This window comes from Rhinolophus ferrumequinum, chromosome 21 (assembly GCF_004115265.2).
Source record: "Rhinolophus ferrumequinum isolate MPI-CBG mRhiFer1 chromosome 21, mRhiFer1_v1.p, whole genome shotgun sequence".
Lineage (NCBI taxonomy): Eukaryota > Metazoa > Chordata > Mammalia > Chiroptera > Rhinolophidae > Rhinolophus > Rhinolophus ferrumequinum.
The window spans coordinates 39985160-40119941 of NC_046304.1; the positions used below are offsets into that span (position 1 = coordinate 39985160).

The following is a 134782-nucleotide window of genomic DNA, read 5'->3' on the forward strand; positions in this document are numbered from 1 at the left end:
ATTTTTTATTTGAACCTGGCTTTCTGGATCATCTTTTTTTTTTTAATTTATTAGGGTGACAATTGTTAGTAAAATTACATAGATTTCAGGTGTACAATTCTGTATTACTTCATTTATAAATCCTATTGTGTGTTCACCACCCAGAGTCAGTTCTCTTTCCATCACCATATATTTGATGCTTTCTGGGTCATCCTGAAGGTATATTTGCCAGAGTAAGAGGATAGAATTTATTTATCTTTGTTGGCATGATTTATAACTTTTATATATTAGATGAATTCTAAGTGGGCTCCAGTTGATTCCAGTTGACTTCTGGCCCTGGACCCACAAATGTCAGGAGTGGGGCTGGGATTAATTTCTTGTTCCGTGGCCCCTGTGGCACACCGAACCTTTTCTCATGTCCCCCATTCTAGGCTGTGAGCTCTTCCCAGGCAGTCCTGGGTCTAATTCTTCTCTATTTCCTTGATTATGGCCCACCATAAATCATTACGGAATAATGAGTGTAGAGGTTCAGCTGCTTGCCCAAGGCCTTGCCCTGATCTTGGCTTTCGTCACCATGACCTCTGGGTTGACAGGCTGGTCATGAGGGAGACCTTTGAAAACTGTCTAGAAGAAATGGTAGGGAGAGCTGGGCCCCCAGACCTAGGCTCTTGTCTCTGCTCACCATTTTCTTGACCTTGCACAAGTCACTTAACTGTTCTGAGCCCCGGTCTCCTTGTCTGTAAAAAATGGGGCAAATAACACCAATCTCAGCATGTTACCATGAGGATCAAACTAAATGAGACCTTTCACAGGCACGATGCCTGGTATTCAGCAAGTCTTCCATAAATGCTCCTTAAGTCAACACTAATTAAATACTTACTGTGTGGCAGGTGCTCAACTCTATTCCCCACTGCATGTGCCCTCTACCCCAGAGGTTAGGCCTGGGTATTCTCAGCAGCTCCCAAAGCACACCCTCTCCTCTTAGCTCAGCAGCTCTGGGCACCTAAGAACCCCATTCCATTTGCCGCTGATTGGATGGGGTCTCATCGGCCCTAGTTTGTGTGGGCCTCAGGGTCCTGAAAGGGAAGACCATTTCTTACTGGACTAGCAGGGCTGGTTTAGACAGATGGACAGACAGACAGACCAATGAAGTTAACAGCTGTGGTTTGTGACCTCTTAGCTCAGCTAGACACCCCAGAGTTTGAGAGGGGACCAAATGCCTCCTTGGTCGACTGTTTCAGAGATTATGACACTTAATCTGAGATTAAGATTTGGTATTAACCAAAAAGCTTGTCTCCACTTCCCGTGGCTGTCCCCTCAGGGGCAGCATGAAAAGCCAGACAGCCGATTTGGGTGTGAATCCTGGCTGTGCCATTTTCTAACTGGGTGACTTGAGTTACTTCACCATTAGCAGCCTAGTGTCCTCATTAGGAAAATGGAAACAGAACGATCCCCAACTCACAGGATTGATGTTTGTAACTCATCCTTTTGGGTTCCGCCTTCTCAGACTGTTACCTCGAACTCAGTCCTTCAGGCTTTACCCTTTTGACCTCAGAACTGGCTACTGCCAAGTTTTCCTTACAGACAGCCCTCCCACACATACATAAGCTATTGCTGCATCTTCATCATCATCATCCTCACATCCATTTTTAGGGCACTATGTGCTACGGAGTTTATACGTAGTATTTTTAATATTCTATTCTAGATATTCTCTCACTTCTATTACGAGTTCTTCAACCGATAAATTATTTGGAAGTTCATTTTGACATTTTCAAATGCATGGGGTTGTCTTTTCTTTTTATGTTGTCTTTTTGATTTTTAAGTTTTAATTTAATTCTGTTGCTGTCCTATAATGAGGTATGGTTCTTTTGAATTGGTTGAGACTTGCTTTATGGTCTGATATGTGGTCACTTTTGTAAATGTGTGCTTGAAAGTAAAAGTGGGTTTGCCCATTGTTGACTGGGGTACTCAAAATATTCAATTAGATTAAGCTTGTCAGTTGTGTTTTTTAGATCTTCTACATCTTTACAGTATTTTGTTGTCTGTTAAAACTACCAATTCCAGAGGGAGGTGATTTAAATCGTACTTTACATTAGTGGACTTGTCTATTTTTCTTTCTGCTTTATGATTTTGAAACTACGTTATTAGGTACATATAACTGCAAAATTGGTTATGTCTTCCTAATAAATTGAGACAGGCAAGTATCTTATCATCTCTCTCTGCAGGGTTGATTTTTTTTTTTCAAGTTTACCCATGGCTGTCATCTTCCAGACACCCTTGGCTTTCGCAAAGGGCAGATTGTCGCTGATCCAACCTCTTACCTTCTGAAGCCCCAGATTTTGTCTTGTTACTTTCTGGATTTGTGCCTTTGGGGATTTGTCTTTTCTTGCCAGCTTTGAACCAAAAATAACATACACTCACAGTTTATCTCTTATTGAATTTAGCATTTCTAGCTTGTTTTGTATCAGAAGAGTTTCTCGGGAAATAAAGTCCACCTTATTGCTAGAAAGAAGTCTCTGCTAAACCCTTTACATGAAATTTTATTTACTATTCAAAACAATTCTATGAAATTGGATTGACATTTTTTTCAGAATTAGAAAACCAAGGCTTAAGGGTGTGGATCCTAGCTCTGACATGTACCAGCTGTGTGGCCTTGGGTAAGTCAGTCACTCAAGAGGACACTGAGCTCAGAGAGCACAGCAACAAGACCTTGCAGGACTGCTGTCCAGCTTCGAAGGTGTCACGCAGGTTCCATGAAAATCTATCCAAAATTTCAAAGTGCATAACCTTTGACCCAGCAGTCATATTTATGTTTGTCTTATAAATACACACATAAGTGCAAACAAATATATATACCACGATATTTCCTGCAGGCACCAGGCTGACACAACCTAAATATCCACTAGGAGGGGAATAGTGAAATAAATTGTGACACACCCATATGATGGGAGGTTATGTAGATTTTGTAGAGACAGATCTATCATTAAGAGTGCGCTGCCGAACGTGTGCTATCACTCGTGTCAAACGCAGACATGCAAAAATGCAGACATGCAACATACTGCTTGTATGTGTCCAAAATATCTTTGGAAAGATACATTGAACTGTTTTTCTTTTTAGCTGTGCACATGTATTACCTTTTATTTTTATTTTTTTAAAAAAGAGGCAATAGCTGAGTAACGCTGAGCAGGGGGGAGATTCCTGGGGGAAACCTTCTCAGTCGCCTGAGCTCTGAGTGTCCCCAGTGACTGCACAATGTCTCCATTGGAGGTGACAAGGCGACAACAGTCCAGAAATGTCACCCACGCTGTGACTCCATCTTCATCACTGCTGGAGGCCTCACCCTGCCTTGGCTGTCATATTGCCTGCGCCCAGCAGGGGGAAGCACAGACCCACCAAAGCATGGTTCCAAACTTCACCAAGCATCCCTTCTAGGATTTCCTCCTCTGTGGACTATGATTGGAAAGATAATTTCTGTCAAGCCAACCAAATTTATTAGGTCATAATTGATTAATTTTTCTCCCCCTGCCTTTTTTTTTTGTTCCTCACTGTTCTGATCAGCACAAGAGAGAGACAAAGTAGGCTTACTGGGCTGATCATTTTCCACGGAAGAAGTCCTACTTAGCCCAGCCTGGTTTCCACAAGACCAGGGTGAGGGCTGGCTGGCAGTGGCCTGAGCATCCCCAGGGACTGCGGGCTCAGGCTGGCAACTACTACACTAGAGGCTCCCCACCCTGCTCGGATTTTCAGCTGTGGGGCTCAACTCCTGCCCTTCTCCTACCCATAACTCTGGGCAAGAGGAAGGAAGTGTGAACACTTGGCACCACAGGCCTGACTGGTGGCAGCCACTCTCCCAGATGTGTTTAAAGTCTGTCCCTTGCTAGGCTGTAAACAGCCCACAGACAGGGACTCTTCTCATCTGCCACAAAATCTCCCGGAGCGAGTGCAGTGCTGGTCACACAGCTGGTGCTAAGTAAAGATTTGTTGTTAAATGGAAAGAGACAGCCATCGAGGAGGGCAGGGACTAAATTCTTTAAAAAGAAAGAGGTCCTAGCTAATCTCAAGGGCAAGAACCCAAGGGTAAGACTCTGGTCTGTCCTAGGCTGGAGTGAGGGCAGTAGGTATAGCATGGATCACCTGTTTAGCATGCCCAAGGACAATTCTACGTTGTCTTCCCTTTTGAGTGGGACAGGAAATAAGTGACTACATCTCTCACCAACCTGAGGTGCCGATGACCTTGGCAGAAGAAAGGCTTACATCAGGGCAACCTGGAAGAAGGGGCTGGCTCATTCTAGGGCCTTCCTTAAGATTGGATAGTTAATGTCCCAGCTCCTGTTTAAATTCTTGTCAGTGGTTTTTAATTTGAAAGAGAGGGCAAAAGGAAGAGGCAACTATAAGGGGAGGGGACACTTTTGGCTCCTGGCCTGGCCTAGAGAAAATCTAGGGCTCACTAAACGAGCCCTCCCTTCTCAATGCTCCCTTCTCAATGAGCGAGTGCAAGGAGGGAGCAATTGGGGATCCCCACAAATTAAATGGGGTACGAGAGGAGCAACTGAAAGAGAAAAGCTTCAAATTCAGACTGGAGAGTGTGCCCAAATCTGGGATTCTGCACCCCTCAATACGTTCTCACTCTTCTGATCCATCCTGGATGAGAGGGGCAGTGGGGCACCAGGACAGCAGCTCCAAGGCAGCGTAGATTTTGCAGGCAAACAGAGAGGAGGCCTGTTTCTGCCCTTTATTAGCTGTGTGCCCTTAGACAAGTCTCTTAACCACTCTGAACCTCAGTTTCCCCATCTCTAAAACGAGGATATCAATACCTACCTTCCCTGGTCATTGTCAGGATTAATGAAAGAAGACCCCTGGAAGTATTTCTGTAATTGTCAGACATCAGAGATTGTTATTCTCTAAGATGAGAGGCTACCCTAGATCCCTAGAGGTGACAGCGTCAAGGAGATTTTTTTCCCTTCTGCAGTGCCTGCTCCTTTCCCAGCCTGGATGCAGGCTTTAATCCTCCTTTCCCAACCCCCACGTTTCTCCTTGAGACGCTGTAGTGGTCCCCACATTCTTGAATTCTGCCTTTTCCCACGGGCGCTCCCATTCTAAAACCACTGGGGATGTAGGCAGAGGCGCAGAGTTGGTCCAGGGTGGAACAGGTCGCGGGGTCTCGGCTGGACTGGGTCTGCGCCCCCCACCCCCGCCCTGCTTTGGGGTTCTCATTTGCAGATGGTTCCCTCTGGTCCTCAGCTCTTCTCTGGGCTAAACAGAGGAGAGAAACAAGGGGTGGGGGGCCTGGAAGGGGGTTCCCACCTTTTCAGTTGGGAACCAGAGAGACGGACGCAACCATTGCGCCCCAATGCTGTACTGTTATATGTCTCCAAGCCGCGCTCACAGTTACTGACAATCCTCGACTCGGAGGTTTGCCCCCTCCGGCCCCCATGGTGACCCCCTTCACCCAGATCCCGCCAATCCCTCGGCTCAGAGCGAGCGGGAGCCTACGGTTCTAGGACCCGGAGGCGCTGCCTTGCGCGCGGCCGCCTCTGCCCAGCCTCGGTCGCCTCCCGCTCCGGCAGGTGAACCGGCACCGGCGGCCCCCTCTGCGGCAGGTGAAGCGGGTCGGCAGCCCCCTCCCCGCCGCGCCATGGCTGCGGCCGACCCCTGGCCAGCACCCGGCGCCCGCCTCCTCCCTCCAGCCCGCCCCCCTAGGGCTGGGTGCGTAGCGGCGGCGGCGGCAGCGAAACGCGGTTTGCGCTCACCCGGAGCGACAGCAGAAGTTAGAGACTCGCCGAGGGGGGAGCCCGCGCCGCAGCTTCCTGCCCCCGGCCCGGCCCTCTGGCCCCGGCGGCCTGCAGCCTGACTTCCTCCCCCCACCCCGCAGCTCAAAGCCGGGCTCCTCGGACGGGGCCGCCGCGATGGGACGCCGCGCCCCGGCCCCTGCGCGCCGCTGAGCCGAGCGTCCGCGTCGCCGAGCCTCTGCCACCGCTGCCAGCCGCTGCTCACCTCGACCCCCCCCCCCCCAGGCCGGGAGCCTCGTCCCGCGTCCCCCTGAAAGCTGGATTTCTCAGGTTGGAGGCGCCTGGCCGGCTGGGTGGGGACCACCATGGGCAATGCAGCCGGCAGCGCGGAGCAGCCAGCGGGCCTCGCCGCGCCATCCCCTAAGCAGCCCGCGGCGCCCAAGCAGCCGATGCCCGCGGCCGGAGAGCTGGAGGAACGGTTTAACCGAGTCCTGGTGAGTGTAACCTGCAACGCGCAGGGCACGGCGGGGGGCGGCAGGGGCTCAGCACGCGTCCCCGCCCCCGGGGATTCAGGTACCGCTTGGAGATCCCCGGCCCAGTGACTGCCCCACCATGGGTGGGACTGATGGTGGCTTCTTTCAGAGTGACATAGCACTCTCCCCCCAAAACTTTCTTCTTCAATCATCCAGTCTCCCTCCCCAACACAACCCCGTCCCCCTGCGCTCCTGGATCTAAAGGTCTAAGGAAAAATGTTCTGTGAGGAAGTTGGGAGCGGAGCACGAAAGGGGTTCCCGGGGCACCCCCTTTCCCACTGCACGCAGGCCCAAGCACCCCGCGCGGGTCTGGAGCATCTGCTTGTGTCTCAGGGTCGGAGACTGGAGGGGTTACATTTTTAACCTCCTGGGAGCTGGAGACTGAGTTTAAGGTGTTTGGTCCTGATTTGTGGGTGCCGAGGCTCCTGGGAGCTCCGTTGTGAGATCATGCAGAGGGGACGCCTGTTAGTCTCTAAGTCCAGGAGAGGCTGGCTGCCTGGGGGTCTTCATCTTGGGTTTCCCCTCCCACCGACTGAAGAGATTAAGGTTAGGAAGGGCGGGGTCAGGATGGGTTGCTCACTCTGGCTTAGGGTGGAGCAAAAGTCTGGAAGCGACCCCTCCTCCACCTACTCCTGGGAATTGGGGCTTGGGGACTAGGCCACTGGGGAGGGAGCCGTCAGCTCAGGCTGAGCCTAGAGGCAGTCAGGGTGTGTTTGGTGGGTGGGAGCTCCAGGGCAAAGTCAGGGCTCCTTAAGACCTGCTCCCTAAGTAGGGAGGCAGAAGCAGGGAGGGGGAAGGGCCACTCATTCTCACTTCCCTCTCCCCGCCTCAGCCCTGTCCCAGGCTCCCTTCTCTAACTAATTGCCTGGTGGTCTGTCTGCTGTCAGCTCCCTTGCTGGACACTGGGTGACAGGCGAATAAGGCCGTGCTTTTTCCCAGAGGCACTTTCCAGTCTGAGCAGGCGGGCACTGCAGGTCTGAGGGTGGGGGCCGAGGGAGGTGCAGGCAGCAGAGCAATGCTGGCTGGTGGCAGTGCTCAATTCTTATCCCTTCTACCTCCTTGACATCATTTCCTCTCCCCTGGCCAGTCATTAGGCCATACTTGCCAGATCCTCTACATGGCCCCTCTCAACAGTTCCTGGAAATCTTGGCTGCTGCCCCCTCCCAGGAGAAAGTCTAGGAGGGGTTTGGAAGAGCCGTGGGATGGGGTGTGGTCTGGTCTATCCTTGTGAAGGCACCTGCTTGATTAGGGGAGAGGGACCCTGAGGGACACCTCACACTAGGCTAGGCCCTGAGCACCCATCCCTCCACCTGCTTCCCCTTCCCCAAACCCATGGCCTGTCTGACAAAGCTAAGCGGAGCTGAGCAGATGGGGAGAATGAGGAGACAGTCTCTGTGGGCCATCTGGGGAGCCTGAGCTGGTGGTGGATCCCTGGACCCCTGCCAGTCTGATTGGGTGGACCCACATCTGTCTTTCCCCCCAAGTATGTGTTTATGAATGAGGGTGGGACAGGCTCTTAGGGTGAGGTCCAGGCCCCCGGCCCCTTCTCTGTACACACACACTAATGAGGAGGAGCCGTGTGAATAATTCAGGCCAGTGGAAAATCCAGAAGTCAAATAGTGAAGTTGTGATGCGTGTGTATAGGACTTGATTGCTCTGCTGGCGTTTTTTGGCCTTTGCTCTGATTGGCGGAGTCTGACACTAAATGCCATTGAGAGTCCCTAGGTACCAGGATGTAGAGGGTGGAGGCCCTGTGATGGGTCTTAGAGAGCATTCTGGTGGGGAAAAGGGTGGTGGCTGGGTACAAATCTAGGGCAGCAGCACCCACTAAGGGCTCAGCATCACCTCAGCACCGAGGAGCCCCAGTGTGTTTGCACCTCACCTTCTTCCTGGGGAGGGATCAGCCTGTCCCTCGTCTGTGTAGGCAGAATGGACTCAGCCCAAGGTCACTTGGCTAAGAACTTGGCTCCTCTCATTCCCCACCAGTAGGGGCATGAGCTCCACCCTGGGGTGACTGCTTGGTCCCTGCTTAAGGCTGTCCAGGGCTAAAGATTTGGCTAAAGCCACAGGCCTGGCAATGGGTATTGCAGTGTACGCCTCCATCTAAGCACTGCTCCTTGGCCAGAGTGAGTCCAGTCGTCAGTGAACGTCTCAGGCAAAGAACCTCAGATTGCTGAAAATGATGGGGACCTCCTCCCCCAGACACCCCCAGTCTTGATGGGAGAAGCACAGCCTTCCCCTTGGGATCTAGTCACTTGGCCCTAGGGCACCTCCTGTTTTCACTTAAGCTCAGTCTTTTCATCCCTGGTAGGGAGTAGGATCCTGAAATCCTAAACCACTGCTTGACTCCTGGCTGTGGGACCTATCTTGTGGGTGAGTGGGGCCCGCAGCCAGAAAGGAAGTGAAGAAACTTGCTCTTTCCCCACGGGCAGCCTTTCTCCCATGCGAGGGTGGTGGTAGGGGCTCCTTTTCTAAGGAAGCTGTGAGACAGGGGGGTGCCCCCGCTTAAAATGGAGGTGGGAAGAAAGAGCAGGTTGAACCAGCCTTTCTGGCTGGTGCTTTAGCGACAGTGAAGGAGCAGTGGCTGCCCAGCGACATGCGCCTTCTGCCATGGTGGGAAACCAGCCCGCCAGGCTTCGTTTCGCCCTCTCGCGTCTCCCACGTCATGCTTAGGGCTGGGTGTTTTCCAGCCGCTTCACGCCTTCCCCTGCCAGGGTTAGGGTTTTGGATGGCAAGGTACTCCTTCCAGGCTTGCCAGAAGTTCCATGCTTGCGACTGGGCATAGGACATCCCTGATCTGTCTGGGCAGGGAGGAGCCCCTAACCTTGAGGCCATAGGATCAAGGACAGTTCCCTGGGCTGTTGTGCTTGAGGCTGAGTGATGCTGGCATCCAAGAGGAGGCTGGACCACTTGGAGAACAATTTGCCTGATGAGGCCTTGTACCCTGACCCTGGGGTGCCCTTAGCATGTGCCCAGGGGCATGGGCACTTGACCAAGCTGTGTGGGAAGGTCAGGACAGCCCCAAGCAGAGTGTGGACCCTGGGATCCTGCTTCCAGCTGGACACCTTCCCCACTGGGGCTGGTGGTGAAGGGCAGGGATGAGTGTTTCCATCGTGTTGTCCGGGGATGGAGGCACTGCCACCTTGACCAGCTCCCTCTTCTGGGGTGTGGCAGGCAAAGTTTTGGGGGCATGTAGCTGTGGAGTTGCTCAGGCCCTGTACCTCCTAATTCAGGGGTGTCTCAGAGGATCCCAATGGAGTTGTGGCCATGTGGTCAGATGTTGGGCTGGGCAGAGGCTGTGGGGTGACATTCCCGGCCGGCAGGCCTGGCACACACTGACCCTGGAACCTAGGGATGTGATAGGCATGATTCACAGGGACATCTGGGGCCAGTTGGCAACGAGCTGCGTAAGATGGGCAGGAGCAGGTGCGACTGCTCTTGAGGCCACCTCCACAGTTTTCCTGGGAACATGGAGCCCCAGAAGGTGGCTCGGGCCTCCTGCCTCTGAGAGGGGCAGGAGTTACTCATGGGAAAGGCAAAGTAGCTTCCCGGGCTTTGGGGTCATGACGCTTGGGGGTTAAGGTTTGTCTTTGCCACTTGCTACTTCCGTGACCTTGAGCAAGTTACCTATCCTCTCTGAGCTTGTTTTCCTTATGTGTAAAAAGAGAATAATAATGGTATATGCTGGCTTCCTGGGACTACTGAAGGGATTAAATGAATTAAGGGGATTAAATAGAGTGCTTAGCACAATGCCCGGCACAGAGCAAGTGCTCAGTAAACACTCTCCCGCCAGGAAGATTTGGTCCTCTCCATCTTGGAGCCCTTCTAGGTGAAGGAGCCCAGACCCTGCCTCTCCTCTCCCACACCCCAATTACCAAGACCAACCAAGGTGGCTATCTTTAGCCATCATGGACCAGGCTGCCCTCCCTACCATTATGCAGGTCAGCAACAGTGGGGCCTAGACTAAAAACTGCCTGGTGGCCGGAAACCACGAGAGGGAGGGCCCACCTCTGCTGGAGGGTGGGGCAGCAGGAGTGCTAACGGTAGCTGTGTGCACATGGGGAGCGGGTAGGGAGGCCTCCACTTCCCTCTGAGAGAGGGTGTGCTGGGGGGGGGGTTCCCCAGTGAGTAAGAGCTCAGTGTGGGCAACAACAGGAAGCGTAGGGTGCTGGGTGACAGGAAATAGGGCTGGCTGTTCCTGGTTTCTCAGATGAGGGATGGGGGCCAGGCTGTCTGCAGAAGACCCTGGGGGTCCAGGACACACATTTTGCATTGACCTCAGTGCCCCCTTCTTCGGAGGAAACTGTCTTCTTACCAGCTTGCCAGCCAGGTCACCTTGGGCAAGCGACTTCATCTCTCTGTGCCTCAGTTTCCCATTTGTGAAATGGGGATTGTAATAGTATCTACTTTGTAGGCTTGCTGTTGAGGCTTACACGAGATGTAAAACATTTAGAATGGCATCTAGCACAGAGCACGTGTTTTGGGAGTATTTATTATTATTGTTGTCATTGTTCTCCTACCAGCCTGGCATTTATGGACAGTGCCTACTACCCTGGCTCCCACCCTGCTTGCCCTTGTCCCTGCTGTGGGAACCCTTGAACCCTGATGGGAGAAGATGTTAGCTTTGCGGAGTTCTCGGCACGTGATCCTAGGCCAATTACCCAACAGCCCTCCTCTAAGCCTGGAATTCCTTATAAGAGCCCCAGAGCATCTATATGCTGGCATTTTTTAAAGTGGATAAAATTGATTGTTTTTGGAGGTGCACTGAGAGTTCCAAAACCAAGGTTGAGGCCAGACAGAGGTGGGTGGGGGGAGATGGATTGGGAAATAGGGGTTGGGGGACAGGGCCACTTCTCGGCTCAGCAGGCTGGCAGGGCTGGTCTGAGAATGGGATTGGTGGCCAAGTTCAAGGGCATCCTGGGGCTTGAAGGGCCGGGCCTCATGGGGAGAGGGTGGGCAGGTAGGTTGGGACTAGTCTCAGCTCAAACTGAAAGTGAAACAAGGGTGTGGCTGTGTCCAGATATAGACGGAACCCTTCAGTCTCCAGGGACGCCTACCCAGATGTCAGCTTTTGGGGGGGGTGGTATAAGCCCGCAAGGGGCTGGTCTTAGGTAAGCCAGCCTGGAGGCCCCTCTGGCACCCACGGACGTAGGGGCAGGGAAGGAGGAGGCTGATCCCCACACACACTAATAGAAAGATTGGGAAATCAGCTCCTTTTCTTGGCTACCCCTAGAAGGTGAATCCTATCTCATCCTCCCTCTGACCCAAAGCATTAAGGGCAGCAGGGAAAGGGGACTGAAGGGTCAGTTCATGTTGGCCGAGCATTAGAAACAGGTCTGTTTTACCTGGATGTTTTCACTAACTTCTGCTCATCACATGACCCCTGACCTTGGGGTCGTCCATGGACTCCCCCAGCCCCAATCTGTGAAATGCTTCTTTATTGTGGTGTGTCACCAAAGAGTATTATCCCATCAGAATACAGCTTCTTACGGTGTGTTCCCAGCTCTGTGAGTCTGTGAGGCAGGAAGGAAGTGTGTCCATTTTATGGAGGAGGAAGCTGAGGCTCAAGGAGCAAAGAATTCAGAGCTGGTGGGCCCAGGGCTGGGTCTCCTGAATCTAGCTTGGGTCCCTCCAAGGCACAGCTGGCCCTTCCGCCTCACAGGAGACAAGTGCACTCCCCACACATACACATGAACTTCCCTGTCCTTTCCTGTACCATTTGAGCTGTCAGCCAGCCTCCTTGTCTCCCATTGCTCAACCTGGCTCAACACGGCTGCCTCCTGGCTGAGGATCCTGGGTCTGGGGGTCTGTTCTGGATTTTTAGAATGGCCTTACCCCACCCTGAGTGAGTGGCATCCGCTGGCCATTCTCCCGCTCCCTCGGGTGCTCGTCTCCTTGGTGGGCACAGCAGAGGAACAGCTGCTAATTGGCGCTCAGCACTGTCAGAGCTATTTCTGATTTTGAAGCCTAAATTTAGCCCGTCTGGCAGGCTGGCGTGTGGGCCCAGGGGCCTGAGGAGGCCCAGGTGGGGACGGGGCAGAGAGGCCCCCTGTCCTCTACCACTGTTGGGCCAGATGTGCCAGCCCCAGCAGAGGCCTCCCCCGCCCCACTAATAACCGTGGGGCTGTCCTGAGGGAGTGGCCGGGGCGCTGGTTCAGAGTCAGCTCTGGGCTCAAAGCCCGCTCAGCATCCCTCTTACTGGCTTCGTAACCTTGGGCAGGTCACTAATCTGTGCTTGCACCTGTAAGATGGGAATAATGACTGTGCCAGTGATGATGAGGGGGAAAGGCAGTCATCTGCCCTCTGAGCTCAGAGCAGTGCCCAGCATGGGTAAGCATTCGGGCACAGCTGGCTCCCATAATTTGGATCATTATTATGATTAGTTGCTGCCTCTAGAAGTGCCACTGGGGCCATTCCAGGAAGCAGACAGGTCCCCGGGGTGGGTGAGGGCTCGCAAAGACCCATGTCGGTAAGTGGCTGTCCCCCACAAGGCTTAGATGCTGGGGCTCAGCTACCCCCCTCACCCGTCTGTGCCCTCCTTCCCCCTCCGCCTTGCCCTCCACCTCAGGCCTGCCCCACCCTGGGTCTCTGTGGGGTGAAGATAGATTAGGAGAGATGAGAGAGAGCCAGAGAAAGCAAGAGGGAGAGCGAGAAGGAGAGGGGGAGAGGGAGAGCGAGAGGCCAGGGAGGCCCTGGCTCAGTAGGACCCCCCAAGGCCCCTTGCTGGGCAGCCCTTCCCAAGGTGGCCGGATGGCAGGAGCAGTTCTGGCTTGTGGCGGCTTGAGGGAGGGTGGCAGATGAGACAGTAGCAGTTTCCTCAGTTGGGGCTCAGTTTCACAATGGGGTAGAGGAATGACGTATCCCCATGGCAAGCCAGCCTGGGGGGGGCAGGTCTGGTGGCGGGTATTTTCACCTCTCAAGTGGGGCCCCAGCGGGAAAGCTTAGGCAATGGGGGCTGAGAGCACCTAGCTTCCTGTTGTCAGGGACTGACAGAAAGCAGTGATTTGGGGGATGAGGTCTGGCTAGAGCCCCAGACCTAGGCCCAGCACCCCAGAAAGGAAGCTGGCTGAGGAGCCTGGGGTGGGTGTGGCCCCCTCTCTGCTCCAGCTGTGGTCACATATGGCCATGTGACTGAGGATGTGTAGTTTGAGCCACTAGAGAGGGTGACAGAGGCTTCCTCCCACATCACCTGTGGAGATTTGGAGCTTCTTGAGAGCAAGAACTGTCTTTTGGGGTCTGACACATAGGAGACGCTCAATAAACCCAGGGTTTACTGAATTGAGGTGAATTGGCATTGTCTTCTGGGTCTATTAGGGAGACATGCCAAGGCCTGGGGGTCCAGGGAGCTCCTAGTGCTGGCAACACCTGGTGATTCCACAGCCCCCAGTGGGACCCTATGCCTGCCCTGTGGGGGAGAAGCTTGAAGGGTTGCTGCACGCATGTCATGTGTGGCGGGGGAGGACCCAGGCAGGACAATGGAGGGGAGTCCCAGCCTGGGCCGCCAGCACCACAGACCCAGTGTGCTGGTTGCTCTCACCAGGTCCTGTGGCTGGTGTCCTTCCCCCGGAATCCCCCCCTCCGCCCCCAAAGACAAGATGTACTTGCTTGGAACTTCCTGCCCTTCTGACCTCAGTTCCCTCAGCCTTTCCCCACCTTCTTCCTTCCAGAAGTGACGCGGGGAAGTGGCTGAGAGGTATGGGGAAGAAGGCTGCTGGGTGCCATCCTTGCAAGAGGTTTTCTGGTGTTCATGAGACACTGGTGCCCTGGGCTGGGACTGCACACATATGGTGTCTGGTGGCATGTGGGAACAGGGTACAGTGCACACCTGGCCACACTTGGGCCTGGCTGCAGATGCTCCCGTTCGCATCCCACCCAAATGGGAGAAGAGATGATACCTGCTTATTGCATATGGGAAATGAACCCAGAGGTGGCTGAGAACCCACACTCTGCCTCCATGCCAGCTATGCCAGGGAGGCCGTACGGGGAGCACAGAGCCCAGGCCCCAGGGTCCGACAGACTCAGATTCAAATCCCAGTGTCACCTTCTAGCTGTTGGGCCTAGGGCAAGGTACCCTGCCTCTGGGCCTCGGTTTTCTCATTGGCTACCACTGCTTATCTGCATGGGTGAGGATGATGACGATTCTTGTGTATGACTGACCCACTAGGGAGCTGGCTCCTACTGGGTTCCCTGAAGATGCCCATGTTCCTCCTCCCCCATATTGGGGCCCCAGGCTAAGGGTTTTTACCGTGTCCTCTCCCTCCCCAGAACTGCATGAACTTGCCCCCAGACAAAGTCCAGCTGCTGAGCCAGTATGACAACGAGAAGAAGTGGGAGCTCATCTGTGACCAGGTGGGTAGCAGGCCTCTCCCATCCTCAGGGTGCCCTGCACTGGCCAGGCTGGGGCTGGCAGGAGAGGGGTGCCACCATGCTGTCCATCGGGCCAAGACCCTGCCCAGAGACTGTAGCATCTGGGGAAAGTGTTGGGAGTGCAAGGCTCCAGAATCCCTCTCTCATGGACATGGGTCTCCGTGGAGACCAGTAGGGCTGGGTCTGCCCTCTGAGGAGGTGGTGGGGGCTAGTCCATGCACTGGCCAGTGCGGCCCGGCTCGTGTCACCACCCTCCTGCTGAGCTTCCTGGAGCAGCTCTGGGATGAGGAAGAGAGGAGGCAGCCCAGAGTTGGACATTTTCGTTTGACCCCCAGGGGAGGTAGGGAGGAAGGGGTAGGATCCCCGTCCTTTTATGTTGGGTCCAGAGGAGCTGCTCCCCAAAGTCGACCAGTTCCCAAGTGGCAGAGCAGGGACTAGAAGCCCTGTCTCCTGGTGCTTAGTCAGGGGCCCGGGCTTGCCTCCTTCATGGCTCACTGGCTGCCCTGACCCCTCCAGCTTCTAGTGCTGCTGTCCATGGTAGCAGGAGGACCCCTCCCACTGCAGGGGTGGGGCGGGGCCTGGCTGCCCCAGTGATTCGGAGGGAGGGAGGTGGGCCTGTGGCAGTGGAGGCTGCGGGTGGGGAGTGGGGATCAGGGCGTCTCCCCTGGGAGCAAGGGCTGGGCCTTCTGCTGCTGCTAATGGACTAGGATTCGAGGAACTGGCAGGACAGGAGTCTCGGTGCGGGGGGGAGGGCAGGGTGAAGGGAGGAAGGGCTGGGCTGTGGGGAGAGGGTGGGGCGCTGCTTCCAAAGGCTTTGAGCTATGGCAGGGGTCCCTGTCACTTGTCCTGGCATCTCAGGTTGGGGCTCAAAGAGGTGGGAGGTTGAGGGGTCTGGGTTGGGAAGGATGGGAGCTCCTCTGGGTAGGGGGCCTCTGATGTGGCCCCTGCCTCTTTGTGTGAGTGGTTACAGGAGCCCTGGGTGGGGCAGGGGAATTAGGTGCAAGGAGAGGAGCACACACTCAGGTGAATGGACAGCTGCGGTGGAGCCCTAGGGAGGGGCCCTCAGCCTGCACAGGACCTCGACCCCTTCCTGAGCCCCTTTCATAGTGCTCCTCCTCCCAGGGCTCCCCGCTGTGGGCTGAGTGTGGCCAAGGGGGGTGGGGGCTGGGAAGGTGCCACCGACTGGCCGGTCTGGGTCCCTCCCACCCCCAGGCTGGGTTGTATGGCAGGACTGTTGCCTCCACACTTCACCCTAAGGCTGTGCTAGGCCTGTGGCCTCTGAGGCCACAGTGGGAAGGGAAGCCTAGGCCCAGGGCTGGGGTCTTTTAAAGTGGCCTGGTGGATCGTTTGGTTAGGTCTCTAGTGTGTCCCAGGGGTCTTAAACAGCCCAGGACCTCCAGTCAGAGCTGAGAATGGGACCCTGAGACAAGGGCTGGCCATTTGCCCTGGCTGGTTCCCTGTACACCCCATTCCATTTCCCTAGGAGCGGTTTCAAGTCAAGAACCCCCCTGCAGCCTATATACAGAAGCTGAAGAGCTACCTGGAAACTGGTGGGGTCAGCCGAAAGGTAGCAGCGGATTGGATGTCCAACCTGGGGGTACACGTCTCCCCCTTTTTCTCTGTCCCTTTCCCCCTGCACCTTCTAACCGTCTAGGTTCTGGGCAGCTGGAGTAACTGTGTGTATTTCCTGTGGGCTTGTGTGGATGCGTGTGTGTGTGTTTTCATAGAGGACGGAGAGTTCCCTGGGCAGGCACTTTCAACAGGTTCCTCTGCAGATCCTGTGTGTGCTGACACGGGCACACTTGTGTGTACTTGTATAGGTGTGTGCGCTCTGTGTGTCTGTGCTTAGATGGGCATGTACTTTTGTGTCCACATATGGATGAGTGTGTACCCTTGAGTCCATGTACAGGTGTGTGTGTGTACCCCATGTGTCCTTGTACAGATGTGTGTGTACCTTTTATCTGTGTACCCAGGGTGCTTGTGTCTGAATGTGCATATATGTGTGTACCTGAGGTGTTTATGTTTGAATGTGTACGTACCCCCAGGTATGGGCGTGCGTGTACGCTCTATGTCTTTGTAGGAAGGTATCCGTGTGCACCCTTCGTGTCTGTGCATGGGGGAATACGCATCGCCTAAGAACGACTGTTCTGTTGGGGAGGTGTTTGGAGGTGGTGGGGGAGGCTGAGCGTGAAAGGCCGCTTGTGGGGGGAGGGCTAGCTGCTGCCTCAGGGCTTGATGGGCCTGTGGGAGGCCGGGCTCCACCCACCGGACTCCTCTGTTCTTGGCCTCCAGTTTAAGAGGCGAGTGCAGGAGTCCACTCAGGTGCTGCGGGAGCTGGAGATCTCCCTGAGGACAAACCACATTGGGTGAGTGAGGACTCAGATTTACCTCTGGGGCACCCAGCACAGCTCTGCCTCCAGGCAGCCCCTGGGGCTTCCCTTTGCTGCTCCCCTGCCCACCCCCGCTCCTGGCACCGGCTGTGCCTGTGAGCCATCTATGGGGTGGGCGTCCAGGACAGCTTCCCTGCCTCCTCTCCTACCCATGCTCTGCCTGCCCCTTGAGTCATGATTGGGCTGTGGGTCCTGCCTGAACCCCTAACATCCCTGAGCCTCACTGGGCCTTCTGAGGCTGCGGCTGCTCGGTGTCTTCCCGGGCAAAGGGCACCCCAGGGGCCCTTGCCATTCCTGTTCTATGTGCCCACTCCGGGCAGGGCCTCCTTCTTGGCTGGAACTCAGGGAGCACTGTGCCCCACAGGTGGGTGCAGGAATTCCTCAACGAGGAGAACCGTGGACTGGATGTGCTCCTGGAGTACCTGGCCTTTGCCCAGTGCGCTGTCACGTAAGCCGCCTGCCCTGGCCCTCATGCCGCTCCTGAGTCTTGATCTGTGCTTCCCTCCCTGCACCTCTCCCACTTCTCTGGCCACCAAGCAGTACAGCCAAGCCCACCCACGGCCCTGAGCGATGCCTCTTCCTGAAGGCTTGCCAGGGGCAGGGAGGGATGTATCCTGGGACGGCCAGCTGGGACCTGGACGGCTCACTCTTCTGTTCCACTGCTCCCTCTTCCCCTCCTATGCCCAGCACAGTGCCAAGAATACAGCCTCCTCCTCCCCCTGCCTAGTCTCTCCTGTAGAGCTGTCTCTTAATTCCCTCCACCCCTCTCTTAAGTGCCCCTACAATGTTGGCCTCCAACCCTCCTCTGACCCCGCAGATATGACATGGAAAGCACAGACAATGGGGCCCCCAGCGCAGAGAAGAGCAAGCCCCTGGAGCAGTCAGTGGAAGATCTCAGCAAGGGCCCGCCCTCATCTGTGCCACCACAGCCCAAAAATCGCCACCTGACCATCAAGTACGTGGGACCCATGGCAGGGTGATGGGGAGAATGGAGAATTCACCCCAAGACTGTTGCACCAAATGAGGCCCACCCTGGGCTCTTGGGGATAGTGGGAGGGGTAGCCTGGCATTGGGGATCAGAGTAAGGGCCTCAAATAGGGCTTGGGGCACTGGTGTGTCAATAAGCCTTCAGGGCCACGTGGGCACCTAGAGGCTGGAATCTGGGTGGGTCTGGAATAAAGAGGAGTTTCTGGATGAGTGGGACCCCTCGTATACCCATCTAACCCCCTGTTTTCTTCCATGCGGCCTCCAGGTGTCCCCCTTCTCCCCGGTATGTAGCCATCTGGGGGCAGGTGCATGCCTGGTCATCTCCTGGGTGGCGAGAGGGTTGGGTGAGGCATTCACTGACGCCCCTGGGTTCAGCTGCTGCAGATAGGTCACCACACCCTAATGCAGGGCACCCTGTTGGGAGGTGGGGAGAGGGAAGGAGACGACCCTGGAGCCTCATGTGGAAACCCAGCTTCTCCTCTTCCTACTCTGGGTCTAGGGGACTAACTTCATATTAAGCCCCAAACTTTCACAATGTTTTTTTGTTCATTCATTCATACATTGTACAAAGCATTTGCTATGTATCACACCTGGTGGCAGGTGCTCAGGAGACAGATTACCATGCCCTTGAGAACCCTTGGTCTAGTAGGGGACAATGTGTGATAGGCTGTCATGGAGGCGTGACTGGGAGCTCTGAGAAGGGAGGCAGACACTGCCTGGGGCATCAGGAAGGCTTCCCGGAAGAGGTGGCACCAGAACTATGTTTTGCGATGGATATAGGCTTCACAAGCAGAGATGGGGACAGGGAAGGCATTCCAGGTAGAAGGAATAGCATGAGCAATGATGAGAGAAGAGCAGTGATGAGAGAAGGGCGACGTGGCAGGCAGAGGAAGGAGGTGGGGCCTCACAGTGTTGTTGGAAATGTGACAGAATTGTCAAGAGGACCTGATGTGTAAGTCACAATCGGCAGTTCTGCAACAATGAAAAAAATCACGTTTTTTTAGCAAAGAATTATCAAGCATGCTCATGTAGCACTTACTATGTGCCAGGTACTGTTCTGAGCTCATTTCATAGTTCCAACAACTGGATCAGGGAGGTAGTATTATAACCATGTTCCCCAAAAATAAGACCTGGCCGGACCATCAGCTCTAATGTGTCTTTTGGAGCAAAAATTAATATAAGACCCAGTCTTATTTTACTATAATATAAGACCAGGCATTATAATATAGTATAATACAGTATAGTATAGTATAATATAATACCGGATCTTATATTAATTTTTGCTCCAAAAGACGCATTAGAGCTGATGGTCTGGCTAGGTCTTATTTCCAGGGAAACACGGTACCATTCCTGTTTTACAAATGAGGAAACTGAGGCACAGGGAAATTAAGTACGTTGCCTAAGAAATGGTGAATTGGGATTTGAAGCAAGGTAGTCTGAATTCAGAGTCAGCCTCTCAAGATGGAATATAAACCCATGTGGCCGTGAGCGCCACCTTGTGGAGAGCATTTCCATGGCGGTTTCCAGGCTTTGGCTGTGTTTTCTTGCTACCGGCTCTCCATCCCCGTAACACAGTGACCCTTCTTAATGCCAAGTTCTTGTTCAGGAGCTTTGTTTTCCCGACCCCCTCCTCAGGTCCTCCCTAGCATGCCAGGCCCCAGGCCTAGGGTCTCAGGAGGCCTCCCTGTCCTCAGCTGGCCTCTTTGGTTGGGTAGATGTACTGCCCTCTTCTCCTAGAGGCCATCTGAGTGGTGGGGGCAATGGGAAGCAGGGTTTGGGACTCTGACTGCTGCTGCCTCCTCCCTAACCCACCCAGGCTGACCCCGGCCCACAGCAGGAAGACCCTGCGGAATTCCCGCATCGTCAGCCAGAAGGACGACGTCCACGTCTGCATTATGTGCTTGCGTGCCATCATGAACTACCAGGTTGGTCAGCCGGGCCTGTCCTCACCAGAGTCTGCCTAAGCTGCGGAGGTTCTGGGACCAACTATGCCCCTGTCCTGTCCCCCACTGGAGAATCCTGGGGATCTGGGCTGTTGGCTCAGGATCTTGATGCTGAGGGGAAGCCCAGATTTCTGACCCTTCCTGGTCAGGTCCCCTCGAGCACCCTGGACATGACTGGCAGCCCAGGTATGCCTCAGTGGGGACTCAGGCATACCCGCCAAGAAAGGCTGGACACCAGGACCAGGGTGAGAGCAGCTCTGGGTCATTTCGTTTGGAGGAGTGATGGTGAAGCTGGTCCTTCCTCACTCAGCTGGCCTTTGAGGACTCACTGTATCCAAGGTGCTGAGTCCTGACACTGACTTTTGAACAGACAACGGTATTTAATAAGGACCAGGTTTTGGCTGCTGTAGAAGAGGTTGTGGGTAGATATAAAGAACTTCCTAAGCTTGAAGGCAGTTAGAGACCAGAATGGCATGGCACTGCCAGTGCCGGAGGTGCTGGGCAGGAGGGCGCTGGCAGTGGCGGGGGGTCTGCCTAGAAGAGCTAACCTCTCCCCTCTCCCCAGTCTGGCTTCAGCCTCGTCATGAACCACCCAGCCTGTGTCAATGAGATTGCTCTGAGCCTCAACAACAAGAACCCCAGGTGAGGTCCAGGCCCCTAACCTTTTTCCATATCTACACTTAACCCCTTGCTTACTCTGTCCCTCAGTTCTCAGGACTACTTCTCAGGCTCATTCTGCCCTACCACCAGCTTCCCTGTCCTCCACGAGCCAGACACATGCCCACCCTTGCTACGGGGCCTGCCTGTTTTCAAGGGACAACCTGCCCCTTCTCTCCCCAGAACCAAGGCTCTGGTGCTAGAGCTGCTGGCAGCTGTGTGCCTGGTGCGGGGAGGACACGACATCATCCTTGCGGCCTTTGACAACTTCAAGGAGGTACTGGAGGCCCCCACCTAAAGACATACTTGCCCTCTTAGTGTTGCTTAGAGCCTGGATGCTGGCAGTTGTGGCCTCTGGTTGGGGCAGCTGTAGACATTGGGTGGGCATTTGGGGACGTTAGGGTGGGGACAATCTGGGATGGGGAAGCTCTGAAGGGAAGGTGCAGAATCATGTAGGGACATTGCCTGGGACAACAGGGACAACTGTGGGCATCTGCTGAACCTGCGACCCTCTCAGCCTTGCCAGATCCAAACTGGACTTGATCCATACATCTCGGAGATGCTGACTGGTTAACCAGCTCTCAAGAAGTACATGCTTGAGAACATGATGCAGAACGCAGCATGTGGTCATTCATTTTTTTAATGACTAATTTACTGAGCACCTACTATATGTCAGGCACAGAGTGGGCACTTGGGATACATTAGCAAACAAAAGAAATAAGGCAGCGAAAGACAGATAGAGACCATAAGTAAGCAAATTACATAGTGTGTTAGAAAATGATAAATGCTACGGGAAAACATCAGGGATACATGGGGGAAGAAGAACTGGTTGCAAGTGGTCGGGAAGCCTCAATGAGAAGGTGAGCTTTGAGCAAAGCTGTGAGGGTAATGAGGGGCTTGGCGTGGTGGCTATCTCAGGTAAGAGCACACCAGACAGATGGATCAGCACGTGCAAAGGCCCTGAAGTAGGAATGTGTCAGGACGCCAGTGTGGCTAGAGGAAGTGAGGGAGAGAGCTGTGGGAGATTCAGAGGGAGTGGAGGTTTTGAGCAGAAGGGTGACATGGCCTGACTTAGATTTAACTTGAAAAGAGCCTATAAAGGCACAAGGGTAACAGCTGGAAGATGGCTTAGGAGGTGTGTCACTGGGGCCTCAGTGACAGCCATTCTCTCCACCTAGGTGTGTGGGGAGCACCACCGCTTTGAAAAGCTGATGGAATATTTCCGGAATGAGGAAAGCAACATTGACTTCATGGTGAGCTCAGGAGCCCAGCCTGGGCCGGTCCACTCTAGGTGCAAAGCGCAGCCAGAGGCTGGGTATCTGCCCCTGCAAAGTATGAGGACTGAGTGGTTGTTGGGCGAGGGATGGATGTCAGAGAGGGGAAGTCTGGAGGGAGTGGACATGGAGAAATATGGATAGGAACAAAGCTGGGGTAGTGGAATGAGAAATGTACAGAGGGAGGCCGACTTGGGAGTAAATATGTGTGTGTATGTGAGGGGGGCGGGGGGGAGCGGACCGCACTGATCCCGTCCAGAGGATCAGAGACCTGCTCACGTTCCCTGCTGCCTAGGTGGCCTGCATGCAATTCATCAACATTGTGGTACACTCGGTGGAGAACATGAACTTTCGTGTCTTTCTGCAATATGAGTTCACCCACCTGGGCCTGGACCTGTACTTGGAGGTGAGCCCTGTACTCCGCGTTACTCCGCGTTCCCCCCACCCTGGACTTAACCACTTGCCCGCTGCAGAGTATGGCTCAGTGGTTAGCAGCACACGTGTGGGTCAGGAAGACCTGGGTTCAAATCCTGGCTCTGCCACTTTCTAGCCCATGTAGACAGGTCTGTTCTCTCTGAGTCTCTGTTTTCTCATCTGTAAAATAGGAGAATCATCGAGATAATAATGACTAACTAGGATGGTGTCTGACACATAATAAGCACCTAGCACCCATGGAGCTGTTGCAGGTACTAGAACAGGCTGTAGGTGGTCCGGGGTCTGGTTCTGGGAGCACATAATGAGGAGTGCAGAGAAACTGGGCCAAAGTGAGAGATGGCTCGTACTGGATGGGTCCAGGTCACGGAGAAGTTCCTTGCCTTAGGGAAGATGGACAGAGGGGCTTGCTGCTTTCTGGCCCAGCCTGAGCAGAGACTCTGTAGCTTTCTTCTCTGACTCCTTGGGAGGCTTCCTGGAAGATCAGGGCCTTTGGGATTGGATTTATGAAAGCCAGGATTAACAGAAGGTGAAAAGCAGGCTAGGGTGATATATCCATACAATGGAATTATTATTCAGCCATAAAGAAGGAATGAAATAATGATGCAAGCTACAACATAGATGAGCCTTGACAATATTGTGGTAAGTGAAAGAAGCCAGATACAAAACACTACAGAGCGTATGGTTCCTTTACATAAGATGTCCAGAATAGGTAAGGCCATAGAGACGTAAAGTAGACTGGTGGTTGCCAGGGGCTGGGGAGGAGAGAGGAGAGAGAATGGGGAGTGACTGCTAACAGGGACAGTTTCCTTTTGGGGTGATAAAAACGTTCTGGAATTATATAGTAGTAATGGTTGTACAAACTTGTGAATGTAATACAAACCACTGCATTACATAGTTTAGAATAGTGAATTATGGTATGTGAATTATAGCTCAATAAAAAATAAAGAAAAAGCAGGCTAGGGCTCAGGCCCCTTCCTCTGGGCTCTGGTGGTGATGGGGGGTACTGGAAAGATCCCTCACACCAGGCCTCACCCATCCTTTCATCTGGGGACAGAGGCTTCGGCTCACAGAGAGTGACAAGCTGCAGGTACAGATCCAGGCATACCTGGACAATGTTTTTGATGTGGGCGCGCTGCTGGAGGACACTGAGACCAAGAACGCTGTGCTGGAACACATGGAGGAGCTACAGGAGCAGGTGACCCTGGTGAGAGCTGCTTCTGAACCCACACAGTAGGCCCACAGGGCCCCACCCTGGCATCAGGCACTGGGCCTCAATCACTGGTTCTAGGTGCGAATTGGGGATGGCTATCTGACTGGCCCCTGAGTTTGACCTGAATCCAAATCCTGAATCCTCTGAGTGTCTTTCTCAGTGAGTGTCCATTGAGCTCCTACACTGTGTTGGACCTCTGAGGAAGGCAGGCCCCCTCCTCTCCCAGTGCTTGGACCCCAGGCCCTGACTTGGATGGAACCGAGAGCCTGAGGCCCCTCCCCGCTTAGTTTCTTCTTCATCTACCTCACCCATCAGCGGTGCCTTAGTTTTCTCTCCTGAGAGAACTTAGTGGCCTCAGTGCCTCACCCATTTGGGTTCAAGTGCCAGGCTTGGCCCACCTGGCACCCTCGGCTAAGCACGCAGGAAGCCTCCCCCAGCCCTCCAGGCAGGCATGCCTGATGCCGCCCCCTCACCGGTGGTGCCAGTGCCCAGCAGCGGGTGGGAACTTACCATGTGCTGGTGCCACAGCTGACAGATCGGCTTCGGGACGCGGAGAACGAATCCATGGCCAAGATCGCAGAGCTGGAAAAGCAGCTAAGCCAAGCCCGAAAGGAGCTGGAGACCCTGCGGGTGAGGCTGGGGGCGTGCGCCCGCCGGGGGTGGGCTGGGCTCCCAAGAACAGACCAGTTGGGGGTTCTAGGCTTGATACTTCCCTCCACCCTGGAAAGAGGATGGGGCTCTATACCCGGCCTGCTGGTGGGCACTGACCTCTCCCTCGGTGCTCGCAGGAGCGGTTCAACGAGTCGACCCCCATAGGCGTCTCCCGGCGTCCCCCTGAGCCTGAGAAAGTGCCTGCCCCCGCCCCCGCACGGCCCTCGGCCCTAGAGCTGAAGGTGGAGGAGCTGGAGGAGAAGGGGTTAATCCGTATCCTGCGGGGGCCCGGGGATGCTGTCTCCATCGAGATTCTTCCCGTCGCTGTGGCAACTCCAAGCGGCAATGATGCCCGGACTTCCGGAGTACCCACCAGTTCCCTCAGCCCAGGTGCGCAGGAGTTTCTAGCTGGGTGGGGTAGGGTGGGGGAGCCAGGGCCTGGAGGGGGAGCCTAAGGACACCACCCATAGGGAGAGTTGGGAGAGGTAGGTTTGGGTTGGGTTGTGGGCAAGGTTCAGGTAGGTGAGCGTGGGTAGGAAATGGGCCCAGTGCGCACGCGTACAGCGGGGAGGCGGAGGTGGGACCACCCAAGCCCAGAAGGTGACTCTCCCCCTCCCTGTTCTCGGTTTTCGCTGGGCTCAGATCTCCCACCTGCAGCAGATCCGGTTCCGGGAGCAGCAGCCCCACCGCCTCCGCCTCCACTGCCCAGCATTCCCTCCGAGCAGGAAGCCCCGCCCGTGGCGCCCCCACCCGCCCCGCCCCTCCCAGGCATCCCCGAGCCCCCGCCCCCACCCCCACTGCCCGGACAGCTGCCTTCACCCCCGCCACCACCGCCGCCTCCTGGCATCGATGGGCTGGTACCTCCGCCGCCCCCACCGCCTCCGGGAGGTCCCTCTGATGCCCTTGCAGGGCCCAGCCCAGAGATGGGCCCAGGTGAGTGGACCGCCCAGGGCTGGAGGAAGATGGAGGGTGGGGTCCCCGCTTCAGTGTCCTCCAGCATCCTGCGCCTCCTACTGCCTCCCGCCTGCCCTGTCTGGGCTCTGGTTCCCTCTAGCCACTTCACCCCCTACCACCCCAGTACTCACCACTCCCTCCTTATCCCAGGAGTGAAGGCCAAGAAACCCATCCAGACCAAGTTCAGAATGCCACTCTTAAACTGGGTGGCCCTGAAACCCAGCCAGATCACAGGCACAGTCTTTACTGAGCTCAATGATGAGAAGGTGCTGCAGGTGAGTGTGGACCTACGTGGTGCCAGTGTGGGCACCAGAGGAAAAGGGGATTCCCTGGATCATGCTGGGCACTAGGGGTGGTTATCTCCTCTCCTCCATCCCATTTTACAGATGAGGACATGGAGGCCCACAGATGGGCATTAAGCCAAACTGGATTAGTGCATCTAGTAGGCAGTGTATCCTGACTCCCCTGAGGGCTTTCCCCTCTATCCCTGCAGACAGGCACATCCCTCCTCCAAGGCTGGCTTCTCTTTCCTCCTCTCAGGCCCCTCTCCCACCACTTTCTCACAGACAAACAGGGCTTCAACCCTTCTAATTCCACTTTCAGTTTTCCGAAAGGGATGTGTTCTCTGGCCTCCAGGACCTTGCTCATGCTGTTCCCTCTGCCTGGAACGCCCTTCCCTTTTCCCTTTTTCACAACCCTGGCCAAGTCAGCTCTTCCGTCCGCTGTGATGGCTTGGGTCCCCTGGGCTTGGTGCTGCTCCTTCTCCTCAATGTTCTCTCCGCTTCCCTTATATCCCCCATCAGGGCTTGTGGTCAACCTGGGTTACTGGTTTGTTTCTCTGCCAGTGGCCTGGTCAGAGCTGGATAGGTGACTCCAGCACCTAGCAGAGGGCTGAGCCAGGAATGTGTCCGACCCCGGCCCCACCTCCTCTCTCTGTGCCGTCAGGAACTGGACATGAGTGAGTTTGAGGAGCAGTTCAAGACTAAGTCCCAAGGTCCCAGCCTGAACCTCAGTGCTCTCAAGGGTAAGGCGGCCCAGAAGGCACCTAGCAAGACCACACTCATTGAGGCCAATCGGGCCAAGAACCTGGCCATCACCCTGCGCAAGGGCAACCTGGGGGCCGACCGCATCTGCCAGGCCATCGAGACGTGAGTACCTCTGCCCTGGGCTTGTGGGCAGCCCAGCCCCTCATCTTGGCCAGGGTCATTGGGCATCCTAGTAAAATAGCCCCAGCTATGGGACAGAGCCCACCAAGCTTCAGACCAGCCCTGGTCAGGGAGTAAGGCAGGGAACCTTGTTCACATTTTCAGGCCGAGACACTGAGGCCATACTGTGAGTTCATGCTGAGACAGGTGTTCCCATTCCCTCTCTACCTCCTTACCCAGCTACGGGCACTCAGGCTTAGGCATTTACAGCTAGGTGTGTGCCACTGGTTATGATGGGGACCCCAGGCTTCCCAGCTGCCAACTTTCCTTGACTCCTCTCTCTGATTCCCTGAAGCTGTTGGCAAGTAGCAAATATTGAAGTCCATTTATTCAATCAAGGAAGGGGAGGGAAGAGTCCTACTCTCAAGCGCTGATGGGTATGGCGCTACACCTACCCCTCTGCCCTCAGGTATGACCTCCAGGCCCTTAGCCTGGACTTCCTGGAGCTGCTGACCCGCTTCCTGCCCACGGAGTATGAGCGCAGCCTCATCGCCCGCTTTGAGCGGGAGCAGCGGCCGGTAGAGGAGCTGTCAGAGGAGGACCGCTTCATGCTGCGCTTCAGCCGAATCCCACGCCTGTCAGAGCGCATGACCACCCTCACGTTCCTGGGCAACTTCCCGGATACAGTCCAGCTGCTCATGCCGGTGTGGGCGGGGCAGGCAGGGCAGTGTGGGTGCAGCCTGGGCTGGGGGTGGGCAGGAGGCCCCTCCCAGCCTGGGCTCCAGCAGGGCACTGGGGAGTGCTCGAGCCTCCTATGGGCTTGCCCCCACCCTGCCCCAACGTGACTTGCCTCCCCTATTCCACCCCCAGCAACTGAACGCCGTCATTGCAGCCTCAATGTCCATCAAATCCTCTGACAAACTCCGCCAGATCCTGGAGGTAGGACAAGCGTCTGGGAGGCAGGGTCCACCCCGACTCCTTGCCTGTTCTGGGTCATGTGAGAGGGAGACCCTGGCCCTGCCTTGCACACACAGGATGGAACAGATATAATGTTCGTACCTCTCACGTGCAGGCTCAGCATGGGGGTTGGGGGCCATGTCTACAACAGCGCACCTCAGACCCTGCCTAAGGGCTCAGCCCCTTTGGGGGTTACTGTGTGAATAGCAGAGCACCCACACCTGCTCAGTGGAGTCTCAGGGAACCAGTAGAAATGGCTGTTAGAAAGCAGCGACCCCACAGCCTAGGAGGGGATGTTGGCAGCACAGTTTTGGGTGGGAATAGCATGCACCATGGTGTTAGCCATGCACGCGGCAGACACGTACACATGCATATACGTGTGTCATGGATCCGAGGGGTCTATGCAGGAATGCAGTGGGGGCTGAGTGTGGGGCTTGCGCTTTGCCACCTTTTCTGTGCAATTCATACTTCAGGGGAAACGTTTCCTCAGCCCTGCTGAGCTCTCCCCTTGCCTCTCCCAGATTGTCCTGGCTTTTGGCAACTACATGAACAGCAGCAAGCGTGGAGCAGCCTATGGCTTCCGGCTCCAGAGTCTGGATGCGGTAAGGGGCAAAAGGAGGGGTCCCCCTGGCCTGGGGAATGGGACAGGGCTGGTGGCCTGTGGCTTACCAGGTCCTCGTGCAGCTGCTGGAGATGAAGTCGACTGACCGCAAGCAGACGCTGCTGCATTACCTGGTGAAGGTCATTGCTGAGAAGTACCCGCAGCTCACAGGTTTCCACAGCGACCTGCATTTCCTGGACAAAGCAGGCGCAGGTACGGGGGGGCAGCGGCCTGGCTTTGAGTGTGGGGAGGGGCTCAGCTCTGGGGACTGCCATGGGTTGGGAGAAAGCAAGGGGACCACAGGATGTTTGGACAGGAATGCTCCCCTCTGATTCCCTGCCTCTCTACTGCCCCTCCCCCCGCTCAGTGTCCCTGGACAGCGTCCTAGGGGATGTGCGCTCCCTGCAGCGAGGCCTGGAGTTGACCCAGCGGGAGTTTGTGCGGCAGGATGACTGCGTGGTGCTCAAGGAGTTCCTGAGGACCAACTCGCCCATCATGGATAAGCTGCTGGTAGACAGCAAGACAGCTCAGGTGGGCTGGCGATGGCCCCGCCCTGGAGGTGGGGACTGTGCGGTGAGGTATGAAGGGCTACCTAGGTGGAATTGAGTAGCCAAGGCCTAGAGGGGCATGGCCACAGCAGACACCTTGGGAGATGGCGGAGGAGTAAGGGCCCCCTGCCAGGAGGAGCAGAGATGAAGTGGCTGATGTCCTACTGGAGGTACAGAAGTGGTCAGGCTCCGAGGGGTTCATGCTGGTGGGACTGACAGGCTGTGCCCACAGGAGGCCTATGAGTCTGTGGTGGAGTACTTCGGAGAGAACCCCAAGACCACGTCGCCCTCCATGTTCTTTACCCTCTTTAGCCGCTTCATCAAGGCCTACAAGGTATGTGTTTCTGGTGGGGACCACTGCAGGGCACTGCAGCCTCTCCATGTGGGCAGTGGGAGGTGTGGTGGCTGCTTCTGTCTGGGGAGCGGGATAGGTGACGGAGGCCTCTGCTCATGGAGACCCACCTTGGCCCCTCAGAAAGCTGAGCAGGAGGTGGAACAGTGGAAGAAAGAAGCAGCTGCCCAGGAGGCAGGTGCTGACACGCCGGGCAAAGGGGAGCCCCCAGCGTCCAAGGTAGGCAGCTGACACTGAGCTTGGCTCTGGGATGCAGTGACGCTTGGTGTCCTTGACCCAAAGATCTGGCCCTCCTCTCTACCCTCATTTTTACTGATAGACCCTGCCCAGGGCGAGGACGGTGCCCATTAGCCTGGGTTGGGAATGGGTTCCTTCTGCTTAAGCCAGCGCTGGGGGCTTGCTGGGGTGGGGGACCAGATAGATATGGTTTGGTGGGGGGTGGGGAAGAGACCCAGAGCTGGAGCCATATACCCTTGCCCTCCCTCCAGTCCCCACCCAAGGTCCGGCGGCAACAGATGGACCTCATCTCTGAGCTAAAACGGAAGCAGCAGAAGGAGCCACTCATCTATGAGAGTGACCGTGATGGGGCCATTGAAGATATCATCACAGGTGAGGCTTGGCCAGGCCTGTCCTGCCCTCAGTCTGTCCTGTGCTGTCTTCCATCCACCCCCACCCACCTGGGGGTCTGACTGCCTTACTGCCTCTTTGCTACTTTTTCTGTCTGGTTTTCTTTTTCCTCTCTCTCTCCCCTCCTCCCTCCCAACCCTCAGTGCTCAAGACGGTGCCCTTCACGGCCCGCACTGGCAAGCGGACATCCAGGCTCCTCTGTGAGGCCAGCCTGGGAGAGGAGATACCCCTCTAGCCCCCAGGTACCCAGACGGCCTGGCCTCTGATCCCAGTTGCTGCCCATAGCCCTGGGGACCCTGGTAGGGGGGAACTGAGTCCTGCTATGTGTTTGGGGGTGTCTGGTAAACATAAGCAGACCCCCTTCTACTTGCACACAACCTGGGTCCCTATAAGGGTGAGGTTTGGGCCGTGGAGTGGTGGTCCCAACCCTAGGCAGACTCCTGAAGGGTGAATTTATTTCCTTTGCCAGATCTGCGGAACCAGCCCTACATCCGTGCAGACACAGGCCGCCGCAGCGCTCGCCGGCGCCCCCCTGGACCCCCCTTGCAGGTCACCTCTGACCTCTCGTTGTAGTCTCTATTTCCGCAGATGGACTATGGGGGGTGGGGGGACGGCAGAGGGCAAGCTGGGGCTCAGTGAAGTGGTCCTCAGCTCGGCTGGGCCGGGCAGCCCCCTCTGCCACTGTCCCCCGCTGTGGGCCCACCACAAATGGACCAGCGCACCCTCATATTGCCACAGGGGGACAGCATTGCCAGCCCCTCCCCTCCACCAAATGCTGCTTGCAGCACCCCTCTCCCCCCAATAGCCATACTGCACTTAGCCTCAGTGGGAGCCTGGCCCATAACTTATAAAGTGCAACCTTGCCCCCACCCCCAGCTCCAGCGACTCTCCATGGACCTTATTTTTATACAAGATTAATAAAGATGTTTGCAAAAGATGTGCGTCTGCTCCGTTCCCCCAACACACTGCAGCCTGTTTCACTCAGCAAATGCTTTACTTGTACAAGTTCTTCATAGCAGGTCTCTGCAAACAGGCTGGTGAAGGGAAGGGCTGCTTCTGCACTAGCGTTGGTGGGGAGGGAGCCAGCTTCCAGGGGTGCACATACACTACTGGCTGGTCCCCGAACCCTGCGGGAGGGCAGATGGGGAGGGTGGAGGGTCTAGCCCGCCAAGGCGTTGAGATGCTGGACTAGCTGCTCCTCAGTCTGCCTTTGTGGCGGCCCATCCCACTTCTGCCAGTCCCACCTCCTACCTGGGTACCCTACCCTATTTTTAGTCATGCCAGTGAGTGATCTCAGATTACATCTCCGCCTGTCCCGCCTCCATCTCTGTAGGGCCTGTCCCAATTTCTTGGAGTCCTTCTCCCACTCTTCGCCTGCCCCACCCTCCCCACTTTGTCACATCCCATCTGTCTGCCCCCTCCCTGCTCTCGCGCCCCACCCCTCGCATGGCCTGCTTCCATCGCCGGCCCCACGTCCTTCCCCGCTTTCACCTTGGCTGCGCTGCCCCTGGTTGGGTCCGAGCTTGGAGTGGCTGGAGGGGTAGGATTTGGAGGCGTAGGGCTTGGGAAGTCGGACTTCGGGGCACGAGGCCCGGTTCCATGTCCTGTGTTCTGGCCATGTCCCCTCGGCCAGGTTAGGTATCTGAGAATAGGGGCTGTGCGCACCTGGGGCGTGGAAGCCTGTGGGAGGAAAAGGAGGGGCCGGTCCTGAGAGCCGGTCCTGAGTGAGAGGACCCTCTCCCGCGGGCCCTCCCAGCCTCCCAAAGGGGCGCACCTGCTCTGTGCAGTCGTTGCAGCGAGCGCGCCAGCTCGGCGTCAGTAAGGCCGCTGAGGCGCATGGCCTGGCAGAAGAAGGTGAGGCCCGCTTGAGCGTGTGGCGAGTGGCCCTGGCTGCGGGACCGGCCCGGGCTCTTGCAGCCTGCGGTCAGCCGCAGAGCCTGCTGCTTCTTGGAGTAGTAGCTTGACGGAGAAAAGTGGAGCAGTCGACTCAGACACCCACCTCCCCGTCCTCTCCATCTCACAGGAGGGGAAACCAAAGCAGGACAGGAAGCTACTTGCCCCTGGCCTAGGGCAAGTTGTCTCCCAGGAAAGTGACCCAGAATTCAGGGCTCCCATCTCTGGGGCAGGAACATCAGGGCACCCCTGCACGGGGCAGAGTCTGCTCCCCCCAGCCTGGGTTCTGAAGCCCAATACAGTTGTGCCCACCTCATCACCTCCCGCGTGGACTTGTAGGGCACAAAGCCCTGCCTCATCAGCTTGAAAACCATCTCTAAGAACAGGGTTTGCAGGTTCTGGGGGTCACGGACCTGGCTGTTTCTCACCTGGCCTGGTGTCAAAGAACACGGGAGAGTAAGGAGGAGGCTTCCCCAGGCCAGGTCCACTTCTGTCCCACCAGCCTTGTCACTCACGTAAGCACTGAGCAAGGCGGTGGCTGTCAGTGAGGACAGCCAGGAAATCTTTGAAGCTTACGGTTCCATCACCTGGGAAGAGAAATGAGTGCCTGCTGGGGTGCTTGCTCCTGTGGAAGCTACCCTGCATAATAAGGATTAGGGGCTTGCCAGAAGTTCCGAGCAGAGAAAGCCAGTCCTGCCTCTAGCCAAGTGACAACCCTGGTTGAGGGGGGAACAAATAGCCCTTGCCCTGGGGTAATCCCAGGTCAGGATGAGGATTAACACAGCAGAAATATTTAGGGGCTCTGGGATAGGTGTGTTGATCAGGGCAGGCTTCCTGGAAGAAGGAACTTTAAAATAGGACCAGGCCAGGGATTCTGTGGGCAAGGGGTGTGTTCTTCAGGGCTAGAGGAGGGAGAGGACGGGAGGGCAGAGACTGGGGCACCCACCATCCAAGTCTGCCTGCTGCACAGCCTCACACATCTCCTGTGGGCTCAAGTGGATCCCCACATTGCGCAGGGCAATCTTCATGCTACGCGTGTCCACAGTGCCTGCTGGGCCGGAGCTGAACAGTCTGAAGACATCCTGGAATGCTGGGGGCCAGGAGAGGGGCAGGCACCCTCTCAGGAAGCCTGAGATCCCCCCACTCCAGCTCAGACGGGACTGAGGATTTGGGTCCCGTCTCCTGGGCATCAAAACTTTTAATATAAAGAAAAACAGTGGCTGCTGTGTGTTGGCACTTGTTAAGCGCTCATTCAATTCTCATTGGCCAAAACTCATGTTCAGATGTGTTTGGATGAAAACCATTCAAAACTCATGTCCAAGGTCACACCACCAGTAGAGGCTGGGCTTTGGACTCGGGTGGTCTGGCTCTGCAGCTACAATGTTTTGAGTCTGCAGGAGCCTTGCTGGCACCTGGCATGTAGCAGGCACTGAAAATTATTGATGAATAAAGTGATTCTGCTTTAAGGGACTGATCTCATGGCATGATCTTTGGGGAGCACTGGGGTCCCAAAATGTCAAAGAGATTTCGTCTACCCCAACCCCCCAGACCCTAGGGGGAAGGGGACTCAGATTCTTTTTTTCCCATCATTTCTCCCAGTTTCCCCTCTCTCTTCCTTCTTCCATCCTGTTCATCCAGCCACCCATTCACCATCCAAGTATCTTCTTATGCACTAGTCTATTCCTCCTTCCATCTTACACACACACACACACACACACACACACACACACACACACACACCCCAGTGAGCCCTGGGTTTGTAGAGATAAACAAAGTAACAAATCAGACTGGCATACAGGGAAGGTTACAATACAATGGACTGCTGACTGCTTCGCACAGTGACCCCAGCCTCTGAGCAGGCAACCCCTTGTAGTTCTGCTCTGAATACCCTCTAATTTCCCTCCCTGCTCCCAGCCATGGGGTCCTCACCTGCCAGCTGCCGGGGTGTCAGGGGTAGCAGGTTCTTGTCTGCAAAACTGCCTCAGGGAAAGAGGTTGGAAAGGCCTTTGCACCTGCCGCAGAGAGATGCCAGGGCCGGGCAGGCCTTACCCCAAACCCAGCATGCCAGGCCTGGCCTCCAGTCCCTGCCCGCACCTCTGAGACCCAGCACCGGGGCCTGACTGCACTGAGTGGATAGCTGCAAGGTTCTTGAACCCCTTGGCCCTCTGTGAGGCCTGCTCAGCCCCTGTGGCCATGGCCGCTGGGGGCTCCATCTGGGTCAGCAGGGTAGTGTGCTGCTGCAGCCTCCCCTTCTGTGTCCTGCCGGCCCGCTCCTCTCCTGGATCTTGAGTGAGCAGTCTTTGAGGCTTCTGGGGAGGCCTTGGAGGCAGGGAGAAGACACTCCCCTCTTGAATGCTGAGATGCCAGGGGACCCAGGACCAGGCCTGTGGATACACAGCTCCACTTCCCCCCAGGACAGCCCCCCATGCCAGCCTGCACCCACAGTCCTCTATCCAGGGGATTGTAGGGACAGTAGTTTGCAGTAGCAGTGGATCCTCCCCGGCCCTAGTTACCTGTAGGTTCTCTCTGCTGCCGGGGCTCTCTTGGTTCTCTGCCCTCTGCTGCCTGAAAGGCAGAGTCACAAGATCTGAGGCTGGTCCAGCGCCCCAGGCCCGAAGCTCCCAGGCTGGCTTTGGGGAGGATTTTAGCATCTTTTGGCAGGAGTGCACTCTCTCCCTCATCACAGGCCTGTTCCTCAGTGCTGGGGAAACTGACGCTTCATTCTTTTGAGTTTCTGCCTCCCTTATGGCGTCTGAATGTGTGACTCTCCTCTGGAAGTTAACATAGGAGGCAGAGGCCCAGGAGAGAAAGAAGCAAGCCCCAGAGTCCTGAAGTCAGGGCTTGTGAGGGTGGGGTCCAGCCCAAGGTAGGGCTGTGGCCTATCTTACCCCAGCTCCCCTGGGAGGGAAGGATCCCCTTTTCCAAACGATGCCAACCCACAAACCACATTTAAAAAGTAACTCCAGGAAGATGCATCCCAAGGGCTGGATGACACCTGTGGCCCCGCCTCTCCCAGTGACCTCTGCTTCTCCTACTCTGCCCTCCTTCCAGCCTCCTGCCCCCTTCTCCGCTGGCCCCCAGCACATTCTTAACTGTTCACCCCTTTCTAATCTTCCTCCCCCAGGCCCCAGAGCCCTGTCATGGCGGGGCAGGCTCTTGAGGGTCTGCAAGGCTGGGCTTTCACTTGACAGGGAGCCTTGGCCCAGATGGGCCTTGAGGTCAACCAGGGCCCAAGCGATGGTGCTGCCTCCCGCTCCTCTCTCTCCCTGACTCCCCTCTTCACACCCATGTCCATCCCCGAAATCAGAATCCCCTTCCCTTCTTTGCTGCCATCTCTCCTCTTTCAGAACCTTCCCCACATTGCCTATTTTCCCCTGATGTGGGGAGGCTTGTGCATTGGTGTGAGTGTTTAGTACGTGTCTGTGTTGCTGCTGTGTGTTTGTGTGCATGGCACGTGTGCAAGGTGCTTCCTCTGTCTCTGTGTGGATGTGTATGGGAGTGCCTGTCTGTGCGACATGCTGGCTAGCTGACGCGGTGTGTGTGTGTGTGTTGCATCCACTATTACACACGACTCTCCCCTACATGTTGAGGTACCTCTAACTCAAGGCTTTGTGCCCCTAGATGGCCAGTCCTCTGGTTTCATTCTTCCTCTCCTTCTAGTCCCTGGACACTGTCCCTACCCGATGCCAGGGCTGCCCCGTGGAGAGAAGCAGGAAGAACTCCAGTCAGACGTCCCTTGCCTGCCCAGCCCCACCCCCAGGAGGCTCTCTCCTCAGATGATCCCTGGGTGTCTCTGGCTTCAGGCCAAGAGCAAGCCCCACTTCATGATCTAAGAAACTGAAGCCTGAGATAGGGCCCTGAGGTCTCCCCAAGTCTAGTCATGAGTCTCTGTTGCTGGCATGGAGGTTAGACAGGTGCGTGTCAAGTGGAAATACCCATGGGGAGTGAGCGGGGACCAACAGGGCTGGTAAAGCAATGCTTCAGGAGGCAGGTGGGGTTGGGGTAGCTAAAAACTGGGGGTGGCATCCCTAAAAACCAACACCAGGACTTCTCAGCTAGGTGAGCTCGCTGGCCCAGGAGCGTCAGCACAGAAAGTCCGAGCCAGGGGCTAGCACTGGAGGCTTTATTGGTTTTGTCTAGTCATTTCTCTGGGGAAGAGGGGGATGACAGCTTAAAATGGATTTGCAGCAATAATGGACTCCCTGTCTTGGTTCCTGGCATCGGCACCAAACTGCAACGCAAAAGAGAGAGTGTCACTTGGGCCCCGGTGGGAGGGTTGGGGGAGTGGGATGAGCCCAGAGGTAAGAGGGCCGTTTCCTGCTGCAGAATAAGCAGCTGATGTTCTATTGTGTCCATCCAGCACCAGGGAGGTGCTGGAAAACACTTTCCCTTGTTTGTCACTTGATGGAAGTGTCCTGGGCCCAAGGCTGGGGCCACCAGATTCTCAACAGGGCGCCTGAGCTTTTCTCGTGAGGGGGAGGCCAGCTGCCCTCCTAATGCTAGAATGGCCCTTCGCATTTTGAACTCAGGGCCCAGACTGAGCTTGGAGCACTCACCCTCCATGGTCCGCAGGCCTGCTCCTGCCCTGGCCTTGGCATTGCACCTCAGTCCACCGGAACCTTGTTTCCAGCAGCATTTATGAGGTCACTGAGGTTGAGACATCACAGCCCAGCCCATCCCCCACCCAGCTCCTTATTCCACTGCTCCCCTCTCCCACCGGATGGTGTGAGGAGTGCCCCACCCACACATTCTAGCACAGATTCCTCTGGGGGCGGGTCGCTGCGTGCCAGCCTCACTTACTTACTCTTTCCTGTCTCCTTTCGGTGTCAGGGACACAGTTGAGGATGGAAGCAACTTCATGTTCCCTTCAATAGCGGCCCTCTGGAGCCCTGGCTTGCTAAAGTCAGGGGAAGGGTGGAAGAAGTTCTCGTCTTCCTGCTTCCTGACTTTCTGCAGCTCTGCGGCGTCCAGTGGTTTCTCTGGTGGCCTCTCTAGCAAATCAGAGAGCGTTTTCCGCTCTGGCTTGTCCTCGGCAGGCTGGGTGGCCCTCTCCACCATGGGCGCTGTAGAAGGCTCCGTGGTCTTCTGGGGTGGAGCTTTCATCATATGCTCCCAATTGGGCAAGTCCATTGTGCTGGAGGAGGCCATGGTCACGGAAGATGCTAAGCTGATCAAATCTGCCAGGCTGATGGTTGGTGGGAGACTGGAGGACGACGGGTGGGCACTTGGCGGCTGCTGGGAGCCTGCTGGCTGGGTGCTGGGGTTCTGGAGCTGCTTCTCAGAGCACAGGGTGTCCGTGGGGTCGGGCTCCTGGTTCACGTTGCTGGTCGTCTTACCTGTGCTCTTCTTGCCATGCTGCAAGTTGATCTCCTGGTGCAGGCTGTGTTCTGAGGTCTGGATGAGCTTGTCTGCCCAGAAGAGGTGCTTGGAGGTCTGCAGGTGGATGGAGCGATGGGCAGTGGACACCTCTTCCTCTTCTAAGGAACACAGGCAGCTGGAGCGCGAGCTCTCACTCCAAAGCGTGGCATCCCACTGCGCTGGCCCCCCCTCGTCCTCCGGGTAAGGGTGGAGGGACTCTATCCTGTACCCCTGTTGCTCAGAGTCTTCGCTGTTGGTCTCTACGTTAGCATCCAGGTAGGCCGTGGGCTGGAACTCGGGTGTCAGACACGGTTCCAACTGTGGCACAGCCTCGGCGTCCAGATCCATCTCCAGCTCCAGTTCTGAGCCTAGGTCCAGGTCCATGTCACGTGGGGGCTCCAGCTCTAGCAATTCGTTCTCCAGGTGAAAAGTTTCAACTGTAAGCTGAGGAGACACCTGCCCCCAAGGTCCTCCTTGGCACCAATTCCCAGTCCTGTTTCCCTCCCATACCCCCTGTCCACTGCTCTTTTCCTCTCCCACACTTGCCTCTTTGTAGACACCTGCCTGGGGCAGGGAAGCCGTGTGGGCAGGTAATGAGGGCTGGTGTGCGTGAGCGTGCCAACACGGGCCTGCTGCTAGGGTCCCACAATAGTCAAGGGTAGGGGCTGGTCAGAATTTAGGGAACTCTGTCCTTTGCCTACCACCTCCACTTAAGAGGTAACCCTGCCCACCATACCTCCATCTGGTCTTCCTCTTGTGCCTGCTGGTCTTGGTTTATGACACTCCTAAGACAGAAGGAGACAGGTGGTGACAGGTTCCATGGAATGGGTGGGACGGCTTTAGGGGAGAGAGGGTCTTTGGGGTTGGCAAGATGTCCCCAGCTCATCCACTCTACTGGCTGTCCCCACTCCCACCAAGAATTCTAGGGTTGTATTCTCAAACTTTAGTGACTTTAGGAAGTGCCCGGAGAGCCTGCCATGTTGCACCCCTTGCCACCCACAAGGAAGGAGCCAGTCGGTTAGGGGTAAGGCCCAGGAATCTTGATTTTAATCAAGTATTCCAGTGAGTCAATGCAGCTCACTTAGAGAACCAGTGCCCAGAAAGTGGCTCCTCACAGAAGAAAAAGCACAGAGCATTGCCCTCCCCGCAACCTGCCCAGTCCCAGCTTAGCTGATGTGAAAAGCAGAGGTGCCTGTGTATGTGCATGCTTGTGTGTGTGTGGAGGGTTCTCTCAGTTTTTGTCTGCAGAGTGCTTCCGTCTTGGCCCTTGCCTTCAGTGCTTAGCCACGTGACTGCTTCTCCTTCCTTAGGCACCTGCCCTCCCCCACCTCAGACAGCTCTGTCCTTAGACCAAGCGGCTCTAATGGACCAGGTCCTATCCACGTCCCTGGGTGTGCCCCACCACCTCTCAGTTCTTCTCTACCACCAGGGACTGGAGGCAGAGGCAGAAGGGGGATGATACCCACCCCCTCCCCCATGGACTTTTGGCCTGCACACTGTCCTTGGGGAGATTTTGGAAACGGACAAGATGGAGGGAGACCCTGGGTTGGAGGGCTACATGAAAACTTGGCAGTGGTGGCCAAGGGTGAGGCTTGGTGGTCCTGGAAGGTGGAGGAGAGGTCCTATGATGATGGGGGACTGGTTCTCACGGTGTTTCCGTAACGTCCACTGAGTCCTTGCTACAGCAGGGAAATCCATTGGCACCTGGCAGGGAGAAGGAGGTGAGCGCAAGGGAGCTGCAGGTGGGGATGGTGCCTGGAGAGTTCCAGAGCCTGGGCGGCTGGTGGGGCTCCAGCCACCCCCTCCCTCCCTCCTTGTCCCTCACCTCAGCCCATTTGCCATCCCCTCTTTCGTCCTGCCCCCGTCTCCTCTCTCTCCTTTGCCAGTGTCACCAGCTCTATCCTCCATGTCTGCTCTCCTCCACTCTCCATGCTGGCCCATCACCGCCCTCTGCCCTCCATGAGCGTGAATGCCAACAGTACTCCTTTCCATTTATTGAGTGCTAATAGTTCAGGCTGAGCACTTGCTGTGCTGTATCTCACTGATTCAACACAAAAAAAGGAGAAGAGGTTCATTTGCCCAAAGTCCCTCAGTTGATTATTCAGGAAGTCAGCACTTGAACGAAGATTTGACTCAGGAAACTGAACTGCCCTGCCCCACATGCGGTCGGGAAGCCTGGAACTGTGTGGGGTCCTCCATCGTGCCCGTTGCCTTCCATTCCTGCCCCTCTGCCCTCTTTCTTCAACTTTCTTTGGCCAGATTGGCTGCTCACCCTAATCCTGGCCATTCCTACCCTGGCTTCTCACCCCATCAACACCCTGGGGTCATCCATCTCCAGCTCAGGGCCAGGGTTCTCACCCCGGCTTGTTCTGAGGCGATGCTGATACAGGTCTGATGATTTATGGGCTTGATCAACCTCCACAGAGGGGACTGACTCCTTGGGGGAGTCCTCCCACCCCGTGCCCCTTCCTAGAGGCTTGTATCTTTTATTGCAGAAGCTTCATTTTTATCCTCGGGGGGTGGGGACAACCAGGTTGTCCCATTCTCTGCTCCCCAGGATAGTGGATAGGGGTTGATGGCGGGATCATCACGGCAATAGGCAAGCTGGGTCCCCATGAGCTTGGAGTGTGGCAGGAAGTGACAGCCTTGGCTGTGGCTGAGACTTGCTCCCAGGATTACATCAGAAGGATGGGACTGTCCTGGTGTCCTAGTATGACAGATGTCAAAAGATCCTTGCTAGGACAGTTCATTGAATCAGGAGCAGAGAATTCCTAAATGCTTCTAATGTGGGAAAAACCAGTCACCTACAAGGGGAGGAGAATCCTACTGGCATCAGTGTTACTTAGCAACAATGGTTGCCTTTAAAACTCTGAGGAAAATGGTTTTTAACCTAGAATTTTATATTGAGCCAAACTATTGTTCCAGATATGGAAAGACTCAGAAAATTTGCCTCCTTGCTATTTTTCGTTTGTTTTTAAAGTTATTTAAAGATGTGCTAAGGCAAAATTAAGGTGTACAACAAGAGCCAGGAAAGAAATAGTGTGTCCACTCCAGGTAAAACAGTTGAGTCCCAAGATGTGAACTCTATAGAGTCCAACAGCCAGTGGCAAGAGGACGGGTCCCAGGAAGTAGACCTCTGAAATAAAGAAAACCCGATAGAATAGTGGACTAGACGTAAGGGATGAAAGAAACGAAGACTATAATAAAACCAAGGAGTGCAAGGAACAGGCAACTAGAAACTCCAGGAAAAACAAAAAGCTATGTGAGAAAGACACGGTAAGAGTGGTAACCCTCCTGGTTCTGCAGGGAACAGTAGATATGTAGTTATAATAATATAAATCCTGTTTATTGACTTTCAACTTTTAGAATCAACATATAGACAAAATTTGGAAAACCCAATTGTGGCTATGGGATAACGTAAAGGTTACCAACCTTGATAGTTTAAAAAAAAAAATACAGTTTAGCGTCTTTGGAGATGGAAGGCAGGGAAGAAAGCTGAAGACAAAGGTAAGGGCACTAAACACTTCACCTTACTATGCGGGGTGTCAAAAGACACCGCCTAACGTTGATGAAAAATAAAGATATAACTATATTAAGCTTACAAAGATATCAGCAGATCTAAAAACAATGGGAGGATGGGGGAGGGTGGGGCCATTAGAGCAGGAAGGTGGCAATGTCTAGAACCTAGAAACCAAGAAAGCCTGTGAGCCTGTAGAGCGATAAGAAGGTAAGTGGGCCGAAAAACAAATGAAAGTTCAAATGAAAAACTGTGGTCGCTCTGAATAGTCAGACTGGGGGTGTGGTGCAGGGGGTTCTTACTTTTCATCACCAGATAAGTCCCTCAGTACTACTGAACAACATGCATATATTTCTTTGATAAAACAAAGAAAATGTTGAGCCCCAGTTATGGGCCAGGCACTGTGCTAGGGGCTGAGGACAAGTGATGACACACACAGTCCCTGCCCCCTTGGAGCGTTCAAGCCCATGGCCATGACCCCTGGAGACCCATTTCTATTTCTTATTCCTACTTTTCCTGAGCGCTAGACTCAAGCTACAGTCACCGAGTACACATTCTCCTGAAGGGGCCTCAACGTCACCTTGTCCAAAACACCACAGATCCCTCGTCAGAGCCCGAGCTGTCTGTTCTCTCTGGACTTCCCTTGTTTCCTACTGTGAAGATACTCAGAACTCATCTCTTCCTGGAGACCTTCCGGACTCCACCTCATGGCCCTGGGCTAGGCTCTCCTCCTCCAGTCACCCCACCCAGACCCTGCAGACCTCGATCTCAGGATGTGGACTCTTGCTGACCCTTAATTAGAGGCGGGCAGGGAGTGTGGGTTGCTCGCTTTGCATCTCTGATCCTCTGCACAGTCTGGCACAAGGTGGATGTCAGCAAAAGTCTGTGCAAAGAAATCCTTCTCCCTCTCACCCTGCAAACCCTGTGCTTTATCCTGCATTTCTTACCTCAGGGTCACACCCTGTGTATCCAGACTCTAGAATGGCCAGCGCACTTCTGCATGTCCTACCTGTCTTCCTTTCCAATCGCTCATCTCTTGAAAACCCCCTCTCCCTTCTCCCCGATTCATCCTATCACCCAAACTGGAAACCTGGGTCATCTGTGAACCCCCTTACGTCCCCAGCTTCTCACCTTCCTACCATGGATGCTGACCTTGTGCACACCCTTTTCTCCACCCCCACTGCCTCCCTCATCTCCCAACGCCAAGGTCAACACAAACCTAGGACTTACTATGTGCTGACACTCGGTTGCTCAGTGCTTTGCACACGTTCAATCCTCATAGCCACTCTACGCACAGATGGTCACGATTCTCCCCTCACAGACGAGGAAACTTGCACAAGCTCACACAGCTAGAAGAGCAGAGCCAGGACCTGGAGGCAGGTCGGACTGTTTCCAAACTCCATGATGCTAACCACGGTGCTGTCTGAAATCTCTTGAGGCCTCTGGCTGGACCGCTGTAACCACATTTCCCTCCAGCTCGAGCTTCAATGACTCCAGAGTAAGCCTGCTGCATCACACCTGCCTCTGGTCACATCCACATTCTAGGGTGGCCTCAAAGACCTGGCTTGGCCTGACCTCTGTTTTATCTCTTGGTATCCAGCTCCCTGCCATGCCTTGAGCCCAAGCCACCCTGGAGCATGGGAGGCCCTTTCGTGCCTCCGTGCCTTTGCACATGCGATTTCCAATACTCAGAGTCTCTGTTCTGGCAAAATCCTACTCATGCCTGACAGTCCAAATCTCCAGTGTCATCTTCTCTGTGACACCTAGCTGTCCAACCTATGTTTTAACTTTTAGTTAACTCATCAGACGCAGGGCCTAGCATAAGAGTAAGCCCTGAAGGGGGTGCAATAAATGTTGCAGGAGTGATTTAAAGTGTCTGCACAAATTTGTTATGTCACAAATTTGGGAAAGGGGAAAAGCTGCTCTCTGGTTGTTGGTTCTTGGCACATTTTTAATGCTGGCCCATGTCTTCATGGAGAGAAAGTCCTGAGAAAAGAGCCCCGATTTCACAGGGGGATCTGAGGCCCCATTATTAAAAATCTGGGAGACCCAGGGCCCTGAGGGGCAAACGTCTTTGCTGGTTGGTACAGTGAAGAGTGCAAAGCACAAACGAGGTGCTCATTAAATATTTGTTGAAGCAGATTGTTTGGTTTTCTGCAAAAGCTCCAAGCATCAACCAGGCACACCTGGAGTGATTTTGGCGGTTATCTGCAGTTTGGATAATTCATGAGTCGTTTCCAGGGCACAAAGCTACTGCTCTTTCGGTGTGCCCAGAACCTCTGGGCAAGAACCGCTGAACCTGCGGCCTTAAGCCCAAGGTGTGCATGCGTGCCCGTGCACACGCACGCTCAAGCACCGCGCAGGACCCAGGCTGGGTGTGAGTCAGGGCAGCCCCCGCATCTCACCCCCGCGGGGTTGGAGAGGGCTTGGGCGGGGGCCCGTCCTTTCAGGCGCCGGGCCCGGGCCAGTTCCGCGTCTCCTCGCCCCGCCCCCTCACTTTCACTTTCCCCGCCCCGCCCCGCCGCGCGCCCGCCCGCCCGCTCCCACCTGTCACCCCCATGCCGACGGAGGAGCCTCTGTCGGGGAGGCGGGGAGCGAGCTGGTGGCTGCTGCCCCTCCGCTTCCAGTGCGCTCTTTGATTGGGAGCTGTAGGGGACGGCGGAGATACTGGGGGCGCCGGCGCCTGTGATGTCGCCTACTCTGTGACGTCCCTGCAGGGACTCTGGCGGGCAGGGTAGAGCTCTCCGGATTCCAGGCCGTGGGTAGGCGCTGCCGTTGCGGGCCGACCCCCGGAGAAGGCGGCCCCACCGCGCCCCGCAGCCAGCCGGAGCCCCTCGCTGGAGACCCCCGGCGGCTCTGTTCCTCCACAGCAGGCTCAGAGTGGTGACTAGGGCAGCGCCGGCAAGCCAGGGGTCTGCTAGACTGGCCCTTGTACTTGTCCTGGGCATGATGGCAAAGTCCACTGCCCCTTCCGTGTTCCCAGGACCCCTCCAAGAACCCGCTGAACCTGCAGCCTTTACCCCAAGGTGTGCATGTGCGTGCCTGCGCACATACACTTGTGTACAACCTCAGGGGGTGTGGAGCCAGATGACACAAAGCACCCTGTGTGCTGGTGGCATCCATGCTCAGACAGGCCCCTGTCCCATGACCAAGGTACCCGCTCTGAGAAAGTCACCTCTGATCATGCACAGACACTCAGGAGGTGGCTGAAGCGCTGAGTCCAGGCCCCTCCCAGTCCAGTTCCTTGGAAGCCTGGCCTCAGGACGGGAGCAGTGGATGTGGCCGTCTTTGCTCTGGGCAGGTGGTGTGCCTTCTCGATCCACGGCTGGTCAGTGCCCAGGCCTTGGCGTCCTCTCCCTCCCCTCGGCCTGGCAGGGACTTCCCTGCTGCCAGCAGGTGGGGCATCCTGCCTAACTGTTCTGAATAGATAGAGATGGGACTGCAAGCACCCACTGGGAAGAGTGGTGGGAAAAGCAGCTCCATTCAAGTGTTAAAAATGGTCCTTGCCCCAAACAAGGGGCAGATTTGACAAGATCCCGCCATGAAGGCAAAGGGAGGCAGCCGTTAGGATCCGAGGTTCAGCAAGCAGACAGGAGAGAGTAGAGATGACCATGGCTTAAACACATTTGTCATTACTGCAAACTTTATTGCTTACCACGAATTCTTTACAATCTGAACTCTGCAGTACCAAGGCTGCAGTTCTTCATGTGCTGGGGGCAGGGGTCTCTCCCTGAGGAGGGGAATGGCTCCATGCACATAGCTAGATAGCAAGACATGGAGACAAGCTTCTCCCAAGGAGGAATCTCAGGGGACATCCCCTGACCCCTAGGAGCTGTGGCCAGCAGGCCCTCCTCCCCCAATGATTCACAGTTGATTAATGCTACATGAGTTCTGATCAGCTCCCCCTTAAAGAGGTTGGGCTGGGCAATGGGAAGGGCTCATCTTAAAGAAATTTGGAGGAGGTTTAAGGGGTCACATGTATGGAGACAGGTTAAGACTTTTGTCCCTTCATCTCTTAGTCTGCTTATGTTTAAGCAGAGCCACTGACCTGCCCTTCTGGAGGGCAGCCATGAAAGTGCTTTGAGGTCATCAGAGTGCAAAGTGCAGCTGGCAGTGGCCCTGTAACCAGGGCCGGGCCGGGTCAACGTGGGTGTGATGCCTGAGCTGTGTCTCAGGAAGCTGGTGTGCAAGTCGAAAGCTGTGGCTCGGGTAACAATAGCGCCTGCATCTGCTTCTTTCTTTTGCATCTATCATGCCCCACACTCAGATAGTTCCTGGAAGGTAGGTCTCATGCCACCCTTCACTTTTACAGGTGAGGGAACTGAGTGCCAGCTAGTCGGGGCAGTGCTGGGCCTGCAGTTGGGGCTTGGCGCCTGCTGCTCTGGAGAAGACTGCTGGCCAGCAGCAAAGGGACACATGCTTGGGGACTGAGACCCATATCACATAAACTCCTTCTTTGGTCCTAGGCTGCAGCTGAGTTCAGCGCAGGACCTGTGTTACAATACCCTGAAAAATGTGATGCATTTTCCCAGGGAGGTGTCCCAGTGTCAGGCACTCCTCCCCCACTGACTCTGTCTGAAGAGTTCTCGGATCTAAAAGGGGGTTCAATGGCTAGGCCAGGCCAGGTAAGGGGGTTAGAAGGCCCCCTGTTAACTCGAGGATGGGCATACCTGCTGCCTGGTCCTGTACTGGACCTGGGGGCTGGGGGTCCTTAGACACTTGACACCCTCACACCTGCCTGGAGACCGAGGGTCTTGTCTACCCCTCCCTGACCCAGGCCGGAAATTGCTCTCCCCTGACTGCCAGCAAGTCGTCACTGATCCAAAGGGGGTCAGGCCGGCTTGTTTGGACCAGGGCAGAGAAGACCCTCTCTGTTCCCCATGGGAAGAGCCTCCTGCCTTCCTCCTCCCCCTCATGTGGGTACAGAGTGTTCTCTTGGCAGGTCAGGCAGGACACAGGTGGGAAATTCTGGGCGGCATTTTGCTGGCCACCACTTAGCCCCTGGTCCCACCGCTGAGCTCCCTGAGAGCAGGCTGGGCCTGTGTCTCTGCGGCATCACTGAGTAACCAGAAGGAAGTCTGCTTCTGGCTGAGTGGAGCCGGTGGCGGAAGGCTGGGTTAGGGCCTGTTCTCCAGCTGGCCATGCTTGACCCTCCAGCTCCAGGCGAAGCTGCCATCTGGGGCCAGGGTGCACTGCAGATCGATGCCCGAGTCTGGCACCTCCATGTCGTAATGCACAGGCTGCCCGTCCTTAGTCACCAAGCTGAAGGCTGTGGCTGGAATCTGGGGCAGAGCAAACCAGTGGGCCTGAGACAGTGGCCTGGGGCTCAGAAGCTGCCTGGGGCTCAGAAGCTACCGGTCTCCTACAGCACTGGGAGCTACCTCCCTCCAGCCAAGCAGTCAGCCCTCAGGGCACTATCTGCCTTTCATTCGGGAGGACTCGGAGAATCTCACCTGGTCCAAGTGTGGGTCCTGGGGACCCTTCAATCACCACTGCCAGTCTTGCTCTGAAACCTGGGGGACATCCTGGCCAACTATTCTCTATGGTGTCATTTCTACTTATTCAGAAGCCTTCCTCCTGGAGGGCTGGACCAGGTGCACTAGCTTCTGGGACTGCCCCGATGCATGTACCTGCCCCCTTACCTGACTGCTGATGCCAGTGGCGATGTCTCCCACCTTAACCCGGTGGAACTCCCGGATGTGCAGGTGTTCACCATTGAGAGACTGGATTTGGACTTTCACGCCTAGAAGGCAAACAAGGTGACCTGTCAGGAGAGCAGCGGCCGGCTCCCTGAGGAGTCCTAAGGAGAGGGAAGCAGGTGGGCTAGGAGGGAGCTGCACAGATGATATTTAGTCTGGAGTGGCACTAAGGTTATACACCTGCTACCTCCTCCTGGCCATTTTCTGTCAACACCAGAATTTGGCCTGCACAAAGCAAAGAGCTAAGGTTGGCTCCTATGGGGAAGTAGTACCCCTGAGTGCACACAAAGCAGAAAGGAACTGGAAACAAAGATTCTTAAATTAGACTGTGGACAACTTAGATTATAATGTTTCCTGAGCTGGAGCAGCATCTGGCCAGGCCGTGGGGACTTGATACCACGAGTCATACTGGCCCTGGGAGCGGGGGGGGGGGGGGGGGGGGCAGGGAACTGCAAGCTGATGAAACCCTTGTTCTAGCGAAATCACAACATAACCTATGCAACCAAGTACGAAAACTAAGTTCTATATATGTTTTCTTTCTCCAATTCTGACCTCAAATTCCACAGAAGGATCACAGAACACTTGTTGCTGAATTCTTGATTTAAATGCTCATGGGATTGTTCTTTCTTTTCCCTTCAGAAGACTTTCATTGCTCAGTTTCTTGACTCTAGGCCAAGACTCTTGACTTCTGAGACTCCATCAGCAGCCTACGAGGCGCAATGGCCCCCCGGCCTCGCTAGGAGAGGCTCCTGGGCGAGCAGGGCCTTGGCTCTACATGACTTAATAGCCAGGTACTTCAAGTTCTTGGTGCCAGGTGCCTTCATCTCCTTGCCCCGTGGGCCGGGAAAAGGGGGACATCAACCTCTCAGGCCCCCTAGTCCTAGGTGGGTCAGGTGCTGGGAATCGGGGTGTTGGACTGTACCATTGAAATAGCTCGGAGGGTCAGTGGGCCGTCCGCGGGCCAGCACCATGTTCCAGCTGGAGCTGCGAGCCTCGGCCTGGCTGCTCCAGGAGTGCACGCCGGAGCTCAGGGTGTCCCGCGAGCTCTGAGAGGCCTTGGACGGGTTCTGAAACAACAAGCGTGGGCAGAGACTCAGGCCCTGGGCTCAGGGAGCCATCTCTGGACTTGGTCTGCGTTGGGGCAAAGGGGCTCTGAGCCTCCCTTGGGATGAGGAACTACTCACGTCCTAGGCTGGCACACGGCTCTACTGGGCACTTTTGGGGCTAAGCAGGGGGCTGAGCTTATGCCGGAGGGTGAGTATTTCTATGGGGACCAAAGCCCAAGCCTCCTTCCCTAGCACCCCCTGCCCCAGTGAGGACCACTCCCAGAAAGAACGAGTGACCTCTGTCACCCTCCCTTTCTTTACCCACTACTTGCACACAGCCCATTCCCAGCTGGACACAAAGCTACCTGCTCGGTGCCCGGCCCCTGGTCCATGGCTGACTCACCTTTTCACTGTCATCTGACAGGGAGAGGCTGTCGACACTGAGGCACGAGAGAATTTGCTCCTGCTCCTCCAGAGAAAACGGCTGGGAGAGGCTGTTGAGAAATAATTCTGCGGAGAAAAGCGGAAGACAGCTGTGAAAGACTGGGAGGGGTCCAGCTGTGGTGTCAGAGTTCTTTCTGCACAGGCTGCAGGAACTGACCTCTGGGGAAGGGGCTGGAAGGGAACCCATGCTGGCTGGAAAGAGGAGGAAGCCCAGGCTGTGGTGGGGCCCAGGCCCGAGCCCAGGGACCCAGAGGCTGCAGCGCTCGTACCTATTTCCAGTTGCTGCAGTTCCTGCTCCGGAAAGGTTGCCTTCCGCTCTGGTGAGCTGGGGTTTTTGGTGGGGGCCGGGTCCAGGGAGGACAGAGGCAAGGGTTCCCATGTCCCAGACTCCTCCTTGCCCCAGTTCAGGCTTGGATACTTGTTCCGCTCTGGGGGATCTGGGGGTAGAGGAGGCTGGAGCTTGGGGGCCCCGCCTGCTGTGTCCTCAGCTGGTTGGGGCCCCAGGGCCCCTGGTGAGAGCTCGCTTGGCTGGATACTCAGAGTCTGATGAGAGTGGGCTGGGAGTGGCGGCGGATGTCTTGGCTCTTTATACTCTCCCCTCCAAGGGCTCTTCAGACCTCCCACTACAAAACAGAGAGCGCATGTGGTGAGGTGGACATGGGCCCGCACAGACCAGACCAGGCCAGGTGGCCTTTCCTGAGCAGTGAGGGAGGACTCTTGCCCCACTAAGGGACACACTTTCGGAGGGCAGGCATCTTCCATCAGACGGCCTCCTATAATGGGAATGCTTTTCATTCCATTTCCCTCCTAGGTAACAGCAGCAAGTTAAAAAATGATACAATCAGCTCCAGAGAAGGGCTTTAATATTAATACTACAGTAAAGAGAAGATTTAAAAACTGCTCTGGGGTAAAAGCAGCTCAGAATTCTCAGCTAAACTGGCCTCCCTGACCCTCTGCTTCTCTTACCCCTACCTCCCCAGTCAGGGCTTCCTGAGGGCACCATTTCTTTAAAGTTGGGGGTAGTTCAGCCCTAGGGCCATCTTTATAACTCCCGTCTATGGGGTCGGGGGCTACGCCAAGTCTCTCTCCTGTTTTATTTATTCCCTTTTCATTCCCATAACCACTGCCTTTCCCCTGACTACCCCCAGATGACATTCTGTTATACTCCATGTGTCACTTTGGGTTTGATCTCGTTCTTGTGAAGTGTGCTGTTTTTATCAATTGTTTAATTTCCAGAAAAGGCGTTGTGCTGTAGGCCTCACTCGGGCCTCTTCTCACCCAGCACTACGGTTTTCAGATCCAGCCAAGTTGCTCTGTGAACATCGAGCTGCTTTAACTGCTACATGGTGCTCCGTGGGGCAACCCCACCCTGACCTCTCCACTCTCCCAGAGTGGGACACCCAACTGCACTCAACTCCCCTCCCACAAATGAGGCTGCAGCGTGTCCCACTATGGATCTGTGGGAATTCCTGTGGCAGTGCCCCCCCGAGTGGAGTGTGGGTCACAGGTCTGCAGATGTCCGCCCGAGTGCTGTCAGGTTCACCCTCCTGCTGGAGCCTAGTAAGGGCTCCGGCCCCACAGCCACACCAGTACTTGGCACTACCAAGTTTCGGATTTTTCCCACTCAAATGGCTGAAGAGGGATACACGGCTTTATTTCACATTCTCTGATTCCTAATGAGTTCAGTCCCCCCTTTCTATGTTGTAACCCTGGTCCCCCATCTCTTGAGCACTACCTCTGCATCGAGGCACAGTACTAAGTCCTTTTACTCACATCACTTCAGTCTTCCCAGCAAGCCTGAAGTTGGTGCCATCCCCATGCCCCACGTGGGGAAACTAAGGCTCCGGCAGGAGGAGCACCTTGCTCTTGACCATGACACTGTCCACCGCCCCTCCTGCCCCTGCCCAGTCGGTGCAGGGCTCTCACCGTGCTGCAGGGCCAGGCTGACCTTCCCCTCCAGCTCCACTGCGGACGCTCGGTGGACAGGCTCTTTCCTCAGCCCCTCCTCTAAGGCCTGGGCCGTGAGAGGGGTGCAGGATGGGGGGATCTCCCTCACAGGCGGAGGCTCGCTAGCAATCTGGGGGTCAAAAGACAACATGTGAGGCCTGCTTCCTCCTCACTTCCCAGCACCCAGCTTTCTGTTCTTGCTTCTCTTCACTCTCCCCACCTTGCTGTGCTGGGGTTGGTCACAAAGATTGGAGTGGCCTCGGCCAGAGTGAGGGCTGAGACTTTTCCAAGAAAAAGGAAAAAAGGGGCCAGGCAGGACAGGCCAGAGCCAGGCAACAAGACGCCCATGACCTTCAGGCCTAGCCTGTCAGGGGCTGCAGGCAGCGGTGGCTCAGGGTGTAGACGGAGGAGAACCCTGACCTTCCAGGAACTCAAGGAGATCCCTCACCTAGGGTCTCCCCTTGGACCTTCAGATTTGGAGGACAAATATTTTAGCCAGGATCCCACATGTATGGTGAGGCTTCTTCCTCTTCCCTGCTGCCATCTGCCACTGAAGTGCAGCCAAAATGGCAGGTCACCTAAGCCTGCAGCCCGGGCCTGTGGCCCTGCTGGCTTTCCCTTCTCTGTCTCAGCTGCTGTTACTGACCTTGAGGCAGAGCGGCCCTCGGAAGTACTGGGTCCAAGGGTGGCAGCCATTGAGCATGTGCAGCATCATGCAGCAGCTGCTCCAGACGTCCACCTTGGCGTCACAGGGCTTACCCATCACCACCTCTGGAGCCATGTGCGTCTCTGTGCCAGGGATGTAGTCCCCTGAGGAGGTGAGGGAGACAGAAAAGTCACCTATAACTTTGCAATGACTACCTCAGTCCATTCCTGAGATGTCTTGCATTGGTCTCGTTAAAGTACTTCAAAGAGAGAGAAAGCCTCCATACCAAACCTGCTGGCGATGAGCTAAGGCAGGGGTTTTGCTGGGGACTGGCACAAAGAATACATCACCCAAATATGGACCATGTCCTTTGGACCAAGCCCTTAAAGTGCTTTTCAAAATGAGGAGGGGCCTGGACATTGAAAATTAGGTTGCAGAAGACCAATTAGTGGTATCACGTTCCCAAAATTTTAGTAAGTGAAAAAAAAGTAATAGGAAACTTAATGCATAAAAGACTAAAAGGATTGATACTAGATGTAAACAGTATTTTTTTCTGGTGATTTATAGTTTTCATTTTTGCTTAGCTCTACTTTCTGCAAAAGATATTAGAAAAGAAATTCCTTTTGTAATAAGAAAAAACAAGTTGTTTTAAAAGCGGAAGACAGGCGTCCATGTTCAATTTACATCTTCAGAATGACCAACCATCCTTTAATAATAAGTAATCCCTTCTAAAAGATTGTTTTTCCTTGGCTCAAAATAAAATCATTTTATACTTAATGCTGTAAGTGAAAAAAGCAGGGTACAAAATTGTGTGATAATGGCCTTAACTAGGTACAGGAAAAAAAAAAAGACCTGGAAGAAATTATCTAAAATACTCAAGATTATCTCTCTGGGCAAGAGGAATGGTAAGAATTCTTTTTTTTCCTCCCTTTCTATACCACTTAACTGTGTAGATGCCAAGCATTTTACAATGGGTGTGGATTATTTTAATAATCGGAAAAATATAAGTTAAAGCCAGATAGTCTCCAGCTGCAGAGCCCAGGCCTTTATCCTTCCAGAAACTACGCTCTCAGAGGTGTGGGAAGGCTGAGGTCACAGGCTGGGAGCACAGCTCCCCCAAAAAGGCTGGTCATGTGGGATGGACCCACAGGAATGCTGAGGCAGAAGACTTGGGGCCTAGAGTGAAGCACAGCCTTTCGGTTCCCTTCTCTGTGTAAAGGGAACACTAGAAATGAGCACCTGACATGCATTAGTACATTTAAGCATACCAAAAGCCTTGCTTAATCCAGGGTTGTTGCGCTGAAGTAATGATGGACATAAAGTGCTCACGCCTCTGATTGGTACTATGGAAGGTACAGGAGAAGGCACAGGGCTAATGCTTAGGAAAGGCTACTGGCTATTATCATCGTGGGGAGGGGCAGTCGGGGTCTTACCTGTGAGCAAGGACTTCCCTAGGCCATCAGGTCGAAGGCACACAGCATGGCCAAAGTCGCAGAGGGCTGCACGGCTCCCGTCATTGGACAGAAGCACATTGTCAGCTGCCACGCCGCCCCAGGGAAGAAGAGCAACAGGTGAGCAATGTCCGGCCCTGGCCCAACCTGGGCCTCCAGTGAGGCAATTTTCTGGCTGACCCTATGTGACAACTGCTGCTTCTGATTAGTTTCATTAGTCATGGAGGAAGGAAGGAGGGTATCCGTTCAGGCTCGAGGCAGGCAGCAGGCAGGATCTCCAAGAGTTCACTCCTGGAGACACTGCCACTCAGCTCTGCTGCCCTCACCCTTCCCTAGTGGTCACCAGTGTGTAGGAGCTTTATCTGCAGTTCTCTGTGGGCACCACCTACTGGAACTACAGTGCCAGGCTGAGGGCTTGGGAAACACACTTCCCTGCCCACTGGCACAGCCCTGTCAACCTCACTCGGGCCCTGCCACTGGAGGTGGCTTGGAAGGCCCAGAACATTGGGGAGGACATGAGGCAGGATGGGGCTAGAAGGAGCCCGCTGGGGACCAGGGCCACGGGAGCCCGGGCCTCACCTTTGACATCGCCGTGTAGAATCCTGCGGGTATGGAGGTACTCCAGCCCTTCCAGGGCCTGGCCCAGGTAGTAAAGGGCTCGGTCCTCTGGCAGACAGCCCTTCTGCTTTATGAGCTGGCCCAGCGAGCCACCTAGGAGATCAATGGTCAGTCTTTACAGAGGGCTTTTCCAGGCCTCCAAACCAAGGGCAAAGGTCTTTGAAGGGCAGTTGGTGGAAAAGCAGGCCTTTCCTGCTGAAGTCACAGGGTCAAGAGGTTAAAAATAGATTGACCGACCGGGGATCAAGGTCAACCTGGGCAAGACTTGGGGAAACCCTTGGCTCTGAATTTTGAGGGAGAAAGAGTGGGACTTGGCTTGGCTTCTTACCTTCCAGCAGTTCCATGAAGATGTTGACCCAAGGACCTTCCTTCACTGCTCCATACAGGGGGACGATTCTGGGCGAGGTCAATCCTGCACATGCTATCAATTCCTCTGCCCGGAACACATCGACTCGCACCTGGGAGGGGCCAGAGGTGGCTGTAAGTCGGCGTGAGGGACCAGGGCCGGCTCCCTGTCATCCTGTCAGGACCCTCGGTGCTCCTAGCAGTGACTGCTGATGTCCCCAGTGATGATGCTGAGGCCCAGCAGGGCCCTGGTGGGCCGATTGGACCCTCAGAGACTGTGTACCCTGGCGGTCAGGGGCCACTCCCAGGACTTGATTCAAGTTCTGCAATGCTGACATGTGCGAAAACACTGTAATCACACAAAACCCGCAACCCTTATCCAGGCTCCTAGCATGCTGCCCACCCTCAAATCTGCCAAACACAGAACTTTTTTGACCCCAGCACAACTGTCTGGGCCATTTCTAGGACACAGGACCTTTCGTTTATCAATGTCTACTCTTCAGATACTGGGTTTCTGACTTATCTGAAGCCAGAGTGATGCCCCCATGATTCTGACTATCAGTGCCTCTGGACCCTCGGCACACTTCTCAACTCTTAGGATTATTTGTCTTTTTCCTCCAAGGACGAAAATGTCCATGTAGATAGCACAGTGTTTGTTTATTCTGCTTGCAGCTGTTTTCCTAGCACAGGAGAGGCTTCTGGGAAGGGGTTGGGCCAAGGCCCATCCAGCCGTGGACTGGCAGACCTGGGACCATCCACTCCTTTCTGCAGGGACCAGCATGGCATTGCAGAAGAAATAGGCCTTAGATATAAATATCCTGGGCTGAGACCCTGGCTCGGCCCCTTCCAAAAGTAGATCACTTTTCTAAAGCTATGTGTTTTCATGCGTGAAAGGTGGGGACAGTGGCATCTGCTCCTGGTAAAGTGAGGATTTGGAGGGATGATAACCAGCACCAGGCCTGGCAACCAGTTGGGGCTCAGGAAATGCTAGCTTCCCACCTCCTCCCTCCAGCTCAAACAAGAGCAGTTTACTGAGCACTTAAGACTTCCTAATGGACTTGTTCTCTCTGGCTGCGGCTGGTTCTCCTGTTTGCCTTGAGAGGTACCACCAGGGGGAGCCAGTGGTAGCAAAACCCGCCTGGAAGAAATCAGTCAGGACCTGGCAGGGTTGGGTTTTTTTGGAAACCTGCTGACTTGGCAAAGAGGAGATCTGCCGATGTGGGGGGTTTTGGACTTTTGCCTATCAGTGGAAAATGTCTCTCTTCTGGTTACGTAAAGAATATCTAGTTTTTTTTACATCAACTTGCATGAACTTTGACTCTTTGTCAGTGTTTCCAGCTCTGAACCTGAGTTGGAACTAATTCATCAAACAGGCCTTATATTAGCAAATGTCTTTAATCTTACTGTTCCTGAACTGTGAGCTGAAGCACCTTGGGGCACCACAGAGAACTCAGAGGGGCACATCAGGATAGTTTTACTTTTGAGGGAAACAGCAGTGATGGCCATCTGTGGGACACCGGGTAAGCTCTGTCGCTCGAGATAGTTCACTTTCAACTTAGGTCACACTGCATTCCTTTTGATGATCTATCTTTATGAAACTAGGTTTTTAGAGGTTGCTGTGATACAGAGTACTTCAGGGAGAAAATGTGGAGCAGGAAATACAGGTGATTTCAAAGTTTGACAAGTTGTGCAGTGCCCAAGGAGTATATGCCCTTATAATTATGGTTGTTGAAGAACAGAAGAAAACATTTTCTTTCAACTTATGTGTATTGCTAGTCAAATGGATACTAAGTTGCTAGGATAAAGACAGTATTTGACCTAATTACTTAATAAACGGAACTGTTAGGTACGTGTTTTGGCCTGGGGTAGGTACCATGAAAAAATTACTGAGACATTAAGGGCTGTGAACCAAGAAAGTTTGAGAACCTCCGCTTTAACTTTTAAGAGATCCATAAGTTCCACTCACGCAATGAAAGAGGGTCCGAGGGGACCCTTCAAAACACAAGGTGCTTTCGAAATCTGTGTCAGCTCAAGGAGAGCAAAGGGCAGTCCCAAGAGAGCCGGGCTGGGGAGAGACCACAGGTCACGAGCCCAGGCCAGCTGCCCGTCCGGCCCACGTCCCCTCTGGACTTCAGCGTCCTCATTTGGTACGGGAGGGAGGGCTGGACAGTGGCGAGGGTGTTACTGAGAACGAATACTTACTGCCCGTCTACCACAGGCCAGTGTTCCAAGCATTTCTAGTCATTGGTTATTTACGTCTTACATCTGAAGTGGTATTCTCATTGTCTCCACAGAGCAGGTGGTTGGTACCGTGTTTCCCGAAAATAAGACCAGGTCTTAGATTAAGGTTTGCTCCAAAAGACTCATTAGGGCTGATGTTCAGGGGATATCATCCGGAAAAATCATGCGAGGGCTTATTTTCCGGTTAGGTCTTATTTTCGGGGCAACACGGTAACAGCTGGCTTGACTTGGCCAAGGCCACATGACCCCAGATCAGGGGCAGAGTGAAAAGGAGGCACCCAGAACCCCATGCTTGAGCCAGAGGTTCTCAAATGAATGGTTCTTTGGGCCACAAACTCTTCAAAAACCTGCTAAATGATACGGACCCTTCCCCATAAAAAATGTGTGTGCATCCATGCACCATACACACACACACACACACACACTTTAGAATGAAGTTCCGGGAATTCCTGGGTCCTGTGAATTCACCCACTGGCGAGGATGAGAACTTCTACATCGACTGTTAAAAAGCACTAGAGCGATGCGTATGTACCAGTAAGGAATTCTGTCCACAATACACTCACCATTACATTAAAAAACATGTACAGAACCACCTCTACAGTACAACCTCATGTTAATGAAGAAAACAACTACATATTTATATGTGCATAACAAGTCTAAAAAGATTTATGTCAAAGGGAACTTACCTCTGAGAATGGGACTGGGGAACAGGGAGACTTCTGCTTTTTGGATATAATTTGAATTCTTTTATAATGAGCCTGTATTTATTTGCAAGTCAAACTAAGGTCAAACAGAATCTTAAATGACAAAAACCCTACATGAAACCCTGGACCTGTGGCCAATCAGCCTCTGACCTGGGGCCACGGCTGTTCTGGAAGGAGGACCCAGGAAGTGCTGGATCCTCCCCCGGGAGCACTGGAGGGTGCACAGACTCACTCGGACCCTATGTGCAGTCTGGCCTCTGACCCCGTCCATGCCACCATCCTTCACTTTCCGCAGGGAACTGTTTCTCAGATCTTCCAGCTGAACATTCTAAAGGACCCCTCTGCCTACCCTACCCCTCCCTTCGAGAGAAAGGAGAGAAAGGAAGGCCTGTCTGTCCAGCCCATGGCAGCAGTGTGGGCTGCCCAGGAGCCACCCGCACTGACACCTTGGATGGGAGGAGGCAGAGTTCTGCGTGGATGCTCTAGCGGCTCCCGCAGCAGCTCTGAATGACGGTGGGTAGTCAGAGCGCTGGGACTGGAACTCTCCGGACTGCCTTCGGGAGGTGAGAAATGGAGGATTTCTCCTCTTCTACTATATTAGGGTTGTTTACCTTGTTGCCCGGGGCTCTGAGGACCTCAGCAGGGGAACAGCTGAGAAGCCCAGTGACTAAGCTGCCCAGCACAGTTCCAGGACACTTCACACCCTCTTGCTGTCCTCCCACCCGCCTCTCAGGAGGGACAGCTGAGCCTTCTCCAGTGGCCTGGGGAGGGAGCTGCAGCTGAGAGGTCAGGCACGTGGCCTTGGCATCCCGGTGGAAGATGATGTCCCACGCTGGCAAGAACTACGCACGTGTTTTGGTCAGTCGGGGTAGAGGGGGTTGCTTATTTGACACAGTATGTCTGAAGTTTGGGGTAATACCTATGGATAGTCCCCTTTTTCCTCTTATCACCCTGAGGCCCAAACTCTAGCACTCTAACACCCTGGCTCACGCACAAGCCAGGGGAGCCAGGGTGATTCACATCATAATTTGTGTCTTCACCCTTTAAAGCCACAGGCACCCATGACAGCGGTGGAGTTCATGTCCACTCTGCACAGGGCCTGCCTGGTCGGGCTATTTGGTCCCTTTCCATTTGGGGATCAGAATGTCCTTGACAAAAGCCGCTTGAAAACAAGGTCCATCTCTGAGCTAGTTTATTTCACCTTGCCAACGGGCCAAGGAAATGGCCCGTGAAAATGTTTCTGATTTCTGGCTTAGATGTCCTGGATGTGAGCTTTGGGCTGGGGACAACGTGGCTTCCAGTCAAGGTGAGCTGAGAATCAGAGGGAGGAGAAAAGGTGACAGAAGGGGTGGGACACAGGGCCAACACCCTTGAGTTCTATGATGTGCTGCCGGTGGGCCTGTGTGATTTGTCAGAGGGAAGCCTCAGTTCCAGGCCTGCTGTGTGGCTTTGGGCAAGACACATGACCCTCTCTGGTCTCCAGTTCTAACATTGGTGAAATGAGGGAGCAGGAGAGGTGATTCATGCCTCTGCCTCTAATCGAAATCCTAGGAACACGAGTCCTCCTTCCCCATCCTCCCTGAAAAGTGGTTCACAGGTGAACTCTAGTCAGACAGGCCTAGGTCTCTTGCTATGTCTCATTTCCTCATAATATCCATCTCTCACGACCATCTTTTTTTCCTTGGCATACCTTTTTGACTGCACACTGGAAGCCAGTCTGCTTGTCCTCCATCCTGTGTACCTCCCCGAAGGAGCCTCTGCCCAGGCAGGGCTGGTGAGTGGCCCAGTGGACCTCCTCTCGGTACTCATAATCCACTGGCTTCAGTTTCTGGGGTTGGCAGGAGAAAAGAGGCAAGTTTCAGTGACCAGGGCCGCGGAGAGTTACAGTGAACAAGGCTCTCCAGCTGGAGATCCTTGCTAGGTTGCTGGGGCTGAGCCCTCACAACCAAAGACACCACCAGGTCAGGGGCAGAACTCTGTGGGGTAGGGAAGGCAGCACCCAGAGAGGGGGTTATGGGAATAAGGTGAAGGCAAAGGAGGGTCTTGCATGCTGCTGGATGCAAGCCGGTCCTTGTGATGAAAACCTCCTGGAGTTGTGTTTGTGGGACAGAAACGGAATTGTCAACAACCTTGACAATGAAAAAATGTATCTGAGGAGCTAAAAGGCAGAAGAAAGGGGAGGGACAGTGAAGGGGAGCAGAGGCCAAGGGATAATGTCAGAGATGGATGGAATAAAACCCAGAAATTTAAGTGTGTGAAAATCATTTAAAGTTACAAAATTACCCAGTAAGAGCACTAGAGGAAAAGGGGAAAGTAGGGGAGTAGTGAAGATAGGCAAAATCCTTATCTTTCATATTAGGTGTCACGGGTAACTTCTGAAGTTGATATTTTCTTATTCCTGTTTCTCAGCATATGTATTATTCATATAACACACACACATACACACACAGTCCAGCAATAAGGAGGTGAGCAACCAGAACTAAAAGTAGAAATAGCTAAAAAGACTGAGAAGTGAGCCCGGAGGTGGAATGGAGACTACTGTTCATCTATTATGAGCAATTTGCTACGATTTCATTTGTTATCACATGCACGAGTGACTTTGATAAAGACAGAAAACCATTCCCCCAAAGGGTGGGAAATTGAGAGCAGGTCTGACAGATTTCCAGTGACGCCCCTTCTCCCATTGCAGGTACACCCCACTGCCGCTCCCTGACTTCTGGCTGTTCTCGGCCCAGGACTCGGTGGCGGTGGTGGTGGTGGTATGTGTACATATGTCTGGGGATTACTTGCCTCAGTAAGCAGGACCCCCTCGCTGTCCTCAGTTTTGGGGCTGGGCTCCTGGGGCCTGGAGCCCCCCACCGACCAGGTCTTGGCCAGGCTAGTCAGGCTGTGGGCCTGGCCGGGGCTCACGCTGCCTTGCAGAGCGTGTACCAGGTACTCTTCCACAGAAAACTTCTCACACGTGCCGCGAGGTGGGCAGCTGGGCTCCAGCGGTGGACGAGGCAGGGGCTTCTGACTGTCTATACAGGCCAATTTGCCCAGGGGTGGGCCGGGCAGGGGCTGCTGGCTGTCTACACAGGCCAGTTTGCCCAGGAAGAAGGACTCTAGGGGGTGAGGTTTCCAGGGCTGGAGTGGGTGAAATGGGAAGGGATGGGGCAGCCTGCTGTAGGGGAAGGGGTGAGCGGGCTGGGGCAGGGGGCCGACATCCTGGGGGTGATGGAGTTTCCACACATGGTTTAGACATTGCAAGGGGCTGATCAGTTTGTGGAGTTCCGATCGAGGCAGTGCAGGCCGGAGGCCCTCCCCGAGTTTCTTAAAACAGAGTGGGCCAAGGCCTGGCTCCTTCAGAGGCTTGGTGAACTGGGCGGCATTTCTAACATACGGGGCACCAAGTGGGGACTCATCCTCCTGTGGGGAAAACACAGGTGTTAGAACATAGGCCAGGGCCAAGGCATAGGTGCCGTCCTGAAGGCCCCCTGAGCCTGTTCTGGGGTGGTGGTGGGTCTCACCTGAACGGGGACTGTGCAGCTTTCCTGCTCGGGAGTTCTGGGGAGGGGTCTGGCCAAGGCCACTCCCACCTGAGCCAGGGACTTCGAGCTCTTCTTCTTGCGTTTCTTCCGGGCTTTGCTACGATGCTTCCCCTTCCAACACACCCGGGCCATTTTGCCCTCTGTTGCGTGGGCCACATTGTTAGGGATTTGATCGAGGCTCTCAGACTGGCTGTCAAAAAGGGGACAGATACGCATTTTGAGCGTGAGGAGGAAGGAAGACGTAATTGCTTAGGTAACTGCGGTGAGAGTCACAGACAAATCCCAGGACGTTAGTTGTTACTTGTGTGAACCTGGGAACATTCCTAAACCCCCAAGAACCTCCGTTTTATCATTTATAAAATGGGTGTAGTACTTTCTGCCACGCAGGTGGAGAGGAGGCTTAAATGAAGCAGCTCATTTAAAAAGCCTGCCTCCGCGCCTGGCCCTACAGGCAAGCTTCCGACAAACAATAGTCATTACTGTTGTCATGGGGTGCATGTTGCTGCTCTGGACACACACTTCTCTCCCTCTCCCCACGGTGAGCTGTCCTTGGAGGGCCACACCCCGTGATGGGCACTCTCAGCCTCTAATTGACGAGAGCTTGATTCTGTTGCCTCCAGAAGGAGGGACAGTCTAGGTTGGTCACCTCCGATCCCTGGTGGCCACAGGAATGTGAGGAGACTCTGTCCCAGGACCAGGGGAAGCTGGCCTTCTCTGGTGGCCTGAGGCTCACTACCACCATGGATCTCGCTGGACTCTGATCCCGCCGGGTATTAAGGCACTGGCAAGAGTTTCTGCAAGGACCACTGCCAAACAGCTGCGGAGCAGGCCACAGCCTCCGTCACCTTCCCATGGCCTCCTCTTCTGCTCCCCACAAAGGAGGCAGACTCACCCCATTCCTGGGAGGCTGCTGGAGGCCTACATGCTTTCTCAAGCAGCTGAAAGAAGTGGGTCCATCAGAAACCCCCTACGCTGGACAAAAGGCATCTGGGACAGCCTCTGGACCAAATACTAAGCATTTCCTGGTTCAAGTGTAAAAGCCCTCCTCACCACCTTTTTATCACTAGCAGTTTCCAAATTCCGATGATAAAAAAGTCTGCCTGGTGGTAGAGGAGCAAATTGTTTCCAGGTTCAGCTTTCAGCTGCCAAAAGTCATCTTTGGGGATTGGGAGCCTGGGAATAGACTGAGCCCCCGTCAGCTCTCCTTTCTACAAGACGATGCAGCTGCGAGTCTGTCTGTCCCGCCTGCTTCCTCCTGGGGTGTGTCCCACAGGAGAAAAGCCACAGCAGTTTTCTCCCACAGTTAGAGTGGCCCTCTAGGTCTGCACTTACGGTCACGCACCAGCGAAAAAGTGACTCCTGTTCCCAGCACCTTCCCTATTGATGGGAAACGAGGGGGAGCAGCAAGGACTCTGAATAAAAATAAAACGTCAAGCTGATGTGACCCAGAGGCAGTTATCCACACGCCGTGAAAAGCTTTTGAAAAGCTTATTTGGCTGAGAGAGCAGCTCAGCCAGGAAAGCCTGGGCGGGTTCCAAGACTGCACCACAGGTGCTGAAGGAGGGAGCCAGGGGTCACTCGGGAGCGGCCTGGGCGAGCAGCTGGGGGAGGGAGGACGCTGGCTTCAGTTCCCTGTGTCCCACTGTGTCCCTCCTTACCTGTACTGTTTCGACCCAGCGATGAAAATCCGTTCTGAAAACGTGGGGCTGAACTCTTGGCTATTCTCACCTTTTAAATAAAGAAAAAGGGGTCGGACAAGCAGGAGGGAGAGAAAACAGAACAGGAATTCAGCACTAAGGAGGGCGGCATTTTACAGACACCGTCTTGGGCTGCTGCCTCTCCTCCTTCCCAGACCACCCCCGTCTGGTGGCCCACCTCCCTACCCAAGCCAGCTCCTCTCACTGCCGGTTTCATGCCCCCCTCCCAGCATAAGGGGCAAGAGCAGAGGGTTTGGTCTACAAACCCTCAATACAGTGCTTGTCACATATAACAGCTCAATAAATATAAGCTTGTGTGTGTGTGTGTGTGTGTGTGTGTATTATTATGTCACTCACTCCACTTCACTTTTGATTCATCTTTCCTCAAAAACCAGCCAGAAGGGTTTGTGTATATGTGGGAAAATGCCGTCACGAGCTGTCCGTCTCACCAGGTTCGCCCTAAGAAACCTCCTGGGTTGGAGGGTGGATGGGGGACAGAGGAACCTCCTGAACCTGCCCAACCTTCCTGGGAGTTTCTCAGGCTCTGGCGGCAGCCACCATATCAAGTCATTTGAGGTATTACAGGGAGCAGAAGGGACCAGAGCAGGCTTCACGTTGCAGCAGCCTGCGGCCCGTGGACTTGCCCGGCAGGCCCATGAGCAGGTGTTCATTCTTTGGGGTGGGGCCACCTTGAGGTGGAAGGGAATCAAGCCCCAGAGGGGCTTTCCAGGAGACCTGGCCTTTCCTGTCTGGGGCCTCTCCAAAGATGCTCAGGCTGCCCAGGTCACAGCAGACGGCTAAGCGCCTGCTGGACAATCCTGCAGAATCCCCAGGACCTGGGAAGCCCACGCATTCCTGCCTCCCACCTCTGGTTACAAGAGGTAAAAGCCTCCATTTGCCATTTCTCCCCAGTGTTTCACTCCCCAGCACTGTGATAGCTCCCACTTTCCACTCTTTCTTGGCTTAACTCCCCCAGTTGTGTCTTGTGAGAATCTCATAGACTGGTCACCCTGACCTCCCTCTTCCATAGGGGGACCCCGAGCCTCCCTTGTGCCAGCCACCCTTGCACAAGGGCTGCACCCACCTGCAGGCCCACCCATGTGCCCTCTCTGCCAATACCGCCCCGCTGCGGCCCCTTACATTCGGCCTGGGCAATGATGGAGATGGCGGCCTGCCCTCCCTCGGAGCCTTCCTTGGCTGTGCCTTTGGTAATCACGTCGTTCAGGATCTCCCACTTCCCACAGAACACGGGGCTCTTCTCCACAGCCTCAAGCTTGTTGATGGAGCTTTGCTTCTTCCCCATTGCCTGTGTCTTCTCTTTGGCTTTGGCGAGCTCCTTCTGCTGCCCAACTGCCGAGCCAGGGGCACCTGGGCAGGCCATTTCCATCACTGCCATCTCCCAGGCTCACACTCACCCTGAGGGAGAGACCAAACACAGAGCAGGTCACTGGCAGGCCCTGAGGGGCCCGGGTCAGGCTTGGGCAGAAGGAGAAGAGCAGGGGGAACAGGGGCTCTGCCTCTTTATGCCGCATGTCTTTATCTTCCAAACATCCCACAGGGCAAAGAAGTCAACCTCTCAGCATCTACGGCCATTCCATGCGCTGTGAACCCCCAGCCTCACCAGCACACCGCCACCACCAGATTCCTGCACGCTGCTCAACAAGGAGGCTCCAGCCCGCTTCCTCCACATAGCCACCGCACAAACAGATGCGTTCTGTCTTGCCTTCATAAAGAATGGCTGAATCTTTTTCTATTGTTTGTTTCACGGTAAACTTTGTTTCCCCAGAACGGGGTGGTGAGTCCTGTATTCCCAAAATATTAGTCACCTCATTGACTGCTCAAGCCTTGCCTTCTACATGTCTACACCGTCCACAGTAGCTTTTCTCCAAGTGGAGAGAATCGAAGTTTTGTTCCCTAGCAGGAGGTAGATATATGTATGTATATATGTGTATTTCTTATACATATATTTAGATTTCATATATATATATGTGTGTGTATATATATATATATGTGTGTATATATATATATATAAATATATGAAATCTTACAAAGTCCAAAAATCAGCATGCAAATGGCAGCACCAGCACTTGGCTCCTTTCCCAAGATGCATCTGTTTGTGGCTCTCCAGAAGGAACTGACGTGCTTCCTTCTGCAATGTCCAGACTCATTTGCTGAAAACCTCTCCTCAGTATCATTTTTCTTTCAGGCAACATTGGTAGTATAATTTAAATTAGAGCCTCCGACGCCAACATACACCTCTAGAAATAGGAGGACAAAGCACAAGAATCCACCTCTCTGGGTTCCATCTCCAGCAGCCCTGTGCATGACCAGGAAGCCGCAGGGAGGGCGAGCCCAGCGTGGCAACAATCTGTGCAAACAGCGTGTGCACTAGAATTGAAGTAGAACTGCACCAACTTGAGATTTTGACCAGTTGGAAACGTTTTAAAGACTGGGACCGTGAACTCCCAAAAGGCAGGGCCGTGACTTGCTGTAGACAAAGCCTGAGGAGGCGCTGGAGGCACACGGGTCTTTACTAAGTGCCCTCCGACAGCAGCTGGATCTTCAAGCTGTTACTAACAGATGGAGTCTTCCCTGCTGTAACTCTGCTCATCCTGGGTCACAGTCTCTGTCTGCTGTTGGGGCAGAAAGGAGACTACGGGAAGCCAGACCTCTAACACCTCTGCCTTTTGCCTTATCAGTCTGGAAGCTTAAAAGAGACAAGGGGAAGCTGGGAAACACTAGGCTGAAACCTTCTTCCTACTGACTCTGCCTCATTACAATGGCTGCAAAAGACTGAGTCAGCCTGACTAGGGTGGGGTGAGGGGCGTGGGGGTGTTGGTCACTAATTAAATCCTTACAGTCTGTCTTCAAGGGCCTCCTAGCTTTCAGCTCAGGGAGGCTCCAGCTTTCTGCATGGATGCCTGAAGGCTGGACACTGCGGAGGCTGAATGGGCGGCCTCACTATTACTCGATGACCTTAAGAAGCCTAAGAGGGGTTCTGACTGCAATTAGGTGAAAGTCTTCCAAGGCAGGCTTGTTTTTCTAGTAACCACACTTTCGTTCCACCTTACACCTCCTTAACCCCTGCAACCTCCAAAAAGGAATTGATCTAGGGCCTACAGCAGCTCCTACTTTTCTCTGCCTCTTTGCCATGGGGACTGAGATCTTAGAAACAAACTGAAACCTCTGAACCTAACAGTCTTGGAGGTGTGCTTACAGGGACCTCCACGTTACTTTAACCTTCTCATTTTCACTTGAAGAAACAGAAGCCTAATTTGGCAGTGACTTGCCCAAGGTCACCTAGACTGCGCATGGCAGTACAGGGCCAGGACCTAGAACCCCAGGCTCTGGGCCGCCCGAGTCTCCTGGGAGACAGGCCAACACAAGTGGGAACTCACGGTCCTCTCTGGTGAGAGCGCTCCTGAGGGCAGAGGTGGTGCCCTCAGTGGATAGCACAGCAGGGCACAGATGGGACAACTGATGTTGGCTGAATGAGGGAATCAAAGGATGACCTTCAGAGACAAGATGATCCTGAGCACAGGGAATGAAGAGGCAGTTCCATCTGACGAGTGAGAGAAATGAGGCCAAGTGGTAAGTGGTTGTCCCGAGGACACCCAGCTGTTCGAGATCTAGCTGTGCTGGGGCTCACATCGCTTGTCTCTGCCTGACATGACTCATCCTGAGCTAGAGCTCCACTAGAGAGGCGGTGGGGCACCCCATCACCCCCAGAGCCATCCTTTCACCTTGGTGGTTAGGTGAACTGCTGGCCAGGGGCCCTGGTCCTCCCTCCAGGAGCATGCCAGGATCCCCCGCCCTGGAGAACCTGAGGGGGAGGCAGCCACGCTGAGGGCCTCTGCACTTCCCGGGTGACTCATCCAACAGCCTGGCAGGCAGAGAGAGGAACAAGGAGGCTGTTGAGAAGCTAATCCAGCAGCTGGCAGCTGAACCTGTGAAGGGCACGGGGAAAACAGGCTGCCCCTCACCTCCCAGTGGCATGAAATCACGGCCCGAGAACTGTACAGCTTCTCCTGTGGCTGGCTTTCCTGGGCCACATGACCGTGACTCAGGCCTCCAAGTTCAAGCGGCTATTCTCAGGGCACTTTGGCTCCACAGCAGCTCTTTTACACACACACACACACACACACACACACACACACACACACACACACTACCTCCTTCCCTCCTTCTCCACTTGTATACAGGTTGTGGTCCACAAAAATGGGCTTCTGCATTAAGCCTGGGACTGTCGGCCAGGTGGCCTTCCCAGCCATGGGCGCTGGTCCCTGGCTCACTGCCCCAGATCACAGCCCGGCAGCTCTGCCCCTTCTCTCTCCTGCAGCTTGTGGGGAGGGAGGACTAAATGGGAGACAGTTATGTCTCTGCCTTTGAAGGCAGGTCAAAATCCTGATCCATTACTCAGTCTGGACTCTCTCCCCAGCTCCACTCAGGCTTCAGATGCACTCAGGCCTCTGCTCTCCATCAGGGCTGAGGACGTGAGCAGGAGCAATAGCCAAATCTGCTCAGCTCATTCACAAGGCCATGAAAACAAAAGCAAAAGGGAAAAGGGTGGAATTCATTCAGTATTCGTTTAGGGCCTGATGCCTGTACACTGCCTCTTCTCTCTTCTGTGGTACCTCGATGAGCCCCTGGGGAAGTCTGGGGGTAGGAATGACTGACTGGGCTGGTACCAGACCAACTCTTGGGCAGATCTGGATAATATCTTGCTGTAGACAAGGCCTCTGGACCTCGAGACTTAAACTTGTCTCCCTCACCACGTAGTCCAGGTCTCCTGTGCAAGGTGAGGACGAGTTCTTAATGTGGGTTCAAGGGTGGCTTCAGGATGGTCTATGAGATGCAGAAACTATATCCCGTTTGAATCTTTCCAGGGAAGAGGTCCATGGCTTCCATCACATTCTCCAAGAGTCTGACATTCCCCAGAAGGTTGCTGTAATCCCCCAGATCAAGGCCAGGGCTAACTGCCTGATTCTGGCTCCACTCTCCCACCCAAGGAAGAGCTTGCTAATGCAGAGCTTTCTAACCTGACTGCAAGTTAGAATAACCAGATGAGTTCTTAAAATGCACTCACCCTAGACCTATGGACAGAGTCAGTGGGCATTAGGCCCAGAATCTGTACTTTTGACAAGCTTTCTGTACAATTCTGATGGCAAGGGGCCAGGGACTGCCATTCGACCCCCTCTCTGACCCCCTCTCTCTATCCTGTAAGGCTGTGCTGCCAATATGGCGGCCACTAGCCACATGTATCTATTTACATTTAAATCAATTAGATTAAATAAAATTTAACAATTGGTTCCTCAGTTACAGTAGCTACTATGTTGGACAGTGCAGCTGGAAAACATTTCCATCACTGCAGAAAGTTCTATTGTACAGTTCTGGTCTAAGGCTGTGACAACAATGTTTTCTCGACAGCAAAATTTCTGTTGCTAGGATTCTGGGACAGGAATGGGGTTTAGGTTAAATGAATTTTTTATTCACTGAAGGGTACAAAAATAATGGTTTAAACTTTGATCTAATGTGATGATAACCTTTCTAAAATGTGTCATATTTCACTTCCCTATTTTAGAAAGCACAGTAAAAACAACAGAGTAGGAACCAGGAGATAGGGTTTTGAGCCTTGGCAACTTTTTAAAAAAAAGCAATGAGACCATTTTTGTCAAATGTAATCATACCTCAACCCCCAATATATAAAAGAAGCATGCAACAGATATGCAACTCACATTAGAAACAGCTGCTCTGCTAAGGAACCACAGGGCAAGGGCCACCGCTTCCCTCCACCCACCAAGGACCTCTGCAGGATCCTAGGAAAAGAGTCTGCAAGGAAAAGGGTCTGCAAACCAGTGGCCTAGGACATCTTTTGAGGTTCTTTTTAGTTCCCAAAATGCCACCGATTTGTCAGGATTATTTGAGGACCGGATGACTCCAATTCAGAACAGTCATTGTCAATATTTACTGAGCATCTACCATTATTAATCTCATTTTCAGATGTGAAGACTGAGGCTGAGAGAAGCTCAGAAGAAGCCTGTCAACACAGTCACACAGTCACACGTTGCAGAAGTGGGGCTGACCCCACGCTGCTGCCTCCCGAGCCTACATGCTAAAATAAACCTTGAGCAGGCTGCTGAGTTTCTTCTCTTAGCATCTTTGGAGTCGTTCTGAGGACTGAATGAGGAAGAGTACATGAAATGCCAATCGGTTTGCCTGGCCAACAGAAGCTGTTAAATGGAAGTTCACTTCCTTACCCTTCACCAGGCTCACAAATGCTGTCATCGAGACAATGGGACTTCTCTGTTTCAGCACCATATAGTCAAGATGTCGAGCCTTATCTAAGCCATTCAGCACACTGAGCCTTGGTTGTCTGTAAATAAAGGAGATAAAAAAATCTCCATCTTACAGGGTCATCTTGAAAATGTCCACTGAGGGGCCAGGGCAGACCAGGGCAAATCCCTCTCATGACTATTTTATCTGGAAGTAAAAATCTGTCCTTCTCTGAATGCCCAGAGGGGACAAATAGCAGAAGTAGAATTACTCAACTTCCGTAATAAAATATTAGTTGAAAACCAATCTTATTCTGATGCTTCCTCTTTTAAGCCCCAGCTTGCTTGGCCAGTAGGCCACACTGGACCAGCCTCTGCCTATCAAGAACGAGGGGCTGTGCAGGAAGGGGAACCAAGGGCCAGAGCCGGGCCTGGCAGAACAGCCATCTGGCCAGGCGGACCCAGAGATCCCCGTGTACACTCAGCCCTGGCTGCCCTACCCAAACCCCATGCAGCGCCTGTTCCAGCCAGACTGCTCCTTTCGCTGGCCTGAGCAGGGCAGCAACGGGCGGGCCTCCGATGCTTCTCCTTTGCTCGCCCTGTTGCTCCCATAGAGAATGCCTTCTTCCTTTGTTAGTATCTGTCCAGATCTCACCTTTACAACGTATCTCCTCAATGAAGCCTTTTATGATAGGCTCCTGCATCCACTCAACAAGTGTTCAGTGAGTCTCCTAAGGGCCAGGCACGTAATAACCACTACCTGTCATCAAACCACTTCTGTGTGCTGCGCATGTGCGAGGTGCGTTATCTACATTACCGACGAACCTCACAGCAACCCTGTAAGGTTGCTAATATTATTCCCATTTTATCGATGAAGAAACTAAGGCTCCAAGAGGTAAGTTATCTGCAGAAACAAATGAGACCCAATTTATACAACTGGAGCATCTAACATAGGTTAGGGCTAAAGCTAGGACACTCCTGACCCGATCCCCGGGACTCAAGGATCCACATTTTCTTTCTAGAATAAAAGTTGGCAAAGGTACCTGGAACAACCAGGAACTGAGCAGTATTACTACCCAGTGGATATTACTATCATTATTTTACCCACAGGATCTGCCCACCGTTGGTGATAATTTCCTAGCTTGTGGCCGCACAAGAAGTGAAAATGAGGGGTTGGGGGTGTCTCATCAGTGAGGGCTGAATCAGAAAACAAATTGGTCAGATTTCTAGTTGACTTTCACTAGTACATGTTCCTGGGGTGTTAACGATTTTTAACTTGATTAGCTTTAATAAGTTAATTCGTTTTCTTAAAACAATTAAAAAAGAAACTCACATACAATACACACATATATAAATAAGAGTTTCAGGAAAGATGGTGCTACCCTCACTGAAAGAACCACTGAAGGATGTGCGTTGGCAAGCAGAAAAGTAAACCAGAGAAGAAATGGGATGTAAGAAACAATGGTAGGCACAGGAATCAATACGATATGTCGCTTAATTTAATTAACAAGGGAACGTAAAAAAATTCATTGAAACCATTTTAAAACATTAAGTTCTAGACAATATAATAAGGAAGAAGGGTGGAGTGGGTGGCTCAATGGGTAAAGAGGGATAAGAGCTGTGTCTTTTCGTGGAATTTACATATGAAAATGTTTATACTTCCTTAGAAGAAATTATAGTTTTAAGTATATATGTTAATAGTTAAGCATAACTAACTATAAGAATAGAAATACAATTCAAAGTTTCCAAACCGGAAGGGTAAAGAAGGAAAAATAGAAAATTTGATCACTCTAACAAAAGGTAAGGAAATGAAAAAAAAGAAGCTAAGAAGGACAATAAGTATAAAATGACACACAAGTTATGGTGGCAGGGATAAATTGAAATAGTAATATATCATTCATCACAACATACATGAATCGATTAAACACACCTATTAAAACACAGACAACCAGATAGGATTTTTAAAAGATCCAGCTAGATGTTGACTAAACAGAATTACACAGAAAGGTTGAACATAAAGAATGGAAAAGAGATATGCCAGAGCAATGAAAAAAAAAGTAACATTAATATCAGACAAAATACTAAAGACAAAAAAGATATAACAATCCCTTATATGCACACCCAATAAAGAGCCTCAAAATCCAGAGACTGGTGGCAGGTTGAGGCTTTATGGATGAGTAAGGTCTGGGCTTCAGCGTGTCCTGTCACACTGCAGAGAACGGCAGACTGGGCATGCAATGGGCCTGCTGGGTGCTGGGCCCCGTGCTGAGCACTGGGGGGACCCTGAGGAAGACGATACGGTCCCTTGAGGAGCTTACAGTCTACTGGAGGAAAGAGACAAATAGTCAGAAAATTACAATACAACACAATAATGCAACAACAGACACAGACACACAGCGGAGGCAATGGGAACACACGAGGGACCCCTAGCCCAGCCTGGTGGGTGTCAGGAAAGGCTTCCTAAAGCAGGTGATAGCTGGGCTGAGTCTCGAGGGGTGAGCAAAAATTTCCCAAGACAAAGAAGAGGCTATTCCAGGTAGAGGGGATGGCCGAAGTGAAGGCACAGAAGGTAGTCTATGTAGGAATCACAAACAGCTCGTAGTTGCTGGTGGGCAACGCACAAGTCAGGAAGTCACGGAGAAGAGGCTGCAGGTGGAGTTCAGGTACCAGATTGTGGAAATAGGCTTGGTTCTGATACACTCCCAGGGGTTAAATTCTCAGAAGAGCGAGAGGGGTATAATTCAGGGCCAGAGTTCCAGCTGGAAGAACCTATGAGGTATGGGCAGACGGTGGGTGCTGGGCATTAAATGAAAACCCTGCCTTTGGAACAGAACCTCCACCCACCTCCCCGGCCTGGGCCGACAATATCACAAGTTACAGGCCTCTGGGAGGCTTAATTCTTCCCTTAGGCAGAGAGACCGAGTGGGCACTGGGACCCAGAAACAGACATCCAAGGAAGGAGGAAGGTGCACTCTGATGAAACTCAGCTGGAGGAATCTCAAAACCTGCCTCACTCGCCAGCTTCAGGCCTACTTCCCAGGAGAGCAATTTCTGCCTAAGCATTTCCCATTAAGGAGGATGTGAAATGTGAATGTACATTAATCATTAAAATCTTACAGGTCAATTACAAAAAAGAAACCTGTCATGCCCACAAAAACTCAATCTCACTGCCAAATCCATAGGGGAAACTGCTGGGTAAGTGAAATGTATGGAATAAAACTTAGGACTGCCCTCCAATTGGCTACAGCCCCACACATGCAGGAACACGGCTGTCAACGGGCCCCTTTAAATGTTTGAGGCAATCACCTCCCATCTGTTCTGTTAGCATAGGTCTCACCCACTTCTAGCTTCTCCTTGACCCCCTCCCATCCCACACTGATGCTGAGCTAATCTTAAAACGTCACGTCCTTAAGATCATCTCAAGGTCAAAGACATCTGTCGGCTCTGCACTGCTTATGGGCCCAGTCCCAACTCTGTGGTCCATGATCTGTCTGACCACTGTTTCCTTAAGCTCAGGGTTCGGCTCTGGCCAGCCTGATCTCTCCACACGCACCCTGCTAGCTGCAGGCCTCTCTCTGTGTGTGCCACGTTCCTGTGTGGGCTGCTCTGCACATCCTGCCTGTCCCTCACAGGCGAAGTTCAGACCTTCCTCCTCCAGGATGTCCTCCCAACAGCTCCACTGCACGGCTTCCTTTTCTGACCACCTACTGGACCAGGTCTCCTCCCTCTCCTCACCCTCACCCTAGCCCTTAATCACACCCTCACTCCCTACCCTCATCAGATGAAATAATGTAGATGAAAGGCCTCTGGAGAACCCAGACATGAAAGAACCCAGAGAAGACAGCCATTTCTGTGGGCACAACTCAGATCTGCAATCTAGGCATGGAGCAAATAGAAAAATGGAAAAAGATGCCCAAAGATGTTCAGTGTATTTTTGTAACAGAAAACTGGAAAAAATGTCTAATTATAGGGGGAGGAGAATTATTAAATAAATCCTGGTACTGCCATTAAAAAGGTTTACAAATAATTTTTCACTATTTGGAGAAATGTTTATGGGATACATTGTTAATAGAAAAAGGATACAGAATTATATCTAAAGTGTGATCCCACCTATCATGTGTCTGTATATTATATCAACATTTATAAAAATGCAGACACCTAGCACAGACATGCAGCAATGCTCTTTGGGTGGTGGTTAATATTCTTTATACTTTTGTAATTTTTCCACAGTTTTTTCAGTGAGCATGATTACTTTTTTCAGTGTTCATTTTTTAACATATAATGTTTCCAAGTGGTAAAAGAAAATACAGAAAGGATACACAACGGAAAGTGTAAGTCCTTCCATCCTTCCCCCGTTCCTCTGAGGGGATCCCCGTTACCGGTTTCTTCTATATCACTCCAGAGATGCTCTCTGTGGAGTATTAATTTTACAGTGAAAACAAGCTGTAACTACAAAAGGGGTCTCTTGGTATGGGACGAGAATTTAGGAGGCATCTGGTCCACCTTTGTGAGTGAGGCTTCCACCCCGTACACACACCACTCACACAGGAAGCTTCACCAGAATATTCTCTCTGTGGCTGGTCAGTGAGTTTGGGCAGCAGGACCACTAAAACAGAAAGCTGGAGATAGGCAAGCTCGTCCTTCCTGGTTTTGGTTTTCATTTCACTCCCTTTCTTGTTCTCCCCTGGGGACTGTGGGTTTTATCAGTTATGATTCAAGTAGGAAGGTGCTCAAAGATGGCTCTGTCAGATGCCCTCACCTCTGACGGCCACGGCTTCCGTGCTGTTATTTGTAATCCTCCAATGACAAGTGTATATAGCGATTACAGGCCTGGGCTAGTGCTTGGTGTAAGAAATACTCGTGGCACCACAAAGAGTGGGAAACAACAGAACTGGATCTGAGAGAAAAACCACGAGCTCCTCCTTTGCTGCTTATGTCAAAGGGTGGGATCTGAGGGCTGGTTCCAATCCAGCAAACCTGAGAGAGGCAAGTTTTTCTGGCTAGTCTCTACTACCTCCTTTATATAATATCTGATGCTACTTAAAAAAAAAAAAAAATCTTTATTTTGTTTTCAAATGCAAAGGTAATACTTGTTCATTATAAAAATCTAAACAATACAAAAGTGTATATACCGTGTCTTCCCGAAAATAAGACCTAGCTGGACAATCAGTTCTAATGCGTCTTTTGGACCAAAAATTAATATAAGACCCAGTCTTATTTTACTATAAGACCAGGTATAATATAATATAAGACTGGGTCTTATATTAACTTTTGCTCCAAAAGACGCATTACAGCTGATTGTCCAGCTAGGTCTTATTTTTGGGGAAACAGAGTAGAAGAAAAATCCCTGTACCTCTCCCTCCTCCCTAAAACATAAGACACAATAAAGTTTGGTATAAATCCTTCTAGATCCATTACTACACATACACATACAGTTTGGGGTTATTTTTAAAATAAACACAGGATTATACACACATAATTTTCTATAAGTTGCTTCTTTCACTTAATAATATATATGAATACTGCTTCATTGCAGTGTATGCAGATCTTTCTCATTGTTTTTAATGATGGTACAGATTCACCATCATCTCTCCACCTACTCTTCCATGATTGGACTTTCAAATTATTTCCAATCTTTCACTCTTATAAGTAATATTGCAAACAAACAAACAAACAAAAAACAAACAAACAAAAACCCACCAAAAAACCAAACCCTTTATTCACTTTTTTTGTGTGCACTTGCCTAGTAATTCTAGGTGGTAAAGTCCTGGCATTGGAATTTCTGGGTGACCCTTTTCTCAATGGGTTCTCTCTTCTCTCCTATTTCTACGTGTCAGGGAAGTAAACAGCATCCATCAGTCAGGGACAGGTGGTCCCTGACAACCAAACATTGTATTGGTTATTTGCTAGAAAGATGCTATCCTTGCCCTCAAGGTGCATAGAATCTAGATGGGGAAAATGGATGGATGGATAAATCAATGAGAAAGGAATCACAAAATGATCCTGGGCTCAGAAGGGCCCTAGACGTCATTTACTCCAACATATCACTTAATAATCCTGAGGGATGGCCATCAGCTACATAACAGGATGGGCTTGGATTCAAAAGATCTAGTTCGAATCTTAGTCTCCTAACACTGGTGTGTGACCATGGGCAGATCACTTAATCTGATTCTCAGATGTCTCATCTGTTAAACAGGCATCCTGAAACCTACATAAAATGACTTTACAGGATAAATAAATGCAAGAAACAATGTGTATATGCCCAATACAATGCCTGGCACACAGTAGGTGCTCTATAAACATTAGCAGAATCTCCAGTGAGATGGAAGCTGTTACAAGAGGAGCAGTGCTTTCCATAATTGGAAGTGCCGGTCCTTTGAAAGTCCTTGCTTATGCAGAGCTGAAACCCACCTCCCACAGCTTCTAGCCGGTAGCTTGAGTCAGAAGGAAGGTCTGGAACAAACACTATCAAAGGAGGAGGAAAGAAACCCAAGAGCAGAGAGGCAGAAGCGATAGGGAAGAAAAGGACAACCCATGAAGGAGAATGAATGTTCTTTGACCAGCACTTGCACAGGCCATCCAGCTTCTCTCTCTGGGGGCAGTGTCTCAGCTCTGAATGAACTGGGGAATGACACGCGGTGCATGATGAACCAGGACCCAGAATTCTTTGGCAGGCAGAGCTGAAATTAGTTGTCCTGTGGACATCTTTGGGTGTTTTCAACAATCTGCTGGTGTGTGTATACACACGTGCTGGTTGTCAGTAATAATAAACACGATAATGACAGCTATTAGTGGTTGCTGTGAATTAGGTAATATATGCATTATTTCTCAAATCCTCACAATAACTCTGTGAGCAATGCACTAATATAATTCCCTTTAGACAGAGGAAAAAACAATAGGTCAAGTAATCTGTCCAAGGCCAGGAAGTAGCAGAAGCAGGATTTGCACACGGGTCTCTTTTACGTCAAAGCCCATGCTCTTAGCCATGACACTGTATCCACTTTCAAATGATCTAAGTTTTAAAAATTAGGACCCATATGCAGAAGCTGCCACGAGCCAAAGGTTTATTAGTGAGAAAATCAGGGACTGACCCAGGAGGAGGCATCTCCATTGGGAAGAATAAACACAGCCAGCCCCTGTACTGGAAAAAGCAACTTTAAAATGGCAACGGAGAGCAAAGATTCCAAGCTGGACATGTGGCAGGACCGTGTTCCTTAGTCCCACCCATGCCCAGCAGAGCTGAGCACCCCCCCACCCCAGGGACCAATTCTAGGACAAACTTCAAATTTGCCATTCATTTTATAAAGGCTTGTTCCAGGCCTTTTCAGCCTATTTTACTGTGTGTTTTTTTGTTTGTTTTGTTTTGTTTTGTTTTGTTTTAAATAGCAAAGCCTTGAGCATCAGTTACTATCTTCATAAATATGATCAGTATTTTGTTTCCCGGCCTCTGATTTGGGCATCGTATAAGCTTTAAAAGAAAAGTGTTACAATGGCATTCTCCATTCAACTTTCAAATCCTTTGCACGCGGACGGACAGCCAATAGCATATAGGACAGATGCCACCAGGGTATCGTCAATCCAGAGATAATTATGGAATTGGTATGCAGGAGAATGGGGTGGGCAAAGTAGTATTGAGGGATAAACCCCAACCACACGTGTACTCCATTTTACACAATAAAGCAGCAAGGAATTTTAATGTGTTATGTAAAAAAAAGTTCAAGTGTCACTGAAATCTGTAGGTTGGGGTATTCTGCGTAACTGAATATTCTGGTTAAGGGGGGCTGCAGTGTGTCTTGGTCAATAATGACCAATTTCCAAAGATTACAGTGCCATAAACTGCCCTAAACAGGGCATAAAAGCAGGCGAAACACAACCAGCTTTCTTTGATGAGTCCAAATGCACTTCTGGATCTTGCCAGCCTGAGGTCATCATTACAAGCAACATTTGCTCTCCTTATTTCAACTTTTGGATTGAATTCTGAGCAAGCAGCATTTCCTCGGGCTATGGTCAACACGCTGAACTACAACCACTCCCTTCCTCTCTCGGTTTGTAACTGGTTTTCCCAGGTGTGGGACTGGCTTCAAGCAGGGTCTACCTGTATTCAGAGGAGATGGAGAAAGACAGGCTCAGCCTTCCTATAAGGAAGGAGGCTGTAAATAGTCTCTGGTGACTGGTTCTGAAATTGAGGAACTAGTTTGAGGAACTTCAGAATAAACAAGAAATGCAAACACCTCGGCTTTCCACAGAAGACTTCCAATGTGCGGGGCAAATGGAAGGAAGCACACGGTCCAGCTCTGCCCTTTGGCAGTGGAACCCTGACTGGGGCTTCGTTTCAGATATTACACACCCTTTGACAGACTGTCCTGAGTGACCAGCCCGAGGACATGAGCAGCAGGCGTGCATTTGACATGTCCCTTTACAATACAGGGTCACATTCTTGTCCTCCCCCAGGCACGGAGAAAGGGCTTGGGACCTGTGGTGTGACGGAATATTCGCAGAGGATCTCACATCAATTCCTTGGTAAAGGAGGCGGAACCAGGAAACAGCCTGTGGTTCTCTCATCCTCTCAGGCTAGCAGGGCCCAGAAAAAGGAGTGTGGATTCTAGTGTTGTACTTTCACTCAACGGCCAATACTCAGCCAGCGGCTACCACGTTCCAGGTGCTGTGCTGATCAGAACAGACGCAGTGGTGACTAAGACAGACAAAGTCCTTGCCCTCAAGAGCTTTCACCATCGTAGCCCTGGAAAGGCCTTCCTAGAATGCTGAACTCAGTGGTTAAGAAGCATTGTCAGGGGTCAGGCCGTGGATCGGCCACCTCCAGTCTGTCTCAGGGCGGCACCGAAGCCCTGGGATTTGCCAGTGTGCTGACTGCCCTCTCTATTCCAGCCCGGAAGGCTAGGATAAGACAGCCATGTCTTTATTAATTGGCTACTCATTGTCTGCTTCTGTGCTGAACTGTGCTGAAGCACGTTTCTACTCACAGTGCCTACACCTCTGCAAATGACTCCTTTCCCCCGGGGTGCTGAAGTTTCCAGATTGTTCTCAAGCTCCTATTCCAAGCTGACACGCGTTACCAGGCCCCAAGATGAAAGAAAGGCTGAGGGGGTTCCTGCCCAGACACTTGCAGAACAGGGTGGGGGCGACGGCTCTCCCTCTCCGAGGAGCTGTGTGTAATAGTTAGTGCTACGTCAAGTTGGGCCGTGGTGCCTTCCTCACTCCTCTCCAGCTCCCACAATCATGGTTCATGAGTCAGCACCTGTAATGTGTCTGCTTCCATGTCTATCTTCCCCCTGCCATGGTGAGCTTCGTGAGAACAGCACCTCATTTTCCTAATTTTTATATTCTAGCACCTAACAGAGCCTGCCACACTGATACGCTTGACCAGAATTCACTGAATGAAAGAATTACTAACACGTTCCTGAGGAATCAATGAGTGCCGCGGGCTCTGAGCGCCTGGCCAGCCTGGCATGCGAGTGTCCGGACTGTGTAAGAGGGCATGAAGCCAGCTCCCTGCACAAGGCGTCACAGCATGGTGCGCTGACTGGAACCCAGCAAGGTGTCACGCAAGCTGGCTTGAGCCACGCTTGTCATCCCCGTTCCTAAATGCTGACCTAGACAGCCAGTTATTTCCGATTCCTTGAGAAATGGCCCTTCTGAACTGGATGATATCCATCTGGACTCAGATTTTCATAGACTTGCTAGAAGGGAGGTAGCACACAAATTTCTGCCTTTGGTATTTATCTCTGTAAATCTATTTCTGCCTCTCAAAGTTCAGCATCTGTCAGTTTGGACTGCCGAGCATGGTCTCCAGGAGTCTGGTTCATCCAACCAACTTCCTGGGCTAAAGGAGTCCATTTCTAGCCTGAATTGGCAATAACATCCTCATTTGGGTCTGGCTAAGCTGCCCTGTCCTCCCAAGCCTCTCAGCTGTCCCTGGTATTGACCAGTACACTGGTTCTGGCCCAGTAAAAAGGAAATGTCAATGTCAGCACGTGGGCAGTGGATCTTGGATACAGTAGCTTTTTGCACTTGCAGGGGACGCCATCCAAATATGACATCATGCTTTGCCCACAAGGAAGAGCCTCTTCACTGAAAGGAGCTGGATGGATCCAGCTGGGCTGACGCTGACTACTCTGGCTCTTCTGGCCACCAGCATGCCACTGGCAACAAGTCTCTTCTTTACAGGACAAAGATACAGAAGAGCTTCTTGGTGCCTAGTGGGTTTGTACCCTTACCATCAATCATTCATAGTAACTGAACGCCCACTTTAGGTAAGATACTGCTTGCCAGGGAGGAAAGTGTCCTATAGGTGTAGGCAACCTTTGAGACTTCCGGGTAACCCTGCCCAGAATTGTATTTTATCAACCATGACCTTCTTTTTGTTACATGAACTTCATGCTACAAGAGTGTGCCAAATAAATAGCTTTCTGTTTACCTTTTCTTAGACTCACAGCAGCTGCTGCTCTGGCTCCACCCTTCCCAGGTCTGCCAGAGCTTGTAGAAAGGCTGAGGGTGACGGGGTCGCGGGGGGCGGGGGGGGTGGGAACAAAGGAGGAGCTGGTTAAAAAGTACAGTTCCTGCTCCAGGAGCAGTTCCTTTGTTCAGTGGCAGCACAGCACCCTGAAAAGAGCCTGGACTTTAGTCAGTTTCTGTCACTAACTAGCCGTGTGGCTTTGGGCAACTCACTCAGCTTCCTTGGGTCACTATTTTCTTTTGTAAAACAAAGGAGTACACAAACAGTAAGGATCATTTGTAGTCTGTGATCTAATAGCTCTTTCTTGACAGAGTGGTGAAGCCTCAGGTCACTTAGCCATGCCTGCCCAAAGTGACTCCTGGTAAGTCCAGACAGATGGTGTGTGTGGAGGGGGCGGGGGACACCTCAGGAGAAGACTGCAACCCCTTGCAGGTAATACTAATTCTCTCCCTGACGCTGCCATAAAGTCAAGCCCACCTTGTGGGTGACTGGACATTGATTACAGGTGTCCTTGACCATCAGCAGTCAAGCTCAACACCAACTGCAGAGTTTGAACAAACTCTTTGCCTTGATGAACACCCGGTCATGGCTTTAGTGGTAAGAGGGCCAGCAGAAGCCATAGCAACCAGAAACTGGGTGGAAGGGATGGCTCAGGAGTTCCCTCTGCTGTTTCTTTCTCAGTCCAAACAGTGGCTCTAGAAGCAGAGACAAGTGGCAGGTTTTGAATTCCAAAGTTGCCAGAAATCCAGGGTTTAATGTAGTCCTTCTCAATCACTGTAGCTCATCAGATCCTCCAACTCAGGTAGCAAACAGGAAGCAGGTAGCAAAGCGTTCCCTGAAAGGTGTTTCACACCAAGGTATGGATTGTATCTCTCTGCTCTTTGCCAAGGGGTTTCCCAGCTCCCCGGAGCCAAAGCTCCCCTCCTGCTTCTTTGCGGACTGTCACTGGAAGACGGCCATTTTCCACCCTCACGGTGGCTGGACTCAGCAGTGTAGTGGCACTGCTGATCTGGGCCCTGCGCCCTGTCCACATGACCCCCCGCCCAGGGCATCCATCCCTCTGTCAGTCAGGAAGCCTCGGGAGCTTCCGTTTGTTTCCGTATCCCTGCCTCCAAAGCTCTTGGGCCGAAATGAACATGAGCTTCGGCAGAGGGCTTCTCCACAAGGTCTGCTCAAGGCTTCCTCCGCAACTGGGGGAATAAATCGACTGTCACCTACACCCATGCATGGGTGACTCACCTTCCAGAGAAAGTGCTCTGCTCACCTAAGCAAAGCTGCCTGGAAAATGACGAAGGTACCTACCAAATGAAGACTGTGGGGGCCAACCAGCTACTGAGCTGGGTCCAGACACACTCTACCTCTCACCTCCAGCCTGAAATTAAGTGTGGAGCTGCCACTCCAGGCCTGGTGGTTTCATTTTCATCTGAACATGATGCTTGACATCCGGTGATCTATTTTTTCTAAAAACTAGGTTCACTTTAGAAATGACTCTTTGGCCATCGAGACAGCTTCCCCAAGAGAAAACAAAATGTTATTTAAAGGGAACATCAGCCTGGTGGGAGCCTATATTTTTGTTTTGTATTAAAAAGGGGGGAAAAAGGATTTAGAATGTAATGTGAAACCGTTTGTCCCCCTGGCCCCCCTCAGTGATTTAAAGGGAACTCTGCAAATCTCTGACCACAGATCCAGGGGCCCCAGACATGGTACTGGTGATAAGCTGACAAAGACATATTTATCAGAGGAAAGGATGGTGAGCTGGGGGTGCCACGTGGTGGTGGGAACCCTACCCCACAGAACCAAAATGTCCGTCCTAGTCCCTAAACAAAGAGGAACAAGTCCTCGTGGACTTATCTTTTATACAGTGTTTTCCTTGTTCTCACCTCCAGAGTGAAGCTTGGGACCCACTTCACCACTTGGAGGACGCAAGAAAGGCTCAGCTCTGCTTCTGACTCAGAGTCCTGGCAGGGCCAAGGGTGCCGTCAGTTTAGGATTACCAACTCTCACTGGGCAGCGTCTGGGCCTTTTAAGGCTCATTTGGAGGGTGGTGAGGACAGTATTTAGTGTAAGACAGGGTAAACTTGACAGCTAAAATGTCTTGACAGAAGAAACGTCCCCCTGGAGGTCCTACTGAGAAAATGACTCTGCCCTGTCAGGCAGTCTGAGCGCCTGACATCATCTTACAGAAAACAGGTCGAGTCAATGTGGTAATTGGCAGCTACTACACTGTTCTTACTACTATTTTACTACCAACAACGTTTACAGCCAAACAACAACATTTACAGCTGTCGTGTTCCGTGGCTTATTATGTGCCAGGCACTGAGCTAAGCCCTTTACAGATAGCCTCTCATTTTCTACGCAAAACAACCCCATAAATTTTTTGATCCCATTTACAGATGAGGCACCGATGTTTAGAAAAGTGAAGTGATTTGCTGGAGGTCACACCGGCAGACGATGGCAGACTGGAACCTGACAACCTGGATCCCCACGTTTGACATGGAGACACCATGGACTTGCTCTACTACTCTGGGTAAGTCACTTCACCATTCTGCCTTAATTTCTGCATCTGTAAAATGGGGATGAGCAGACCCATATAGAGAATGTGCTATTCATGTTTCAGCCTTTTATTACTGATTATTATGAATAATGGATATCAATAATCATTAATGACACTAATTAATATTAATACTTGTTAAGATAGATAGATGGATAGATAGATAGATAGAAACATAGATAAAGCAGTTACGCTGGTTTCAAAACTGACTTTTTTGGGGGGGAAAACAAGTTATTCTTTCACGAGTAACTTAGTAGAAAAAGCAGTGAACTAGATGTCAAGAAATGTGGGTTTAGGTTCTGGGCATGACACTGATTTCCTGAGTAATCTCATCCACTTTATTTCTCCTACAAGGCTTTAATTTCCTGATCCTTGTCTCTGTCTCTCTTTATATGCGTATTGTGAGAAAATAGAAAAGAATAGCTACAAAGTGACATTACACTTAAAGCCATATAATTTCAAGGGATTTATATCAGGAGAACAAGGGATTAGAAGGTATAAAATAGCAAGAAAGGAAGAGACGCCTTTAAATTAGAATACAAAAAAGGGTGGGTGCACAGGCCACTGAGGAAAAATGACTTTTCTCTGCATTGTCACTCAGATAGTAAGACAAGCCCACAATGAAGGATCCCACAGCCAACAGACTTCAATGTCTCGCTGAGCTGAACTGCAATGCAATGTTCTGCTGCATAATTTGCCCCACGTTTGGCCTTCCATTTCTAATCTACCGCTTTCGACATTTCAGTCAGCATCACCAAGTGCATGCAAAGCCTTCACACGTGCATCACTTTGAATGCTCCCCCGCGTCCCCCTTGACGATGCGCACCCCCATTCCTTTCCCTTCCTAGGGCTCTCGATGTGCAGAGCCAGAGGGGCTGACTGATCCTTAGAGTTCCCCAAATCCACTGACATGGAATTGGTCCCCTTCCCGCCAATTTCACATCGGTGCCGTCAAAAGTGCCCATAACGCTCAGATGTTTCCAGTTTAACTGAAATACTAAAATGGGGCAAACAGGAAGCATCAGACACAACTGCGGTAGTGACTTATTAATCATGAAAGCAGAATTTTAGTTGCATTTTAACCTTTTGCCAGGAAAAAAAAAAAACCAGCTTTGAGATGATGGAAGTCATTGGCACAAATATGCTGCCTATAAGTATATCAAGCTGACCTCTACTTTTAATTTAGGACTGAATTTGATTTTAAGATTTCCTAACTATCCTCCCGGAAAGAACATCTGTCAGGTCAACCAACATGAATCTGTCAGCTCTTCATCATGTCAGGCAGATCTGCTAGGAAAGCTCCTGTGCTGTCCATTGAGACAGGAAAAAAAATAGGAAATTCAGAGTGACTTCACAGGCCACAGTGATAAGACACTCTTAAGAGGGTGCCAACAACGAAGAAAACAACCCTGGGGGAAGCTTTACCTCATTCACATCTCTATAGATCTCTCACCAGACCTTGGCCAGGATGAACTGTTATCATGCACCAAAAAAATCACAACAGTTCCCTGGAGTTGGACAACCAATCAGGGCAAGCCTGCTTCTCAACATTAAATGATATACAAACACTCCAAGCAGATCACAAAGAAGTCAGTGTTCAACAGGAGAACCAAAATGAGGAAGCAAACCTCCATCTGTTGAGGCGAAACGGCCAACCAGACATTTTTGTTTAATAGATGAAGGCTCACTTGGCAAGGTCCCTTGTCTGTGGTGCTGCTCCCACAAACTCTAACAGACAATACCAGGGGCAAAAAAACCCTTCAGAACTGCTCCTCATAATCTGAAAACAGTCCGAAGATGACTTAAAGCTTGGCAACTTCTTGCTGTCTGATTTCACAAAAGTACTGGGACATATACCTGGGTACAGATTTCTCAAATGAAAATCAGAGACTATTACTTTTATTTTGAGACTTTCTGAGAAGTTCACCACACCCTTCAAAATAAATGAGGATGTCCTAAAGGTGTCTCTGAGAAACTCAGAGGTCTGGCATCGCTGCACCAAAGGAACTGACTTTGACATCACTTAAAATAAAAAAAACACCAAAAGTGAATCCAAATACATTGTAAGTAAGACAAGCATCTGTCCTCTCACGTTAAGAGCATAAATACTGCACCAAACACTATTCCTTCCTTCCTGTATCAAAGTCCTAGAATGTGGTCCTGGTCCAAGGGAAGAAGCCTAAAGAAGCTTCCAGTGGCCCAGGCTCAAGTTCACCCTGAGTCCTACCTATGAGGCCTTGGGCAAGATCTATACCTCCTCCTCCCTCCCAGCCTCAGACGCCTAATCTATAAAACAGGACAATGCTATCTTATCACACAGACGTCTAAAGGAAAAAGGAGGTTACAGGTATGAACATACTAAGATACTTAGTAAAAAACACATCACTAATGTTAAGATACTATCTCGCTCTAATGTTTCAGAACGACCATGTTTCTAGTCAAGGGGTTTTCAACATTTTTCCTGGAATAAACTTCAGACTGCTATTTTGTATCAAGCCCCACCTCTCATCATTTCATTTCACTTGCTTTTAGAGTTCTTCATCAAGTCACTGGTGTTCACTGTCTCCAGTTAGCAAAAGTGATTTTGCCATTTACACCACTGAGTTCTGTACCTTTTCTCCATTCATTCTCCCCTTTCTCTCATACTCATTTCCCAGTTCATTCTTTAGGACTCAGAGCAACACTTAATAAGGAAGGAAACACTTCTACTGAAGTTACCCAGCACCAAGGAGGTTCCTGGGCAGGTGGGACTCTGCACTGTACAAGTGGCTTCTTTCTGCCTGGTGCCCGGTGGCTGCAGGTTGCCAGGGGCCATTGTGGGCTTCCAAGATGAGAATATTACATCCGAGCCAACAGATAAAGCCCAGAGTGGAGCAGACATAAGAATTACAGAGGAGGGTTGTCCCTTAGCTCAGTTGGTTAGAGCGTGATGCTCTTCACAAGGTTGCGGGTTTGATCCCCACATGGGCCACTGTGAGCTGCGCCCTCTACAACTAGATTGAAACAACTACTTGACTTGGAGCTGATGGGTCCTGGAAAAACACACTTAAAATAAGTTTAAAAAAAAATTACAGAGGAGTCAGGGGAAGCAGGAGGCTGGTGCGAGTTGCCAGCACTGCTCCTCTGAACACCACGGGCAGGCTCTGCTCCTTCTCCCCGCCTCGGGGTGTGTGACCCAAGAACTTCCCAGGAAAGGCCTGAGAGTTTCACTGCCAGGGCAGGTGGGAGGACGCATGGAAAGGGCGCACTGATGCATTAGACACCTTCTGCCCGGTTCCCAGGCGAGCCCCCATCCCAAGGAAACCCAGGGAACGCAACAGGAGGGGCAGGCCTGGCGGTGGGGGCAGCTGAGCGCAGGGGAGTCGGAGTGTTGGGGAAAGGGAAGCAGGGCGCCCCCGCGCGCGCTTCGGGCAAGCGTGTCACCTGTGGGGGTGCGGGGCGAGCACGGCGTGCGACCGTGGCCCTGGCAGTGTGAGTGAGGGATCGCCGGCGGCCGGCCGCCAGGGCCGAGGGCCCGCGCGCGAGTGGGTCCGACCAGCCGCGCCGCCGACCACCACTATTCCGGGGCTGCGGGCCAGGCCGCAGACCGTCCCGGGTCTGAGAGGCGACCCGTCCCCGGTGCTCCCTGCTCCGAGCCCCGGGATCCCGCTCAGTCACCTACCGGCCAAACGCCGATCTCCTCAACCAGCGACTGTCGCGCTCCCCTTGCCCACGATCTCCCGCCGCTGGTCGCCGACCGCTGAGCTCTGGGGCCCACGGTCGCCCCGCCCCATGGTCGCCACGCCCCGGCCTCGGACCCCGCCCCCTGATCCTCTTCCCGGCTGCCCTGGGGCCACGCCTCCCCCGGCGGCTGCAAATTTGCCTCGCTTCGCGCCTCCTAGCTTTGGCCGCACCTCGACCCTTGGCCCCGCCCACTCCCCCAATCTAACCAATGAGCCGGCGTGTCCCGCCCCTAGCAACGATTGGTTAGCGAGGCCTCGTTTCCAGAAATGGGCACTATTTCCGGGCAATGTTTATAGTGAAGACGCTGCTGGGCAGACGGATTGACAGAAGGCGGAGGCGGCTGGGGTTTGGTCTAACCACACATGCGCGCTCGGCTTCTGGCAGTTTTTTTTTCTTTTCTTTTTTTTTTTTTTTTACGGGTTGCGTTCTTCTGGAGGTTACGGGAAGGAAGAGTGAGTGTGCGCATGCGTGAGCACTTCCAGCCTCGGACTTAGGTTACCTTGGAGACAGCGAGGCCAGGTCCCCCAGGCCAGGTTCTGTTTCCTCTTCATTCGAGGCCTTGGCGGCTGAGGCAAGTGGGGCCAGGGACGATTGGCAATACTTTTATTGAGCACTTACTGTGTGCCCAGCGCTGTAGAGTCCCTGAGGACGAGTAAGACAGGTTTTAGTGCCTGCCTTCGAGAAGCTTGGGCAGCCAAGGGCCTACACAGGTCAGACCTGTGTGTCGAAACCCGAGTCTGATGAGATCTCCACAGATGGAGAAGCAGTGGGTTTACAGGTCAGATCCAGAAAGTAGGGCTTTCCTTATGCAAAAAAGGATCTGAAGTCTAAATATGCACCAAAGTGTCAATAGTGCTTCTTCCTGAATGGGGAAAGGTGGTTAGGGGAGGTTTGGATACTTTTTCTAATTTTTGCTTATCTGTATCTCCCAGTGTTTCTGCCGCGAGCTTGCATTTTATTTGTAATAAAGAAAAAAAAAAATCCCAAACTGTGTAAGTTTGCAAAATGAAAGATATGCCCCTACCTGGGCACCCCAATCCCCATCAACGGTCCACAGCAGGCAGATGTGGTAACTGGTTCTAGTAGTGGGGATAGGTAGGCCCCATCCAAGGCTGTCTTGGGAAGTAAGGATCACCTCATCGCTGGAAGTGTTGGAGCAAAGCCTGCTCAGGACCACTTTTCAGACAGTTCTTGGTAGTTCAAAGCCTATTTCTAGAGATCTGTAACCAACAGAGATCTCCCTTGTTGGGGGATAGGGAAGACCATTCATTTATTTAGGCAATGGTCAAAAACTCACAACCTAAGGGCCTCATCCACTTACTCAGGCCAAAGATGTATTTTATTTGGCTGGTCCAGTGGTTTTTAAGTTTGAATTTGAATGCCTTCGGACAGAGCCTGCAGTTCCTCACAGCCCCTGCCCCTATTGTCTTACACTCTACCATTTAACCTTAAATATCACCTGGCCCCTGAAGCATTCGAGGTTGTGACCCTGATAGAGTCCATGCTTTGGAGCTGGACAGTCTCTGGTACATAAATTGGCTCTGCCACTGACCGGCTTGCAAGATGGTGGGCAAGAAAGAAGCTAGTAGCCCCTAAAGCTCCTTCCAACCCCAGAGGTTTTCATTTCAGTGACTCAGGGAGAGGCGGAGTTTGGCCGGATGATGGGTTACAGGTTGGTATCAGCAAGCCTGGATGCAGGGCTTGCCTCTCCCACCACCTGTTTGCCTCTGGGCACACCACTTCTCAGGAAAGACGTGGGCACACGCCCAGAGTCTGCAGATGCTCCCTGGCTTGTCTTTGCCCTCTCTCTCTCTCACCTTCTTTAGGACACCCAGTGCCCATATACTTTACCCAGCTTCCTTTAACACTTCTCTGAGTCCCTGCCTGCCCCCACCTACCCTGTCAAGATTGTCTGCCCTTAAATCTATCCATTAACACTAATGTGTGTTAGTGGGAGAGAGTGAACGTGTTGACCCAAAGCTGCAACTCCCAAGAAGGAATTTCGCATCAGGCTGCCAGGGAGGAAGAAACCACTACACATTAGTGAGGAAAATATATGGGATAAGCAGGGTCTTGTGGTTTCAGCTACTTCTCTCAGGCCTTTCCAAGCCCTACCATGTGTGGAGTGAGGTGAGAAACAGTGCAACACCCATTCCAAGTAAGCACCAAGTGTGGAGTCTGTGAGTCGTGGAATGCTTGCACCTTCTGGAAGGAGAGCTTCAGGGCAAAATTACTTCTTCCCAGCCCAGCTAGTTAAGTCCCGACAACCTGGGAATGCTTCTAGCCCTGAGTCACTTGTGCAGCCTTAGCTCTGCTTTAAATAAAAATAAATCGACATTCACAGGGTGACTCACATCTGGAGCCGTGAGCCAGGTTCTCAACACTCAAGGATTCCACATCCCACCTCAACGGTTCAAGTCTGGAAATAGAAGGGTAAGACTGTGCTCTTCCAAAAAGAATTGCAGCTTCTGTTTTTTGAGAGCTTACAAAAAATAAGCCAGATATTTCTAAGTGTTTTGTGTGCATAACCTCACTCAATAGTCACTCTAGCCCAGGGTTTCCTGGCACTAGTGACATTTTGGAGGCTGTCCTATACATTGTAGGATATTTAACAGCATTCCTGACCTATGTTTGCTAGATGCCAGGAACATCAGCCCCCAAACCCAGTTGTGACAACAAAATATGTCTCCAGACATTGCCAACTATCCCCAAGGGAGAAAAATTGCCCCTAGTTGAGAACTCTTGCAGGCTAACCCCATAGAGTATGTACTATTATCATCCCCATTTCACAGATGAGCAAACAGGCTCAGAGAGAAATAACTTGCCAAAGGTCACTTTGCTATCATAGGAGACCTGGGATTCAAACCAGATGTGACCCTAGGGCCCCTGCTCTCCTGCATATAAGACTCTTCAAAGAGACTTTGGGCTTCAAGGAGCCAATTGCTCATCAGTTATGTAGAAGAATGATGAAGAGTGAGTGAATTTTGTACATCAGTAAAAGAATGCTATCCTTGGATCATTTTTCCTTTTCTGTTTGCTTTGGAAAGAAGAAAATTATATTCTGGTTTTTATTGGCTTAGCCAGACAGTTCATGGTGTCTAGTGAGGTTTAGTGAGAAAGTGGCTAGTGAATCATCTGAGTGTCTGTCGATCTCAGGCCCCAAATACCTGTGAGATCCTGAAGTTACACTTGAGAAGAACGCAGAGGTGAGACTGAGATCAAAGATGACTGGGGGCTGGGAGTAGATGTTCCCGAAAGAGAGGTAGTTTTATTTTCCCCATCAGGGGCCTCTCCAAGGCTGCAGCTGTGGTACTGTCACTACCCTCTTTGGCCCATTGCTGTCACACAGTCTAGAGTTTTATGGAGGGGCGAGGAAGGCAGGAGAGGGAATGGATTCAGGCAGTGGTGGGCTGGAGTTCTCTCCCTTCCCTGTGGTCAGTGACGATTTCATGTTCGTGGCTTGAAATTAGATATGATGGGGGTATTGACATCATAGAAATTGGCAAACAGTATAAATCAGGGCTACTCACGCCCCAGCTGGTTGTTAAACATTTATCAGCACACCACTGCATGCAGATTCTGGACCCTGACGACCCCGCACCAATTCTGCCCACCATGGGGAGATGGAAGGGGGCACGGTGAACCACAGAGCTATTAGAGAAGAGGAGGAGCCATGTGTCATGGATAATGAGAAGAGGTGCCAAAATCTGCAAAGGATGGCGATGACAAGGTGGGGGACTCTGGGGGCACTGGGCAAAATTGACCTTACCAAGAGGAGGTTCTGGACATGACCTTTCTGAGACCCGTCCCAACTTTGAAGCCTTCTTAGGGAGCCCTGGGTTAAAGCTTGACTCAAATTCTTCTCACTTCCTGATTGGTTATCCCCTTTTAACTCACCTCCCTGCCTCCAGTCCTCTGTCCACACCATCCTTAACCCTTCTGGCGGATTTAATCCTCCTAAGAAACCACTTACGTCATGTGTTCCACCCCCAAGCTCCCCACCTCTGCTGCACTTCAACTCCCCCCGCCCTTTAGCTTCTTCCTCTCAACTCCAAATGTGATCAAGTCTCTGCAACCTGAAAACAGACAAAGAAAAAGATTCTTCCCCTGTCCTGGCTTTCCCTTACACTGTTGGCCCAACCGTTTTTTACTCTGTCAACTCCCACACTTCTTGGGACTCCTGGTATTTGCTTCATCTCCCCCTTGCATGTACCCCTTGCAGTCGGGTTTCTGCCCACCACCTCTTCTCTCCATGGACGCTCACTGATTGCCACCTAGTCAGATGAACTTATCGCAGCTCTCATCTGCAGCCAACCAAAGAGGTGACGCTCCAACCACAAATGTGACCCTACTGTGTCAGGTCCTGGGAGGGAGTGCGGAACTTCCGGACCAGTCCCTGCCCTTCGGGAGCTTCCCATACAGTGAGTGGATAGAGGTGGCTGCCGATGAAGAGTGAGTCATTCCAGGTGGTGAGGATGATGAGAGGATGGATAGGATGTACTGTATCAGGCAGGGCATAACCCCGGAATCAGAGCTCGCTCTGAGTTTTTAGACATGGAGTTGAGTGCAAGGATTGGTGCACAGAGACGATGGAAGGGCTGAGGAGCCCAGCAGGAGATGGCGAGGTAACCAGGAATCCACTCCAATGCCTGGGTTGGCGGGACCTGACGGAGGAGCAGTGTAATCAGTGGCTGGGGGCCATGGTCACCGGAAGAATTGGAAACCACGGAGGAGACACAATCAGATCCATGGACACCAGTCAAGACTGAGAGGGTGAAGATTCTTATTTGCTTCCACTGTCTGGTCTCCTGCCAGAGCTTCTCATTGGCGGGGGTGGAGGGAGATGGGGGCAGGTGGGGCTGCAGGGGTCAGTCGCCTACGATGCAGAACAGAGAAGGTGAGGACCGAAGGGAGGGCACACAGCCCAGGACTAGCACAAATATGGGGTGGGAGAGGATAATGGGGGACTAACTTAGTGGCGGGGGCTCAGAGAAGGCCCGAAAGGTGAAGGGGTGTTAGAGGGGAAAATATTCCCAGCAGTCACTGGCATTTTGTAAAGACTATTTTTTTTTAGAGCAGTAATAGCTCGCAGCAAAATTGAGCAGAAGGTGCAGAGATTTCTCATGTACCTCCTCCCCCCTCACGTGCCCAGCCTTTCCCACTGTCAACAACCCCCTCCAGAGTGGTAGCTTCGTTACAACTGATGAACCTGCACTGACCCACCATAATCACCCAAAGGCCATAGTTTACACGAGGGTTCACTCTTTGTGTTGTACATTCTATGGGTTTGGACAAATGTATAATGACACGTACCCACCATTATAGCATTATACAAAGTATTCCTTCCTTCCTTCCTATCCATTCCTTTCTCCCCTCTCAACCCCTGGCAACCACTGATCTTTTTACTTTTGTCTTCATACTAATAAATAAATAAATAAATTTTGATCCATCCAGACAATGACATATTATTCAGTGCTAAAAAGAAAAGAGCAATTAAGCCATGAAAAGACATGGAGGAAACTTCAATACATATTACTAAGTGAGGAAGCCAATCTGAAAAGGCTATATAGTCTGATTCCAACTATATGACATTCTGGACAAGGCAAAACAGTGGAGACAGTAAAAAGATCACTGGCATTTTGGGCCCATCCTCTTCCTGGGGCTTCGGAGATACTGTACTTTCTGTGTGTTTTCTTCTCTTTAAAGATTGAGGGACTCCCCAAGTTTCAGTCCTGAGCCTCCCACTTCTCTACATTTTCTCCTTTGGAGTTCTCATCGACTCCTGACTTCATTTACTCATTCAACAAACATGAATTGAGAACCTGTTATGTGCCAGGGACTTAATTCAGCTCCGTGATAGAGAAAGATGAATGAATCATAGGCCTGCCTTCAAGGGGGAGACGGACAATGTTGCAATACAATGTTAAGGGTAGAAGGAAGCTCTGGATGAGTTAAGAACACATAGAGGAAATCAAAGAAGACTTCCCGGAGGAGGTGATGCTTGAGCTGATTACTGCCAGGTACACTAGCAGTAAGCCAGGTGAATGAGGCAGGAAGAGCAAATGCATGAGACAAGGGACTTATCAAGGCACATTTGGGGAATTGGTATGGAATGCAAAGGATGAGGAAAGAGAGATCCTCAGGCTGGTCCTGCAGGCTGTGATCTGGATTGCGGAAGGCCTTGTAGACCATACTTAAGCTGCACCAGGAAAAAAAAAATTTTTTTAATTTTTTTTTTTGGAATGGAATTTTAGACATTTCTCTGTTTAATATGAAAGGGTTGTGTGTTGAGGGGGTGCAGGCTACAGACTAGGAGGCCAGTTGGGGGGCTTTGCAGTAAACGAGGTGAGAAGTGATGGGGGCTGCACTAGGGCAGTTAAAGGGGGTGGGGAACCAGGATAGATTAGCAAAATACAGAGAGATGCAGAATTGAGAAGGGCATGGATGGAAGATGGGAGGGGTGAGTCCAGGACGCTGCTGCTGAGGTCAGGACCATGAGGTCTGGGAAGAAGAAGGTCAGCTTTGGACATAATGTATCTTTCTTGGCTGTTGACTTCCAAATTAACACCTTCAGCTCTGACCTTGATCCTGAGCTCTGAACTGGAATTTCCAGGGGCCCATAAAACATTTCTACTTCTAGCCACGAGGCATTTCCAGCTCTCTATAGTGCCCCAAACCTGGTCCTCGCCCACCTCTCTGTTAATGATGTCACCACCAAGCCCAGGGGTCTCCATCACGTCTTGCGACTTACCCTACGTCATGTTGATTTCTATCTCTGTAATGCCCTGTGTGTCTGTGGTCTCCTGAGCCTCACCTTTCTGCCATTGCCCTCATGAGGTCTCATCATTTCCTCTTGCTTCCTGCCCTTTCCATTTCCTATTTCCATTCCAATCCTTCCTTTTGTCTGTTATGTCACTCCCTGGGTCAAAACTTTCAGTGGCTCCCCATTGCCTCCTGATAAGTACAAGCTTGTTATCGGGCTCTCAAGGTCCTCACAGTCCAGCCCCAACTTACCTTTTTTGCTGTTTTCACAACTTCCCTGCAGATGCCCTTCTGTACTACTTACTGTTGCCCCAAATCACCCTGCATGTTGTGAGGCTGTCCTGCAGACTGAAATTCACCCCTCCACCTCTGCCTGTCAAAGTACACCCATCCCTCAGGGCTGGGATGAAATGTTTCCTCTCCAAGCATCACATTTCCCAGTTAACTGCCTGCCTCCTCTCAACGGATAGTAAAGACCTTGAGGGCAGCTTATAATCACCATGTGGTGAGTTGGTATTCAGTAAATGTGTGTTGAGCTGAGTTGTTTTAAAAGTCCCTTCCTCAGATCAAAAACCTGTTGTGGCTCCTTATTGTCAACCACTGCAGAAGCCTGCCTGTGGCTTCCCAGATTTCATCTTAGGTGACCTTACTGCCCCGCTGTTTTCCCAGATATGTCCCACGTTTAATTTCAACTCTATGCTAGAAGTGTGAAAGATATAAAAAGGAATAAAATACATCTTCCCTTCCTTCACTACCAGGGTGGATAAACTATGCATACCAGTAGCTAAGATAATGCTAGTTTAAAATACTGCAATATCTTTTGCTCATGGATTATCCTGCCTATCCTTTAAGATCAGAATTTTAATTTTGTTCATAGTGGTGAACTGCCCAGTTTTAAAAGCTTCCCTAGGCTCCCTTGCAGCTAGGATGACCACGTGACAAAATTCTGGCCAGTAAGATGTACATGGAAGTCCCTGGGTAGGGCTTCAGGGAAAACTTGCTAAAGGGGGCCGACCCAGCTGGCACATGCCCTTTTGTCTTTCGTCCTTTGTCTTGTCGTCCTTTTTCAGTGTGAAATGCGGACCCACTGCCAGGAGGTGTAGCAGCCAGTATTTGAGCATAAGAACGATAACCTCATTCTCTGATGGCAGAGCAGAAAGCTGGATGGGCTCTGCGTCCCTGATGGCCTTTTGAAACTGTCATACAACCAGGGACTGCCTATCATCCTCCAGGGACTGCCGACCTCCAGCTTCTGGCCACATGATGAAGCCACTGCAGTTGGGTTTCTGTTACATGCAGTACTGACCAGTACGGTGAGATTTGTAAAATTTACTCACTTGAGAATTCCCAATAATGAAACATGGCCCCAGAATGAAATTACACTGTATCAAGCCTTAATATGTGATAAGCTTATGCTTATGAGGGATTGTGTAACACGTGGAAACAGTAACGAAAGATAGGTCTGTAGCCCAGGTCAGCTGAGAGTGCCACGCCTGTTTTCTGAGAAAGGGAACCTCACCTGGAAAAAGCTGTGGAAGGAGATGAATGACTTAATGGGCTGGAGAATGATGCCAGGAATGCGAGTCAGGGTTACGTGACTGCTGTGCTAACTGGTGATCATGACCAAGATGTGTTTTACCCAGTAAAGATAAAAGATGCTCAAATTAGGTGGAGGGAAAACCCAGGTGTTAAGATTCAGAGATTAGAACCGATGTCAGTGTGTGCGTTCATAGAGTCTGCCATCCTGACAGAGCTGTCCTATAAAACACGGCTTCCCCAAGTGGGGCGCACGGTTCCCCAGTAGTACACTACATGACGTGTGGTGGTCCACAGCTCCAAGTAACATTGGATCTCCTCTGAGAAAGTTGCTCTCTTTCCAATTCTTTTCTTTTTACAGTGTCTCTTCCTTGAATAGTTCATGTGTGTGCTTTGTACGCATTTCAAAAAAGTGTGCTTCTCCCACCTCTGGCCCCCATTTCCCCTCTTTTGAGGCAACCATTCTTACCAGTTTCTTGTGTATTTTTGCAGACATGTTTTATGCATTTACAACCACATAAATTCACATACCCTCTTTTTAAATGCTATACACAACTGCCGTGTACGTTGTTTATTTCACTTTATATATCAGTGAGGTCATATAGTACATTTAGAGCTGCCTCATCCGACTCCATTGTATGGCTGCTACATAATTTACCTGGTTCCCTATTGATGGACCTACCTGATTCCAACCATTTCCTATTATAAGAATTGTTGTAGTAAATAGCTTTGTACCTGTTTCATTTTGCATATTAATTAATCCATGCATTCAACAAATATTTACTGAGCACCTACTACCATGTTTAACCAAAAAGAAGACCTGGCCGGATAATCAGCATCTTTTGGAGCAAAAATTACTATAAGACCCGGTACTATATTATATTATATTATTATCATATCATATCATATCATATCATATCATATTATTTTATTATATAAGACCTGGTCCTATATTATAGTAAAATAAGACTGGGTCTTATAGTAATTTTAGCTCCAAAAGACGCGTTAGAGCTGATTGTCCGGCTGAGTCTTATTTTCGGGGAAACACGGTATGTACCAGGCCAGCTCTAGGCACAGGAGTAGATCAGTGAACACAACAGATTTTGCATCATCGAGCTGCCATAGGATAAATCCCTAGAAGCAGCCACCTTTCCTTTAATCCTTCTAATGAAGTGAAGAACATATCACTTTGGTGAGAAAATCTCACTTTCGAGCCAAATGTCTTTAATTCCTCTCCAACTCTTTAAGATAGAGAGTGGTCTCAGGATTAGAGCCTTTGGTGGGCCATAAAGCCTAGCTAGAGTTGAATAATGTTTGGTGTTTATTGGATTTATTTTTATATAGCAAATGATATTGATTTTTCATCTAGAGTCAAAATATGAAGGTTCCTTTCAAAGCATGAAGATACCTTTCAAAATAATTTAAGTTAAAAAAAGGTGAGTCAATTTAAAGAATGTTAAGTAAATAATAGCAAGTAAAATTCAGAGGTGGAAAAAAACCCATGAAGGTGATATTCAAATGATTGAGGTTAGGAAATCACTGATATAAACTGTAGTTGACGTTTAATTTTGTATCCTCACTCATCTTTGGTGATGAAATGGTCTTGCCTCCATATTTCTTCCTAGGCAGCTTATTTGTTTGTTGTTCGCTTGGTAATTCTGATGCATAGACTTCACTGAGTTCAGTCATGAAAGTTTTTTTTCAGTTGTTGTTGTTTTAATGAACTGTCATCAATTAGAGAACATTCTTTCAGAAAATCTCTTTCTCTTGAATTCCCCAGATGCCCCGGCCTCTTTGTCATTGATGGTTCTGGAGATATTCTGAGACACCTCTGCCAGGGACGTTCACATAGCACCCTGAGTCAAATTTTCATAATCTGGCTGAGGCTTGCTCAATAATGCTCTTAAAATATAATATGATGACACAACCAAACCCCAGTAGGCCTTCAAGGAGATTTCAAAGCCAGAACCTTCTGACCAATCCCCACAGTCACCAGTGGGCCCACAGCTTGTTAGCTACAGACACAAACAATTAGTTTGGTGGTTGCAAATGTAAATGAGGGCTTTTCATACATGTGTTTTTTATGCCAAGTAGATAGTAGTAAGTCTGAAGCTGTGCTTGTCAGCTGTGATCGGAGCGTGTGTGTTGCTTCAGGGCCCTGGGGGAGAGAACCTTGTGGTGGGACATCAGAGGGGACAGGGGCCAATGGAGGGGTGAGGTTTGTTGGGGGTGGAGGCAAACAGAGCTGTAGGCACCAAAGGACCATCTGGGAGCTTGGGAAATGAGAAAACAACAAAAAGCAAGGCCGTCCATTAGCAGTTAAATCTTTAAGCTTTGAAATCTGGTGGAGATTAACTGCGGATAATTAATCACTGAGGACCCACCATGTATCAAACGCTGATTTAAGCATTTTATAAGTACGAACTCAGTGGTTCTCAACTTTTTGGCTTACTCTTAAAGATTTTTGAGGACCCCAGAGAGCTGTTGTTTCTGTGGATTATACCTGATGGTGTGATGTCTAATAACTGGTTTTCTGCGGGGGAAAAATCCTGATTTGTAGCATTTGCCAATTCCTGTGGTATAAATACTTCCACCATGGCCAATTTCAAGATTCTAACCAGACGTAAGAGAATGTGAGGTCAAGAGATGTGTGCAGTGAACTCTCCCAAGCCAGTGCAAGCTGACTCCCGCACACTACTGCAATATTTTTGATATTTAAGATATGAGAAGTTAAAATTCAGAAAAGTAAAAAGATGCATTCATTAAAAATACTTATAACAAACCCATTAGATGTTAGTATAAATAATCTTTTTTGTGAAAATAACAATATTTTCCAAAATAAAAAATATTTAGTGAAAAAAGTGACTTTAGGGGCGGCCGGATGGCTCAGTTGGTTAGAGCGCGAGCTCTCAGCAAGGTTGCTGGTTTGATTCCCGCCTGGGATGGTGCGCTGCATGCCCTGCAATTAAGATTGAAAACTGCAACTGGACTTGCAATGTTTCCCAATTAAAAAAAAAAAGTGACTTTAAAAAATATGTTCTTGCAGTACCCTTTAATGTCTAGCTTAACTAAAAACAGCTGGATTCATACGTCTACATTCAATCTATTGTGATGTTATACACACCTCATGTGGTCTCTGGAAGACACTGGAGAGCAATAAAGGTAAATGATGTCTTACCCTGAAAATAGTTTTGACATCATGCACCCCCAGAAAGGGTCCTGGGGATTTGCAGGGGTCCCTGAACCATACTTTGAGAATTGCTGTACTAATGCATTAATTTTTCCAAACAGAACAATGAGGCGGATTTCTAATTATCTTGATTTTACCGATAGGGAAACTGAGGCACAGAGAAGCTAAGTAACTTATCCAAGGGCACTTAGCTAGAAAGTGGCAATCGGGATTCAAACAAAATCAGTTCATAGAGATGGGATTACGTTGGTGACTATCAGTTACTAGATGTGTGATCTTGGGGAAAATCAGCTTCTCTGAGCTTGAGGCATAGTCTGCTATTTGATTAACCCATTGTCATCTTTTAGGTCGGGTTAGACTTGACTTCCCATCTGATGGAGTCCTCATCTATGCTTCCTTAGAGTTCTCTTTTTTCCCTTCCCACAAAGCACTGTATCCCACGCTACCGAGGCATTATTTATTTGTCCCCATTGGACTGGACTCTTCATGAGGGCAGATACCACATCTGTTTTGATTCAATTGTCTTATTGGGGTCTGGAACAGGTGCTAGAAAAATCTTTGCTGAAGAAAGAAACGAATAAATACATGCAGAGACATTTCGCATGAAGGCGGGATGTATTCCACCCTACCCAGAATTCTCTGCGGCTCCAGGGAGGGAGAGAGGAACGGGTGGGGGAAGGGAAGGGAGTTACAGTGCACTTGTATACACTTGCCCAAGCCTGTTGCATCATCACAATCACAGGATTAATCACGGACTAAGAAAAGCCTCCCCCTAAATTCTCCAAAGCCACTCGATCATCGCCTTTTTTCCTGGAGTCACTTCTACTCAATCTTCCCACCCTTTGACACTCAGACACTCAGTTTAGCAGTCTCTCCAGATATTCTTTATCCTTCTAGAAAATTCTACATCTGCCCCTGTGCTGCTGGGGGGTTGGGTGGGGAGTTCTCTGCCTTTTTCATTCATACCCTGGGCTTTGCATGTTATCAGCAACTCCCCTACCCTTTTCTAGCATAGTTAAACCTTTTTATTTCATCACCTATAGAAAGGGTCAGGCACACAAGAATGAAGTTGTTCTCGTTCCAGTGCCCCACACCACTTGGTGCCTAATTAATGGCTGCACTTCTGGAGGCTGGGGACTCTGGGGAGATGCGGCCTGGCAGGTGGGAACAGCTGGATGGAGGCCATCTCCCTGGGCTGGAGCCGCTTAGCTTCCTCTTTCGCTATCTATAGGTCCTTTCCAGCAGTGACCTTCTAGGATTCTCAGAAGCCTCTGAGGAGAAGTGTAATTGTGGGGGAGGGAAGGAGGCAGCGCAGAGACAATGAACCAGGATTCTGCCTGGAAGGTCATGAGGCTGAGCTCTGGCTCCAGAAACCTTTAAGAAGAAGCAAAGAGGAACTGAGAAAATAGCCAAGAGTCTGCTCAGCTTGGAGTTCCTGGAATTCTGCTTTGTGTATGAGCTTCCAGCAGCAGCCAAAGCCCTTCTGACTAACAGGAGATGAGAATGGGAAGCGAGAGGGCGGGTGGAGAGACAGCTTGGCCTGACAACTCTCCCAGGCACTGCCAGCCCCACAGACTGGCTCCAGGTTTCCTCCCGGGGCCCACCTGGGTCTCCCCAGAATCTCACCCATAAGGGCAGATGGCTGCCTGCCTGCTGTGCAAGAGGCCAGACAGATCTATAAGTTAGGTTCTCTTCCCACCCAGGATCAAGCTCTCTGCCCATCTGGTCTGGAGCAAGCAACCAAACTGAGGCTGCTATCTCCAGAAGGCCATCTTTAAAACATGTCTCTTACCCAGGAAGGCTTACCTGACTCTCCAGTCATTTTTATGATTCAGTAGTTGTCATTCTGGAAGACAGTGGGAGCCTGGTCTGGGCCACAGGACTGATGGATTTCAGTAGGAAGGAGGGGGAGGAGGGATTGGGAGCAGCAGTCGGGTCAGGGTGGAGGTTGGGTTCTTAAGGAAGAGGTATAATTGGGATCAGAGCCATACCCAAGGTTGCAAACAAACCCAAGGATCCCTTTCCCTTTTTCCACCCAACATTAGTGCAAGTGAATTCTTGCTAAGATAAAAACCAAGGCTAGGCTGGGTATACTCTTACCTTCTCACACCGTAACACAAGAGTCATTCACGTGCCTGTCTCCCCCTCTAATCTGTGAGCTCCTAGAGGACAGAGGGCTGGGTTGTACTCACCTCTGCATCTCTGCATCCTGCGATGGGCCTGGCACACAGGGAGGGCTCAATAGATATTACATGAATGAAGAAACGAAGCCGCAAACGAGACTACAGTCAAGGGTGGGACGTTGTGGGAAGGAGGCAACACAGCCAGGAGGAGCTAAAAGCAAAGGCAGATTGGGAAAGGGAGTGGATGCATGGGTCCTGCTGCTATTTACTGTGTTATAGGGGCTCAGAGCAGCTTCCTCCTGCCCCCTTCCTCCCGGCCAGCTGCCCTGGTCTCTAAATGCTCAGATAAGGTGGTTAATCCATCCATTCAACACATATTTATTGAGCGCCTGCCATGACAAGCCCTGGGTTCTGCATGACTGGGGATGAGACCTACACTTGCCTGCGTCAGGGAGCTCCCAGTCTAGTATCAGTAATAAGTAACTACCATGAGCTGTGACAAGTCCTGTGACCTGGTAGGTCTCATAGAGCTAGAGTGACTCTATTTAGTACCCTAATTGGGACCCTTTTGAGAGTAAAAGTTCCCCGGGAAGAGATGGAGACCCGCATGCAGAAAGTTCATGAGTGTTTTGGGGATCAACAGCTGTGAAAGGAAGGGACAGAAGCCAGACTGGAGGGAGAAGAGAAGTTGAGTTGTGACACATGCACACTGGAGGCCTCAGGCCACCCAAAAGGGGGCCGAGAACTGACAGGGCCCTGCGGCCTCATCTCCAGTTGGGGCAGGGGGCCTGGCTCTTGTGCTGTCCTGTTGATCAGCCAGGGGATACTGTCTGCCTCTGGAAGGACGTGTGACCTTGGGTGAGGCTGTTTTCTTCAATCCTCAAAGAGGGCTGACCGCTGAAGGCGTCTCCCAGCGGCATTCCGACACTCGGCGGTTTGGGTTGTGCCTCACGGTGTCTTTGCCACCTGAACTGATGGCAACCATGCGCAGATAACAGCAATAAACCAAGCCGTCTCAGGTGCCCCCAGCGGGAGCCCTGCGGGGTCTCTCAGTGTAGGGTGGCATGAAGCTCCGGGTAACAGGAAGAAGCTGAGGGCTTATTCAGTCTGCAATCCCTTCATCGCTGGCTCTCCTCCTTTCCCTCACCTATTTCTTTTGCCTTTTAGGACCGTTCGTGACTTCCGCATGTGCTGCATCATCCACTTCATATTTATCCTATCGTTTAATTTGCAGTGAGGTGGGTATAATTATTATTCTCCATATTCAACATCCGAACTATCCAAAACACAGCCCCCAAACACAGTTCTTTGCTCGGTCTTCACCACCTTCGCCCTGGTGCAAACCCCCACCACCTCTCTCTTAACTGCTGACATTGATTTGGTTATGAACCGAGGTGGCCAATAGCATGAAACTGCTAAAAAGACAGGTGACAATGTGAACAAACAAAACAAAACAAAACACACTGAAGGAGCCCCCAAGTAGAGCATATGCACTAAAAAAACCTTCAGGGATGCCAAAAACATATTTCATCTGAAAAAGTCAGCACATGACCTGAAAGTGGAGGAGATTCCCTCTTAAGAATAAATTGAGAAGCAGGCGAGCACAGTGGTTAGCGGCACAGGGCTAGTGGCATGGCTCCCGAGGCCGGAGTGCCTGGGCCTGTGTAACCACAGGCCAGCTTCTTGAAATTTCTGTCTTAGTTTCCCTGTCTGTAAAGCAGGGGTGATGATAACAGAACTATCACACAGGGCTTTTAGGAGAAGTAATGAGTCACATGGGTAAGACATTTAGAACAGTGCTAGGGCACCTGGGAAGTGCTCTACCAGAGTTAGCCAGTGGTATTAACCTCTGAGCCGCTATCTTGGTCCACATGCAGTCTGGCAGACGTTGCTGTCGGTGCCCCTTCTGGTCCCCTATCTTCTAAGAAATAGTCAACAAATTTTTCTTGAGTGCCTACCCATGCACCAGGCACTGAACTCTTGTTTTATTCTTCTCCATCCCACAAGTCCTTGAGCCAGTGGGCAGGCTGCCCTGGGCTTGGTTTTGCTGGACGTGGGACGCTCAGGGTCATCCAGATGAAAAGCCAGCTTCTGTGGGGCTCAGCTACCTTTGTCCACCTTTCGGCCCTTCGGCTATTGGCTGAGAGTGAGCATCATACGTGACTCCATGGGCCCTTCCTCATGGATCCAAACGGCTGAGTGAGAGAGGAGGCCCTTTGCAGCGTGGAACCCTGCTCTCTCACGTGGCTGCATTCCCCACGTGATTCTGACCTTGGCCATGGCCTTCTGTATTCCTGGCCTATACCTCCTCTTTTTGGATGTCCCTCCCAATCTCAGCAACGCCCTGGAAGGGATGAGGGAGGAGTAAACCAGAGAGAGCAGGGGACAGAGCAAGTGGAAGAAAGGAGCGAGGCCAAGGGAGGCAAGAGGGGTTGAAAGGGAAGAAGCGTGAGAGGACACTGATGACGAATGAATTCATTGACGCCCTAATCCACGTAATAGCCCACGAGGGCAGTGCTGTTATCATCCCCATTTCACAGAGGACGAGTCTGAGGCAAAGATAGTTATAAAACTTGCCCAAAGCTTTATGGCTCAAAAGTGGCAGATCTGGAATTTGAATTCAGAGATGCCCTGGAACGAGAAGGGTGCAGAAGTCCTAAAGGGGCATCCTGAGGGCGTACATCTGGCGTATAGCTGGCAGGCAATGAATAGTGTTGAACGGATCATGGTGCAGGGTGGTCAGCGCCGGAGGCTATGGGTTGTCTCTTGACATAAATCCCTGGTGTTGGCACCGGTCAGTGAACTTCTGATCTTCCCCATCCAGTAATTCTTCAGCCACCTTGGTCAGTGCCCTGTAACCCAGCAGCCAGACGGAGACCTGGATTCACCAGTCCTGGGTCGGCACCCCCCAACGCCACCCGTGTGAGAAGGCGATGGCTGTGCTGTGGGCACAACTTGACATTGATTACTTCCTAACCCTGGGACCAGAGGCATTTAGCCTCACTTTCCATCACACAATAGGAGTAGTAGGTCTACCCTCGTGGGGTTGTGAAGATGAAATTGCACAGGGGCAGAGCCCCGCACAGAGCAGGGAGGTGATAAACGGACGCTGTTATTATTATGGTTCCTGGTCACCAGCCCTACTGTGCTGTTGGCTGAGGGGTCTTTACGGGCGACAAAGCCCTTTCTGCTCCCATCTCAGCCTGACGTGGATCCTCTTAGCACGTGGGCAGGCACGACAGAACCTCCTTCTCTCTTTCACAAATGAGCAAACTGAAGCCCAGGAGGTCAGCGAGGAGGAGCCCTGCAGAGGTCCATGGGGGGTCTGTGGCAGCGGTGTCAGGAAGAGAGAAACCCCTCTGGGTCCTGGAGCCCAGTGCAGCCTGCCTGCCTGCCCCTCCTCTGTCAGCACGGCTGGGACCTGTTGGCCCATATCAGGTCCCCATGTCCCTTTCCAGCAACAGCCTGACCTCGTCCACTTGGAGAAAAACAGGAAGCTGGGCTCTGCCAGGAATTGGAACACACCCTTCCTCGGTCCTGGGTATGAGGATACTGCAGTGGTGGGGGTCTCTGGGGGCAGGACATGGGACAGGGTGTGGGGTAGGGGCTCCGTAGGCCAAGCCAGAGTGGACTGGGCCTTACCGCCTCGCCAAAGGGCTTGGCTCAGTAGGCTGGGGATGCTCTAGCCTGGCCTCACTTAGCCTCCCAGGGGCCAAGAAGACTCAGGGATGTGGAGAGTCAGGAGGAGGCGCTTCTCACCTTCCTCTCCCGTGTGGGGACAGAATTCTGGGACACCAGGGCCACGTAAGACTTCTGCCCTTGTGGACCCTGTCCTCCATAAAAAATAGTAAGAAGTATATTATACAACTGCATTGGTATAAAGATGGATATGATTACATGATTACATATTCATTATTATTCTATCCAATTTATCTTCTGATTTTAAAAGAAATTAAAATGAAAATATTTCATGTGCCCCTAAAAGTCTCATGGGCTCTGTGCCTAGAGGGTAAGTCGGCCCTGTGGGGGAAGCTGCTAACACTTTCCAGCTGACGCTGTGTTCCCGCCCTTCTCCCCAGGCCACACAGCAGGGATTAGCACTAAGCTCAGATGCTAGAGGGGAAGGCCTGGCTCGGCCTAGAAAGAGAACCTCTCCAAGCCTCAATTTCCTCTTCTGTAGAATGGGGGAATTAAAGCATCTGCCTTCTCATGCTCTTATGAGATGCTCCTGTAAAAAGTGTCTGGCCTAGGCCCTGCCCCAAAGGGCCCCTACTGTTTTCATAGTACATATGAGTCTCAGAGCCCACGGGAGACCACAGCAGCTGCCAGGTACCTAATGTAGGGTTGGGGGACAAAGCCAGAGTTCCTACATCTTTAATTCTTCCCTCCTCTCCTGTCTGTCTCTCCTGGACCCCTGCTTCAGAGTCAGACCCAAGGCAACAATAAGTTAAGGAATCGTGTGTGTCCAGCTCACAAACCGCTTTCCCCCATCACCTCATCAGTCCTCACAGCAACCCCATGAGGAACGTCTTATGTGATTGTTCACCCTGTTTGTTCGAAGAGGATACTGACCATCAGAGAGGTTAGGTACCTTGCCCAAGGTCACACAGCTCACAGAGACAGAGCTGGGACAAGATTTTCATGCCAACCGGTGTATGTATGTATGTGTGGGGGCTCTTGTGACAAGGTAGGTAGCAAGGATTAGAGTGGCTGTGAAGGGGCTTAGGACCTTGCTGGGGTGTGCTGACAGGGGGCTCATAAATGCAGCAGGTCTGTAGTTGCCCCCCACAGGGGTCCCTGAGGCGCTGGACTTTGTCTGTGTCCTGCTCAGGGCCTGGGCTGGACCCACTCACCGGTTCCTTGACTGCTGCTCCAGGTGGACCCCCCCCCCCACCTCCTGTGTTCCTGCTTCTCTTCACTAACATAGGTTAGACACCTACTGGGTGCAGAACCCAGGGAAGAAAATGACTTAAGAGAACAGCCACTATTTTATGTCAGAGTTTAGGGTCATCTTTCATTTTAAACTTTTCATTGGAAAACAATTTACTATCTTCAAATATACATAATCTCGCAAACAGAAATACAGTGAAAAGTGGGATTCGTGTTAGATTTCAGTGAAGAAGATTGAGGCCCGAGATGAAGAAGTCCCAGCTCGTGAATATTGTTTAAGCACAAAAAGTGACTCCTGTGTAGTGTAGTGTCCAGAGAATTCTTTTTAAAGACCTTGAAGGAGAGATTGAATTTCCAGCAGGCAGGGATAGTTTGGATTAAGGTTTTCATTTCTGTGATGTTTCTGATTAAAACTTTCCAGCTCCTCTGGCTGAATTAGGTCACGTTGGTCTTTCGTGATTTTGTTATTTCCTAAGAATCTGAGCTGGAGCTGGATGACCAATGCCCTCCTCAGCCCTGTATCCGTGGACTCCATGGGCTGGTGGCTTGAGATGCCACTGGTCTTGCCCTTTCTTTGCCAGAGGACGATGAGGGTAGGGGTGGGGAGGACAGGCCACCCGACTGGTAGGTACTAAGATTGACATTGAATCCTCTTGCTGGAAGGTGATCTCTTAATGACCCAAATTTGATCCGTCACTGTTCTGTCTGAAACCCTGAGGCCTTCTCTGGCTCTCCCAATAGAGGGGGAGAGTGGGCAGCCTGCTCCGGCCCCTTCCATGCCCAGCAGGGCCAGGCCCGTTTTCCTTGGGAACAAGGATGTCTCCTTCTCCAGGTTTCCTCATTTCCTTACTTCCTCATTTCCCACCACTCTGGATGAAGCAGGGCCTGCCATTACTCCTGGGCCCAGCCTCCCGTTGGAGGCTTCCTTCACAGCCTTCAGCATCTGGAGGTGACCCATTTACATGCGCAAGTGTTTGAGTGGAGTCTTTGAATGGAGCCCGTCTGCTCCACTGGAGGCACCTATGAGGAAAATAAGGCAATGCACAGACAGCACTTAGCGCAACGCCTGGCAGGGCAGAGCACTCACTCAACAAAGGCAAGCTGCTAGGATGAGGATTCCCTGTGGTGACAGGGCGAGGGAGGAATGAGGACCCAGGACCCATTGCACAACGTCTCACAGCTCTGTCTACATAGATGGTGGACATTCATCACCACGTCCACAGCTGTTCCACCAATTGTGGGCTTCCTATGATTTAGGATGGTTTTACTGTTATGGTTCCCAAACTTGGCTGTATATTGGAATCAAAGGGGAATTTTAAAAGAATCCTAGTGCCTAAATTCAGCCCCACAGATTCTAATATAATTGATCTGAGGTGTGGCCTGGACATCGGGACTGTTAAATGACCCCAGGTGATTCTACCGTGGGTGAGAGCAGCCAAGGGTGAGAACCGCTGTCTTACTCTAGATGTGATTTCAGGAGCCTCCTAATTTCTCACCACTTTCTTCCCACCTGCCTGAAATTTGTTTGACACAGCACAGAGATGTTCACGGCACAATAAAGATAAATTACTTAAAATGCAAAGGATGAATTGAGGAGAAAAATGGCTGAATCTTTTTCCCAGTATGCTCCATCAGCCAGCTGTCAGATTCTTTTCTGCCTCTCTAGCAGGAAGGGGGTTAGAACAGAGGGGCTGGGCCCTAGGAGAGGGAAAGGGAAGAGAGATAGGACCTGGGATCTGGAGACCCACGTCCTAACCTCAGCTTTGCCACTGTGTAAATATGGACAAACCACCTCTCCCCCCCGACCCTGTATCTCTCAGTTCCCCCTCCACAAAATGACATTCTTTTGACAGCCAGCATCTTACAGCTAGGGCCAATTCCACAATCCCTAAGAGCCAGCCAGCCAGCAATCCTAAAGATTCTGTATCCATGTAGCTCCCCTGGACTCTAGCTTGCCCTACTTTCTGAAATTTATTTGTTTAACACAATTGCGCTATTATAAAGCTTAATTCCCAGAAGACATCACTGTACTTTTGAGGTTATGAAACAACTCAAAGTAAACTGAGGTGTTGACAAGTAGAGGTCGAGGGGGTCAGCTTGTTATTGCATAGACAAGAATCTTCTATAATCAGCTGGAGGCTTATCTGCAGTTAGATGTTGCCTAAGAGAGTGAAATGTTTCCTCTCTTGAGCAGGTCGGTGTGGAGCCACTGTAATACTATTTTTACACAAGTTATTTAAAGGGAACCCTGTTCTTGTTCCTGCGGTTACCAATTAATTGACAAGATTTTATAGTTCTTGGAAGAAAGAAGAAATGGAAATTCCAAGGAAGAGACACGAGTTCTACAAAGCACATTTAATGAGACACAAGAATGAGTAGGGCTGAGGTAGGGTAACGTCCTGGAACCAGCCTGAAGGGTGGGCCCAGGAAGATGTCTCTGGGCAACTGCTCTTGTTTTCAGATTTTTTTCTGAGGTTAGGACTGAGGGCCTCCCAGCTACAGAGCCCAGTCAGGTCACAATCATTGCACAAATCACAAACATCTAGCACCAGCCCAATCAGGCCCAAGCCCAATTTTTCTGAATGTTAGAACTTGCACATTTGAGGTCAAGCTCTGTTGGACACAGAGAGAAAGAGTAGTTGGGAAAGGACAGACTTTCCAGAAACTCTCTGGCACCCAGCGCCCTCCCCCTCAATTCAGAGTTGGGAGCACTTCCAAAGCAAGGCAGCCTCACGAAGACTTCTCAGATACCCTGGGAAAGCTTTCTAGATGAAATCCACTCAATCCCTCAAAACATGCATTGGCCGAGTCTCCTGGTGTCCAGCACTGGGTTATATGCTCACATCCGAGTTGGGAGGTAAGCAAATTTGGCATTATCCCTATGCTCTTCCTTTGAGGAAGCTGAACGATTCTATGTTCCAGGGATTGTGAATTCAGACTGGGGGTTCAGAAGTGAAGGAGACCTGGCCCTACTCTGGAAGAGTTCACAGTCCACAAGGGAGATAGACAACACACCTGGCTTGACTATCCTGCCAGCCCAGGGCTGGACCTCACCTGGACAGACCCTGGCTCTTGGTCGCACTCAGAGTGATCCTTAAGCTCCCTCTACACTATTGTGTCCGCCTATGTCCCAGTGGCTGCCTGATGGGCTATCGGGTCGACCCAGCCTCCAAATAATAATTTATCTTGATTACTGAGTTTTTTGGCACCTCTTGAAATTTTGCTCTTGAAGCAAATGCCTAACTCATCTGACCCTAACTGAGCCCTGGACAGACCTCCGACTGATGGCCACACATATACAAGCAGCTGCAGGCTGGAGGGGTGAGTGCTTGGAACAAAGACCCATGAGAGTTCACAGGGACATTTGAGTAATTCTGGGGGCAGTGTTTCCCAAAGTGTGCTCTGTGAAACATCAATCCTATGACGTGCTCCTCCAAAACGAAAAGATTTTGTGGACAAATACATTTGGGAAATGGTGCATATTCTAGGTTCCCCCTTAGATATTCACAATGGATACGAACACACTGAAGGCTCTGAGACTCCTGTATGAAGAAATATTACTTTTCTAGACCACCCTCTGGGGCTACTTAGCTGAGTTAGCTCAGGAAGTCTATCAATGTTTCTTAAAGTGAAATGAGGGGGCCCTCATTTCAGAATCTCTTGGGGGGTGTTTTTCAGAAATACAGAATCCCAGCTCTGCTACAGACTTTCTGAGTCAGAGTCTTTGGAGCCAGGACCCAAAGACTTTGAACAAGCTTTGAACAAGCTTCCAGTTGACTGTGATGCATGCTCAAGCTGAGAACCTCAGATAAATCTTCCCAGGCCTGGGCTTTTTCTCAGAATGTTGTAAAGATCAAGACATAAGCTTGACCAAAATATTAGTCAAAAAGAAACCTAGACACTTCCCAATTCATTCTATGAGGCCAGTTCTATCCTGATAACAAAACCTGGCAAAGACATCACAAGAAGAGAAAAGTGCAGACCAAATATATATGTAATGAATGTACATTCAAAAATCCTCAATAAAATACTATTATCGCAAAACAAATCCAACAACATATCAAAAGGATTATACACCACGACCAAGTAAGATTTATCCCAGAAATGCAAGGTTGGTTTAGCATCCAAAAATTGATTAATGTATACCATATCGACGGAATAAAAGATGAAAACAATATGATTATCTCAATACATATAGAAAAAGCATTTCACGAAATCCAACACTGCTTAATAATAAAAACACTCAAGCTAAAAATAGTAAAGAACTTCCTCAACTTGGTAAAGGGCAACTTTGCCCACAGCTAACATATTTAATGTTGACAACAGACTGAAGGACTTCCCTCTAAGATCAGGAATAAAACAAGGATGCCCACTCTTGCCACTTCTATTCAATATTGTGCCAAGTGAAGAGTAGAACGGTAGTGGCTGGGGGTTGGGGAAGGGGAAAGTGAGGAGTTCTTCAATGGGTATAAAGTTTGGGTTGTGCAAGATGAATACGTTCCGGAGATCTGCTGAACACATAGTGACTGTAGTTAACAATACTGTAGTTTTAAGTATTGCGCACTTAAAACTTTTGTTAGGAGGGTAGAATTCATGTTAACTGTTCTTACCACCCAAAACAAAACAAAAGGACAGGAAGAAAGTTTTTGGAGGTGATGGATATGTTTATTACCTTGATTATGATGATGATTTCACAGGTGTATGCATGTGTCCAAATTCATCAAATTGTATACATTAAATACCTGCAGTTTTTGTGTATTAATTATACCTCAATAAAGTTGTTAAAAAACAACAACAACCCATAGAATTGGAGGTTCTAGCCAGAGCAATTAGAGAAGGAAATGAAATAAAAGGCATCCAGATTGGAAAGGAAGGAGTAAAACTATCTATATTCTCTGATGACATGATCTTTTATATAGAAAATCCTAAGGAATCCATTTAAAAAACTATTAGAACAAGTAAGCAAGTACAGCAAGTTTGCAGAATACAAAAATCAGTTGTAGTTCTCTATACTTACAATGAACAACCCAAAAATTAAATAAAGTAATTCCATTTACAATAACATCAAAAAGAATAAAATAATTTGGAATAAGTTTAATAGAAGAAGTGCAAACTTTATACTCTTGAAAACTTTATACTTTTGAAAACTTTATACTTTTGAAAACTGTCTTATTTCCAGAAATTGATAAACTGATTCTAAAATACATATCAAATTCAAGGGATCCAGAATAGCTAAAAATATTTTGAAAAAGAAGAATGAAGTGGAAGCACTCATACTGCCAAATTTCAAAACTTAATGCAAAGCTATAGTAATCAAGTAATCAAGACAGTGTAATACTGACATAAGGATAGACATAGAGATCAGTGAAATAGACTCTAGAGTCTAGAAATAAACTCTCATATTTATGGTCAATTGATTTTTGGCATAGATGCCAAAACAATTGGGAAAGAATTTCAACAAATGGTGCTGGGACAACTAAATATCCGCATAAAAAGGAATTAAGTTCACACTATATACAAAAATTAATTCAAAATGGATTAAAGACCCAAGAACTAAAACTGTAAAACTCTTAGAAGAAAACAGTATAGTGGTAAATCTGGTAAATCTTCATGCATTTGGGTTAGGCAATGGTTTCTTAAATACGACGCTGAAAGCACAAGCAACAAAAGGAAAAAAATAGTTAAATTGGACTTCATCAAAATTAAAAGCTTTTGTGCTTTAAAGGACACCATCAAGAAAGTAAAAGACAACCCACAGAATGGGTTGCAAATCATGTATCTAATAAGGGCCTAGTATCCAGAATATATAAAGAGCACTTACAATTCAATAATAAAAAAAAGACAGATAACCCAATTTAAAAACAGGCAAAGAATCTGAATAGACATTTCCCCCCAAAAGATATACAAAAGGCCAATAAACACATGAAAATATCATCAGTCGTAAGGGAAATGCAAATCAAAACCATAATGAGATAACGTTTTTCATCCACTAGGATAGTTATCATAAAAATAACAACAACAAGAACAACAGATACTAACACCTGTTGGTGAGGATGTGGAAAAAAACACTGCTGGTGGGAGCATAAATTGTGAAGCTGCTTTGGAAAACAGTGAAAAACTCACCTCACTCTAACTGAGGCCCTGATAGAACTCTGACTGATGGCAACACACACACAAGAAGCTGCAGGCCAGAGGGGTGAGTCCCTCAAAAGGTTAAACACAGAGTTACCGTGAGACCCGGCAATTCCACTCCTAGGTATGTATGCAAGAGAATTAAAAACATACATACACACAAAGACTTGTACATGAATATTCATAGCAGTATTATTCATAATTATTCATATTCCCAAAGTGGAAACATCCAAATGTCCATCAACAGATGAACAGATAAATAAAGTGTGGTATATTAATACAGTGGAATATTATTCAGCAGCAAAAAGGAATAAAGGATTGATTCATGCTACGCCGTGGATGAACCTTCCAAGCATATGTTAGGTAAAAAGAGCCCGACACAAAAGGCAACATATTGTACGATCCCATTTAGATGAAATGTCCAGAACAAGTAAATCTATAGACAGAAAGTAGATTAGTGGTTGCTTAGGGCTGCAGTGGAGGTGGGGAAATGGGGAGCAACTGCTAAAGGTTATGGGGTTTCTTTTTGCGGTGAGGAATATGTTCTAAAATTAATTGTATTGATGGTTGCACAACTCTGTGAATATTAAAAACCATTGTACACTTTAAATGGGTGAATCATGGTATGCAAATTATATCTCAATAAAGCTGTTACAAAAATAAAAGAAACCTAGAGATGGGACTCGAGTTGCACCCTCTCACTGATAAATTTCATCAGCCTCCACACAAACAGAACGAAACTAAACATGAATCATTACCTACGACCTCTCGCTTCCTCTAACTTCCTCAGTGTGCTTTTCCTTCACTTGCACATCCCACCCGTGAACACACTTGACGTAAGAACCCTGGCTGCAAACCCTAGGCTGGTGCTCAAGCTGGTCCTCTGTTCCGATGGCTCTGAGTAACTTTCATTTATTCCAAGAAACATTTATTTAGAACCCATGTTCTGCAAAGCACTTTGAAGAAAAGAAACATAGCTATGCAGTCTTGTAGGAGAGATAAGACCTATCATTTAGGAGACATTTTCAGCAAATGAGTTTGGACATTACAGAAGGAAGCTGTCAGTTCCTTCTGGAGAGCCACAAACAGATGCATCTTGGGACAGGAGCCAAGTGCTGGTGTTGCCATTTGCACATTTGAGTGTTGATTTTTAGATTTTGCAGGAATATATATATATATATACACACACACACACACACATATATGTATATATATGTATATATATATAGTGATCAAACAATACAGTGAATGTTTAAATAAAAAAATTTATTACAGTAAAAGACACATTGCCATTAATCCCCTTCAAAATACTCTCCCTCACTTCAAACACACTTATCCCATTGTTCTTGCCATTTTCTGAAGCAGTTCTGGAAGTCCTCTTTTGTGAGTGTCTTTAATTGTGCTGTCGTGGCTGCCTCGATGTACTGTCCTGAATCGATTCAAAACGTTTACCTTTCATGGTAATTTTGACTTTGGGGAAGAGCCAGAAGTCGCACAGTGCCAGATGGGTGAACAGGTGCTTGAGGACACACTGTAATGTTTTTACTTGACAGAAATTGCCGTATGCCAGAAGTGATGTGTAACACGGAGCGTTGTCATGATGGAGGATGAAACCATTTGCCCATTTCATGTTAATGCGTTGTTCATGATCCATGATTTACGGCACACTTTAAAACACATCTTCTCTCACCCATAGCTCCCACCTGACTGACTGCATCGAACAAGTTGGAACTTATCACACACTTTTACTAAGGTTCGATGCGTTGCTTCCTGTATTGAAAATTCCTGCCTTTCCATTGGAGGGCACATGGCAGCAGCCAATTTCACCATATTTTTTTATCACACCTCATACATTAGACTAATTTCGACAAATGCCTGTGTCTGTATAACTTAAACTTCTATTAAGCAACATTTAGTAATTACCATCACCTCAGAAAGTCCCCCACACTCCTTCCCAGTCAGTCCTTTCCTCCCCCCACCCATGCAACCACTATTCTGATTTTTTCACCACAGATTAGTTTTGCACGTTCTAAAACTTCCTATAAATCAAATCACATTACATGTACTCTTCTGTGTCTAGCTTCTTTCTCTCAACATAATGGAAGATTCATTGATAATGTTGCATGCATTGGTAGTTAATTTTTTTTTATTGATGAGTAATATTCCATGATGTGGAATAAATAATTCTTCTGGTATAATCACTGGAACTGTTTCCAGTTTTTAGCAATTATAAATAAAGCAGCAATGAACATTCTTATATGACTCTTTTTGTGGATATATGCTTTCATTTCTTTTAAATAAATATGATGAGTGGAATTGCTGATTCATGGATAGCTTTTGTTTTAAGAAACTACCAGATCTTCATCCAAAGTGGTTGTACAATTTTACATTCTTACTAACAATGTGGAAGAGTTCTGACTGCTCCACATCCTTGCCAACATTTGATGTTCTCAATCTTTAATTTTAGCTATTCTGGTAGGTGTATATTGGTGCCTCATTTTGTATTTTCCTGATGACTAATGATGTTAAACACTTTTTAATGTGCTTCTTAGTCATCTGTATGTCTTCCTTTGTGAAGTGTTTACTCAAATCTTTTGCCTATTTTTAAAAATTGGGGTTTTTTTATTTCTTTATTATTGCCATGTAGGGGTTCTTTATGTAGTCTGTGTACAAGTCCTTTGTCAGATATATTTTGCAAATATTTTCTACCAGTCTGAGGTTTGTAGTAATTTTCTTAATGGTGTATTTTATGAGCAGAAGTTTTTAATTTTGATGAAGTCCAGTTTATCAATTTTAAGTAGTTATTGCTTTCTATGATCTCTTTTAAAATACTGCTGCTTACTCCCTAGTCCCAAAGATATTTTCCTGTTTTCTTCTAGAAGCTTTTGATAGAGGTCTATGATCCATCTCAAATCAACTTTGTGAATGGTATGAGGCAGGGATTACAGATTTTTTTTTAATATGGATATTCAGTTGTTTTAGCATCATTCGTTGAAAAACCTTTTATTTACCCATTGGATTGCTTGGGCGACTTTATAAAAACATCAAATGACTGTTTAATTGTGAGTCTATTTCTGGGTTCTGTATTCTATTCCATTGATCTGTCTGTTTATTCTTATGATAGTGCCACAATGTCTCAATTGCTGTAGCCTTATTATTATAAGTCATAAAGTCAGGTAAAGTAAATTCTCCCATTTTATTCTTCTTTTTCAAGATGCTTTGCATATTCTAGGTCCTTTGCATTTCCATAGAATTGTAGACTAAACGTCAATTTCTCCACAAGTCTACGGGGATTATGATCGAAATTGAGTTGCACCTAAAGATCATTTCGGAGAGTCTCAACAATGCTGAGTTTTCCAATCCATGAACAACATATCTCTACATTTTTCTAGGTCTTCTTGAATTTCTCTCAGCAATATTTTGTAGTCTTTAGTGCAGAGTCTTACACATATTTCGTGAAATTTTTTCCTAAGTATGCCATGTGTTTTTTGAATGCTATTGTAAAAAAATTTTTTTTCACATTTCATTTTCTATTGCTGGCAGCAGAGCTGAATGCCAAAACTATGACAGAAGAGACGATTCATCAGGAGATCCTACATGTGGGGAAGTGGGGACGGGGGAGATGCCACCGTCCCCACTACAGGCAATTGTAGAAGGTCTGAGAGAGTTGAATATAACGCGACCATGTGATGGCAGAGAGATTAGATACACAATATAGTGTGGAAGACCAACTTCCTTTCTCTATCCTGTTCCTGAGAAGGAATGTTCTTCCTCAACACTCTCCTGGACAGGAAAGGCAAGGGGCCTTGGGAAAGTGCTCCTGTACCCCTTCTCCCCAACCTCCAGAGCTGCATTATTCAACTAGCCCTCTGGTGAGGCTTCTGCCACCGTGGTCAGGGATGAGCATGGCCTTGTGTAGACAAGTCAGCTGGCCTTGGTAGTAGAGGTGGCATATTCTGCCCTCTCCATGAGAAGTTGCCACAGCCTCTTCTCCTTAACTGAGTTAGCCTGCAGGGAAGGAGATGGAGGCTGAAACACCTGGGACTCACTCTGCTAAAAATATCACAGCCAAACTTTTGGGCTGGTTTTTAGCTCTCCCGGATGGACTGCCACCCTCAATGGTTTCTCTAACCCCATTCATGATGTCGCCCCACCCAGTTATAGAGTCAGCTGCCCACACTTCTCACAAGGACCAAAACTTCCAACTCATGCAGAGGAAAGATTCTTAAGAAGCAGAAAACTGGACAAGCCCAAACACCACCCATCCTGGGTCCTGTCCCTATTTTATTGGGAAGGGTGTGTGACGGGTTGGGGGGAGGAAGGCTCAAAGCTGCTTACTGCTAGGCAACAGAGCTGTGGGGGAGTGGGGTGCAGTGGTACTGCCCAGTGGGGCTATCACCCCTCTCTACTTCCCATGATGCTCCCAAAGCCCCTTCAAAGAAAGGTATACTTACCATGTTTTAAGACATTGCTAGTTGCTGTAACAAGTAACCCACCAAATATATTGTTTCTTTCTCACTCAGGTATCAGTTTATAGCTGCTCTTGTTTTGCACATGGCTTTCTTCCATGCAGCCATTTAGAGATGAGGATTTCTGCCTTTCTACCATCCCCTGGTCTGACCATTATCCTTGGCACTCATCTAGTAGGAGGGCAAAGAAATCCCGTGGAAGACATAACCACTTCTCAAAACCCTATGGCACACATACTTTTGCTCACATTCCATTGGCAAGAACCTGTCATGGGGCCACACTTAGGTGCAAGGGAACCTGACCCTGGGATCGGCAACTAATTCTCAGCAATAATTTGACCCTGGAAAGAAGAGTTTGGGTTTTGCATCACTTCTGTAAGTCTTCTTCAACTTCTCTGAGCAATATTTTGTAGACTTCAATGCAGAGTCTTATCCATATTTTGTGAAAATTTTCCCTAAGTATTCCATTTTTTAATGCTATTGCAAATACAAATTTTCCTCTGTCTCTGAAATTGCTTTTCCCCCTCACTCAGCCACCTCAAGTTCCCCCTGCTTCTAGACACCTGCCTAAATGTGACCTCCTCCAAGAAGCTTTTCAGGGATCTTACTGTTCACACTGAGGTCTTCCCTTCTCTGGGCACCCTGTTTGCCACGAGCATGAACAGGAGCAACGTTTGGGAGCACAGCCCTGCCTTTCTCATCTGCTCATAAAGTTTGCCAACTGAGGACCAAGACTTTCTCCCCACAGCCTACACTGCGCCTTCAGATACACTATGTCGGGGGAAGGGCAGAATTATCACTCCCTCTGGGTCGTTCTAAGTCCTTCTAGAGGGGAGGGAAAGAGAGCAAAGGGACCCTTGGCTGAGCAGAGAAAGGGGCAACTGTAGAAAGGGGGCCTGTGGGGTGATGCAAGCTTTTCTGATGTCTCAGGTATATTTTTCAATCATAGTCGAATATCTTCAACTTTTTCTAAACAAAATGAGACCAATCAAATAGTGCCCATTGATTCGTGCTTACCCTTGCCGGACATCACTAAGCACGTTTTACAAGCGTTATCTGATTAATCTTCCCAACAACCTAATGAGGTAGGGACTTTTACTTTATCCCCATGTTGCAGATGAGGAAAGCAAGGCTCAGAGACATGAACTTTCCCAAGGTCACAACTAATGAACAGAAGAGCTTGGGTTTGAATCTAGGTCTCCAACTTCAAAGTCTGTTAATTCTTCTGTGCCTCTGTCTCCCTTTTCCATGGGACACCCTGTGTAGCAGAGGCACCTAATGCTCGCTGGATAGCTATGTGCTCCTCCAGCCTTCCTTGCAGTCAAGTTGGGGCCACGTGACTAACTCTGATTCATGGGCTGTGAACGGAAGGGACAAATGTCATTGCTGGACCAAAACATTCAAGTGCTGGAATTCGACCCTCCTGTTCTCTCTTTACCTTTAGTGGTGACTATAGAGGCCATGCCTCTGAAATGGAGGAGCCACTACAAGGCAGCAGCCTGGATCACTGGGTCATGGTAGAGAGGACGGCTGACCTGGAGAGTTGCCCAACTAGCAGCGCCTTCGTGTGAATGAGAAATATACCTCTGTTGTATTAGGCCACTAAGGTTTGGAGATTCACTTGTTACTGCAGCAGACTAATTATTCTCTTGACTAACACACCAGGGCAGGGCACCAAATGTATCACTGTTCCATCTAGTTGGCTATTGATAACGTAGTATCCCTCAGACACTTGGTTTTGTGAACTGTATAATGTCCCAGAGTAAGATGGCTGCCCAAAGACAAGCTGCCAGAAGCAGATGGGAGAATACTGAGGGTCTTCCTGAGCCCATGAGTAGTAGGGGCCCCCAGGCCTGGCCTCCTGTTCCGGTTCTTTCTCTGCCAGGCTTCAGGCTTCTCTCTGTTGCTGGTTTCCAAAGCTGCTTGCCTTTGGCACAACTTCTCTGTCTCCACCCCAGCAGACAGCTTCCAGAAGCTAAGGCCCAGATGTCACTGGCCCCTCCCCAGATGCCGGCCAAAGTGCCTGCAAGGCTTTCCGAACCTCACATTGTCTTTCAGACACAGAGCTGGGGATACAGAGCCCTTGTGATGGGACAATCACTGCTTTCTGGGCCCTGCTGACTCGGGAGACACTGGCTGGGTGAGGCAGGCGGGAAGCCCAGGACGGGGCTGCCCACTGCCAGTCAGGCCTGGGGAGAAGGTGTGGGTCTCAGGGCCCTGGGCTGGCTCCTGGCTGGGGTGGGGAGGACCAGGACAGAGAGAGTGTTCACTCCTCCTCCAGACAGTTGTCAAACACTCATCTCTGGGAATCCCTGTGGACCTGGCCCTGTGCTTGGTACTGTGGGAACACAAAGACAAGAAGTCATGGCCCCTGCCTTCCAGGAACTTCTGTCCTATAGGCTCCAGCAGGACATTAGCTACAGAAAAACAGAGCACAGGAGCGAATGTCAGCCAGGGATTTCTCAGTTACAGTAACATGACCTCTAGAGTGAAAAGATCATGTGGTTCTTACTTCTCAAAGTAATTCAGATTCAAATGTTATTTTCTGAAATGTGACTTTTTGAAATATGTGTGTGTGTGCCAAAATTAACATTGATGTTTTAGATTCTCTGATTGAAAAATTCTATATAAGTTTGTCAAAGCTGAAGTCTTTTCTTTTTTTTCTGTTAGTCCCCCCAGTTCGCTGGTATCCTAAGTCCATGCTTTGAATTATGCAACACCAAACCAATCTTAAAAAGGGAATATTTTGTCCTCATGTCTGAAAACATTCCAGCTTCAGGCTTGGCTGGATCCAGGTGCTTATACCGTATGAAAGCTGCCTGACTCTGCTTTTTTCCGTTTTGGCTTCATTCTTGGAGAAGCTCATACTCCTATGACTGTATCCTGTGCTTATCAGTCCCACTTGAAAGAATGGGCCCATCTCCTGGTCACACCAGTAAAGTCCTGATTTAACTAGCTCTGACTGGGTAACAGGCCCATTCCTGGACCAACCTCTATAGTGGTTAGGGGTGGGTGGGAATGAAGGTGGTTGGAGAGAAATATGATGCTGTGACTGCTAGGCCTGAGTCATATGCCTCTGTCTGGATCCTGGGGTGGAGTCAGCTTCTTCTGGACCATATGACCGAAGGTAGGTTATATAATAGATACTCTCCCAAGGAAAAGTGGGGTGTTATGATCAGGAGGCAGCTGGATGCTGGGTAGCGTCACAATCAACACCCACTGCTGGTAGGGTGGTGGAATGTGCCCTCAGAGGGTATGAACCAAGGGCTGTGGGAATTCAGGAGGGAGATGCCATTTGCAGCTAAAGGAATCAAGGAAGGCTTCATGTGAAGGATGCATCTGGCTGGGCCTTGAAGGATGACGAGTTTAAGTGTTGGCTCTGGCGGGATGGGGAGGAAAGGGAATTCTGGCCAGAGGGAACAGTGTGAGCAAAACCTGGAGATAATCAGAGAGGAGCAAAAGCCGAAGCCGGATGAGGGAAAGGCCTTGAATGCCGGGCAAGGGGCATGGATTGAATTTGGAAGGCATTTGTCATGCGGGGCGGCCGGCGGGGTCTCTGGTCCCACTCCCCACATAAGAACGCAGGACATGGTGAGGCCAAAAAGGAACACCCACGGAGCCATAGGTATGGGAGTCATACCACTATACTCTCGCTGGCGGCTTGGTTGGAGACACAGGAACCAGGAACAACACAATTCTCAACCCTCACTGTGCCGCTTGCAGACTCAGCCACCATCTTCTTGCTAGCTCCCCCTTTTTTCTGCTAGCCTAGCCACGGCAGTTATATTAGCCTAGCCATGGCTAATGGCTCACTGGTTACAGCTGACGGCCAACTAGCCACAGCTGCTGGCCATTTGATCACAGTCGATGGCCATTTACTACCTGAGCCAGCACCTTTCTATGTGAGGCCGAGAGCCTGGAAACTGCTTTTTGGGGCTCTGTCCCCACAGCATTCATGGATGGCTCTGGAGCCGAGGATGGCCTCATCAGCTCTGAGCTCCTGGGATCTGATACTACATGCCAAAGGGGACCTGACCCTCTGCTCCTCTCCACCCCTCTGGGCTGACCTGGCTGCCTACAGATCCCTCTTCCTTTGGTACAGCTCACACTAGGCTGGCGTTGTCCAGTAGAAATGCTGAGTGAGAAACAGAGGGAAAGTGAAAGCACAAAGTGTGATTACAGAGCCTAGCTTTCTTTTGCTAAAGTACAGAAAGCCTGAATACCCAACATCCTCCTTACTCTGGGCTTAACCTCCCCTCCCCCACCCTGTCGGCTGAGCCTGAGGCTGGAATGGGGGTTGGCAGCAGTGTCCACTCCGTGGGACCCTCAGAATCCATTTTCTGCCCTGAATAGTACTTGCTCTAAAGCAGCCCTGGCTCAGACAAGTGGGGTCACCCTCAAGTCTCACCCCTAAATTCCTCCCCTGACCCTGCTCTCATTGTGTCGCCCAGAAATATCAGAAAAATCATCTGAAGGCTGGTGGGGCCTGGTTCTCAGCCCCTCAGGTTTAGGGTTGCGGACCAGTCAAAAGTGTGGGCTTTGGGGTTAGTCAAACCTGTGTTTGAATTCCACTTCTATCCCTTACGGACAAGTCCCATGACCTCCCCAAGTCTCAGGTTCCTCTTCTGCAAAAGGGAACATAGAAGCTACACCTCACGGGATTGGTGGGAGGATGAGATGGGATCCTGCCTGTTATACACAGGCACAGGGTACATCTGCAATAACCGGTGAAAGGGTGAAGGAGGGGAAAGAGCCACCCAGGGAGGGAGGAAACGACCAGCAGACTCCTGCTCTTGGGAGCGCTCTGAGCTTAGCCTGTGCATAAGGCCATGTAGTCAGGCTGCGCAGACGCAGGTGAAGGGAGGCCAGGGTAGAGCACAGGGGCCAAAAGCATCACCAGCCTCAAACACCCTCCTGGACTTTGAGCTCTTCTTGCCTGTTGGGCTCAGGGAAGCCCCGCATGAACACATCATCATGTCATCCATCCTGGAGCGCCCCAAATTTAGGGAGGCGTGGGCTCTGGGTCATGCCAGAGGGCCTGGAAAGTCTGACTATGCCTATATGCCCCAGGTGGACCCCTCTGAGCTTCATGTTCCCCCATTTAGGGGATCTGTGTCAGATTCTTTGAGGTCCCCAGGCTGCCAAAGGAGCAGGCTTTTAACAGAGGTTTCCCAAAGCTCAGGATGGCTGGATAGGGCTGAAGGATTGGGTGGGGCTGACGGGGAGGGAGACGAAGGCTCAAACCAGGGGTCCCCAAGCTTTATTGAGCCCCTCAGCAAAATAATTTGAGGATGTATCCTCAAAAAAACATATTCATTTACTTTTTTACATCAGAAACTTATACTATTACACTAATATATTAGGCCCACTATAAAATAGATGTAAAATGAAATATTTTCATGAGATACCAATATGAAACAAACAAATTACAGCCCATCCATACAATGGACTACTACTGAGCTATAAAAAAGAATGAGGTCTTGTAACTCAATAAGGAGAAGATAACTAAATTTAAAAATGGACAAAAGATTCAAATAGGGCCGGCCCGGTGGCTCAGGCGGTTAGAGCTCCGTGCTCCTAACTCCGAAGGCTGCCGGTTCGATTCCCACATGGGCCAGTGGGCTCTCAACCACAAGGTTGCCAGTTCGATTCCTCGAGTCCCTCAAGGGATGGTGGGTTGCGCCCCCTGCAACTAGCAACGGGCAACTGGACCTGGAGCTGAGCTGGACTCTCCACAACTAAGATTGAAAGGACAACAACTTGACTTGGAAGAAAGTTCCAAGTACACACTGTTCTCCACTAAAGTCCTGTTCCCTTTCCCCAATTAAAAACAAAAAGATTCGAATAGACATTTTATCAAAGAAGATATGTGAATGGCTAACAAGCACATGAAAATGCTCAATTTCATTTACCATTAGGGAGATGCAAATTAAAACCACATGAGGTAACCCTTCACGCCCTCTAGCATGGCTACAATAAAAATAGATAAATAGTAAGAAGTGTTGTCGAGGCTGTGGAGAAATTGGTACCCTCCTACATTGCTGGTGGGAATGTAAAATGGTGCAGTGCTTTGAAAAACAGTTTGGCAGTTTCTTTAAAATTAAACATAAACATTTCACCCGACCCAGCAATTCTCCTAGTTATCTACCCAAGAGAAATAAAAACATATGCCCACACAGAGACTTGCCTATGACTGTTCATAGCAGCATTATTCAGACTAGAAAAATCTGAAAACACCCTAATGTCCATCAACTTGTGAATGGATAAACAAAGTGTGAACTAGCCGTACAATGGAATACCACTCGAGAACAAACTAATGAAACACGCTATACAACATGGATGAACCTCAGAAGCACCACACTCAGTGCAAGAAGCTAGACACACAAGAACACATATTGAATGATTCCATTCACATGAAATTTCCAGAGAAGGTAAATCCATAGAGACAGGAAGTAGATCGGTGTTTGGCTGGGCTGGGGGTGGGAGTCAGGATTAAACCGTAGAAGGATTCAAGGAAATTTGGGGGATGATGGAAATAGGCTAAAATTGAATTGTGGTGAAAGTTGCATAACTCCATGAATTTACTAAAAATCACCGAACAGTACACTTACAATGGATACATTTTATGTAGATTATATCTCAATAAAGCTGTTTTTTTTAAAAAAGGAAATTCTTTAGGCATTCTCATTCTACCTTCTGTTCCTGTGAATTTGACAACTCTGGACACCTTATACAAGTGGAATTACACAGTGTCTGCGTTTTTCTTTCTTTCTTTCTTTCTTTCTTTTTTTTTGGTATTTGCCTTTTTGTCTTTGACTTCTTTCACATAGCATAGTGTCCTCAAGGATCATCCATGTCATAGCATGTGTCAGAATTTCCTTCCTTTTTAGGGCCGACTAATATTCCATTGTCTGTATGTACCACATTTTATTTATCCATTTATCCCTCCGTGGACACCTTTGCTTTCACCTTTTTGCTATTATGAATAATGTTGCTATGCATATGGGAGTACAAACATCTGTTCGAGACCCTTGTATGTGTACATTTTAAAGTACTACATATATGAATGTACTAATTTGAAAGAATACTAAATTAAATCACAATTTCAAAGGATGACATAGAAACCAATAGAAATGGAAGTTGTACTATTTCTTCCCACATCCCCTTCTGTAAGCTTCTGCGCAGCCCTTGGGCTTCCAAGGGGCGTTTATCCCCAGGGGACAAGGGGTGTGTCCACCCCCCACGCCTGCATGGCAACAGCCGGCAGCCCTGGACCTGCAGGAGCCCGCAGGGAGGGTCTTTCTTAGCCCCAGGCAGCCGCCTACCCCCTGCGGAGCGATTGGCCGGGACACATTCCTGCGCGCTGCCTGCTGCACGCCCGGTGACTCACAGCCCAGGCAGCCCAGGAACGCCCGGCCTGGTCTTCGGGGCCCCGCAGCCGCTGGTTTTCCTATTTGGAAACTCAGCCGCCTCCGCCTCCGCTCCAACCAACCCCGTCTCCTGCCTGGTCCCCAGCAGGCGGGGGAAGCAGGGCAGGGAAGCCTTGGACAAGTGCCCTCTCTGTGCAGCGAGCGGCCCACGGCCTTAGAACGGACGGATCCACGCTCCTTTATCCCCAATTGCAGAATCCCCAAATGCCTGAAAACCAAATGTACAGGATGGCAAAACCTGTCCTGAACTGACATGTAGTCTTTATTTATCCCGCTGAAGGTACACCGCATGGGTTTTCCTGCAGAAACGTACAGGTCTGATTACAGGAGGCCGTTCCCGATCCCCTGGAGGTGCTAAAGCACATACAATTCAGGCGCTGGATTTCCTTTCTGAAATCTGAAAACTTCTGAATTCCAAAAACCCAGCTGGACCCCAGGATTTTAGCTAGGCGGCTGTGGATCTGTGTTGCACCCTTTACTGAGCAGAGTCAGGGCTCAGAGAGGTCAGTCCCAGCTGGGAATGGGCTGGTGGGGCTACTAAATGAGTTGGACTCCCCGCAACCCACCTGCCACAAGACTCCCCACCCTCTCTGCCCCATCCCCTCTCCTGCCCCTCCTCTGGGGAGCTTTCCTTGTCTACCCAGACAGCGCCCTTCTTGGCCAATGACCTTACCCTGTTGTGTCCCAGAGCCCAGCCCAGTGCCCACACTATGGGCACTTGTCGGGAGATAAGAGAATATGGTGACTGCGGCTGAGCCGGGGTCCCACTACTCAGAATCCAGCCTTAGTTTGGCCGTTTTTCCACAGTGTGACCGCGGGCAGGTTACTTATCCCTCTGTGCCCTCACCTGTAAAAGGGCATCATAATAACACCCCTCGCGTAGGGTTGGTGTGATGACCAGAGAATGGCCTGGCAAAGGGCTGTCAGCTAAAACGCAGCACGCCCGTATTGCATGGGGCAAACTTACACTAAAAAATTATTCATTGTTTACTTGAAATTCAAATGTAGCTGGGTGTTCTATATTTTTATTTGCTAAATCTGGCAACTTTAGCCTGGCACACAGTGAGTCCCCAGTATATGTTATGGTATATTAGTAATAAATGTCAAAGCTTATTTGTTTATTTATTTATTTATTTATTTATTTATTTATTATTGGGGAACAGTGTGTTTCTCCAGGGCTCATCAGCTCCAAGTCATTGTCCTTCAATCTAGTTGTGGAGGGCGCAGCTCAGCTCCAAGTCCAGTCGCTGTTTTCAATCTTTAGTTGCAGGGAGTGCAGCCCACCACCCCATGCAGGAATTGAACCGGCAACCTTGTTGTTGAGAGCTCGCCCTCTAACCAACTGAGCCATCCGGCCGCCCCACCGGAAGCTTATTATCACACTATTTGTATTGTGCCTAATCTTCCCTACTAGGTTCAAAGCACTTCAGAAGCATTTATTCACACATTCATTCACTTAACGGTTATTTATTGGGCACCTACTATATTGGGCAAGTCAGAGTTCCAAGCTTTGAGGATAAAGCGGTGAACTAGACCGGGTTCCCGCTTTCATGGAGCTTCCAGTCTGTCAAGGAAGATGAATACTAAACACCAGTTACCCCAAATGATTAATAACCATTGTGACAAGCCCCGAGGAGAAGTCCTAGCTGCCAGGACAGTCTATGCCAGGGGGCCTGAGCGGGTCTGGGATGGGTGCCTATGCCTCATACTTTTCCAGCTCTTCCCTCACACACCTGCTGCCAGTGTTCCACCTGGTGGGTGGCTGGCTGGTGGTGCTCATGGAGAAAGGCTTGGCGAGGATGCTCCTGGTCCCCAGAGAAAGAGGTTTGATGTGTCCAGTGGTGTCCTTGCAATGATGCCGGCCCACCCTAAGCTATCCACAGTCTCCCTATCCTGCTTGTGAATGGAGCGAGCTGGGACATGGCAGGTCTAGTTGAAGACTAGAGATCAACCTGAGATCCAGGTGGATCTGGGCTAAATCTATGTCCATGTCCTTTAGAAACATCTCCTTCCTGTGCTGGTCCAGTGAGCAGGCTCTGGGTGGGGGCTAAGAGAATGGGTTTAGGTTGAATGATGTCTCTTGAGGCGAGGGCAATCAGCCGCTGATGGCGGGGAGGGGAGCATCTTAAAGATCAACTGGCCTGACATTTGATGGATGAGGAAACTGAGCACTGAAGAGGGAAGTGAATTCTGAAGGTCACACAGATCTTTCCTGGTGGAGCTGCCACCAAAACCCAGGCTGACTCCCAGGCCAGAATCCCTGCCCCTTCCTGCAGTGGTGTTAAAGAAGGGCCCTATAAGTTTATCGCCCTTCCCCCAACTGGGAATCCCCGAAGTGGGTCACTTGGGAGCCCACAACACCCCTCTCCCACATCCCTCAGGCAAGTTTCAGTGCGTTTCAGGCCCAGGGCCAGGGCCTCCAGGCGTCTGCCTGCAGCTCTGAGCACCAGAGCCACTGAGAGCCAACCTCAAATGACAAATGAGAAAGTTGGCCTTGAAAAAGTTTCACTTCCCAAGTTTCACTGTGGTGGTTACAACCTGGGCAGTGAGATCTGACATCCCTAATGCTCCCTCACCAGCTCCTTGCAAACTCCCTGAGGAGTTTGGCCTGTGACCCATCCAGGCTCACTGAGTGCAAAACCCTCCTCCTCCTTTCCCTCCAGTGCTAGGTACTGATTCATGCACCCAGCCCTGGAGAAGGGGCTCCCTGAGCATGCACACCCCAACCCCCAAATGCCACCCATCCAGCCTAGCGGTCCCCAATCTTTGGCATGCCCAGGCTGGGATGTCCATGAGTGACAGGACAGAGGTTTCACCTTCTTAATGTCACTCCTCTCTGTCCCCTCTCCCTGCCCACACCTACTGCCTTAGTGAAGACCCTTCCCTCTTTCTTGGCAGCCTGGTATCATGTGAAGTTCTATGGCCTAATGTGTGGGCTCGGCCATCAGACGTCCCAAGTTCACCTTCTGATGCCACCACTCTTAGCTGTGTGTGACAGTTCTAAGACATGTCCACCAACTATTTGGCACTCTTCCCATTGGGAAGCAGGTCTATGTCTTCTCTCTTTGAAGCTAAGCTGGTTTTATAGAGTATGGTGACAATATGGTATGGCAGACGTGTTGTGACTTCCAAGGCTAGGTCTTTAGGACAATTCAGCTTCCTTCAAGTTCTCCAGGCACACTCACCTTTGGAGTCCTGAGATGACATGTAAACAGTGCAAGGCTGCCATGTTGTGAGGAAGCCCGGACCATGTGGGGATGCCTGGCCAACCATCTCAGCCAATGTTTATGCCAACAGCCAGCATCAAGAGCAGACAGTGAGGGACGTTGCACCTAGAGAGAAATGGATGAGCCAGGGTTTCTTGCCAGAGATGCTGGGAGCTTCTCAATCAGGACCCACTCACAGGTAGAACCTTGACTGGCCCCAAATTTGGCTTACAGGTCCAGAAACGCAATGTTGTCAGGGTCTCCAGAGATGGATGGACTCAGGAGTCCAGACCCCTCCACTCCCTGGACTCATGATAACGAGAGACACTGGCTCTGGGGGTTTGCCCCCAGCTCTTAAGCTAGCACCCTCGTCCCTATGGGCTCCAGCCAAGAAAAAGTGTTCTCGGGGTCACTGGGTTGGCAGGGATCAGGGGTCTGGACTATTAAACCATACCAGCACTCTAATCTGTTTCCTTTACTTCTTTGTTTATCATTTACCTCTCTAACCAGTAGAGTGTGAGCTCCATGAAGGCAAGAGCTCATCGGAGTTTATGTGTGTCGTGATCTGCATCTCCAGCACTTACGACAGTGCCCGGCACATAGTAGGTGCTCAATAAATATTCCCTGAATAAGTCAATGAATGGAGGGATGGATGGCGTGTCCGTCACTGTGAGGCCAGACCAGCTACAGGCTAGGCGCTGATCCCTCCTCTGTGAGATGGGCGCATGATGGGGCCTACCTGTCAGGGGTGCTGGTGGGGGACTTGAGAGAACGGACTAGTGCTCATGCCTAATGTGTCACTAACACTCAGGTGAGGGTTACTGGGATTGTTTCCACACTCAGATGTCACCAGGCCACTGGCTGAGTCCCCTTGGACTAGAAGACATAGTCAGGTTTTCTGATGCTCCATAAGGACTCCCAACCTATGAGCATATTTGGGTTTCTGACCCTCCAAGCAGGTGAAAACCTTCTTGGGGCTCCTATAGACCACCCCCTAATCCCAGGTCCAGCACACTGATCACTTGTTGGTCTGTGACATTCCAGGGCTTGGGGACCAGGCCTCACCCCTTGCATCCCAGGTCTAACCCCACTCCTGCCTGGTGCTGGGAAATGGATGACAGGGGGACTGAGTTGGTCAGAGCTTCCTCTGAGGTCACCCAGTAGCCTCCCATTGGTCGGTCTTTGACCCGAAACACCACAGCTCCCCTCCATCACTCCAAAAGGACTACTGTTCTGTGACAGCCAAGATGGTGGGTCACAGGGCCAGTTTCTTCTCACTTCCCTCCCAGGGTCCCACGTGAGCCTGTCAGGAGGAAGGCGGTGGTAGTGTTAAGTGGGTCCCGCCTGCACACGGATAAGGTAGCCATGGCATTCTGGGAGGCAGCTGCTTTCTCCACAGCAAACACAGCAGGGAGACCGTGGGGGGGCCTGATGGCTAATCCAGCGCCCCTGGCTCCCCACCAACCCTCCTCGTGGTTGAAGAGCATTTCTGTGCCGTTAGGCAGTGTCTCTCTGGTGCCCATGGAGGTTATCTGCAAAGGAGCAGGGGTGAGGAGATGGGGGCCTGCCCTCTCCGTGCCCCCTCCCCTACTTACACCTAGGTCTGCCCAGACTTGGGGCCCCAGGCTAGGAGGGGACCCCTCCCTCCACAGTGAGGGAAGGAGGGAGTAGCTTGGGGGAGACTAGTGCTGCTGCCTAGAAGACTCAGTTTTGGAAGTTTGGGGGTTCAAGGCAGTTCCAGAAAAGCTCGTTAACTGGTGCTAAAAGCTAGTTAACATCTCACCCTCCTTGAGACCCTTCCTCCCTCTACAGTGCCCTCTATCTCCGCAACCCATGGCCTCCACATCCTTCTCTTTCCCAGCGGCCCTGCCCTGCTGGCCTGTTCTTGCACTTCAGCTAGTTGGGAAGTCTGCCAAGTGTGGCCTCGGCTTGGCCCATCTCCCTGTCCAGGCCTCTCTCTCAACTCCTCTGCAGCCCTTTCTGGGGGCCTCGGGGTTCACAGGGCCCATCTCCTGGCCCTGGTGGAGACTTCCCAGCAGCCCTTTCAAGAGGAGGCACCTCAGGGCCGGGAGGTGGAGGGGAGCATCCTCCTCATTCCCCGTGCAACTTCCAAACCAGCCCTCCGCCTTCCTTCAACCCCCTGGCTACTTTGAACATACACCAACCAGCTATGCCACCCATGGCCCTGCCAGTGCTGGCAGCCACCACCTCTCAGCCACTCCCCCACATTCTGGGGACGGCTCATTGCCTGCCCTGCGCCCCAGCCTCATTCTCAGTGACTCCAGCATCCACACACGCCCCAGCAGCACCTCACCTCCTCGCCTCCAGACATCACTTTCTCCACTCCACCCGGCTACCCACTCGCAGTCACACCCTGGACCTCGGCCTCACGGCTGACAGTCCCATCCCCGAATTTCCACCCTGACCACACCTCTTATCCTTCCAGCTCACTTTCTCCCAGGCAGGCTTCTTCTAAAACGCCCCCACCCAGAGACTCTGCCACTTTCTCACCTACCATCACCGCCCCCACCCAGTCCTTTTCCTTTTTCTTCTTCCCACCTTGGAGTTCATGGTCTACCAGTTGGATTATTCTCTTGCAACAACTCCAGTCCTTGTTCCCTGCTCCCTTTGTCATCCTTGCCTGGCAGAGCCTCACTGTGGCTGAAGCCAGCGCTCCACTCTCTCCATCTGCACCAGAGAAGCCGGAAGCTGCTGAGACAGTCCCACAGCCAGGCTGCCCGTGCACCTTCACAATGCAGGAAGGACTTAGAAATTCTGGCTGGGGCAATCGGGTGTATGGTGGTGCCATTTTCTGAGATGGGATGGGGAAAGATGGGGAGAAACAGGCTTGGAAGAGAAATCAAGGCTTCCTGCAGTTGGTTCTGACAGGTTGACCCCCTATATAGATCGAAAGTCAAGGCAGATCTCCTGTCTCCGCTGCCCCTACCTTGGCCCAGTGGTCTTGTTAAAGCATCGATCAGAATGTATCAGTTCACGTCCTTAAAACCTTTCAATGCATTCATATCTCACTGTAGAATTAATCCAAATGTCTCGAAGGCCTCCAGCACCTGCCTGCTGGCTTTCTCTTCTATGTCGTCTCTTCTACTCCCCACTTCACTCCACTTCATTCTAGTTCTCCAGCTACAAGGAGCACATCCGTTCTGCTCCTGCAATGCCCCCGATACTGTCCCACCCGGCACCTTTGCACTTGCTGTGCACTTAGCCTGCTGTGCTTTTGATGGCTGGTGACTTCTCAGATGTCGCCTTCTCGGAGAGCCCCACCACCACACATCCAATGTAGCTGCCGGTTACTCCAGTCCCTCCGGTCACGTCACCCGGTTTGTCATGTCTTTCACAGATCTTACCATAACCTAAGATTAGCTTGTCGGTTTGTTGAAGAGGGCTTGTTCATCTTGCTTTACGTCCCTGGCACCTGGCACATACTAAGCACTCAATAGATATTTGTTAAATGTATGACTGAATGGATGGATGGATGGATGGATGGATGGATGGATGGATGGACGGACGGACGGATGGGTTCCTTTCTCTAGGTTGCTGTGAGGATGAGCTGTGATACTGGGTGGGAAGTCATTCTGGACACTGGCCTGTGCAGCCCATCATAGGTGTTTTGTCCAGCACCACACCTGGCAGGTAGTAGATACTCAGTAAGTGCTGACGAATGAACTCATGGGAGAGAAGGCAAGACTGAGGATGTGAAGAAAGTGTAGACAAAGTGCCAGGAGGCAGTGGGGCCTCATTGGAGGAAAGGCTGAGGGAGGGGAGGCCTCTGGCTGGCCTTTCCTGCCGTGCCTGCCTCGTCCCTGGCTGTCCTTGCCCGGCCCACCCCGGAGGCATCTCATTCCCCTCACATGTCCTGCTCTTTCCCACCACCAGCCCTTTCTCCACAAGGTGCCTTCCTCCAGAACGCCTTCAGAAAGGCCAACGATCCACTCATCCTCCACAGCTTAGCTCAGTTATTACCTGATGAACTGCATGGGTATTAAATGAACACCTACTATGTGCCTGCCACTACCCCATTCAGGCATTAGGGAAACAGCCGAGGACAAGAAGTGAGGGCCCTGCCCTTGTGGAGCTTACATTCTGAGGGTGGGACAGAAAGCAAATGATCAGCCATCTAAACATTAACCTCTGCGAGGAAGCCTTCCCTAACCTCCCGTCCCCAGATCTGGTGCTTCTTCTCTGACTGCCCACAGGCCCGGTGCCCCGCCCCCCACTACACTCACCACCCTGTACTGGGAATTCCCATCTGTATTTGTCTCTACTTAGGAGATGGGAAGGCCGGGATTCCTGTCTTTTCCGTCTCTTATCCCCACCAGCATGGGCTGGCACTTCATAACTGCACCTTTGGGTTGAATTCCACAAGCTGAAAAGGTAAGGCTCAATATTCTGGTTGGAGGGGTGGCCCCAGTGCTGTGGAAGTGCCCACATATTTCCAGAGAGCATGGGGGGCAGGAGGGTGGGGCGAAGTGGCATGCTGGTTGGTGCTGGATCTTAGTGTGGAGGTTTCCAACGGGGTTCTATAGCACTTGTCTTGCTAAGGGAACATGTCCCTATTTACCAAACCACCAATGGCGCCATGGACTTGGTTACATGTGAAGTCACATCTGAACAAGTTGCCCCACTCTCCTCCCTGCCCCGCGAAGGAATTGTAAAAGTTTAAAACAAAATGTCTGTGTGTCACACAACAAGTGCCTGGCTTAGAAAACCTTTTAAGCTACCAAGAGGTTAAGTAGATGTTGGAGGCACTGTCATGGGTGACCTATCCATATAGGGTGGTAAAGGGAACTGGGATGACTTGTGGACATCCCTAACCTTTGAGGCTGACGTCATGGTGATAACCACTCACCCACAAGACATCTCGTGGTCCCAGTTCTCCATAGAGGTGGATGAGGTCCCTAACGCAGGGCTGCATGTCTGATGTTCTCATGAGCACACAAAAGGAACCAGGCTACCTCCCCTCCCCCAGGAAACTGCAGAGAAATTAGAATCATTCCAAGAGCTGCTCATTCTTTCATTTGGCAAGTATATGTTGAGAGCCTTCTCCAATAATCAGGTGACAACACTAAAGGAACAGCAAACCATATAAACCATATGTGTTCTCGGATGGGATGGCACTGGAGGTGGGGTTAACCTCATGAGGGGCATGGCATCATATAAGGGGGAGGTGCTTGAGCTGGGCATTAAGGATGGGCCGCGTGATCAGCAGGTAGGAGGGCATTCCAGGGCATTCCAGCATGCACAGACACTTGGGGGTGCAAAAAGGTGTGAAACAGCAGGGCTTGTTCAGGGAGCAGCAGGCAGCTGGGTGTGGCTCCATTTGTCAAGTCCACCTTGTGTGCCCAGCGCTGGGCCACTTCATGCCACTGGGCAAATCCATCATCCTTTCAGGTGATTCATAGATGAAGAAGCTGGTGCTCAGAGAGGCTAGGTAACTTGTCTCAAGGGCCCCAGCCAATGGCAGAGCTCAAATTCAAACTGTGTTCCTAACCACCACACTGAACTGTCTCATGACGTCATGTAGAATCTGAGGAGTCAGAGCTGGCCATTTGTACTTGATTCCAGAGGGCAGGGTGCCCTGAACACCTACTATTTGCACTCCACCTTTAAGAGATTTGTCATGTCCTCAGACTTTCATATCTCCTTCTCCTTCTCCTTCTTCTTCTTCCTTTTCTTCGGTGGAAAGAAAAGCAGGTTTATTCAAAATGCTGGCATTCTGGGAGGATGGCGGACTCCTGTGCAAAGGCCCTCCCCCTCCAGACTTTCATCTTCTTAATACTTGTCTTTAAATGTTTCACTTTTTAAAAATTTAAATTTAAGTAATTATTTCTTCACGTATAACAATATACATGTGAAGAAATATACACATCAATTAATTTTCACTCATGTAACAAACAGTAATTTTCCACCCAGGTCAAAAACAGAATGGTATGGGATTCTGGAGGCAGGGTCTGGGGAAGGGGCGGCAGGCGCCATGTCCAGCGGCGAAGATGGCAAGAAGCAGCCCCTCAAGCAGCCCAAGAAGCAGGTCAAGGAGATGGACAAGATAAAGTGTTCAAACAGAAGCAAAAAGAGGAGCAGAAGAAACTCAAGGAGCTAAAAATGAAGGCTGGGGGAAGGGCCCCCGGCCCCAGGTGGAATTAAGAAATCTGGCAAAAAGTGAGCTGTTCCTTGCTCCTGGGGCTATGGTGATCCTTAATTCCACTCCTGTTTTAACATCTGGATTCCCTGTTGCCACCAATAGCTAGTATGAAGTGTTGTCTTGGAGCCTGTTGTATATTTAAGAATAAACTTTTGTAAAGAATGATGATGGCGATGGTGATGAGGCAACGGCTGGTCTCTTTGGTTCTCATTCAGCCATTTCAACCTTAGCTGTGAGGTCAGAGTAAACCCAACCCAGAATCCTGCCAAAGTATGTTCTTCAGTCTCTGTTCTACCCTGAATTCTGTACCACCTGGAATTAAACCAACTCCTTTGAAAACAAACAAACAAAACTCAGATTATTACGAGCCCCTCAGCAGCCGCTCTCGTGCCTCCTTCCCCAGGCAGACTCCCACAAGGTAACCACTCTCCCCGTTGTAACAGCAGAGATTAGTTTTGTTTGCTTTTGAACTTCGTATAAATGGAATCCGAAAGACTGTTCTTTTTTCATGTCTGGCTCAAGACTTGTATAGTTTAATTTATTCATTCTCACTTTGGTACAGTGTTGCACTATGTGAACGTACCAGGATGCCACTCTACGGCTGCTACATAGATTGTTTTTCATCTGGGGCCGTCCTGACAGAGAGCTGCCATGAATATTCCTGCGCACGACTCTCGGTAAACACAGGTGCTCATCTCTGCTGGAACCATACCCGGGAGTTGAATTCCTGGGTCACGGGGTAGGATGGTATGCTCAGCTTCAGTAGACATGGCCGGTTCCCCAAAGTAGTTGTTATAAATTACCTCCTCACCACCAGTGACTCAGAGCTCCAGTTGCTCCATATCCTTGCCAACATTTGATACTGAAAGTCTTTTTCATTCTAGTCCTGGTGGGTGTACAGGGATATCAAATTGTGGCGTTAAGTCACATTTTCTGATGACTAATGTAGTTGAGCACTTTTCATCTGTGTACTGCCTACTTATATATCTTTTGTTTTATGAAGTGTTCGAGTCTTTTGTTCATTTTTCTATTTGATTTTTTAAATATCTATTGATTTTTCTTATCGATAAGTAGGAGTTCTTCATACATTCTGCATGTTATCTCTTTGAAGGATATGTGATTTGCAATATCTTTTCCCAAATATATTTATTTTATGGACTATTATTACCATAACTAAAAACACCAATATCACATGTGATAGATAGAAGGCAACTGTAAAATAAATAAGACAATATTATTACATTCTAGGTAAATGTCTTGTGTCTGGCAGCATGGTTAGCATCTTGATCCCTGTTAAGAGATTAGCAAGTGAAAAGGGTGCAAAAGACATTCCAGGGCCACGTGGACACTTTCTCCTTGATGTCTTCAGAGGCTAGAGAGAACCAGGAAAGAAATAACCTCATTTTGCAACTTCTTGTTAATTGTCACACCCCCCCCACCCTTTTTCCTTGATCCTCCCATAATTACATCATCTGCCACCCACTGTGTGAGCTATACACTTTGGGAAATACAACTGTAAGTGATGGGGACACGTGAGGGTTTTAACTAGAGGTTGACATAATGAGATTCATGTTTTACCAAAAAATCATTCAGGTGGCAATATGGATACAAGCAAAAATAGAGGTCAGGAACTCAAGCTCGGAGCAGTTAAGGAGGTCCAGGTGGTGAGTGTCAAGTCTAAACTAGGGGTATGCCAGGGAGGGGGTGGTGTGGGAATTGGAAAGATGGGAGGTAGAATCTGGGCAACATAGTGGCTGAGTGATGTGTTAAGAGAGTAAAAGATGATGTCTGGGGGTGCCTGGGAATTCTAAACTGGAGGACTGAGAGGAGAGAGGTAGCAAAGACTGGAGAAGCAAATTGTGTGGAGGGAGGAGATAATGAAATTAATCTGGGATGTGATGAATTTGAACTGTTCGCAGGCCTCAGAAGGAGAGTCTCCCACGCAATCACTCATTCATTCATTGCACAAATATTTACTGAGCATATACAGGTGTCAGGGGTGCAGTGGTCGATCAGATAGATACAATTCCTGCTCTGATGGAGCTTAACGTTCAGATAGTTCAAAGGACAGATAAGAACAAGCAAGGTACGTACAGGGCTCAGGGCCCTCTGCTATGGGCTGTGAGTTGGATCTGGGCCTGTTAGAGGAAGGTGCAGGCGAGCTTGCCTAGGGAGAGGGGGAGGAGTGAGCCTGGAAGAGGGTAGGGTGGAACGCCAGCGTTAGAGGCAGCACAGAAACAAGCATCAGGAAAGAAAACCACCCAGGAGTAATCAGAGGGGGTCAGAGGAATAGGGTGTCAAAGGTCTGTCAACTGATGCCTTCATTCATTCAATCACACTTTACTCCGCCCCTTCCCAGCGCGGGGCTCCGGGGAGTAAGAGATGACAAGAAGTCTCTGGGGGAAGCAAACATGTAAACTACAAATCCTTAGGCAAGGCCACGTGGAAAAGATTCTGTTGTGGAAGTAGAGACGACATGTGGGCGCACAGACGATGGGGACTCACACTGTTTATCCTGCTCTGTGCTAGGCACTGGAGAAGGCTTCCTGGAGGAGTGGGCATGGAGCTAGAGAATGGAGAGGCAAGGGCCCTTGACAGAGAGGGGATGGCTTGAACAAGAGCATGGAGGTGGGAAGCTGCTTGACAAGCATTCTGGCAGCGGGCATCACAAGCACTTTGGGACAAGGAACCCAGGGTGGGGTTAAGGTCATGCCAAGAGAGTGGGCTGAATTCGGAAGGGATGGGGCCAGTACGAGTTTTGAGCAGAGTGCCTGCCACTGTCCACCGTTCCACCTAGTGGACAGAAGCCAGAGCCCCTGGGAACGCAGCTGCTGCGCTTGTCTTCCCTGCCCCACCCCCCAGTAAGTGCCCACTCTGCACGCTTCACATATGCCACCTCCACGCAGCCTAGCACCTGATGGATAAGCCCTGAGTCAGAAGGGGGGCGCATGCCGAAGCGCCTCGCAGGGAAGAATGTGAGGGAGGAATATAGAATATGGTGACACAGGGGTTGCATACGCTCCAGGGTCTTGGGAGTGTTATCTTGGGAGAAGTGAGCAAGGAACTGAGGATAATTATCAGGGATGGCGAAGGATGGACGGGGCAGAGGTGCCAAGGTTCATGCTGGAGGCCTGAGCTCAGAACCACCCTCTGAGCAGGAGCCCTGCGCTGGCGGAGGGCCAGAGCCCTCTCCCTCTGCACCACGCCAGGCCTCACCTTGCCTCTTCCTCCACTACACGTCGTCAGCCTCATCCCCCAGCCTTGGAGCTCAGGGCTGCACTGAAACTTGTAGGCTGGGGTCCGGAAGTGGACGAGACTCCAGCGTTTTCTTGGTCCACGTGCCCAGCGGCCCCCAAACTCTTTGGAACCTACCCTGATCTTCATTGAGAATCAGCCCCTGGAAAAAGACCTCGGGCGCCCCCTACTGGCAGCTCTGGGTCAACAAACCAATCCCTGGTTCCCAGAGGCTGATCCCGACCCAGGTGGCCTGAGCACACCTGGGACCACTTCCAGTGGCAGGGGGGTGGTTCGGAGCCCCATCAAGACGGAGGTCTGGCTTGTGATATTTACCTGGACGCCTGCAGCTGCCTAACTGGTTTCCCTCTCGCCCTCCTGCACTCACAGCTGGGAGAACACGTTTCTTTAAAAGCCTGTCTGTGGAATACTGCTTAGCAATAGCAAGTAATGAACTCTTAATACCCACACGACTTGAATGGATCTTAAGGGCATTACGCTGAGTGCAGAACGCCAATCTCGAAAGGATACGTTTTAGGATTTCATCTATATAGCTTTCTCCAAATGACAGAATTGTAGAGAGGGAGAGGTTGCTAGGAATTAGGGCGGGGCAAGGCGGGTGTGGCTATAAAGGGGCAGCACGAGGGATTTCTTTTAACGTGATGGAACAAGTCTGTGTCTTGATTGTGGAGGGGGTTATATAAAGCTATACATGGGATAAAATGCCATGAAATTATACACAAAAACGTACAAAAAAATGAGTGCATGCAAAAAATGGTGAAATCAAGTAAGGTCTATAGTCTAAAAATTGTAGAGCACCACTGCTTTCCTGGTTTTCATAATGCACTACAGTTATGTAAGCTGCCACCACTGGGGGAGGCGGGTGTTGGGTACACGGACCTCTCTGTACTATTTATGTGGCTTCTTGTGAATCAATAATTCTTTCAGAGTAAAAAGTTTGTTAAAAGAAAAAAGCAAACCTGGTTATATCATCCACCTGCTCGTCTCTACCTGGCAGCACCCGGTGGGCTGCAGAGAGTGAAATCCATGAAAGGAAGTCTGCCAACTTCCTTAATAAACCAAACCTTTTCTGAGGCTGGCGACAAAAGAATATGACCCGGAGGGGGCGGGGTGGGTGGGAGGCGGGGGGGACTGGACCTCATGGCCCCAGTTCTACCTGGTCGGGCCTCGTTTGTTAATCCCAACGGGTCGTCTACTGTACTGGCCTGAAGGGGGCGCGCTTCCACATCCGATGTCCTGGCCCCAAATGGACAAAGTACCCTTTCCTTAGCACTGCTAGGACTAAGTCTTGAAAAAAGGCTGCTCTGGAACTGTGGGAAACAAGTCACAGTCCAATGTGCTGTCCTGCCTGCCAGGTTTTCTGGCTGCACCCTGGGGGCTCCTCCAGGACACTTGTGCGTCTGGCTCCCACTGGTCCCACCACAGAGGCTGTCTCGCCCCAGGAACCAGGACTCGCCTGGGGCCTGAGGAATGAAGACTAGAGAAGCTTCACAAGTGTCCCTGCACCAGGTTCTGGGCCATGTAGGTCTCACACAAGTCTCTGAGGTAAGTGTGAATGTCCTAACACTGAGCTGACACTTCCCAAGACCTCCCTGCTCAGGGATCTTCCTGCCCGTTGTCCTGATGACCATGGCTGCCACAGGAACCCTTTCATTGTAGTCCACAAGGCCCTGCACACTCTATCTCCTGCCAGCCTCTCCAGCATCACCTCACATCCATGCCCACTGGATTTCTAGGCTTCCGTCCCAATGGTCTTGGATTTTGTTCTCAGAAGCCTTTCTGTCTCAGAGACTTTGTGCATGCTGTTCCCTCTAACTAGACACTCTTCCCATAATTCCTCGCCTTGTTGACTTGTCTTCATTCTCTAGTGCTTGGCTCAAATGTGACTTCTGCATTGGGATCTGGGGTCCATGGGGAACAGTTATATCCCAGTGACACACCTTCAGAGCACCCTGCTTCAGAGCACCAAGTAGTCAGGTTAAACACATTATGTCCAGTTCTGCCTTTAGACGTGGATGAGGGGGTCCCTGCCGAGCTATGGGTCCCCTTACTCTGTACCTTCTCTGGCCCTCCTTACAGGATGAGGAATCTGTGGGGCCTCCTTAAGCCCAGGCCCTTCCCTTTAAACCATGCT

At 50.7% G+C, this 134782-nt stretch overlaps 4 protein-coding genes and 1 pseudogene across 12 annotated transcripts; 2 read left to right on the top strand and 3 right to left on the bottom strand.

The window, feature by feature from the left end:
- Window positions 1–5623: 5623 nt before the first annotated feature.
- Window positions 5624–30274, top strand: FMNL1 (formin like 1). Of its 7 annotated transcripts, none has more exons than XM_033090898.1 (28): window positions 5624–6202; window positions 14507–14590; window positions 16092–16175; window positions 16901–16974; window positions 17363–17446; window positions 17816–17953; window positions 18251–18268; window positions 19802–19910; window positions 20494–20570; window positions 20769–20862; window positions 21764–21838; window positions 22155–22265; window positions 23349–23498; window positions 24033–24134; window positions 24293–24545; window positions 24798–25088; window positions 25260–25384; window positions 26055–26257; window positions 26724–26958; window positions 27125–27193; window positions 27733–27813; window positions 27896–28025; window positions 28180–28343; window positions 28593–28694; window positions 28836–28931; window positions 29201–29321; window positions 29483–29581; window positions 29809–30246. In XM_033090898.1, exons 1-27 carry the CDS (start codon window positions 6074–6076, stop codon window positions 29572–29574), a joined length of 3291 nt encoding a protein of 1096 aa, XP_032946789.1. In that variant the 5' UTR covers window positions 5624–6073; the 3' UTR covers window positions 29575–29581; window positions 29809–30246. The 7 variants fall into 7 exon arrangements, with proteins under 7 accessions (XP_032946789.1, XP_032946784.1, XP_032946786.1 ...); XM_033090893.1 differs by having other exon boundaries at window positions 5626–6202; window positions 16092–16205; window positions 29809–30274; XM_033090895.1 differs by lacking the exon at window positions 29483–29581 and having other exon boundaries at window positions 5628–6202; window positions 29809–30274.
- A 58-nt stretch (window positions 30275–30332) lies between these two features.
- On the bottom strand, window positions 30333–35795 carry LOC117013214 (EF-hand calcium-binding domain-containing protein 3). The gene is made up of 9 exons (XM_033090154.1): window positions 35789–35795; window positions 33327–33510; window positions 33162–33208; window positions 32179–32322; window positions 31748–31819; window positions 31545–31665; window positions 31114–31298; window positions 30831–31004; window positions 30333–30466 (listed from the first exon to the last, which is right to left on the bottom strand). Exons 1-9 carry the CDS (start codon window positions 35793–35795, stop codon window positions 30333–30335), a joined length of 1068 nt encoding a protein of 355 aa, XP_032946045.1.
- Window positions 35796–36032: 237 nt separating this feature from the next.
- On the bottom strand, window positions 36033–42757 carry SPATA32 (spermatogenesis associated 32). The gene is made up of 4 exons (XM_033090155.1): window positions 42655–42757; window positions 38240–38294; window positions 37327–37375; window positions 36033–37007 (listed from the first exon to the last, which is right to left on the bottom strand). Exons 1-4 carry the CDS (start codon window positions 42665–42667, stop codon window positions 36033–36035), a joined length of 1092 nt encoding a protein of 363 aa, XP_032946046.1. The 5' UTR covers window positions 42668–42757.
- Window positions 42758–43743: 986 nt separating this feature from the next.
- MAP3K14 (mitogen-activated protein kinase kinase kinase 14) lies at window positions 43744–83551 on the bottom strand. Of its 3 annotated transcripts, XM_033091399.1 has the most exons (17): window positions 83434–83538; window positions 66733–66848; window positions 61616–61891; window positions 60437–60506; window positions 58758–58968; window positions 58039–58656; window positions 56939–57076; window positions 52287–52416; window positions 51920–52051; window positions 51323–51427; window positions 49890–50053; window positions 49223–49373; window positions 47566–47919; window positions 47256–47362; window positions 46729–46873; window positions 45750–45850; window positions 43744–45389 (listed from the first exon to the last, which is right to left on the bottom strand). In XM_033091399.1, the coding sequence occupies exons 3-17, from the start codon at window positions 61869–61871 to the stop codon at window positions 45225–45227; spliced, it is 2847 nt and encodes a 948-aa protein (XP_032947290.1). In that variant the 5' UTR covers window positions 61872–61891; window positions 66733–66848; window positions 83434–83538; the 3' UTR covers window positions 43744–45224. The 3 variants fall into 3 exon arrangements, with proteins under 3 accessions (XP_032947290.1, XP_032947289.1, XP_032947291.1); XM_033091398.1 differs by lacking the exon at window positions 66733–66848 and having other exon boundaries at window positions 83434–83551; XM_033091400.1 differs by lacking the exons at window positions 66733–66848; window positions 83434–83538 and adding an exon at window positions 66599–66654.
- Window positions 83552–129225: 45674 nt separating this feature from the next.
- On the top strand, window positions 129226–129414 carry LOC117012849 (translation machinery-associated protein 7-like; annotated as a pseudogene).
- Window positions 129415–134782: the final 5368 nt, after the last annotated feature.

What these genes read in the sequence shown, in the direction of transcription:
- FMNL1 (XM_033090891.1), top strand. Translation starts at nt 6,074, where the DNA reads ATGGGCAATGCAGCCGGCAGCGCGGAGCAGCCAGCGGGCCTCGCCGCG. An exon ending in GGGAGCTCATCTGTGACCAG is followed by an intron (nt 14,591 to 16,091) that starts GTGGGTAGCAGG and finishes CCATTTCCCTAG; the next exon opens with GAGCGGTTTCAAGTCAAGAA. An exon ending in CACCAGTTCCCTCAGCCCAG is followed by an intron (nt 24,546 to 24,797) that starts GTGCGCAGGAGT and finishes CGCTGGGCTCAG; the next exon opens with ATCTCCCACCTGCAGCAGAT.
- LOC117013214 (XM_033090154.1), bottom strand. An exon ending in GACACCCCGGCAGCTGGCAG is followed by an intron (nt 32,323 to 33,161) that starts GTGAGGACCCCA and finishes CCTGGCCCCCAG; the next exon opens with CATTCCAGGATGTCTTCAGA. An exon ending in CCGCCTTGCTCAGTGCTTAC is followed by an intron (nt 31,666 to 31,747) that starts GTGAGTGACAAG and finishes CTTTGACACCAG; the next exon opens with GCCAGGTGAGAAACAGCCAG.
- SPATA32 (XM_033090155.1), bottom strand. An exon ending in GTGGACGTTACGGAAACACC is followed by an intron (nt 37,376 to 38,239) that starts GTGAGAACCAGT and finishes CTTCTGTCTTAG; the next exon opens with GAGTGTCATAAACCAAGACC. An exon ending in AAGAGGAAGACCAGATGGAG is followed by an intron (nt 37,008 to 37,326) that starts GTATGGTGGGCA and finishes TTTCACCTGGAG; the next exon opens with AACGAATTGCTAGAGCTGGA.
- MAP3K14 (XM_033091398.1), bottom strand. Translation starts at nt 61,871, where the DNA reads ATGGCAGTGATGGAAATGGCCTGCCCAGGTGCCCCTGGCTCGGCAGTT. An exon ending in GCTGGGTCGAAACAGTACAG is followed by an intron (nt 58,969 to 60,436) that starts GTAAGGAGGGAC and finishes CCTTTTTGACAG; the next exon opens with CCAGTCTGAGAGCCTCGATC. An exon ending in ACTGCAGCAACTGGAAATAG is followed by an intron (nt 47,363 to 47,565) that starts GTACGAGCGCTG and finishes TTTTCTCCGCAG; the next exon opens with AATTATTTCTCAACAGCCTC.